Source organism: Adiantum capillus-veneris, chromosome 9 (genome assembly GCF_014529385.1).
Source record: "Adiantum capillus-veneris isolate H3 chromosome 9, ASM1452938v2, whole genome shotgun sequence".
NCBI classification, from domain to species: Eukaryota; Viridiplantae; Streptophyta; class Polypodiopsida; order Polypodiales; family Pteridaceae; genus Adiantum; species Adiantum capillus-veneris.
The window spans coordinates 153,657,608-153,801,786 of NC_140939.1; the positions used below are offsets into that span (position 1 = coordinate 153,657,608).

Sequence of the window (144,179 nt, forward strand, 5' to 3'; positions counted from 1 at the left end):
CTCTATCCTCGCCTATTGTATGGCTGATGGTACTTTCACCTTGAGTGGTGATGGAGAGATGGTTTCCAAATTTGAATTTGGGGCTGATTTGAAGCTTGAATTCTCATCAAATATGACATCCTTTGACATGAATGACTCCTTCTTGAGTGGATCATAGAGCTTGTAATATTTTCTCACATCCAACAAGTATGCATCTCCTTGACTTGTCATCAAGCTTCTTCCTCTTGGCATCTGGAATATGAGCAGATGCCAAGAAACCAAAGACTCTTAGATGATGTACCTTTGGCTTTACCTTGTGTAGAGCTTCATAGGGTGTGATTCCCTTTAAGATCTTTGTAGGATACCAATTCATTAAGTAGTATGCCGTGTTGATAGCTTCAGCCCAATAGCTATTGCTAAGTCCTTTGTCTCTGAGCATTCACCCGACTGCTTTAATGAGTGTCCTATTCTTCCTTTTTGCTACATCATCTTGTTGGGGAGTGTAGTTGCAAGTGAGTTGTCTCTTGATACCATGTTGAAGGAGATATTGGTTGAATTCTTTAGACAAGAACTCTCCCCCATTGTCTGACCTTAGAGCTTTGAGTTTTCTACATGTCATCTTCTCAATCGTCAAGTGAAAAAGCTTGAAAGTTTGAAATACTTCAGCCTTAAACTTCATGAAGTACACCAAAGTATATCTTGAGTAATCATCAACAGTGAAAATCACATAATAAGTGTGCCCACCAAGTGAGGGAGTGTGGGCAGATTCACACACATCAGCATGGATCACATCAATTGTTCCAAGTTAGAAAAATACTCAGCATGTGAGGTCATGTGGAAGCTTGCCCCATTGTCAATCCACCATGGTTCTTCTTCACTATGAGTTTCCATCTCTTCCAAAGATAGCAATGATGTATCCTCTTGTAAGAAATGTGAGATTCCTTCTCCATCTTCTCCATCTATGTAGTTGGTTGATTTTCCCTTCCAATAATCTTGGTTGCTTCTATAATCCTTAGCAAGATGCCCATAGCTTGAGAATTTGAAGCATTGTATGGAATGATAGTTACCTCTACCTCTTCCTCTTGCTCTGCCTCTAAATGAATGGCTTCCTCTACCATATGCAAATGAGTTACCTCCATAAGGTTGTTGATGTTGGTTGTTGTTGGGTTGATGTCTTCCTCTTCCTCTTTGTGTGGTGGATCTTCCTCTTCCTCTTGTTGTAAAGAGAGCTCTATCATTGGTGTTTGGAGGTGTTGCTCGCTCCATCATGTATTGTCATCATGGCTGCTTGCCTTTGAACTTCATCTCTAAGATTTATTCCATCTCATCAAGTGATGGCTACTCCCTCAAGATAATGAGCCCTTGAACTAGGCTCTCATATCCATCTCTCAATCCATGAATAATGATTGTTGTGAGCTCATTATCTGACATTTTGTCTCCAACTGCTACTAGTTGTTGTTGTAGATCCTTCACCCTCTTGACGAAACTTTTAGCATCCTCTCCTTGATTCCTCTTGGTGTTTGTAAGTTCAGCTCTCAAAGCCACTTGTGTTGAGGTCCGCTTGGACTCATATATTTTCTTCAATGAGTCCCAAGCCTTTTTGGGAGTCTTGACATCCATTAGATGGTTGAGAATGTCATCTTTAACACTCAACTTCATCTTGGGGACAATAAACATAGCTTTCTTGTCCCATTTGTCCATCTCCTCTTGAGTATGGTCTTCTGGTTATGGTCTCTCCATAGAAACCATATCCCAGTATTCTTGGAAGAATAGTAGGGACTCCATCTTCACCTTCCAAGTTGTATAGTTGTTGCCATTGAGCTTTTCAGCTCCCTCCAAGTGTAAGTTGTGTAGACTTGGTGCCATCTTCAACTTTTTCACAGTCGATGTGATGAAGGGGTATTTTTACAGTCACTCAAACTCTCTCTACCTAAGCAGTACAACCTACTCTGATACCATGTGAAAATTAGTGGTGGAAGAGAGAGGGAGGAGATAAACACAACTCAAATATCAGAGAGACAAAGATATAATATAATGGAAAGATTTATCATTCTCAAAATCATCGTGGATACAATCTGAGTACTTAAAGTACACACACTAGTAATTTAAGGTATTGTTTACTGTCTACAAAAGGTACTTTGGAGTACTTTGACAAGTATTGTGAAAGTACCTATGATACACAATACATGTACTTCTAAGAGACTCAATAGTTGATCCCCAAACCCAAGATGGAGGCTAAAATCGCAAGTACAATGAGGTTGTTTTTCCAACACAACACACTATACAAGACGATATAATGTCTCACAGTGTCTCTCAACTCTCTCTCTCTCTCTCTCTCTCTCTCTCTCTCTCTCTCTCTCTCTTTGTGTGTGTGTGTGTGTTCTCTACAATCTCGCTACATAACTAGTTAGTGTCCTAGTACATATTTATATAGTTTTAGCTCTCAAGTTTGTGCATAAGCCATGGATTCCTTTGGTAGGTAGATGCACCATAATGTGCAAAACTTTCCTTCTTTACACTTCATCATGAGATCATGATTGTATCTCCTAGTAGGTCGCTCCAAGTTGATATGTTGGTTCTCTATGTGGTCTGTAGCTCTACAGGTAGTCAACTTGGGGCCTTCACCACAAACGGTAGGAGTAGATTTAGGCTAAAACCTCTAACCAGATATTAGTTCATATTGAGTAGAAAAACTTCTCTTTGTATTGCTCCACAAGATTACTATTGTAGGTGGTTGTTTTTACTCCTACAAGTCTTCTTGTTGAACCTTTTGAAATGCATGGCTCTTACATTTTAGGTACTTTTTACTTGTTTGCTAGGTAGTTACTGTAGAGTCCTCCAATGTGTATAGTTGATGATGTGGCAGTTAATGACCATCCAAAATGATGTCAAAGAGCCATGCTAAAATACCATGCCATCATACTACCATGCTAACATGATTGACCCTTTCTTTCTACCTTATTGAAGTAGATGTGATGGACTTGAAACTTTAACAAAGACCTCATGTGGGTATTATTGTCATTGTATTATAGCCCTATCCATCTCTAGACAGAACATTGTATCGTGGAAGGTAAGCTTTTTTTTTCATGGTGTTTGTAGCCCAAGGCATGAGAGCATTATAGATAAACCACGAGAACTTGACGATGTGGAGAGTATTTAGGGCTATTGAAAATACACACCAATGGCCAATAACTAGCATGTCATAGATGTGTGGTTAGAATTGAAGCTTTTACATGATTATGTCCAGGAGATATATACCCCCGAAACTTGTGTGGGTCGATATCTCAAAGCATAAATAAAATTTTCTCATCATATGGGTTGATTTGACTAGCTGATAGGTCAAATTGTGAATGAGAATACTTTGTTCATACTCTTGTATTGATAGCTTTGACTACTAGCCGAATGTGAGTGCATCCTTTTTATTATTATTATTATTATTTTATAGGTCAGCATGGCACATGCAACGCTGCATATGATGAAGATCTTCAATGGGATTCCCCTCCCAATTCTTGTGTTCTGAATGCATCATTTTTCTCATGGTATCTCTGTCTTTTACACCTTCTTCCATGTCGATGAGGACTAGTCGAATCTCTATCAACATCCTGTCGACTCTTGCTTGCTTTTGATTTTAGGTCTACCATCGTCGTTGCCTAAGTGTTCTCTTTTTGTTTGCAACTTAGAATGTGATGTGGACAAAGATATTGAAAAAGCTATGAAAGGGATGTAGATGATCCCATCATCTGATTATAGTAGTCAATTTTGGTGTACTTTTCTAAGTGCTTGGGGGTATAAAGTGACTAATACTTTTCGTGGTTTTCCATGTGAGAGTTTTCATCATGACCAACTATATTGATCGGGAAGACTTTGCATACGACTAGGAAGAGGTTGTTCTTGCTCCCCTTGAAAATTTCTTCCTAACCAGTGATGTCGTATATCACTGCCTACTTGCCAATATGATTGTAGTACAAGATTCGCATGGAAATGCCTTAAGTGGTGGAATGCCTCTACAAGATTCCCATGGCAATGCCCTAAGCAGTGGAATGCCTCTTCAAGATGGTTGGACAGGTGATTCTGCAGTTGAGATCTCTTACAATAGTAGTCTTGTCAGATCCACTAGGGTAAAGGTGCCAACTTAAGGACACTCAAATTGTGCAGAGAATGCTTGGCAGATTTGAGCAACTCTGGGTTTCTCAGATGGGTTGCAATGAGATCTTCCACCAGAAGTTGTGATCATCGCTTGCGATGATCATTGACTGTGTTTTGATAAGCGTTCGCAAAAATTGGTACAAAAGCAACGAGTCGAAGCAAAACGGACAACATCGAATGCATACCATGTCAATCTGTCAATTAGTCGTTGTCCACTCACTCATGCTAGTCCGTGTGCATTGTGGGGGAGGATAAGGTTTATAAATGGAGCACGTCCTTTTATTGGTGCCTTTATCCTATGGCCACCAAGGAAGAGATTTGTTGAAAAAGCTATTTCAAAGGGTGGGCGAGTGCTGACTAAGTCCTTTTATTGGTGCCTTTACTCTATGGCCACCAAGGAAGAGATTTGTTTAAAAAGCTATTTCAAAGGGTGGGCGAGTGCTGACTAAGAACAGGGCATTGTGCTTCACAATGTGCTTGTACCTTTGCTCCACATTAAAGGAGGAGTGATAAGGATTTGGCATAGCGGCATAAGTGAGAGAAAGAGAGATAGAGCGAGGGATCATCCGAGAGTGAAGCTAGAGAAGGGGAGAGAGAGTCGAGGTGAGGGCAAGAAGAGAGATGTAGGATATGGGGTGAAGGAAGGAGCGATGGTGAGACTAGCCTCATTTTTGTATTTCAAAAACTAGAGCTCTGAGCAACAGCTCAGCTTTGTGGCACACGCCAAGCCTTAGTCATCTTGGCCTTCATTTCCGTCATCATTATAAGCACTCTCCTCAGCTCACCATGGCAGCTTCTGATAGCGCTCTTGCTGGCCTCTGACGTAGACAAATCCTTGGTCTCTACATACACAGTGTCTGATTCAGTAATCGACTCTCATGCATGCCCGTAATGGCAATCATAATTGCAAGTTTCCAGGGATCGACAGAGAGATAAGTGTATGAAGACAAAATAAAAATAAAAAATAAGATTGGTGGCTCAACATGTGCATGGGTTGATAAACGGCAGATTGGTTGGGGCTGGATTGATGGACAAAAGTGGGAGGGGTGTTGGTCGATGGCTGGCTTGTGTGTGTGTGTGTGAGAGAGAGAGAGAGAGAGACTTGGCAATCTGCAATAGATGGAGCCGCAAAGAGAGGAAAAAGGTTGTTATATTAAAGCTGTGGTGGGCGGTGGAGGTTAATCTCGCATGCAGTCGAAGTGCGGGCGTCACGAGTCACAGACGAGAGGGGGAGCTGAGAGATTGGGTGGATGGTTGCTGGGGGGGCGAGAGCTTAGAGAGAGACAGATCAGGATGCATTTTTTTTGTGGTCGCTAGTTGACCAGAGAGAGAGAGAGAGTTGCATGGGAGCTAAGTGATGTCGATGGCAGTTGTCAGCAGAGAGAGAGAGAGAGAGTGTCAGTCACTGGTTGAGGTGTCCACCGTCGATTTGCTTGGGAGGCTGCAGTGCATTGCGGGCTGCATGCGAGCATGCCAGTAATTAATGGGTGGTGGACAAGAGCGAGAGGCCTGGTAGCCGCTCTCCGCTGTGTGTGGCAAAAGGATGTGATTGCATATATTGTGAGCCTTAAGGTCTTTAGCGTCGGTCAATATCCCTCTGCTCGCGATGCTATCCCTCTGCTCGTCACAATATGGCGATGGAGCTCCCGCTATCGTTAGGAGTTCCTATATAGTATATTTCATGCTCATATATTAAAAATGCCCTTGTTTTTTTAAGCTAAGTTGGATTTGTTCCCCTCATGATCAAGAGGGACACAATGAAAATGAGAACTCTGTCTTCTTCTATCATCATAAAACCCTAACATAACTTGATTGGAGTTGCTTCTATGTCAAAAGGTCTATTCTGATTCTAAGTTATTAAATTATATTAAGGTTTCTTCTTCTATTGTTTAGTGAGAATGGTCTTTCTAAGTGAGATCGTTTATGCTACGCTTTCTTCAACACAAAGAGTATTGTTTCTTTTATTGTAAATACCCTCGATGTATTTAAGTATTCTTCATTGTACGCAATCTCATGTGCCTCCTACTACTATATAAACAAGTTATATCGGTATATTTTTCTAGTGCTAATTGAGAATATATTAGTAAGCTTTGATTTTTACATCCTTTTCGGATCTGTTTCATTAATTCAAGATTTTTGAAGGATTAACATTAAGATACCCAAAGATTTCCAAGAAACGATTAACGTCGAGAAATTATAAAAAATAAATAAATAAACCAAAAAAAGAGTTATGTAAGTGCACTTATAAGCTATGGTGCATGACCGCACATCTCGCTCATATTCCATAAGAAATTTTCCTCTTTGATTGATCGTCACCCAGAATATAACCTTCAAGTCCGATACCACTACTACAGTTGGATAGCGAGGTGTACCTGCAAAATATTGAAAATAATATAATACAAGCCATAAAACAATAGATTTGCATACCTGGTGGATTCCACAAGCATGTAATCAACACTATACACGATTTGAGAGATAGCGTGACGAAGCTCGTATAAGTGCAACTCCAAGAGTAGAGTGTTACACTGGCACGGCCAGAGAGGAGAGAAGAGAAGAGAGAAGAAGAACAAAGGCACTAGGACCCTAGTGACTCCCTTCATCTAAGAGTGAACATTTTCCTCTTGTAAATATTAGATTTCTTGAATGCTCAATTTGGATACAGACTGCTAGACGGGACATAATAATATTCATAGCTCATAAAGAGCACTTGAATAATAAAATGTACATAAATGTGATATCCTTTCACATAGACATTGATCGATTATGCTTTTGCCACTTGTCAGTTGCAATAAATAGATAATTATCAATTTCCATTACACTTGGAACATGCATAGAAGTAAGTTGAGAATTAACTTTCTCTCCAAGCATAGATTTTCTATTCCTACTCAAGATTGACTGACCGACTTGGACTTATCCATGCTTTCGAACTCACCCTTGGAATCTTAATCTTATTAGGAGTTGAATTAGGGACTTTTCCGCAAAACTCAAGTGGACCCTCCAATCGGATACCTCCTTGGATCTTAGAGATCATACTTGGACTGGAGGATTCAAGATAACTAACCTTATGTGGGAACTTGAGGATCTTGCTACTCCCCTTCACAGCACCCTTATTAAGAGATGGAAGGTAGACTTAACCAAGAAGAGATGGGAGTTCAAATTCAAATCAGTCTAGGGCCCTTTTGCTAAACCCAAAAGTTCTATCGTGCTTTGGCCAATTCAGCACAAAGCCATATGGACTGCCCAAAGAACGATTCAAGCTAATCTTGGCTAAGAGAGACGTTGCAGATGTCAAAGGGATATCGAGGATTTTTTTTACCTTTTTATCTCCTATCCATCTTATAATTATGCATTGGCCCCTTGGTCAACGTTTTAGGATTCTCCCCATTGTGGAAACAAGGCTACTACTGCTAGGAGATTATGTGGGTTATTTAAGCTTGTCATAAAATCTAACATCTAACCAACCCAAATGATTTTCTCATATTAAACTGATCATTTAATGTGGGAGAATAAATGGGAACAAGGGTTAGAATATAGACATGTGCTTATGGATCTATCTCAACACGGGGCCAAGCTAAAGGTCCACATGAGAGATGGTATGTCAAAGAGAAATTCTAGCTAATAGAGCTTAAAGACCTTAGGGTTAGCTTCCTTAAATACCTCCAAAGGTTAGTGTTAAAAGTCCTTTGACCTTACGAAAGTTAGGGTTGTGCTTGAGGTGGGAACCCGGCCCAAGCTTGAGGTGCTTGTCGTGCTTGCTGACTAAGGTGCTTGATATGCTTAACGACTAAGGTGCTAAGGTGCTTCATGACTAAGGTGCTTGAGGGGCTTGAGGTGTTCCACAAAGTCAATGCACATCCCTACACAAGGGGGGGTGAGCCCTCATTGTAGGAGCTAGAGAGAGAACACACACACCCTCACACAAGTCAAGCCTTGCCTAGTGAAGCAACAGGGACATATGTCAACTTCCTCTCCATGTTGCCCTCATAAGGTGCCTAAAGTCTATTGGTTGGCCTCTCAAGGGGTCCAATGATAATTTAGCTAAATTAATTCATTGTGTATGCATTTATCAAGTCCTCTCTCTCAAAGGGAAAAGGGGGACACTTGTCCCAAGGCTAGCATGCTTGCTTGATAGGCACTCTGCATATGATTGGCTAAGCTTGAAGGGGTCTAATGAGCTTCCATCATGAGTCAACAGGAACCATAATCAATCGAGTAATGTTAGACCCTCTCCACTAGTCTTTGCAATCAATAGTGTCTAAACCACGGGTATGGTTGCTTGAGAACTAATTATCAAAGGTAAAGAAGAGTAGCAGCTAAGGTTTTTGAGGGTACCAAAGCACAAAGTAATATATACATAAGTTTAATTAGCATGGCTGACAATAACCAAGAGAGTAGAATGAACATTGATAACTTTGATTTTGCACATGAAGGTGCTAATGATGATGCCCCATATTGCTTGTTGTTATCTTGTTACTAGGTTGCATCAAGCTATGGGCAACCCTACTTTGCAAGCCGAAGTTACCCAACAAATTCGTGCTTATGGGATTTCCCTTCCTCTCCAAGAGGAGAGAGATCTTAGGAGGCCTCTTGATGAGACTCCCAAAAGAAGACTCTCTCCCATACAAGAGGAAGAATCCAAAGACCAAGAAAGAAGTGAATCCCTAAGTTCCTTTGAAGATGTGGCTCCACAAAGACGGCGGTCTAGACGGTTGCCAACTCCTCCCAATAGGAAATGGTCAACCCATAGTCCCTCTCCACGTCACTCCAACAGGGAAGAGAGGAAACAAAGGAAGAAAAGGGCAAGAAAGAGGTCACCCTCTTCTCCTTCTTTTTCACCTTCCTCCTCTTTCGATGAAAGAAATAGCTATTCTCCTAGAGATCAATACAAGAGGAGAGGACATCGTAAATCTTCCCCTGCATGGGGAAGGTCCCAAAAACTCAAGAAGTTCAAAGAGGGAGGAAAGAGTATCTCTTTTTTCACCTATGATGGCACCTTTGGTGCCACCGACAAAGTATTGGCCTTCATCCAATAGTTTGATGCAGCCTTTGGAGATGAGGGCTTCATGGAGTCCTCCAAGCTATGCCATGTAGCTATGCACTTCTAAAAATCGGCTCATCAATAGTGGGCTAGTCTTCATGGAAATGGCAAAGCCCCAAAGATATGGAAAAAATTCTACGAGTTTCCATCATGAAGCAATTCCTTGCAAGAAATGCAAAGGACAAAGTGCTTTTCAAATGGCGGAGTTTGAAGCTTCTCTCCCATGAGTCTATCCACAAATTTGGGGAAAAGTTTTGGGATTTACATCTCAAGGCTACTGTCTTTCAAAAGATAGACTTCACCAAGCAAAAGCAACAATTATGTGCGGTATTACCTGAAGAGATAGCCAAGTATGTTAACTCCCAACATCCTCATTCTATTATCAAAGTAATCCACCACACCATGGTTGCTTCGCGCATCAATTTCCAACAAGGGGCTAAAAGGAATATTGAGCCCATGAAAAGCAAAGACAAAAGTGATGCAAAGGGAAAAAACAATGCCCAAGATTATTCCCAAGGCAATTCCAGCAACAACAATCGGCCCAAGGAGAACTGAGTTTACAAAGGTAAAAATAAACTCTCTCCTGAAGAGCTTAAAGCTTTTTGTAAGGACCACAAATGTTTTAAATGTGGGGAGCAAGGACATGGCTATCGTTCTTGCCTCAAGAGAAATGCCCACAATGAGACTCCTAGAGCTTCCACGATCGAAGCTCCAAAAGAGGATGCTCATTGCAAAGGATCACCTCTCTCCTATTCTTGGGAAAAGGTAAGGGAGCATGATGCCTTCATCTTGTTTGACCCTGGCTCTACTCACAACTTCATATCAACAGAGTTGGCCATTAAGTTGGGCATTCAAGCTTTCAAGATGGGACATATTTTAACGTCTATGGAGCTTTCAAGGGACAGCATGTTGAGGCTTAAATAATGTTTAGATATTTCACAATTGGTTTAGATAATGCTTTCACATGTTTAAATATTAGTTATTATGAAAGCTCCATCGACGTTAGTTATTTTTCTCCCCTGGCACTTTCCCATATTAAATGATGAGTTTAACATGAAAAAATCATTTAGGAGAATTAGATAATATAATACTCCCTTGATTGGGAAGTTGAGGCTTCATGTCCAAAGCTACGTCGACAAAGAATACTTTTTCATCTATGGTTCAACCGCACGGCTACCAACATGAAGTTACCTGAAAGGAGAATTTACTTCACCTACATGGAAAAGAGCATGTATATAGATGCTAGTGAGTCTTTCGGCTGTACTATACCACTTGTAAATTCTCCTTCTTTTAATAAATCAATGAAAAGCTCAATTTTTGCGTACATGATTTTTGTCAAAGAGTCCCTAAAAGCTAGGTCCTAATGTTTCATTAAATGTAAATGATATGAATCAAGAAGAGTTAGACTTGTCTAGTTTTTTAAAAGGATTTCAAGATGTGTTCATTGATGATATCCCTATGGACTTACCTCCAAAACAAGGGGATGATGACCATCGAATTGAGCTCCTACCAGGAAGCTCACCGCCTAACAAGCCTCCTTATCGAGTTTCACAAGCTCAATAAGAGGAGATCATGAGGCAAGTACAAAAATTGGTAGACAAAGGGATGGTGAGGCCTAGCTCCTCTCCATTTTGTTCTCTAGTCCTTTTAGTGCAAAAGAAAGATGGTACATACCACATGTGTGTGGACTATTGAGTGCTAAACCATATCACTATCAAAAACAAATTTCCCGTACCACAGATAGAAGATCTGTTTGATAAGCTACAAGGTTCGACCTACTTCAGTAGGATTGACCTTAAAAGTAGCTACCATCAAATAAGGATAGTGGATGAAGATATCGTAAAGACCGTATTGTGCACAATGTTTGGTCTTTATGAATATCTAGTCATGCATTTTGGCTTGACTAATGCACCAACCACGTTCAATCATTTAATGGAGAAAATTTTTAGACCCTACCGCAAATTCACTGGAGTATTCTTTGACGATATCATCATCTACTCCAAGTTTTTTGGAGGAACACAAGCAACACCTCCAGGTAATTTTTCAAGCTTTGAGGGAGAATAAGCTTTTTATCAATCAAAAGAAGAGGGAATTTTTCCTTCAAGAGATTCAATACTTAGGTCATATTATCTCTCAAGATGGTATTTATATGGATCCATCAAAGTGAAGGTAATAAAAGCATAGCCTAATCCAAGGAATCTACATGAGCTAAGAAGCTTTATTGATATGTGTGCATACTATAGACGCTTCATAGCAAAATTCTCTCAAATAGCAGGACCATTGCATGACTCAACAAAGAAGAATGTTAAGTACTTACGGAGTGCTAAGGAGCAAAATTCTTTTGATAAACTCAAAGAGAAGCTTACCTCCCAACCAATCCTTATGCTTCCGGGTCTCTCAAAGCCATTTAAGGTCCAATGTGATGCTTGTGGTGATTGCCTTGGAGCAGTCTTGCTTCAAGAAGGGCATGCCATAGCATATGAGAGTTGAAGGCTCAATGCCAATGAACGAGTCTTGGGATATACAAAAAAGAGCTTTTAGTTGTTCTACATGCCCTAGACACATGGAAGCAATATTTATTGTAGGGGACTCCATTCATTTTGCGAATGGACCACCAAAGTCTCAAGTACTTCATGATGCAAACCAAGCTTTCTGACGAACAAATGAGGTGGGCAAGTTTTCTTTTGCAATTTTATTTTCATATTGCTCGCGTTGTTGGTAAGCATAATCAAGTGGCCGATCCACTTTCACGACAACCAAAAGTCAATGCAAGAAGAAAGAGAAACCACTCACCTTGCAGGATGGTTATCTTCTCCTTGGAAATAGGCTATGTGTTACCCACTCCCTTCCTGAGAAAGTTATGTATGAATCCCATGCTCCTCCCTATGCGGGGCATAGAGGTATCCAACCTACTCTTTGAGGAGTAGAGACATACTTCTATTGGCCTACCATGAAAGTGGACATACAAGAGTATGTTTCAAAATGTATGGTATGCCAGAAGACCAAGTATGATAGAGGTAATCAACTTGGATTACTCTAGCCATTGTCAATCCCTAATTCACCATGGGAGAGTATATCCGTGAATTTTTATCTTTGGATTATCCAAGTCTACTATCCATGGGGATATGGGAATCTGGGCAATAGTCGACAGGTTTAGCAAGCAAGCAAACTTTATTCCTGTCAAAAAGACTATTAAGGCACACCAAATGGAAACTCTCTTCATATCTTAGATTTTCAAACACCATGGAGTGTCAATTGTTGACCGCAAGGACAACAACACGCCATAAGTTAACAAAGCATTATTTTTTGAGAGTTATGAAATGCTACGGATTATGGTTAAAAACATCATTTGTAAAATGGAGTAGTTAGTTTAGTTGTAGAAGTCGGGGTGCAATGGCAATTCCAGATTGTACATACAAAGCCATTTTACCCCTGGAACTCTATTTTAGGCTTAACCTATGGTAGCCTTATATATTACGGTACCTAGGTCATTTTGTAAAGAGACCTTTTATCATAATCAAGTTTTAAATTGCCGTCGATTGTGTGTGAGAGAGGACGAGAGAGAGCGTGAGCTTCATCTTGGTGCTACTCTCCATTCGCTCATCACATTGGAGATCCAACTTCACCCTTGTGCTAGGCTCGGTGAGAGATACGCGACAAAGCCAAGCATTCCATGTGAGATGGAGCACGCGCACTAACTCATCTGTGGGCTATTTGCGGCTGTAAATATATCAAATGATGTTTGTTTTTTGCTTGCAAGTAGTCATTAAAATCGTGGCGACATAAGCTACGCATAGGTTTTCATAGATTTCAGTTTCATGCACTTCCAAAATATTGCTCTGTCTTCATACGTATTTTTTGCAGATGAATTTAGAGTGAAGGTTTTGAGTTTAAAGACATTGGGACAGGTGTATCCTAGTGAGGGGATGGTGTTCCATAAGTTTCGTATGATTCTAGCATGGTTTGGTGAATTTCCTTCCGTTTTAGTGTATGTGGATTGGGTGGTGTAGTAGAGAGTAGTGAGATTCTAGATGGTGGTTTAGTTAGCCTTCCAGAGTGTTCTATACGTGGGATGGTCTCAACTTGACAAGCTAAAGAGATTTCCTCCGTGCACCTATCATGTCATTTGTGTCCTTGATTGACATTATGTTGATCTAGGTTGTGTTGCATGCACTTTATGGGTGGTGTGATTTGCTCCCGCAACATTGACGCCGTTGGCGGGGATACAAGGACTTAGGTAGGTATTCCTACTAACACTCATGTGATGGTTGCTTGCTTTAGTTTCGGCTAAAGAGAGCATTTTTATTAAGTGGATCTGGAAGAGGTTATTCCGAGATCAAGTGGATAGCCAGGAAGCATGTGTCTTGTCGAGGGTCTGTGACTAGGTAGATTTAGTAAGGATTTGTAGATTAGATTAGTTATTGGTGGTCGAGTGATTTGTCCGGTGATATTTGTAGGAGTAGCTTTAGGTAAGTGATTTGATTCTGATCTAGAGCTATTCATCATTGATTTATTTGCTACAGTGCTTGTTTGCATTCATAATCTCTGAAAAGTCTGCTTTTGAGAAAAAAAATACAATAAACAGCTTTCTGTTGATATTTTTTTCCATGACTGATTGATGCTGAGCATATAAGAGGGCATGTGCAAAAGTTCTGCGTACAAAAAGTGTAATTCTGTAAACTTTGTCTCAAGAGGCATTTGGAGCCAAAATATAAAAAAATGACTGCACTAGAGTATTCAAAAGGGGGGTTTTAAATTTTTGCTGATGAATTTTTGGACAAAATTCATTCATAGATACCCTAAGTATACATTGAGACTAGAATTTTGACCAACTCTTGACACCCAAAAGGCAAAAGACAGAGTGTCGAAAATCGATAATAAAAAAACTTGTGATCCTGAGCACATTTTTGCATGAAAGTTGGTAGAAGTGCTTGTAAAGCAGTGTTGGAGACTTGGGGATGTACGCATATGATGTCTGAGGGGTGATTCTGGCAGCAAAATTGAACTTTTGACATTATATCCAAATTGACACGAGTCCAAAGATGGGTGAGCCAAAGACCGATGCACCTAGTCAAAAAACCAAGAGCAAATAGAATAGATGGAAAGCTATAAAGGCTAGGATGAAAGCACGTAAGGAACGAGAGAAAAAATCCCTAGCTAAGGAGCTTACCCAAGCTAAAGAGAAGATAAGACAACATGAGGAAATGGTTGCACCTTCTCTTACGCAAATGTCTCAACCTCCAGAAGAACCATCCACAGATAAGAAATCGAGAAGTACTAGCTCAGGAGGGTTTGTATTGGTCAAGAAGGTTAATGAGCCATTAGATGCCCCTCTTGAAATCCTATGAAGCACGGCTTAAAAACAACCAAACCCAAGAACAGAGGTAGATGACATATCCATATACGGAACTAGAAAAGAATAGGTTTGAAATGTGCAAGAAAATGATTCAAACAATCCAATTTTTACTAGTACCACCAGTTGGAAAACCTGAGGGTGTGATCTTTGTCCCACCTACACCACAATAATCCCACCAATCCAGGAACAAAAAGAGTTAGATTCCAATCACGAGCATGGACAAAATCTCAAGGACCCCATATTAGAGCTAAGGATAGTGTTGAATACCACGGATAACTCTTCTGAGGGATTTCACATAGTTGTACCTGACAACTGTAAAGAAATAGATGGTCTTGACAAATTGTGGAAACAAGTTAGAGAGGCCAATGAAGAAAGTGAGATAAGCACACGAGTAAACCAAACGAGTGATGGAAGAGGAGTGTCTCTTCTACCAATAGAGAAAATTGAGACTAGATCTCAAATGAATCTAGAAGTGGAATTATATTGGGGAGATAAAGGATCTGTACAGTCTATGGATAGTCAACCCCATTCGTTAAGAACACTACCATCCTACATGGGAGAGTATGAGGCCAAGTTAGAGGTTGTTGCAGTCCCATCACAGAGACTGTCTTCTAGCAAGGTCATGAATTCAAAAGGGCTGATAGACATTTTTGTTGGAATTAGGGTTGCAGAGAAATGCACACAGCTTGGAGAAGATGAAGGAAGCTCAAGGCACACAATAGAGAGTGTGTTACTTAGTGTGCAATGGAAAGATAGATAGCCCTAGAGTGATGGGCGTATATACAATGCTCGGGGGGGAAAAACCTCCTAAAGAGGGAAAAAATGCCCCGACCTTCCTAGTGTGTTCACACACATCACTACCACATGTATATGGTAACAAATCCCCCCTGGAGTGACGCGGTGAAAGAGAGCAGGAACATGAGTAAAGGGAAGTGCCTTGCTCTAAGGACATGATCAGTCCACAAAGGGGAGTAAGCCCAAAGCTTTGCGGAAAGCTTCAAGATTCTCACGAGACAATGCCTTTGTGAAAAGATCTGCAAGGTTGTCTTGTGTTGGCACATAAGCCAAGCTGATCTCTCCTGCTGAGAGCCTCTCCCTGACATAGTGGTAATGCACCTCAATGTGCTTTGTGCGAGCATGAAAAACTGGGTTCCTCGTAATTGCCAATGCGCTCTTATTGTCAGTGTAGATAGTGTTGGCAGTGTCATGTCCAACACCCAAATCAGCCATAAGGCGTCTGAGCCATACACACTCAACCGTAACTGTGAAGACTGCCCTGTACTCAGCCTCACAACTCGAAGTGGCCAGAGTAGGTTCCTTCTTGCTCAACCATGATATACATGAACTGCCAAGCATGACATAAAAACCACTTGTGGACACTCATGTGTCAAAACAACCAGCCCAATCTGAGTCGGAAAAAGCATGTAAGTCTGGCGGCGATCCCCCCTTGGGATAAAACAAGCCAAGATGTAAAGTGCCACTAAGGTAGCGGAAAATCCTCTTGATAGCCTGCCAATGCTTAGACCTTGGGCTATGCATAAATCTGTTGACCTGTGAGACTGCAAACTGAATATCTGGCATCGTGTTGCATACATAAATGAGGCAGCCAACAGCAGTTTGGTAAAGAGTGACATCAGCAGGATCGCCAGCATCATGTAGACTCAACTTCAAACCTGTTTCCATGGGAATGGCAATAGGTTTGCAATCCTCAAGCCCAAACTTACATAGCAATGTCTCTATGTAACTTTTCTGACAGAAGGCAATACCACCATCACACTGCTTAAACTGTATACCCAAGTAATGATGCAACAGCCCCAAATCTTTCATCTTGAAAGTAGCATTCAAATCAGCCTTAAATTCAGCAATATGTCTCTCATTTGGTCCAGTGATCAGCAAATCATCGACATAAAGAACCACAATGAGAAGTACATCACCCTCACAATTTACATACAATGTGCTTTCTGTTGGACTGTTACGAAAGCCTTGTTTAACCAAATGAGTGTCAGCTTTCTCATACCAATCACGAGGAGATCGCTTCAACCCATACAAAGCCTTCTTACATCTGGACACACTGTCCTCTTGTCCTTTTATGACAAAACTGCGAGGCTGCGTTACATAAACTTCCTCAAATATGTCACCATTCAAGAAAGCAGTAACAATGTCTGATTGATGTATATCCCAACCAAAATGAGCTGCCAATGCACATAGAAAACGCACAGTAGTCATACGACAAGTGGGAGCAAAAGTCTCTTCATAATCTATGCCTTGTTGCTATGCATAACCCTTTGCAACAAGTCAAGCCTTATGGCGATCGATCTCACCATCCGGCTTGCATTTCAACTTGTAAACCCTCTTCGTACCACTAGCCTTTTTGCCACGAGGAAAATCACATAAAGTCCATGTGTCATTTTCTATAAGTGTGTCATATTCTGATTGCATTGCAGCCATCCAATTTTCTGAATTCTGTGCTTCATCAAAAGACAGAGGCTCCTCAACATCATGTAAGCTAGACACAGCCAAAGCATAACAATCTGATGCATAAGATGCATGGTGAGATCCTGAACGAATACGACTAGACAAAGGTGCATCCAATTTACTGTCACACAAAGTGTGCACCAACCATTTTGGCATACCTCTAGCCTGCTCATTTTCAGCCCTTTCCTCATCAAGTACATCATGTACATCTGCATCAATAATAGGCTGATCTGTAACAGTTTCAGAAACCCCCATAGGCTGTACATTTGCCTCATTGGAAATTACATTCATATTTCCCCCACTGCAAAGAGGTAACAAAGTGTCATAAATGTCCTGTGAGCTTACATTACTGTCTCTAGTACATGACAGCAAGGGCTGAACAGAATCTTCCACAAACACTACATCCCGTGAAACCAGCATACACTTTGTTTGCAGATGATATAACCTGTAACCTTTGCTTTCAGCACTATAACCAACAAAATTACATTTGACAGCCTTATCGTCCAATTTTTTGCGCTATGTTTATGGCACCAAAGCATATGCCAAATAGCCAAAAACACGCATATCCTCAATAGAAGGCTTTCTATCATGCCATGCTTTATATGGAGTAATAGACTGCAAAGCTTTTGTAGGACACATGTTAAGTACATAAGTGGCACACATGATGGCCTCAAAGCCAAAAAGAATACACAAAGCTTGACTTTTGACCATACATCGTGCCATTTCCATCAGTGACCTGTTTTTCCTCTTAGGAACACCATTTTGCTGAGGTGTATAAGGCACTGTACATTGGTGTTTTATCCCATGACTAGCCAGAAATGCATTAAATCATGAGACATATACTCCCCCTCTCGATCAGAACGGAGGGTGCCCATAGTACATTTCGAGACATTTTCAGCCATAGCCAGAAATTGTTTGAAGCACATAAAAACTTCGGACCTCTTTAAGCGGAAATACCCATGCATGCCTGGATTAATCATCAATGAAAGTCATGAAGTAAAGGTAATTACCCAAGGACGGAGTTTGAAGGGGCCCACAAACATCACTATGCACAAGCGGCAACCTGCATGTGGCCCAAACTGAACCATCCTTTGGAAACTTAGAACGCTGTATCTTACCTAAAATACATCCTTCACAAACATGTTTGACAGGTGCTTCAAGAGGCGGCAAAGAAGCAACCATATCAGATTTCTGCAAACACAACAAGCTGGCAAAATTTAGATGACCAAAACGTGCATGCCAAAGTTTTGCATCTGAAATAGCCCTTGAATCTGCAACAACATTTGCAAAATTTTGTCCACACTTGTCATACAAAGTGAGCTTATATAGCCCACGGCACAAAAGGCTAGATGCAACAATTTCATCACTAAAACTGAGATCATGAACTGTACATCTGTCATCCACAAATTTGACTACAAGTCCAAGTCTAGCAAGTGCGGATACAGACAAGAGATTCTTCTTGATCCCAGGTACATAAAGTGCATCAACAAGTGTGAAGGAACTGCCATTAGCAGCAGTAAGCACAATCTTTCCAACTCCCTGAACCGGATAAGAGGCATTGTTGGCACAAGTGATTGGATTCCCATGAGGGACAGACTCGAGAGAGGTAAACAAGTCACGATGTGAGGTAATATGCTTTGTAGCACCACTGTCAAAATACCACACATGTGAATCTGTAGCAACTGACAAGCATGCGTCATGGACACAGGATTGTAAGTGCACTCTGCGCTAAAAGTCCTACATCAACATCAACAACACAGTCTCCTTTCACAGAAGACTCAACAATGGCTACATTTGTAGTGGAACCAGCATTTTGGAACCACCCTCTTTCTTCTTAGCCTCTTTGGCCTTCAACTTAGGACACGAGTTGATCAAGTGATCATTAGCTTTACAATAATGGCAAAACATCTTCTTTTTGCCCTTATCACCAGAATTTCCAGACGAATTGCTGCCAACAGAAGCATTAGGAACAGAAGTTTTTCCACTCGCAGCAGAACCATAGGAAGTGGCCGCATTGCTGTTACCACCCTTTCTTTGAGAAGCAATAAAAGCCTGTTCAACTGCACGCTGCCTAGTTCTTTTTTTTTGTGGAAAGTGACTCTTGCAACAACAATGTGCATAATGCATCAAACTTGACAACTTAAGGATTTCCTTGAGTCATCAGTCTCCAAGTACTAGCAAAAGTCTGGTAGGAATCTGGTAAAGCATCAAGAACAATCTACACAAGGGAACTGTCTGAAATGACTTCACCTACAGAAATAAGTTGCTCATTGATATCCTTGACACCAACAAAGAAAGTGTCCATATCATCTTCCTCATGCATAATCTTCGACTCCAGCTCTTTACGCAGCAAAGCAATTTTAGCCTCATTGCGGCTTGCATAAAGACCTGCTAGAATATCCCCAGCCTGTTTTGCAGGTTTGCTGAACGGATGTGAGGAACAATGGTGCGCTTCACAGAAAACGAAATCAAATGCATGAGCATGCGCATCCTTTACATCCCAACGAGCTTGTTCAACCGTAGACAAAACAACTCTAAAAGCAGTAATCCTTGTAGCAAGACCTGCAACATCCTCAACATCGCCTACATCCTCAGAACCAGGACATACATCAATGCCCTGCACAATGTTCTAGACGCCCTTTGACACAAGAACATGTTGCATCATATAAGCCCACATAGGGTAGTTGTCCCCATCCAACCTGTCCTCAGCAGCAAACATCTTGAACACATCTGTGTTGTTGTTAGCCATGGTAAATGCTGCACCTAATGTGAAAACACCCCGAAATAGGAGAAATGGAGCAGGAACAACACGTGCTATATAGCACAAACCGTAGAAGACTATGAGGCACTTGTTATGCAGAAAACAGCACTGACAGAAATTCTGCACAAAATGACGAAATAGCATGTGCAGTACTACATGTAGTGGAAACGGAGGCCAAAATGAGCCCGAATAAAAAATCTGAGCAGACTAAGATCTATGAGCACACCCAAAATTTTTGTCGACCTGCGAACGCTTGCCAAAAGCTCACTGAAATCGGAGAAAGTGAGCAGGCGTGTGCTGGAGCAGCTGGCGACTAAGCCCGGGAGGATGCAGCCTGCTCTGATACCAATTGTTGGAATTAGGGCTGCAGAGAAATGGACACAGCTTGGAGAAGACAAAGGAAGCTCAAGGCACACCATAGAGAGTGTGTTACTTAGTGTGCAATGGAAAGATAGATAGCCCTAGAGTGATGGGCGTATATACAATGCACAGGGGGAAAAACCTCCTAAAGAGGGAAAAAATGCCCCGGCGGTCCTAGTGTGTTCACACACATCACTACCACATGTATATGGTAACAATTTTGTCAACAACAATCACTTGTACGATAACATTAGCCAAGTTTCTCAGGATAAGACAAAACATGTGGACTACTGTGGGAAAATTCCTAGAGAAATTTGGTGTTAAAAAACCAATGACTCAAATCGAGGAAGGGATCAAAGTGCTGAAAATGCCTCAGCTATAAACATTAGGCCAGTGCCATTAAACAAGGTAGGCGAGTACTATGAGGGAGGAGATGGGAACACCACTCTTTCTGTGGAATTTCAAGGTGTAAAAAGCATGGCAATCCTTGACAGCGGAGCTGGCGTTGCCATCGCAACAAAAGAGGTCGAGAAAAAATGGAGAAAACCAGCAATAAGGGCTACTAGGATGAAATTGCATCTTGCAGACGGACACATGGAAAGGCCCCTGGGATTGCTAGAAAAAGCAATTGTTATTTCTTGTGGCATTGAATATGAGCAAACCTTTGCTATTGTTGACTTCGGCAAGAAGAACAATTATGATATCATTCTAGGAAGACCATTCATGTGACAATTGAAAATGATCCAAGATTGGGGTTATGACCATATCTACTTGAGACTTATGGAAACCACAACAAGGATAAACGTGAAGGAGCAGCATAGTTACAGGGATGTGATGAGAACACCTGTGAAGGAGTTTGATTCCGCTATTGTAGTAGGATCAGAACTTCTATCATGGTTGGGTAAGCCTAAAGAACCGTGGATATGTGGAGCTTCACAATACGAAAGCTTAACACTAGACTTGTAATGAGCTACAAACGTGGTTGAAACCACAAAAATGAGGCTTACATCAGGATTCTAGTAAATGAAACATAACTTTTGTATATGACATCAAAATTTCATGAAACTTCTTAATTATGGGTTGACGATATGAAAAAGGTTTTTTAATACACAATTTACATGAAAAGCTCAAAAAATTTAAAATTTTACTTTTTTAAAATTAGTATATTTTACGTGAAACTGCACTTCAACACTTAACTTGAAGAAGTAAAAAATGTCAGCAGTCTTTGTATATGGGTTAAAACAGCTTGGTACATCTATCACATACCTATTGAGGGTTTTTTCAAAGAAGTTTGGGCCTGCTCAGCAATGATTTGATTTACTTTCAAAAGAAAATATAATTTTTTTGTACATCCGCACAATTTAGTTGTAGAAGATGGCAATGGAAAGACACCTTTAGACCTTCATTTAGCTCTGTACTATTTTTTATCAACTCATATTGAGTGTTGGTCATAATTCCCTGAAACTATTTTCTATTTGAATAACTAACGTAGTGTTGAGAAATTGTTTACAAAAGTCTCAAAAAGCCACAAAAGTGGCTGGTTTTTTACAGGACTAGTGTTAAAGCGAGAGGAATGCATCCTAGGAAGGGAAATTGAAGATACGGATTATATCCCATAACCCTTTCCTGAGGAAGATTTAGAGCCACTTGAATGGGAACACATCTTGGCTACTTTGGATATGTGCGGTATTCAAGACAGTCCAACAACAAAGTTTTGTGATGAAGATGGCTATGATGTCATTCCTTACTTTGCAATGAGTGTGATATAGGAAAAAGACAAAGAAGAAGACGAGTTCTATGACTCCGTAGAACACTTGGAGCTTCAAGAAGATGCTGACAATAGAAATCCGGACAACCCAGCTAGAGACAAGAACAAAAATTTAACTAATGCGCGGTTTTATGATTGTCCATATCAAAGACCTAGGAACCAATGTCACCACTACAAAAATGAAGTACATCAAAAGTGGATTCCAAAATCCTCGGTGGAAATGCAACTACAATGAGTATCCTCATACGTGGCTCCTATACAAGAAGAAAAGCCTCAGCCAACAAGAAGACATCCATGTCAACGAGCTAACAACACGCTATTCAAGTGGATACCCAAATCATCCAGACACAACAAATCCAAGAGAAACAAATAGTAACTTTCCATAACCAGCCAAACCACAAAGGGAAAGTACTAGAATGCAATATTGCTAAGGATAGCAGCGACAATGATGATTCTTATGACATTCCCTACCAGAAACCCAGGTCATCACTATCACTAGCAGCTTCAGTAACAACCAAGGAACACCAAAAGGAAAGAACAAGTCAGAACCAAAAAAGTTTGATAAATCTGGATACCAAAGAGCAAGATTGGCCAAAAATAGTTATGGATCAAGAAGATGAAAGTCTCTGATGAAAAATCACAAGATCCAACACCAAAAGGGAAACAAGTGTGCAAGAACGACTAAGAAAATCACAAAGTCAGAAGCTTTTGCAACTCAGATTTGGGTTCCAAAGAAGTTGACTCAAGCACAAAGAGGTTAGGAGTTCATTTGGATTCTGAAACGGTTAAATTGTCAACTTGCAAAGTATCAACTCCCAAAGTTTGAATCTTGTCGCCAACCAAGCATACAAGAGCTAAAGCAAAATCGATGAAGACTCACACAAAGACAAGGTGGATCCCAAAGAAATTGGTCCCAAAGGAAATCAAAAAACTACTGTTATTGCACCGCCGCTTGAATTCTTTCAATGCCTCCTACGGTTGCAGTACAGTTAGAAGAGAACCTACTCTGAGGAACAATGCCAAATATGACAACCAACCACAACGCTAAACTGGAAGCTAAAGAAACATCAAACAGATAAGTAAGCCTTCAATTAAAAAATCTCTACAACCTTCAATCAAGCAAGCGACACAGGAGCTTTCAAAGACCATCATATTGCTTAGAATAGGAAGCCTCACCAACAAATGCCAATAAGAAAATTGTTTATACCCACATCTTGCACAACATAAATTTTTCCATGCATTGACTGCGTATGCATAATAGGGCTACATTACAAGGCCTGCATAGGCACAATTTTTTATTGTCCAAGCACAACACATACCCGTGGAGATACCCTGTCATCAAGGAGGACTCCAAATAAGAGGGGGGGAGGAATTCTAAATGTGGACCTAATATTATGAATATTAGAGGGCAATGTTTCGTGAGTTGTATTGAATTTTTGCATTTGATTGTAATTATTTTTTGACAAAATTCAATGTATATGCCTCATAATAGCATTACAAGAGGAGTACAAGGACAAAAGCCATATATGAGCCCCTAGGGACCTGTGTACAGTGTACATAGCGTTTAGGATCTATTAACTTGATTTTGCTTTTTAAGTTGAGTTGATTGTTGGCTTTATATAGTCGTTTTTTGATATTTTCTTGAGAAAAACAGAAAAAATAACATAATCCAGGTGACATGCCAAGCAGTACAAAGAGAGCAGGTATAGGAAAATGAGGAACCTTCACGAAGCATGTCCCAAAATCCATACGTACAATGAATAATGTCAGAGATAAAAAAGAATTTTGATCAGCCTTCGACAACAAAATGAGGCAAAAATGACTAAGAATGGTCATAAAAACCCGAGATGGACTACAAGGACGAAGAAAGTTGGTGATCAACTAAACAAAATCAGCCATCAAGTCTAAAGTTGCCCATCAGACATTTCATGCGACTACAAGGCCGTATACAGGAAGTAGATCTTTATACTGTCAATCTTCTTTCTTGTATGTGCCTTAATGAAGCCTAACAAACAAAAGCGATTAACAGTACTGACAAGAATAAAAGGGGCAGAAATGACAATTCGGTCATCTTTTGTGATAGATACCTGCAGGAGCAACCAGGGATCAAGCCAAATTGTAGTCATCATCATTGGTTCTACATGTGATTGGCTGACAAATGGTGCCAAAGATGCCCATCAGTCATTTTTGAGACTGAAATCCAAAAATTACCAAATATCAAGACAAACTTTGCCAGGGATACAAGCTAAGGGATTTTTTTTAAGAAAACGTGGATAAAAGTCAAACCCCTAGCCAAAGATGCAATTTTTCAAATCTGAAGCCATAATAGCCATCTACATACCTTGTACATCATGTATATGAGCTTTGGGGACAAATGGAGAATGATAGCTCATCGATGGTCATCTATCGCGAATGATGTCGGATAAGGCCCTTTTGATACAAGTTACTAATTTGGGGAATTAATTGGGATTTTTCAGGCTTTAATTAATTCATGTATCAAGTAGAAGCAGTCTAATGATTTACACATCACACAAAAGCTAACAATGGCAAATGCAACTTTGATCACCTTGATGCAGGAACAAAGGAGTCATCAACAACAAAGAAGAGCAAACACAAATGGTAGACAAACAACCTTTGCAGGGTTACATATCTTGTCCTTGATAAAGCGAATTGAATGCTAGACATGGGTTTTGAACCTCAGGTTAGAAAAAACTTATCTCCCAGATTCAGGCTGACAAACAAACTTTGCATTGGAGTGCAACTTAGCCTAAAGAAGTTGAAGGTTTAGCCATACAATTTCTACAGAATCCTTACAAAGTCGTCATTAGCTCAAAAAATCTGAAAGCCAATCATTCAATTCTATAGAATGTAGAAGTTGTTTCTGAAAATGAGAAAGACACAACATTGGCAGATGTTCTTCATCAATTATGATTTTCCTAAATCATGTGAAGACTACTTACATCGGCTTGGACGCACACGAAGAATTCGTGTAAAGGCTACAACCTATACTTTCTTTACATCAACAAACACTACAAGAGGTACTTCACATTAGCCACATTCGCAGTGCGACGCTTAAAAGTGAAAATTCACGGCGTTGCTATGGGCGTCGCTAGTTTATTTGTAACATAGCGACGCCGACAGGGGTAAAAAATAAACCGAGAGCGCCCGAAAACTTAGATCTCATATCTGAGTTTTTGACGTTCAAGCAAGCAAAGAGGTAACCCGCGCTCTCCCTCTCTCTCTCTTTCTTCTCCACACACACACACACACACACACACACACACACACACATACACAAGGAGAGGAAGGAGAGCCAGGTATGCTCCTTCCCTCTCCTCTCTCTCATGTTCCCTTTCCCTCTTTCTCCCTCTCCCCCTCTCTCTCTCTCTCTCACACACACACACACACACATTGTGTTTTTGAGAGAGAGAGAGAGAGAGAGAGAGAGAGAGAGAGAGAGAGAGAGAGAGCACATGCATAAACAAAACACACACACACACACACATGCATAAACAAAGAATGCATACACACACATTGAGAGAGAGAGAGAGAGAGAGAGAGAAGAGAAGAGAAGAAGAAGAGAGTTTTAACGTTGTAGGAAACTATCCCAAGAGACCTTAAAGATCTAGCCAACGAGGAGTTGAACTCAAGACTTGTTATTCAAGAGAGAAATGGCATAAACAATCTACCACACTTGGGTAATAGAAAGGTTATACCATTTTCCTCTTTTTATTGGCACACACACACACACCCGAGAAGAAGAGAGTTTTAACGTCGTAGGAATCTATCCCAAGAGACCTTAAAGATCTAGCTGACGAGGAGTTGAACTCAAGACCTATTATTCAAGAGGGAAATGGCATAACCAATCTACCACACTTGGGTGATAGCTAAACAAATGAAGACGGGTGTGAGGAGCACAAGGGTGATGAAAATTCCGGTGACGGTGAGGCCACCAAGGAAGAGAGAGACGTCACTAATGATGAGCATGCTTGTAAGCACTCTCAAAGATGCTATTCTCTCTCTCTCTCTCTCTCTCTCTCTCTCTCTCTCTCTCTCTCTCTCTCTCTCGCTGTGTGTGTGTGTGTGTGTGTGTGTGTGTGTGTGTGTGTGCACCTCAGTCAGCAAGCGACAAGCACCTCAAGGTTGAACCAAGTTCATAGTACTAGCTTGCCTAAGGTCAAAGGACTTTTAACACTAACCTTTGGAGGTCTTTAATGAAGCTAACCCTAAGGTCTTTAAGCTCCATTAGCTAGCATTGCTCTTTGATAGACCGTCTCTCATTTGGACCCTTTAACTTGGCCCCGTGTTGAGATAGATCCATAAGCACATGTCTATATTCTAACCCTTGTCCTTGTTTAATATTCACCCACATTAAATGATCAATTTAATATGAGAAAATCATATATTTGGGTTGGTTAGATATTAGATTTTATGACATTACCTCTCTCTTGAAATCATAGTCGTCGTCCTCGACTACGAGGTAGAAGAGATAAACCCTTAGTCATTAGTCAATGTTTCTTAGCGGGTAGAGGATCCCTTTTTGCCCTATGACATCATTCCAAGATGGATGACTAATCCATTTGGCGCTTGGGAGACGTAGCTACCGCAAGCATGCCTGCTCTTTAGTACATTTCATTCTCCCTAAGTAGAGTGACAAATTCTACTTGGTGTTTAAGAGACGTTGTCATCACAAACATGATTCTAAGCATGCTTACTATTTAAATTCGTGCACAATAAAAAGAGAATTAGTCTTATAAGACAACAACATTGGTCATTTAAAAGAAACATGTACATTTGCTTACTCTAATGTAGCATTGTAAGCATTGACAAGGTTGATACTATCCTTAAGCTGTATTCCTTGCATCCATCTAGCATCTTCAAAAGGATAATTTTTGAACTTAATAAGATACCGTCGGATAATCTTACCGTCGCAGTACCTTGTCTTTATGGTGAAGGATAGCTTCGGGTTGTAGCACCTCTTCTTGGTCTTCGATTTCTAGAGGGTCTTCAATAATTGGTTCACTTGGGGGCTCTCCTTTGTAGGGCTTAAGTAGGCTCACATGAAAAGCATTGTGTATGAGCCAACGGAGTAAGGCAAGCCCTCTCACCAATGACACGTGAACCTGGGTGTCCCGGCAAGGGTCTCTAGCTGCGTGTCGATGGGGGTACGGACGTCAGGTGTCTCCACTGGAGTCTGGGCCCTGAAGCGAGGAGTGTCGACTGGAGTGACTCCTGGAGGAGTAGCTAGTGGTGTGTAGCTGCTAGGAACGCCCGTCAACCGCGCAAAACCTGGTGTAGATGGTGATGCCATGGCTGGTGTGGAGGCGGGCAAAGAAGGGGACGGTAAAGAGCCTCGTCGAACACGAGGCGGTGTCGAGGCATCGGCGGCGGCATCCCCACAACAACCGCCTCCGCCAACACTAGAGCGCCGGTGCCTAGACGAGTGTGAAGATCGTCTCATCGACATCGAAGCTTCGGAGCGCGTTGAATGGTCCAAAACAGAGGGAGATGCTAAAGGAGTAGGAACATGTGATGGTGCTCCAGAGCGATGACGCTCCACGTACCACTGTCTCTGCTGGGGTGACAAAGAAGAAAGAAACTCATCATCATCCATACCTGCATTAAACACACGAACATTTAATCTTAATATTGAATGAATGGAGAAGAAAACATGGACAAGTAGAGAGACAAAGAGAGAGAAAGAGAGAGAGAGAGAGAGAGAGAGAGAGAGAGAGAGGACTCATAAAGGGGGAGGGATTCTTGTGTAGAGAGATTTCGTTGAATTTCTGTGAATTTGTAAAAGCACTGCGCTCCGGGTGCGATGGAGACTGAAGCTGCATCGGGAAGGTCTGCTCATAGAAGTTGCTTTCCCCTCCACTAAATCTAATTGATCGGGTGAAAGAGACACTGAGAAGCAGTAGTAGTGCTTCTTAGTGTCTCTTTCACCCGATCAACTAGATCTAGCGGTGGGACGAGCAACATCTATATTGAGCAGACCTTCGCGATTGCAGCTTCAGTCTCTATCTCACTCGGAGCGCAGTGCTCGTCGTCTCTGCTTGTGAGAACATACCTAGAGCATACGTACCTGGAGTGGACACAAAGACCATTAAATACAATGACGCAATGATGTATATAGACAGAAATGGACAAAAAGCCATGTGAATACAATATATATTATAAAACGGAGCAAAATTGTTCAAATACAACATTTATGGCTTTAAGAGGTCTCTCTCTCATCCTCGCAAAGCTCAACATAACTTCCTATATCTATATAGAGCTCTCCGTTTAAACAGATGTCCTCCGTTTCATTTTGTAGATCCTCTGCATGCACTCCATAGAGAGTAGCAGCTTGATGCTCGTTTAGCAGCACCCCAACGGCTTCTGACTGAGCATCTTCTCCGATCTCCTCCATTGATGCCGCTCTGATTGGCACATGGTAGCCTTCATACGTCCGTGCACTACGAGGGGCTACCTCTATGACGTACCACCAGTTTGATGCAGACTTTGTAGGATGAAATATCACCTGCCAGACTCCCACTCCTCCTCAGCCACTTCTTCACCGCACTGTTGTGCGCTTTTCAATTGGTTTAGCATTCATGTTGAGAAGAACCAGGAGCGCCTTCAATCTAAACACACGTGCTCCATCATACAATGGTGTATCGGCTTCACTTTTCATATCATCATAGATAAGCCTTTCTGAATCCATGATCATCTCAATCATTTCATCGATCTCGGGCTCAAACATTGCCTCGTTGGGAATGTAGTCTGCATGATCATCCCCCAAGATGTCAGAGGCTACATCTTGTACCGTCACATATGCTGCTTGACCAAAGCGCCCGCAAATACGTTTATTGGGTTGCAAGATTGCTGCATGTTGGCCAGTGTCAGAGTTCGACGAGTTATAACTGGCAACAACTTGATCTATAATAGATGGATCGAACTCGCCGAATTTGCAAACATGCTACAAAGAAACACGTCTTGTTAGTCGCACAGCATGCTTGCATTGATTACAAGGATATAAGATCCTCTTTGAAAGATAGGTGTTTCGGTTGGACGGCCCTACATCCTCGTCACTACTCATAATGAGGGTGAAAACCTTATAACCTGGACATAAATTTAATCTTCTATTGGCATCCTCCGTCTTTTATCTCTCTCTCTCTCTCTCTCTCTCTCTCTCTCTCTCTCTCTCTCTTTCACACTGTAAACTACCTCACATTCTCTAGTCATGTCCAATCCCCGCACACCTCGGTCTAGAGGTGCACGGAGATCAGAACCACCGGGTTATAATCTCGTCTTTATTGGTCAATGCCTATATTTGTGGGTACAAGAAATCTACACACCCATGTCTACATGATAGTGCATGTAGTGGACAAAACCCCTTTGCCTCTTCTCTAGCTGTAGCATTTCACAGCATCCTAACATCTTTTCACAGTAGATCTTTGTCTGTAGCATGCAGGTACGCCATTCTTGCAATGTAGCTGATGCCTGCTCAAAGCACTTAATTCTTACTCTAGATTTGACGGGTTGTGGTGTGTGTGTGTGTGTGACCCTTGGAATCGTCATCTTGCATCACTAATTTCTGTGTAGGCTCAATTTGCTCTTCCATTGGCTGATCATGATGGCTTATTGTACGGTAGCAACAGTCGAACATAAAGGTGGAATTGCTAGTTCGCATGGACTGTCGAGGCTGTGAGCGTAAGAAATTTTCTCATGTAGGAAAACGGAGTCTCTTTCAGTGTTTTTCATATGAGCAAGTGTTTTTCATACAATGCTTAACATCATGAGTGCACCTTCATTGACATGCAAAGCGCACTTTCATTGACATGCACTAAAATCTAACCTAAATCTAAAAATAGCTAGTCCATCGAACATAAATCTAGATCTAATTTAATCTTATACTCAAAATAAACATAAATCTAATCTAATCTAACGTAAATTTAAATCTAACGTATATAAACTTAAATCTAATCTAACATAAATCTAACTCAAAATAAACATAAATCTAATCTACTCTAACCTAAATAAACCTAAATCTAATCTAACATAAATCTAAATCTAACCTAATCTTAAACTCAACATAAACATAAATAAAAATGTAATCCAACTTAATCTAATTTAAATTTTAACATAATCTCTTTCTCTCGTTGTTTTCTCCCCTTACCTCTCTCTTTCGTCTTCTCCCCCCCCCCCTCTCTCTCTCTCTTTGGTTTTTCTTGAGGTGTTTAATGACTAAGGTGCTAAGATGGTCCATGACTAAGGTGCTTGAGGGGCTTGAGGTGTTCCACAAAGTCAAAGCACATCCCTGCACGAGGGGGGGGGGGAGCCCTCATTGTAGGAGCTAGAGAGAGAACACACATACCCTCACATAAGTCAAGCCTTGCCTAATGAAGCAACATGGACACATGTCAAGTTTCTCTCCATGTTTCCCTCATAAGGTACCTAAAGCCTATTGGTTGACCCCTCAAGGGTCCAATGATAATTTAGCTAATCTGATTAATTGTGTATGCATTTATCAAGTCCTCTCTCTCAAAGGAAAAAGGGGGGACAAGTGTCCCAATGCTAGCATGCTTGCTTGATATGCACTCTGCATGTGATTGGCCAAGCTTGAAGGGTCTAATGAGCTTCCATCATGAGCAAGAAGAGGGGTCGACCAAGGAAGCTGGGGGCTTGCTTGTAGGGTATACTCTCCCCCCCACCCCCCCCCCCCCCCCCCCCCCCCCCCCACGCACACACACACTCATTGTGTGAAGTGCAAAGTGCAAGAGCTCCATCTCCTTCTCCAAGCTTGTTGAAAAGTTGAGAGCCTACACCAACACTCTTGGCTATGGAATGCAAATCCAACCAAAAGCCATGCTTCAATGCTTAAGCTTGCAATCTTCTCCATCTTCATTACTATGCTATTATATATGCTAAGCAAGAAGAGTGATGATAAGTGAGGAACTATTTATTTCTCTTGTGAATGTTTCTTCTTCCTCTTCGCTATCCTCATTCCCCGCTAGCTCTCTCCACCTTTGAAGGTGTTTGAGGCCTTGGGACTAAGGCCGGGGATGGTTAATGCTTTTTCAAAGATTATGTTATGCTCGTGATGCATAAAGCTTTCCATATTCATTGCATCACTACATCACAAGGAACACAAAGATTGTATTGTACCAAGTCTCTGTTGATGGGAGAATCTATAATACAAAAGCCTATTGGAGGGAAGACCGGCTCCACATAAATCTAGTCCTCAATTGTTTGTCAAGTTCTCTAAACTCTCTCTCTTGCAAAAGTATTGTTCATGCCAAGTTAATTAAGTATTATGGTTATGTTGCTACCGTTAATTAAGTTCACCCTCTATGTTCTCAAAGTAGTCTCACAAAAATGCTCACTCTAATTCTCTTAATTCCACTATTCTCAAAGTTCATAGGCCATTTCCATTACAAGCTTGTTTTAAAAGAAGGCCAGAGTAGAGTTTCTTTGGGTCATTTGGCATCAAAGAAACTACTTGATATCGAGGAGCCTTACCAGACTCGAAGTTTGAGAATATTGTTTTTGGATGTTAACTTGCAAGTTCTCTCTATTGCTAAAGATGAAGTAACGGTCCACATGTCTAAGAAAGCAATTCCGAAGGATCCCGATGTTAACTTGCATACTCTCTCTATTGCTAAAGATGAAGTAACGGTCCACATGTCTAAGAAAGCAATTCCGAAGGATCCCGATGTTAACTTGCATGCTCTCTCTATTGCTAAAGATGAAGTAATGGTCTACAGGTCTAAGAAAGAAATTCCGAAGGTTGTAAGTGGGAATCTAGCTTCGCAGCTCCTTTCAGGACAAGTTCCTGACAAGACATGAGTGGGAAAAGAAAATTTCAGGCTGAATTCGACGCTGTATTGGCCATCTCATGATCTCTATTGGTGGATCCTCCCTATCTCTATGAAGGTTGCCTATATGCCATGTCCCTATATCCCCCTACTTACCTAATTGCTATGTTTCAATCCTTGTCGGTCTATGTGCTTTGCCCATGTATTTGCTTTGTACCCTACTCATGTGCTCCCCCTTTCTATCTCATCCTATATCGAGTGGCATTGTTGACGCCACTGTTTGTAAATTTTCTTCCTTCTAGTAGAATTCCTCATGTTTATGGTTTTTTTTTTTAATGCGCCTTTTTTACTAACGAGTCGAGACTCCATCTTTCTTCCCTTACACTTTTCTCGTATCCATATCCTTCAAGAAAGACACTCTATCATGATGGCATTCTCATATTGACATAGTAATGTATCATGGCTCAAAATTTGTAAAACGTCAAAGTGACAATCATGAATTATCCTTTGAGCTACAAAGGATTGTACTAATGGTATGCCCACACAAGAGAAGGTAACTTCATGGAGATATTCCCCCTCCCTTCTACTATTGATAATTGTACTAAAGGTATGCGCAAACATTCAAGAGGGGTAAACTAATAGAGAGTTATTATCTACTGCCTTTAAATTTGAAGGGTGACTCTACTTTTATCCTAAAGGCATTAAGAAATTTCTCTTTTCATTTGACAAAAATTAGAAGGGCATACAACTATCTTTTCAGATATTCTGCAATTCTTTTGAAAGGTAGCACTTTCCTAGCCTTGCTCTAGTAGGGTAAAAACTCCTTGGAAAGGTGTTGTAGTGACAATAGCACTAACCTTCTAATTTTAGGCCCAACTCTCACTATCGAAAAGGCACCCTTTTTTAGAGGGTACATTTTGAAATTTGCCTTGTTATTCATCTTGACCCTAATAGCGCTGCATTAAAAAAAAGCATTACTAAGAAGATTCCCCCTAAAAGAAACCATTCGTCATCTGTGCTTCTTCAACTCGTGTTGTGCCATCTATGTCCTCTCCCTTCGTCATCTGTGCCTCAGCTTGCCTTCGGCAATGCCCTCGCCTGTAGCACCACCCACCTTCTCCATCCCCCCCATCTCCTTTGGCTGAGCGACATCCTCCCCAGCACCTTGCCCACCTTCTCCATCTTCGTGTCTCTATGCGAAGACCTCTGCTTTGCCCGTCTCCGTCGGTTTATGCAACCTCCTCCCCTGCACCTCACCCACCTTCTACGTCTCTGCCCGAAGATGGTATTTGCATGATTCCTACGGAAAGGGGTTGCCACACACACACACACAGAGAGAGAGAGAGAGAGAGAGAGAGAGAGAGAGAGAGAGAGAGAGAGAGAGAGAGAGAGATTATCATGCGAAAGAAGGGAGAGACTCCGAATGTCAACTGCATATACATACATACATACATATATATATATATATATATATATATATATATATATATATATATATATATATATATATATATATATATATATATATATATATATATATATATATAGAGAGAGAGAGAGAGAGAGAGTCGCGTTCGCCTTCTCCTAATTTACTCTCTTAAGCGGAGGCGCCTGGCATTTCATTTTATTCTCCTCTTAATTTCTTTTACAAAAATAGTATCACCTACTCACTTTACATGTGGGTGAGTGAAGAGTGTAAATTCCAAGTCTAAGGTAAAGGAGCCAATTTTGAGACGTTTTGTTAAAGGTAATCCTTTTTTGAATAGTTTTGGGGAGGGATCATTTTGAATATTTAGACATTGCAATAGTATCCTCACTAAAAAGGCAACTCAAATATCAATATTTTTTAGGAATGTTTTTTCAATGCTCTTTTTGGGAAAATTCATTTTGGAGGTTTACACTTTTCAACAAAATAACATGAAATATACATAAGATTCTAAGAATATTCAAAATTTTGGTCTCTAAATAGCTATTGTAATTATCAGACATACTCCTAGCAATGGCTACATGCTACTTCTTTCGTTTTCCGCTCTGCTTGTGTTTCGATTTCTTCTGTCCGTTTTTCGATTTCTTCTGTCCGTTTTTCCTACTACTTTGTGGCTGGTTCTCGTTCTGCGGAGCAGTGTCTCCTTTTGCGACATCATCGTCACTATCCAAAGTGTCTGCGGCCGCAGCGCCTCGTCCATCCCCACTTCCTGATCCAGCTTTGGTCTCGTTCTTGTCATCCGCACGGTGCTTCTCATGGCTGCGCAGACATCGTGTAAGCAATTACTCCAAAGACTGTTTTAACTGTGTGAGTGTGTGTGTGAGAGAGAGAGAGAGAGAGAGAGAGAGAGAGAGAGAGAGAGAGAGAGAGAGAGAGAGAGAGAGACAGAGACAGAGAAATATGAAATGAAATGTTATATTAACGTCTTCAAAAGGCCAAAGTGACCTATGAGAGAGAGAGAGAGAGAGAGAGAGAGAGAGAGAGAGAGAGAGAGAGAGAGAGAGAGTGCAGGTGTGTGGGTAGCTTTCACAAACTGAAAAGGAAAGTGGGTTCGCTGGTTGCCAACACTTGACTTAATGAAGCCATACCTTGGGTTTAAGCTGGAGGATTCTTGGTGCAGCTCCCCTCTAGTATCGAGTAGCTCATGTAGCCTCTGATCATTGCTTCCTTCTGCAACCATTGCATCTTTGGGCATACACGAAAGTTCATCCACCTAATTAAAAATGGCATATGCTGTAAGTTCACAACATCACCATCACCTCTTGTCATGCATAAGAAATCCAGTTTTTCCAATACCTTGCGGGTGTAAGCTTCTCTTTCGAAGTATCCACCGGAGATGTCTTGTCCAGCGACAGTTCCTTCTTGACCTGCTTTGGTTTTGTGCTGTTGCTCAAAATAACTTTTTTCAGGATGGCCTGGTGATATATGGCATGTCTTTATAGATGTGGAGCAATTTTCCAATTGTGCGTTAAAAAGATCAATGCCTCCTATAGCTGCGAGCTGGTTGAAAATACTGGTGCTTGCAACCATGTCAACAGTTTTGACACCATGCCATGGCCTGCAACAGCAGGGCTCGTTACACCTTCTAGTCATCACCAAAGTGTCCCCCATACTTGAGAGAGAGATTGCAAAAGCACGCTTGAGGCCCACCATGCTCATTCTTCTTGGGTTAAACCCACGGCAGGCTTTCCTGATTTCTAGCCTGTAAATGTCTGGTAGATATTGCAGTATATGGAAGTTTCTTTCAAATTTCTGTTGTAGTATGTGCATGATGTGAACTCTTAGGTCCAGCTCTCTCGAGTTTATGCAGATCACAATCAGGACGGTGAATAGGCGCTGCACCATCAGTGGTAATTCTGCTTTCCCAGTAGCTCCCACGGGTGTGAACCAGTCTGAAACTCCTACTCTTCTGAACTCCAGGAGCTTGATTATGACTTCGGCAAAGTTTCTGATTAGCTCAAGCAACTTCTGGTGAGTGGTAGCTTCAGAGGCAAGAATTTTTCTGTTGATTCTTTCTTGCCACTCTCCACACATGAAGTCAGTAACCAATGTCAGTGGCAGCAGGGTTCCATGTAGCAGGGTATCATAAGCACATGACATTACCGTTGCTTTCTCCACTAATGTCAAAAACGTCAATGGGTTAATGTAATTTTTCATCCTTTCGTGTCGCAAAGTGAAAATATGCAGTAGTTGCTCTCCAGTTTTTAGCATATATTCATCGATTGCAAGTTCAGCATTCCCAGTTACTTCAGAAGGCCACATGTCTACATCTTTCCACAACTCCATCTTTTGGACCAAGCTGTTTAAATTGCTGGATTTCCATTCCTCACTTAGAAACGGAAACATCAACTGCAACCTTGCAGTCTCTTCCATTGTGTGAGATCTTTGTTGTACGTATGTGCTATTGTTTGCAGTCATGTCAAGGAATGCCACAACTCTCGCAGACATGCGAAGTTTCTGAACCAAAAGCATCTGCTTTTCTTGTCTGAGAGGTGGCCAAAGAAGCATTTCCATCTCTCTCTGAAAAGTGTTTGTCAACATTTGAGTGCCCTGAGAAGAATGCACCTTGTTGGCTACCTCTACTAGATCTAGAAGCAGGTTACTTTTCTTGACTGGGTCTAATTTTTGGAATGATTCATTATGAGCAGTAAAGTGGTTTGAAATGGTTGATACAACTCTTTTAAGAGTTTCTTCCACCTGCTCGTCCCAGAATCGGGCGGTAAGTTTTGAAAATTCCTGATTAGGAATTTCGACAGGTGCCCTACCTTTTTTGTAGCCCCTAAACCAGTATGCCTCATGACAGTGAACAACACAGGCCTGGGCCTCTTTACCAGGTCTCACTGCGAAAAAGTCATAACAAAATTCTCTGGTAACATTGTCTTTGGTGTCTCCACAGACAACCTCTTTACAGTGCAAAATGACCTTTTTCCATTCAACATAAAGGCTCACAAGCTTCAGCAAAAGAGCATTGCCTGCCTGAAAACTTTCTATTGAATTCAGGTTTTTGTTCTTGGTGGGTTGATTGCTCACGAAGATTTTGAAAACTGTGTTGATGCCTTTCCAGCTTGTGAACAGCTTGGTTTTCAAGGTGCACGAGTCTTGACTGCGACCAATAAGATCTTCCAGACTCTGAAACTTTTCAAAGAGCAAAAGGATCTCAAGCTCTACTTCTTGCCGCACACTGTCCTCGGCCAGGGCTGCCAGTTTTTGGACTCTTTGAAGCAGGTCTTCGGGCTTCTTAATAGCTTGAAGATGAAGAGGCCATCCTTTCCTCTGTTCACCCCAGAAAAAATCTTTTCTAATAAGAAAGAGCAGAACCCTCACTGCACTGTTGTATTTTCTGCCTTTTTCTAGGAGCTCTGCCATACGAAGAAATTCTCCTGTCAGTTCTGCTAATTCGGCAGCTTGAAGATAATTTTCTGCAGCCTCTTCAATGCTTAACAGCTCAGCAAGGCAGTTTTTCTCCCTCAAGAAGACTCGCTTCAATTCAATATCTGGGAAAGCCTGGACAAACATCATCATAAGGTCGAATTTTCCTTGATGATAAAAGATTGCGGCACACTCTTTAAGGTACACGTGTATTTGCTCGACAGTGATGCCCTGACCCTCAGTCCACTGTGAGATGAATGTAAGCCCTCTTTCATAGTGCTTGGCTAAGAAGCATGCATCCAGGCATTTCTTGACACATTTGCCCTCAAAATAAGCATTTTCTGCCTCAACCCAGCTCTTTGCTTCTAGAAAACAATCACCTCCATCCTCAAATCTCTGAGGCTTGCAATGTTTGCTGTAAATAAGACCTGCATAAAAAAAAGTTGGTTTGTTGTCAGCAACCAGATATTAATATTGTATAATACAGGGAGCATTTTGAGTAGTAATCCTGCTCACCAGCTTTATGATAGTCTCCACATTTAATACAGCATCTTGCAGCTATATCAGGCCTTTGAAGGGTTAGAAACATCTCTGAGGCTTTCCGAAGGTTGGCTATGGCAACGCCCCTGTTTATGTTCAGTTGCTTCTCACCAAATTGCCGCAAACTAGCAGCCTTTGCCAGGTCAGCATTATGCTGGTCTCCAGCACGTTCAAAGCACAAAATAGCCATGTCATATTGTTGCTGGTCTAAGACCTGCTTAATCAATTTCAGTTTATGAGAGGTGTCCTAGATTATATAATTTCTAACCATTTTCTGATCAATATAGCTACCTCAAAGCCTCGTTTTCTCCATTCATCGGGTGTACTCTGTGCTGCCATCTGTGAGATAAAGGTTACATCGAGAAGCTTGGTTTCAAGCAATTCTTGACACATCCAATAATCAATAATAGGTTGAAAAAAGTTATCACTCTCCTCGTAAATCCACAGTCTTTGTTTGGCTCTAGTGACTGCAACATAAATGTGTTTTAGCTCACTGCAGAGCAAACTGTGCTTATGCACATCAAATTCAGGATAAGATCTCTTTGTTGGATCATGAGCCGTCATAAGATTATTTTTATACATGTAGTCATAAATTACTCTCCAATTACTCTGCAGGGAAGAGCCCGTGAAGAAGTTGTACATAAGCACGTCCTGCATTACCCAATCAGGCGTTAGATGTACTATTTACTCTGAATGCATAAAAAAGATTTCAGGCCTTCTCTTGGTGAGCCTATGGTATCTGGCTAATTTTGCTAGATTATCGAGTATTAACCAAAGGAGGGACTTTTCTCCCTCCTAGTCTATGCTATCAGCATTTAATTGATCCATGCTATCCAAATGTATCCCAGAAAGTGATGGATTGGAGCATGCTACGTTTTCCATGCAGAATGCTTTACAGGGATATTCAAGCTTACATCAATTAGAGACTCCTTTTGATCTTTCTACAAAAGAAGGCATATACAGGACTTTAAATACACTAGGAGAGTTCCATACGACTATCGATATGCCAAAGTTGGAACTATTGGCTATTCATATTTTCAGTGAGACGACGAGCTTTTTTTGCTTGGAGCAACCTTTGAGTGTCTGTAGACTTAGAGCCTCCAGGAAGAAAAACTTACTTGGGATACTGTCTTGGGACCTAGAGGGCAAATGATTTGGTCCTTGTGAGGGGCAACTTGTGCATGCTCAGCAACAAGATCCCTTGCCCACATGAGAGGTGGTGCAATGGAATTTGGACCTATAGTCTTTGACCAGCTTTCCGGGGAGATCGTTATCTTTCTCATGAGGTGAACGGTTCACTTGCGTGATGACCTTCAATCAATTTCACCTTTATGTTTGAATCGAGTCCACAACACATCACTCCATCTTTGTGGACCTTTGTATCCTTCCGTGTGGGCCTTTGTATTCACCTTGTGTGTGTGGGAGCATATATTGGTCCCTATTTCTATACCCGCTGTCATCAACTTTTATACACGAATCAAAGAAATTTATGAAAGATTACATATGTTGTCTTTCCGATTGAAAGATTACAAAACTAGGTGTGTTCTTGTGTTTATGAAACCATGATTGATTAGACATACTTCTATCCCTAAGTGGGTAAGTATGAATGGCCATTGACATGCTTGAAAAGCATGAAGATGGACATGTGTGTATGGAACAAATAGAATCCACCTGAGGCGCGCGCGCACAGTAAAACATGCATGATGACTTGCATTGAGTGCTGTTTTGAAAATGCTTGAGCATTATGTATTTTACTTAGAAAGAGCTTTCATTTGATTCCCATATTTATGTTTTTTTTAATCAGTTTTCCACCAATTCTAGAATGTTCTGGAAGATTCTAGTCAAGGTCTAGAAGAATCTGGAAGGAGTAATCCAAAAAAAGACAAGTATCAAGACACTTGTTACATGTGTAAGGGCACTTGTCAAAGACAAAAGACAATTCACTTTTTCTTTTTACAAAAGGCAAGACACTTAAGGCATGTAAGGACATGTCAGGTGCAACGGAAGTGTTTAAGGATTTAGCTCAGATCTAGTACTCAACACAAACACAAGGTTACTTTACTTCACTTTAAAGAACTAAACTGAACTGAGAGAAATGAAATGAAATGAAATGTTATATTAACATCTTCAAAAGGCCAAAGTGACCTATGAGACCAGAAAGTTACAATGTGGTGGATCTGATACAAAGTCGGAGTCAGAGTAACAAGATGACAACAATGACAAAAATGAAATGACAAATGTCACAATAAAATACTATGGAATCCTAAACTACTAGGTGTGAACATCAGCTAGCTGGGATAGCTAGATCACAAGAGATCCAACATCGGTCGCTGGCGGATCTCATCAATCTCCTCCATGGTCAGTAGTCTGACCGGGCGTCGTGCATGTCGAGCCAAAGTGATCCGAATCCTCTGATGCAGCCTCTGTCGATGCTGTGTAGTCCTCCACAGTCGTGGGCGTCTGGATCTTCCAAGCTCAGTCGCTCGGTCGATCAGTGTGCCTTTGGTGTGAGACGACGAGCTCTGCTGTGGTAGTAACTCCTCCGGGTGTCCAGTGGCAGCTCTAAAGAAATATGTGATCTGTCTCTGGGACTGGCTAGCCTCTCCTCTCATCAAGCTCTCTCTGTGTCTGCGTAGCTCGAGCAAAAACAAACCCAAGCATCTCTGATCCTCGTACTGCATGACTCTGGAGAATGGTCCAAAGCCCTCTCTGAACAAGCAATGGAAGTGGCCTCGTATCTCGTAGTAGACGAGGCAGTGGCATGTGTAGTTCACCTCTGTCTCAGGCTCGATGTCACACAGGGGGCATGTCCTGGCCTCTGTTGGTACTCCGCTGTATCTCCCAGTCTCAATCCGCAGCTGGTGTGAAGATGTACGTATCTGGCCGATAGCACATCGTATCCCATGAGACAAGTGGGTGTCCATGTATCTCGGCCTCGTCACAAAGCCATCAACCGTAAGCTGGAGGAGATGCTCTCTGTAGAAAGCCATCTTCGTGCCCAGCTCCTGTGCTGGCTGTATCCATGTCCTCCTGGTGTCTAGCTGAGTCAAGTCCTGGCGGATGAGCCTGGTGATCTCGGACTGTGTAAGAGTCAGAGAGGGTGCATCTAGTGAGTACTGGAAGGGAGGCAATCTGTCTATGCTAAAGCCATGCGCCTGAAACCATGATGTCATCTCCCCATACCAGCATGTTGTATCTCCCTGCATGGCTAACTGTCGAGAGGACTCAAGTGCAAGACGGGCATATCTGTCTCTGGGAAGTTCCCACATGCGGTGTATGAAGGAGACCGATCTGGTGAGCGCCTCAACCACTAGTGGGGGGGCAGCTAGCTCTGCTCGAACAATAGCACGTGGTACTGAGGCCTTGGCTCTAATGAGCCGCGAGATCATAGAGACCAGAGGCTTCTCCATTGTCCCCCTATCCATCACTGCGGTCTGACCTCCCGTGATGATCTAATGAAGGTCCCCAGATCTCAGCTCCATAAAGTAATGCAGAAGCCACCAGAGTGTCAAAGAGCCAGAGCTTCGTCCTAGGCTCCTGAAACTGAACCTGTGAACACATCCACACACAGAGAGAGAGAGAGAGAGAGAGAGAGAGAGAGAGAGAGAGAGAGAGAGAGAGAGAGACGACACTGCATGTCGGGTCCCAACCACCCTCAAGGGTCCCCTTGCTCTGTTGCCAGAGTAAGTACTTGCTTTATTACTTGCACAAAAGCTGATACAATGATGCTAAATGTTCAGATGCTAATGCGGAGGTGTTGATTGGTGCTTGATGCAGATGCTTGGTAATAGTAAGATACTGAAGGGTATTGCGGTGCTTGATACTACGGGTACTGCTGGGTACTAAAGGTGCTACTGAGGTGCTAAGGGATGCTGCTAGAGATGCTTGGTGTTGTGTCTCATCGACGACGAGGAGGAGGAGGCTATGGGCTGATCTGCTATCGTCAGGAACGACGATGAGCTGAAAACTGAAAACGCTGAGGGTACTGCGATGAGGATCGGGCTGAATGCTGAAAACATTGAGTGTTCTGGGCTGAAAATGCTGATGGCTGATGGGTACTGTTGAGAAGAGGTACTGCGGTCTTCTTCTGCCTCTCCTGCCTTCTCTAGTGCCCAAAGGGCTTCTTTTATAGGTCTTTTCACCATTTGCCCTACCTACTTTTAATAAATGTCATTTCAAAGTCACTTATTAATAAATGACTTAAGTGATTGTTCATATGCCTATATGCTTGAGTGACTTAACTGTGCAAGTGAGGGTATGTAACTATGACCTGCCTGATCGTGCACGTCCTAGAGGCTCACAAAATGCCAGGCTATATCCTAAGCTAACTAAGACTGATGCTAGACTATAGCAGAAGCTTTGTCGACGTAGTGCAAGTGCAGTGCGCACGTGACAGGACACTTGTCAAAGATAGTTTATCTTGTTAGACAAGTGGCAAGACACTTGTGTAAGTGCTACCAAATAACCTCCTTCTTCAAGAGGGAGGTTAATCTATTAAAGCAGCTCTTTTTCCCTCATTTTGGGAATCACCTCATTGCTGAAATTACTCTAAAAATCCCAGCCCAAGAAGCCTCTACGATTCCATCACCACTACCCTCTAAATGCTACTTATCTCTCCCTTAAGCTCCAATGCTGCTTCTCTTTCCCTTAAGCTCTACATGGTACTTTCGTCTCCCATAATCCCTACATGCTACACCTCTCTCTCTAGATAGATATGCCCCGATTGGCCCTTGAGTCCTCCAGACAGTTACCTTCACAGGGGGACACATCATGCAGGTATGTCGAGATGTCATCATGGTTCCAGGTACATGGCTTCAGCATGAACAACTTACCCCCCTTCCAGTACTCCCTTGATGCACCATCGTTGTCTCTTACATTGGTGGAGATTACTAGGCTCATTTGCTAGGACTTGACCCAGTTGGACACTAGGAGGACATGGATAGAACCGGGATGAAGATGTCTTTCTTTAAGAGCATCTTCTCTAACTCACAGGGGATGGGTTTGTGATTCGACCCAGCTATATGGATACACATCTTTCTCATGGGTTACGGTGTGCCATTGGTTAGATACGGACATCTTCTCACCAGCTTGAGATTGAGACTGATAGATTCAGAGGGATACCAACAGCCAGCAGGATATGCCGCCTATGCCAAAGCCAGAGACGGAGATGCATTATATATGTCAATGCTTAGTGCACTACGAGATATGGGGTGGCTTCCATTGCTTATTCAGAGACTGCTATATCTCTACATGTATATGCCTCTCTCTCTCTCTCTCTCTCTCTCTCTCTCTCTCTCAAACTCTAATTGGAGATTGGTGTTTATCCTTTATGCCAAGTGTTAATTGGCAGTAACAAGCCTTTGGTGTGTCAAGGGCGAGTTTCACCCGCAATTGGGCATTGAGAATATTAGTGGGGATGTTGTAGTATATAGTCAATGCTCTGCTTGATGGAGCTGATGATTATAGTGTCTTGTGGATGATCTTCTTTAAATGTGAATTTGGGCTCATCCTGGATTCATGTGTGTATTGATTCCTTCCTATTCATATTAGCCTTCTACCAAAGCTTGTTTGTCAGCCAAGCTCTCTAGTGTCACACGCACATGGATTGATGTGCCGCGTGGATGCATTATTGTGACCTAGAGCTGTTGCTATATTGGCTTTATTTGATAGGAAAATAATTCTAAATGAATTATTGGATTTATAAGTGAGAAGGGTTTTCTCGCTTGGAACACCAAGAAAAATAATTCTAAATGAATTATTGGAATTTTAAGTGAGAGGGGTTTTCTCACTGGAGGCATCTGAGTACAGAGAATTCCTAGTGCGTCATTCAGAGTAATGACGGGAGCACTGTGAAAGGGAATATCTGTAAGGCCACTAGGAACGGGTACTTCTGATGCGCGGATGGGTGACAGGGAGCATCGGGAAGAAGTATCCGACCATCCGGGAACGGACATCTCTGATGCGTCATAGGATGGGTGACATAGAGCATTGCGAAGGAGATTGTACCGTAAGTTCAGTAGGAAAGGATTAGGTGATGGGTATTCCTGATGCATCACAAGGTGGGTGATGAGTACATCGGAAAGGGAATATCCATAGTCAGGAGGAAATTCCGAACTGTGTTGGTATTGTGCACAAGGAAAAGCAAGCACTTGAATGAAGATGGGTTCAGAGAAAACTGTGAGGAAAAACAGATGCTTTTTGAGAAAGCAGGATTGCCGTTCGAGAAAGCAAATGCTTTCCTGCGAGGAGGTCTATGTCTGCATTGCAACTGTGCATGATTGCATCCAAGGACGCCTGGGAAGTGCTGTGAAAGCATTGTTTTTAACTTATAAGGTTTTATTGAGTTTTTGGGCAGATTCAGACTATTTTTAAAATCGCCGGTCACGGCAGCCATCTGATAAATAAGGCAACAGATCATCCGGCGTTTTCTCTCTCTTTTTCTGGTAGAATAGCGCAAGAAAAAAAAAAAGGAAAAAAAAGAGGCCGCGATCTCTACGCAAGAAGCTATTAGTGCCCGTGGCTAGGAGCTATAAAAGCATCACATGCCCTCACTCAGAGGGGAGGATTAGTTTTTGCAAGAAGGAGATGCTGCTGCAGAGTTCACCCGCAAAGAAGATGTTTGCCGGTGATGCCCATGACTGTCCCAAGTGTACCCAATGTCGCCAATACCCAGTGCGCGAGTTCTCTCGCAAAGAAGTGCCTACGGAGCGTGTTTCCATCGCGACAAGGTTTTTCTCTGTTTTCAGTCCATAAACGTCATAGATGGGGCTGATTTACGAGAAGGAACCCGAGAACACACCTCTTTTGTGTGTAGGATTGGAAGAGAGGATTTTCTATGTAAAGATCTCTTCCGGGGAATTGCTTTTTGAGAACCGAGCTGCGTTTCGAGCGTTGAGATTGTGAAGGTAATGATTTTCATGTTATGATCTCTGAGTATTTGATTGCAAGTGTACTTCCTCTTCGTGAGGGAGTAGGAACAGAGGAAGGCATGAGCCTCTACAGGATAAAAGCGCTCTGAGGAACTAGAGCCAGATCAGCCCAAGGGTTTCGTACCCGAGATTGGGAAGTAGATTCACGTATCTGAGAATGATAGTCTCTCGAGTTGGGAACAAGAACTTGAGATTCCCAAGGAGGACTTTGTGTCCAAGAAAGCAGAGTTGTTCTACAAGAAGAGGACTCTGGAAACAGAGTCGGAAGAGAGTTGTAGGGATGTCATGCCCTGAGTCTGGAAGGTGAGATCCAGAGGCGAGAACCTTGGTTCTCAAGGATTTGGAATAAGGAACGGAAGTTCCTTGGAATAGGATTTTGCCCTAGGAATCGGAAGCTGAGGCTTCCTGAAACCATCAAGTCTTATTCTAGAACGAACGTGGTAATACGTTCGGTTCAAGTGCTTGTATAGACTTCTCCTCAGTAATAAAGATACTATTATGGGGGGGGGACCAGCCCATCTTCTGGTCCCAGTACTGTGTCGATCTTCTCACTCTCTATCTCTCTCTATCTATTTCTCTCAATATCCTCTGGCTTCAGTAATAAGTGATAAATCCTATTTATCCGAATGTATTTTATATTGTTATGCGCTCCCGTTTGTGACAAGAGCCAACTCGTAGACCAGGTAAGCCTAGTGAATTTTGTAATGGAATCTCTGTGAGCCTATTTGTAGGACATGCAATGTCATGCATCTCCGAAGTGATCCATTAGAAGAGCTAGAACACGGTAGACTAGGTAAAGCCTCATGGATTTTGTATCGACACCTTTTGTGAGCCTATTTGCAGGACATGCATGTCCTGATTCATTTATTAGATGGGTTAGAGAGCCCTTATATAACCTTCTTTGCATAATTAATTGTACAAGGTGTAGCTGGACAAATTGGTTGCGTTATTTAGTAGTCTCTACTAGTAAATACGTATGTTTGCGGTCAGACATAGATTGGAATCGCGGAGCATGATGGGTGCAAGCATGTGCTTGTCGTAATCACTATGTCTTTGCAAGTACTCTTAATTAAAAGGTGACTTGGCAAACTTTTGGAGTCTATTATTTATTTTAAGTGAAGATAATTGGTAGACACTTTTAGACTCACGAATAGTTTAGGATATTAACCCCCAGTGGGGTCATTTAGGCCTCTGTCACACATGCACCCGGACATATGTGACAATGAGGTGGCAAAAGACGATTGGTAGGAGGAGTTGTCCTCTGCTCTACGAAAAAATGGCAACATATGTGACAATGAGGTGGCAAAAGACAATTGGTAGGAGTTGTCGTCCTCTGCTCTACGAAAACATGGCAAGGGCCCGTCACCCATCCCTGCTCCATGGCAGACATCCGAAAAAACAGAGGTGGGAAGCGCAGGGGATTTGACATGGAGTTACAAGCAGAAGATGAAAAACCAATGAGAATAACCACTTGTTTGAAATTTTGATTGAGCTTTTGAATACTACTTGAGGATATTGTTTGGGAATCGTTTGAACGAGATCAAATCTTATTCGAACCTATTTGACCTTGTTTTGGTGCCGAATGAGTTTATTTGATTTTGGTTAAACTCATGGTTTCAGTGTTGTGTGAGAACCTTTGGATGACGCAAGTTGTGATCTGAGGAGCATCTAGTTGTATTTGGTGCTCTAAATGATGCAAGCTACGGTCTGGGAAGTATTTAGTTGTAAATGGAAACCTCCAAGCGACGTAGGCTGTGGTTTGGGGAGTGTTTGGTTGTATATATGGCCTCTGAATATCTCATGGCTAGGGGGAAGTTCATATCTTTGTCTTGTGATTGCATCGTGATTTGTGCAGCATATGAATTTGGTGCATCAATACTTCGAAATTGGGTGAGATTGCCTGGATGTGTGATCTTAGTGTGTCGAGACACCTCTCTAAAGATCAACGCGGTCTAGGTGTGATGGCTAACATTGCTACGCCAAAATATCAAGAGCTTCGATGCGGGATGAGATGTTTGGATGACCCTCGATAGATTGTTCCTCGGATTGTGGAATTATATGATGTAATGCATGCTAGAGATTGTGTTGTCGTCGTGTAATGATGGACATTGACATTTATTCAGAGGTATATCACGAGTTTGGTGACGTGGCAACCCCTAGGGAGTTAGGGCCACTAACGGCTTCCGATTGATGGACTAAATGGCCGAATACTCACTCCACCCTATAAACACGGAAGCGATGATGTGGACTACCTAGTACCTATACCGATCAGCCTTCGGATATCATGGAAACCCAAGTTGTTGTAGCAGCTGTACGGACATCCCGCGCTTTGCGGAGGCAGTGCTTAGCGCTAGCTTTTGGGATCTGTGAGGTTTTGGATAGCAGATCTTTTAATCAAGGATAGCAAGTCTTTTAAAAATTCTAGCTTTTCATGTCACTGCTTTTGAGAGGCCAAGCGCCTTTAAATATGTAAAGGAAAGTCTCTTTCTGCCAACTGGTATTCCCAGTTGTCGGAAGCACAGGAGTTGTCCCCGGAACGTGTAACCAATCATAGCAATATAAACCAAGGTTTTGGGGCCAGTACACTTTGCGAGTGGAACTCCACTACTCCGTGTCTTGTGTGGATTTTCTCTCTCTTTCTGTTCAGTTGTTTTGAAGTGCTAAAATTGTGTTCCAGTTTGTTCTTCTCAGCTAGCATGTGGTGCCCTCCTGTTACATACCACTGTAACCTACTTGGACGCCCAAGCGGAAATCTTCAACAACACATGAACAAAATTGGAACAACTCAAACACTTAACTAAAAAGAGAGAGGGAAGTCGACCTAAAGCGACGGAGTTCCACTTCTAGATACACTCATTCCAAAGGTTGGTGGTGTCCTTTTTGGTGCTTCTTTTTTGTATAGATAATCACAGAGTACAACTATTGAAGGAGCTACTTTGCAAGCTACAACCATGCAATGATTTGCTAGAGAGCCCCTCAAGGCACACTTATAAAGAGTTTAATGAAAAGCAATGGAACCCAATTTAAACAAGGTGCCCGCAAAGGCAATGACGACTGAAAAGAACGTTCCATGAAAAACTCTGCCCTGGCCCATAAGCTGTCGTACTAGCTTGCCATGTCAACGTAAATCACGGCGTGATTTATAGAAGTTCTGCCACGTCAGAAGTTGGCGTAAGATATGCCGCGTTATCATCTTTGGTCCCGTCCTTTCATTGTCTATTGGCCGTGAGTATGCCATATCATCAACTTCATGACACGATCTCTGAGATGTGCAGTTGAAACCTTAAGGGCCCAATTCACACTTTTTGGGGACACGACTTGGGCACACATCCCAATGTGTAGGGATGTCACATGACACATCCAGCCCTATGTGTCCGTGGACAAGCTACAGCATGATCAGGGTTCAATCGGTCCAGTCAGTCTAGATTTAGAAGTGATCTAGTACTTTTGTGAGTCTATTCGTAGACCGTGCATGCCCAGTCACTTAGTGTAGATGCATATCCTCTGGTTGCACACAACATGATCATCAGTATTTCCATCACAATCCATCAGATTCCATCAAGGGAATTTTCCAGTGCATTTAGCCTATTTTACCTATTTTTGGTATTTTTCACTTATTATTTTTAAGTGACTTCCCAACAAAAGTAGGTAGGGCAATTTTGCTAAGTTTGTATATAAGCTAACCCAAGTTAGCACTAAATGGCAGAAGAGGCAGGAGGAGCACCTTGCTCAACAGGCAACTTCTCAACAAAACCTTGGTGGATTCCCTCCAAGCCAGATCCCAAGCCTTGGCGTTTTCTCCAAGCAGCAGATTCCTATCCCTAGCGTTTTCAATAGCCTTCATCGCCGGAAAGCCAAGCCCCTTGGCGTTTTTGCATCAGATCATCGTCGGAAAGACCATCACATGCCTGGCGTTTTTCACATGCCCAACGTTTTTGGAAATGCAAGATCAGCTAGCGTTTTTGGTCAACCTCAGTCTCTAGCGTTTTGGATTTTCAGCAATAGAAAACTTGCAGATTCAGCCCACAAGAAGTAGCAAATTCAACCCGGTAAAGACATCAGTTTTCAGCATTTAGGAAGTTCCCAGATAGCCTAGTGTTTTTGCTAGCGATAGCAAATCTGCCAGCGTTTTGGTTTTCAGCCCTTACCGCAGCAGATGCAGCAGCGTTTTCAGCTTTGAAGACGGTAGCAGATTCAGCCCTAGTTGGTTGCAGAAGACCCCCAATTTCAGCCCATAAAAATGCAGCCAAAACAGTCATTTTCAGCCACCGAAACAGCCCCAAAATTCAGCAGTTAGAAGACCGCAGATTTCAGCCCTAAAGTCGTCGTCGTCATCCCCATCGTCGTCACCGGCATAGCCTAGACTTGCATCAGTCTCATGCATACCGTTTGTACCAAATTGTGCAATCATAAGTAGACCACTCTCGCCGACGAGAGTGGGGCCTTCGGAGGAGGGTTTTACAACGTCTCTGGTGTCGTATTTCTCTTCTCTCTCTATCTCTCAGTCTCATTCACTTGCACGCACAGTGTCCATTCACTTTGTTTATGATCAAAGCACTTTCCATTAAGAACGGAAGGCTCTCCCTTCCATAAGATTTAAAAGGAACCTTGAGCACAGTTCGGAGCACTCATCTTGAGCAAAGCGCAAACAATCATTCCGTTGCACCTAACAAGGGATTTAACGGTACTTCCTCCCGTTTATTGAATTGCTGGCCTCAACGATTTCCTCGGTAGTAAAATTGCAGTTGAAACTTTGGTATTAGACTTGGAAACCTAATTGTAACTACTAGACCCTCGCCTAGTCCTACTGCTCCAAGGATTCGTTATACACACATGACGTTGCACCACCACACACACACATAAACACTATAAGAGATAGTCATCTGACTCACCTCTCAGTTCTAGGGCCATCTGGCTCACTGTCACGATTGTAACCATGTTGCAGTATGACATACACTCCTAGTTGCAGATACGCGAAGTGCCATGCCAAGGAGGACCCCTGCGCTTGGATGGTCACGACCCTTCGCTCAAGAGACGTGACTCTTCGCCAAAAGCCACACTCCTTCGACGATTGGTCACATGCGACTCTTCGCCCAATGGTTGCATCTATTCGTCGAAAGGATGTGTCTTTACATCTAAAGTCATGTCTCTTCACCAGGAGACGTGTCTTTTCATTTGTCCCTTCGTCTCCTATATAAGGAGCCTATTTTACTAAGTTTTCAAGGAGTCATTCAATCAATCAAACACAGAGTCTTCTGAGTCTTGCTTCTGAGTTCGGTTCAAGTTTCTTAAGTCTTAATCATGAGTTTCAGTACTTGATTAAGGATTAGTACCTAGAATCCTTACAATGAAATCAGAGCGAATTTTTTCCCAGCCTTGCGGGTTTTGAGCCTCTCACCCTCGCCGCTAGCCTCTTAATCCTCTTCCCGGAGTTTCATGGAGGAAGCAGAAAGGCGAATCCTACAGGCGACGTGTATCGACACATGTAACCCCTACCCGCACCCTCACCAAATGAATCACACATCCTCGGCATATTGGAGAGCTCTTGCTTACCCGGGCTGACATGAGGTGGAAAATGATGGAATCCCTCGTGCACAACTACTGGTCGTGCGCCCTCCCCGGTTGCTCTACTTTGCGCCCCGCACCCCTCTACAAGTGCCGACGCACTTCTTGTTGAAAGGGTGTGTGACCCTTGGCGCAACTCCCTACTCTCAGGTGATCGCATCCCCTCTTCTACGCTGCTTCAATCAGCCAAACAACACGCTGAAGTTGTTCTTTTTCACACTGGTGCCTCTTCAGTTTGCTCGATGGTGTCTTTTACACATTTCACACGAAGGGTGGCCACTTTTAAAAACTGAAGACCAAATTTTTTAAAGGGCCACTTTGGGCACCCACTTGAACATTAAAAAAAGCTCACGATTTCAACCAGCATACAAACCCACGAATCCAGCCAACGCTTGCATAAACAGAAGGTAGCGTAAGGAAAATTCAGTGCCCCTTGCTGACCCAAATTTGATCGCCCCCCTATGTTGGACATTCCCGGGTACTGCCCGCTCGTGTGGACCCACCTTTCCCTTAGCGATCAAATTTCCGCAGCCGACGATGGAACTGCAACTCTTGTGAATGTGTCATGTCCAATTCTCCAGATAGGTTCGAAGGCTTCGCGTTCATCACGTAACTGAGTTACGTGGACGATATTCCCTCTGAGGTTGGACCATGCGGACATCTCAGGATAGAAAATGTCAATACGAGGACACTCTTGCTGTTCTCAAGGAGCATATAGTAGCACTTTCGACAAGCCTCGCATCAATCAATACTCGCTTGGAGCAGTTGCAGATTCAAACCAAATTTTCTCACCCAAAGCATGGTTTCTCAAAGACAACTAGACACAAAGTACCTTCGAGCGAGAAACAAAAGTCTCAGCATGAATATTCTTGGAAATGCTACAGTTCTAAGCAACCAACTTCTTATCAGAATCATCGGCAACAAAAGCAGCAATATGAAGCTTCCAAAGGATCATCAACGATATTAAGATGGGCTTATTTAGTGGCACATATATCCGACCCTAGTCAAGTACTCGGTCGTGAATGCCTCGACATTGGACAAGTTTCCCCTCGCGAGCCATGCCCTACGTTTAAGTCTTTCTTATTTGATGGTGGTAAAGTTTAAGATTTATTGATCCTTTCCTTGTGCAAGAGGATCCTTCAGAGGTCTAAGAGGCAACAGCTCCCTTGACCTCCCCCTTCTCAATTGGAAGCCTTAATACCCGCTGAGAAAGCTGAAGATTCAGAAGATTCCAGTTCTTATGTGATAACCAACAAGCACATAATCACTTCTTTGGCCGTGATCCAGGCAAAAAAAGTCGCCTCGTCACCGCCCTTGCAGAATAAAGTCTTTGTCTCTAAACAGATACCAGATGCTATGGTGAATGATAATTCTTCAAACTCGAAGATTCCAATCCTTATCTTCAGTGGTGCAAAGGACAAAACAGATAGAGACTCTTGCATCATGACTTTAGTCGCTGCAATTGAATTTTTGGACACAACTTGTTCCACAGATAAACCTTTACAGATAGAAATACCTCCAATACTACTCTCTCTCAATCTACGACATTCCTTCAGGAGGAGTTTACTGTTCCAGATAAACCAATGGAATACCTTACAGATTTCCAACCAATGGTCATCACTCAACAGAAAACTCAAGTCAGTTTACCAATAATTTCACTCGAAGTAGATACAAATTCAATCTTTTATTGGACAAAGCTCGAAGTTACAAACGACTTTGACAAAGGCACTTATCAAGTTGCAGATATGATCAGCTTGCAGCTTGGCAAAATAGTCATGGTCAATAACAGTGCCATGACGTGGGACTTAACAGAAAGAGCTTTGGATGCAGAAGCACTACATCAATACATTTTCTTCTTCCCGGAGTTTCTACAACTATCCTGGGTTTTATTTAAAGAGGGAGGGAAATGTCACGATTGTGACGATGTTGCAGTATTACATACACTCCTAGTTGTAGATACGCGAAGTGCCATGCCAAGGAGGACCCTCGCCCTTGGATGGTCATGACCCTTCGCTCAAGAGACGTGCCTCTTCGCCAAAAGAAACGCTCCTTCGACGACTGGTCACACCCCTTCGCTCTACAGGTGCGACTCTTCGCCCAATGGTTGCAACTATTCGCCAAAAGGATGTGTCTTTATGTAACAGACTTTGACACTCTAAGTCAAGATTCTATCGCAACAGCACCAATAACCACTTCAAAACAGTTCACAGTTCACAATAGATTTGCACTGGCCCAGCGGAGTTCCGTGCCTAGAGATATTGGCCCCAAAGACTAGCACCCCTTTCGGTATTTCTTTTTGTATTAATCAAAGTTCAAAGTACAAGAGTGGTTGGGTCTCACTCTCAGACTCTGCGTCCAGATGCTCTCTAGAGTGGCAGCCCAATCCACTTATTTATTTGTTTACAAGGGATGCCAAAAGCAGAGCCCCAAAAGCTTAAAATAAAGCAAAGGTTCTTTTCTTTCACAAGCTCTCTCTTGAGCTTTCAAAATTAAAGCAAAGACTCTCTCTCTCAAATTGCGTAGCTAAAAAGCATGAGCATAAATCACGCCGCAATATCCGAAATTCTGCCGTACGGTGCCACGTCATCATGTCTGCGCATTTTTCGGGACCTCCCTGCTACCCTTAGGGTTAGGGTTAGGGTTAGGGTTTTAACAGTTTTAGTGTTTTTGGCAGATTTTAGGGTTTGCAAGTTTTAGGGTTAGGGTTTCAGTAGCAGTTAGGGTTAGGGTTTTTGCTCTTGGACAACCACATCATCACTTTGTGACACTTTACGTCTAAAGTCATGTCTCTTCACCAAGAGACGTGTCTTTTCTTTTGTATCTCTTCGTCTCCTATATAAGGAGCCTATTGTACTCAGTTTTCAAGGAGTCATTCAATCAATCAAACACATTGTCTTCTGAGTCTTGTTTCTAAGTTCAGTTCAAGTTTCTTAAGTCTTAATCACGAGTTTCAGTACTTAATTAAGGATTAGTACCTAGAATCCTTACACTCACCCTTGAGCCTAGGAGCTCGCAGCTACTTCGGCATGGTGCCTCACCTCAAGGACTAGCATCCCTTGCCACCAACGCAAACCCTAGCTTGGGTGTTCGAGCAAGCACTACCAAGGGGATATAGTCCAAGTGTGGTGATTGCATGAGATAGCTCACAAATGAGCCCATGGTTTCATTTATAGGACTTCATACCGCTCTAAATTAAGGACTTGATTCACACTTGTTGGGGACATTGCTTAGGCACACATCCCAATTTCTAGGGATGTAACACTTACCCCCATTAATTGAATTGTTGTCTTCAGCGATTTCCTCAGTAGTAAAATTGCAAAATTGAGTCAACAACTTTATCGACTCCCAAGTTACAGCTGACTCGGGTCCAGGTTTCCACTTGATCAGATGAATGGGAGGGTTGATGAGACCGCTCTACCCTTTCGTCAAAGAAAAACTCATGTTCAAAGGGGACATATCACGCAGTATCTTCCAAGCTAGGATGTGGTCACACGAAGCATAGTAATCAGTGACTGGCATGGTTATAAAGAGCCTTGCATATTACATATAAGACCTATAATCGATGACTATACATCACGTGGCCACATATGTCACAAAGTGATGACGTGGCTGCCCGCTCTACTGAAACCCTAACCCTAAAAAGCTGAAACCCTAATTCTGTTGAAACCCTAACCCTAAAATCAAAAACCCTACTTCTGCCCTAACCCTAACCCTAATCCTGAATTTTGCTGACGTGGCAGTTGAACGTGTCAACTGTACGGATCTCCGTGATTTGCAGCATGAATTGCGCTAATAGCTTTTTGACAGTTTTTGAGCCATGCTTTTTCCACGCAATTGTTGAGAGAGAAAGAGGGAACCTCTTTGCTTTATTTGACTAAGCAAGAGAGAGAGAAAGAGAAAAGCCTCTTTGCTTTCTTTTAGCAAGAGAGAGAGAGAAAGAGAAACTACTTTATTTTTGCAAAGCTTTTAAGCTTTTGATTTCAGCTTTTAGGGCTCTGCTTTTGGGATCCCCTTGTACTCTTTAATAAGTGGGAATGCCACTCACAACTCAGGGCATCTGGACACAGAGTCTGAGTGTGAGCGCCTGCCCGCACTCTTGTACTTTGAACTCATATTAATACAAAAAGAAATACCGAAAGGGGCGCCAGTCTTTGGGGCCAATATGTCTAGGCACGGAACTCCGCCGGCCCAGTGTCGAATTAAATTGTGAATTGTGAACTGTTTTGAAGTGGTTATTTGGTGCTGTCGTGGTAGATTCTTGACTTGAAGTGTCCAAGTCTGTTACAGTGGTATCAGAGCACGGCCGATTTCTCTTCTACGGGAAATTTGATCCCAATTTTTTTTCCGCGGCACCGATGGCTTCAGGCAAAGATCAGTCGACTCCCTCTGCATCCGGAGATGCGGGAAGGGATCACAACGAAGATTCCGGCAAGGAGTATGGACCGTCTCGGCCTACTCAGGCGGATCGTCGAGAGATGGAGCATCAACAATTGATCGGCGACGCAACAAAGATGACGCTCAATTTTGCGAAGGACCCAAAATTTGCAAAATATATGAGCAAGACTGTAACAAACTGCTGATGTGTCGAAGCCTAAAGAATGGAGCCAACTTACAGATGCCGGCCGAGGGGCCTAAACCCTAAGAAGAACAAGCAGCAAAAGAAGTGTCACAGAGTGAGGACGTGGTTGCCCGAGTGCAGAAAACCCTAACCCTAATTTCTGCCAGAAACCCTAATTCTGAAAACCCTAATTGCTGAAACCCTAATTCTGGAAACCCTAACCCTAAAACCTGCAAACCCTAATTTCTGCCAGAAACCCTAATTCTGAAAACCCTAATTGCTGAAACCCTAATTCTGGAAACCCTAACCCTAACCCTAAAATCTGCAAACCCTAATTTCTGCCAAAAACCCTAACCCTAAGGCAGCAGACAAATTCCAAAAATTGCACTGACATGATGACGTGGCAAGCTGTACGGATTTCCGCGTTTTGCGTTGGCTGATGACGTGGCAAGCTGTACGGATTTCCGCGTTTTGCGTTGGCTGATGACGTGGCAAGCTGTACGGATTTCCGTAAATTGTGCTGGCAGCTTTTGGCATTGCTTTTTGGACCAAAAGTTTTTTGAAAACTTTTTATGTTTTTTGGACGAGAAGCTTTTGAGTTTGAAAGCTTTTCATATAAATTGCTTTTCAGGCCAAGGGCCTTTAAATATGAGGCTAGGGCTCATTCTCTGGCATGCTTCCTGGAGAAGGTGCAGAGTCTGGAGTACCGGCTTGTACTTTGATGATGCAATATAAAGAAATACCGAAAGGGGCGCCAAGGTTTGGGGCCAATACTCTCTGGGGTGGAATTCCGCCACTTCGTGTCGCGTGTCGTCTCTCTCTCTCTCTCTCTCTCTCTCAGTTCGGTTGTTATTGAAGTGCGAAGAGTTTGTTCAGTCTGTTCTTTTCTATTGGCACGTGGTGCCCGTCTTGTGACAGAGACTTCTTTCTTTGAAGTGCACTCGCAGTGGCAGAAAACCACATCACTCCTAAAACCCGCTCTTAAGAAACCTTTTGCTCACAAGAAGTATACAGAGAAGGAATTAGAAGAGATGGTTGATGCGCGAATTGGTTAGCTTTTTGACGCGCAGAACAAAGCTAAAAAGCACAGCAAAAAGCAGAAGAAAGTTACTGACTTCCCGGGCTATTTGGGTCGTCAGTCGACATTTGAAAAGGCAAAGAAACAGAAGAAGCATGTTCGATTTGAAGGAGTACCCAGTTCTTCTTCCTCTTCTTCTTCTTCTGACAGTTCTTCTAGCTCATCTGACTCGAGCGAAGAAGAACGCAAAGGCAAAAAGCGAAGCAAGAAACAACGCTTCGGAAAGGGCAAGAAAAAGGCAAAGAAGTCTTAAATCTTGCCCAGTGAGAGACATTTCTACCGAGGACTCGTTACAAACAGTTCAGACTCTGACGACAACAATTTTTATGCAAAGAAGAAGAATTTTTTATAAAGCCAACCAATTGACTTTCTGGAAGATAAAAGCAAGAAAGTCCGAGAGTTTAAGGATGATGGACAGGATTTTTCGAGAGTACAGGCTATTTGTTGGCACTTTCTTTGACGATAGCATTGTTTTCTCCAAGAATGAAGCAGAACACAGAGATCATCTGCTTCAGGTCTTTCAGGCATTACGAGATCACAAGTTAGTGATTAATGCAAAGAAAAGTGAATTTTTCCTATCAGAGATACACTTCTTGGGACACATTGTCTCAACAACGGGAGTGCAAATGGATCCGGCCAAGATAGAGACTATCCGTTGTCAGGAGTTTTTTCGAGCAAGGAATTGCGCATATGTACATACACGTGCATGGTGCATCAAATAAAGGATTGCCCAATTTCCATAGCCAGGTGGTTACGTGGGGCCCACATGTGTACAGGTAGGACAACATGTACATAGTGCATCGATTTTCACTATTACCAGTACCAGTGTGTTTTTTCTACAATAATGAGGAGTTGGTAGCGCATCAAACTTCTCGAGGAAGCTATCCGCGGGCCGACGACATGATGTAAGCAGGTGCGTCAGATGGCATCTAGTGGCGTCAGGAGGGCGAACGAGGTCAATATTTGCACGCGGATGAGGACGGACACAACGTGGGTGTTTGCTTGTGAAAATTATGCAGAAAGGTCATCATGAGGACCTTTTTTTGGGGCCACTTCACGTGGTGGCGAGATGCATTATTGGAAAAAAGCTGAGTGCCAGGTGTGCGAATGATGCAAAAAGGTGACAACTATGCACTGCGAGGTCAGTTTTTGGCCTGTTCGGGGTCCGTTTGAGGTCATCTAAAAGGCCAAGGGTGCCCAAGTGATAAAGCTAAGTGTGGGAACTGAAAAAACAGAGAGAAGACCAGAAAAAACGTGGAGAAGAGAGGAGGAACAGCCGCAGGTGTGTTTTTGCTCATTTTGGAGCCTGTTTTGGCCGTAAACTGCTCATCCGAGGTCGGATTTGAGCACTTTGACATTGTAGACTGGGGTTTTGGGCCGTTCCGGACGCGATGGCGCTGTCCATTTTGCCAAATTCCTCACTCTTTTCCTGCTGTTTTTCTGTGTAAGTTTCTCCTATGAGCGAAGTTTCTGCTCCAGTTTGTGATTGTATCTGGCTTATTTTACCCATATTGTGTGAGCTGTTTGCCCCATTGGTGTTGGCCCAAGCTCATTTGTATCTAAACATCAGAAGTTCTCCTCTTTTGAGCTGAGTTTTTGTGTGTGTGTGTGTGTGTGTCTCTGTGTGTAGTGGGCAAGTGGATAGTCTCTCTCCTCTCACTCCAGAGTTGTGTTCCCTGTCTCGGCCAGGTGTGTTGTGTAAGCCGAGTGGTGCCCCATAGTGTGTGTGTATCTTCCCAAGAGTGTGTGTCGGGTCGTTATAGAGGCGCTGTGTGTGTTTTCATCCCGCTCACACCGTGATTGGCCCGATTTGAAGAATGTCTATGAAGTTAGAAGTTAGAAGCTTCTTGGGATTGTGTTCGTACTTCAGGCGATTCATTCGAAAGTTTGCAGAGGTTGCTTCCCCTTTGCATATCTTGACACAGAAAGGAGTCCCTTTCTCGTGGGGACCCACAGAGGTGACTGCCTTTCAGACTTTAAAAGAGAAATTGACTACGGGACCAGTTTTCACTTTGCCGGACACGCAGAAGTCATTTGAAGGATATTGTGATGCTTGTGGTCGTAGTCTGGGTGCGGTCTCAATGCAAGAAGGCCATGTCATTGCTTAACAGAGCCGATTGTTCTCAAGGCCGGAAATGATAGCACAGATTTATGAGAAAGAGCTTTTGGCGGTTATCCATGCTCTTACTCAGTGGCGGCACTACCTACTCGGAGCGGATTTTACTGTCTTTACCAGACCATCAAAGTTTACGCTACTTCTTGTCACAGAAGCGGCTATCGGAAAAGCAGATGCGGTGGGCGAACATTTTGTCACAGTTTCACTTCCAAATTGTCCATGTTCAGGGACAGAAGAATATGGTGGCAGATGCTTTTTCTCGGAAGCCGTTGGTTCTGGCTATTTCTACGATACATCATAGGAGCTTCGAGGATATGGTCGACCAGTATGCCACAGATACAGATTTTGCAAACGTTTTCACACGGATACGGGATGGGGAGAGAGTAGCGGGATATTCCATTCAGGATGGCTACTTGATGAGAAAAACCATATTGTGCATTACACAGCCGTTGAGGGAAAAGGTTATGACCGAATGCCACTATCCACCTTTTACGGGTCACCGCGGCATTGCTACCACCATGAAAGGGGTAGAGAGATACTTCTTTTGGCCGAGACTCAAGAAGGATGTGAAAGAGTTTGTGCATAGTTGCTTGGTATACCAAAAGGTCAAGTTTGACAGGCATAAAGCATAGGGATTGTTCCAGCCTTTGCCCATACCCACCCACCCCTTGGAAAGTATTGCAATGGATTTCATTTTTGATCTCCCGAGAACACAGAGTGGTCACGATGGTATCTGGACTGTTATTGACAGATTTAGCAAACAGGCTCATTTCATTCCAGTGAAGAAAACAGTCAAGCCGGATCGCCTTAGCGAGACTGTTTGTGGCCCAGATTTTCAGATTACATGACATGCCTGAGATGATTTTCTTCGACAGGGACCCCAGATTTACGAGTTTGTTTTAGGAGGAAATTTGGGAGAACATTGGCACGCGGTTGCAGTTCTCGTCATCGTTCCACCCACAGACTGACGGGGAATCTGAGATTGCCAATTCAGTGGTTTTATATTTATTGAAGTCTTATATCTCGGATCAGAAGACTCAATGGGAAAAGTCTCTACCTTTCGTGGAATTTGCCTACAATAACACGATACACTCTTCGACGGGGAAGGCGCCATTTGAGATTGTTGAAGGTGCTACGAAGGTTCCACCCTTCCTAAGCACAAAAGATAAGATTTTTGAAGCGGATGAGTATACGCACGACTTAGGCACGGCTTTTGCTAAGGTCCGCGAGGCTTTGCAGAAATCTCATGAACGACAAAAAAAGGCAGTGGATCGCCATCGTCGCGATTTGAAATTGAAGGAGGATGATTGGGTGCTCTTACGTTTTGAGAAGGCACGCCTGAGAAAGAAAAAGGGAAAGGAGAGGCTTTTTCCAAAGCTTAGTATGAGATACTACGGACCTTTCCAGATATTTGAAAAGATCAATGATGTCTCCTTTCGATTGAAACTGCGTGACACTTGGAGGATTCACAATACATTTCATGTGAGTCTCTTGAAACCTTTTAAAGGTGATGTGCCTGATGATGGGGAGCCCGATGAGCAACCCAAAGTGGAAGAAAACGAGGAGATCCTTGTTTCTGAACAGATTTTGGTACATAAGGACACAAAGAATAAAGGTAAAGTCCGAAGGCGGTTCTTGATTAAGTTCAAGAACTATCCTGCATTGAATGCGAAGTTGATGGAGGAGGAGGACCTAGCAGATACTCCTTAGATTGTGAAATTTTATCTTGAAGCATTTGGTTTAGCATAGTCTATTCCAAATGGAACCCAGAATTCAGCTTGGCCGGAGATATGGTGCAATGGGATGCACAAGAGGGGAGTTACTCCGCTCCTTTGTCAACAGATGCCTTGAATTTTGTATACTAGAGTCACTGATGTCTCTTTGAGCTTCAGGGATACTGAGAGCTGACAGTATTCTGCTGTATGACTTTACGAAATGGAATTCCTGAATATGAAACTGATTTGTTTTTGACTTGTTCTTAAGTGCAAGAACTGATAGACGAAATGACTGCATCATTTTGGTCTAATTGATCTCGAATAGACATGGTTGCAATAGGGGTTATTCAATTGGGCATCGATGAGGTCCCGACTAGATCTAGATGCGATTGCTAGCTACATTGCCGATAAATCATGGTCTAAGATCCGAATGAATGTTGAATGTCATGTGATGTCCTGTGATGTTTAGTGATGTGACTGTCGATTGGTACATCTGCTAGATGTGTGTTTCTAGTGCGTAGGTACTAACAATCAGTGTCTGCTAAGACAGTTTATCGCCTCTGTCTGTTTTGCAGGCGTAATCGCCCTCGTAATCGAGGGCGATTACAATGCTTTCAAGAGGGGGGTATGTTACAAAGTGATGACGTGGCTGCTCACTCTGCTGAAAGCCTAACCCTAAAAATTTGAAACCCTAATTCTGCTGAAAATCTAACCCTAAATTCAAAAACCCTAATTCTGCCCTAACCCTAACCCTAATCCTGAATTTTGCTGATGTGGCAGCTGTACAGAGCTCTGTGATCTGCGGTGTGAATTGTGCTTGGCAGCTTTTTGACAGTTTTTGAGCCATGCTTTTTCCACGCAATTGTTGAGAGACAAAGAGGGAACCTCTTTGCTTTATTTGACTAAGCAAGAGAGAGAGAAAGAGAAAAGCCTCTTTGCTTTATTTTAGCAAGAGAAAGAGAGAAAGAGAAACTGCTTTATTTTTGCAAAGCTTTTGAGCTTTTGATTTTCAGCTTTTGGGGCTCTACTTTTGGCATCCCTTGTACTCTTTAAATAAGTGGGAAGGCCACTCACAACTCAAGGCATCTGGACGCAGAGTCTGAGTGTGAGCACCTGCACGCACTCTTGTACTTTGAACTCAGATTAATACAAAAAGAAATACCGAAAGGGGCGCCAGTCTTTGGGGCCAATATCTCTAGGCACAGGACTCCACCGGGCCAATGTCGAATTAAATTGTGAATTGTGGACTGTTTTGAAGTAGTTATTTGGTGTTGTCGTAGTGTCCAAGTCTGTTGCAACATATGCGTGCAATATGTCCTCCCATCGTCAAATTCGTGCGTTTCGTATGTCCATCTGTTTCTAGATGTTCTGAGGATGACATGCACAGCTTAATGTCCAACTTCTTGAAAACTGTTTGCCAACAGTGTGCAGTGAACTTAATATCACGATCACTAACAATCTTATCTAGCAAACCATAAAGTTGATATAAATGTTCCTCGAAGAGTTAGCGAACTCACGGCTCTTCAGTGTGGTACAAGTAGATATGAAGGCTGCCATGCTTGTGAGATGGTTGACCCTGATCTCTACTCGTACGAGATAATCAAATAACAAAGTCCATCGCAATGCTATTTCATTTTAGATCTGAAATTCGCAATGGATGTTGGACTCCTGTGCATTTTTGACGCTCAGCCTTATTAAGCTGGCACTGCACACATTTGCACATAACTCTTCGACAAAGCTTTCAACTGCAGGCAATCAAAATACCGGCTGACTAAGGCCAAAGTTTTGTGTATGTCAGGGTGTCCCGCACTATGTGCATTGTGACACACATGTAAAATCTGTCGGAGGTTATCCTGATCATTGGGCGCACACACTCTGCCTTGTCTGGAAAGTATTCTATCGTGAATGGAATACTTTTCTACTATCTTTCCCTCTGTAGCTAGCCATCAGGCATCTGGATCGCCATAGCTCCCCTAGCTATTTAATCCCTCTTGAACTCGCTGCCAAATCCCTCCAAAGTGAGAATAGTTTTCCCCCTCTTGTCTTGCCTTTGCAGCGTTGCACACCTTTACAAGGCCTTTCTCTTAGCTTAATTCTGTGTCAAAGTATAAAGGCCTTCCTTGTAGCTGCTTATGGTGACGACGGGTTCATGTTTGAGGCAAGGCTTAGCCCGCTTGAGTACTTACTATGCATCACTATTGGAACACTAGCTAATATATTTTACTAGAGTAGAGCAATCAGCCTATATAATACTTCAAAAGATATCACCTTGGCAGTCTCTCACCTCAAATTCAAGGCCCTTGGAGCCGCTTACAGTAAGGATGAGTCCTTGTTTGCCAATTTTGTTGACAAGATCTGTTTTCTGTGCCTCATCTCTTACGAGAATAACTTGTTGGGCTCCAAACCTGTGCCCTTGGTTGCTTGAGTTTTTGTTTGTCTTGCAAATTTCCTTTGCAAGATCTTGTCCGTCTGCTTTCAGCAATACTGGGAGTTGTCCCCACACCAAGCTTGTTTCGGGCTCCAGTTTATCAATAGAGTGTGGAAAGAAGTAATAAATAAGTTCCACAATGCTGTTGGCCATGTTTACGACACCCACATGTGTTCTGAAGTTATGACTTAGGTGGAAAAATGCAGGAGAAAATTCTTTAGTTTTCTTTCTCGCACCAGAATCAGCATTTGTAGGAGCAGCAATTGTGAAGTCTGTGTAGAATAGGCTCCGAGCTTCTGAGAAGCGGAAGTTAACACCTCGAGCTATAGTTTGTGCTGTATCTCCAGCAAAAATGTATCCTTCATGTGGATCAGAACAAAGGAAACTAAAAAGAGAAATCTGTGCCGGTGTGAAGTCCTGAACTTCATCAATATAAACATAGTCAATTATATCTCCTTGGTATTCTCCAGCAGAGAGTCGTTTATACACATTTTTAACATAGTCTGCCATGTCGTAATCATTTCTCTGCATCTTCAGCTTCTCATACTGTAGAAAAAGCACGTATATCATTCCTTTTTGTTCCAAAGTGAGTTGTTGTCCTTTGCGAGCAGAAGAAAGATACATTTCCTTGTCGAGGAAACCTTGTGCAGTTTTCACAGCTTGAATGCTGCCTTTAATGACTGATGCAATTTCTGTATATACAGTGCATGAATCAAACTTTCTGGTCAGAGTATGGTCCATGTGTGGCCAATAATCAGAGTCAAATTGCTTGTAGTCCACCTCTCTTCTTTCCAAAGAATTCTTTTTAGTACGTTCGAATGGGGAATTCAATATACTGTTACCCAGCATTAACAAGAATCTCCTGAAAGTTAAGAACATTGGAAAGTATGTCTCTGGGATATTTATAAAACTGTCTGGCAAAAGTCCAAGTATTTTATCCTCATCTTCATTATCAAGTACTAAATCATGGTGGGATTCTCCGGGCAATGGGAGCTCTCCTTCTGCAGACAGGATGCTGAAACAAAAGTAGTAGTTTCTTGTTAAAATACTAGATTGACAGCATTTGTAGTTCTCCAGTACTATATGAACTCTCGTGTTCAATCTAGGATAGTGGGTTCTTGGAGAGAAAATAACATAAAGTCCTTTATTTAAACAATGATACATAAAATATTAATCTGTACCTTTGAATTTGAGAGATTTGCTTCTTAATTGCAGCACATAGAAGAGGACTGAGTGTGACAAGGATTTGTTTGATGTGCCGATTAGCACTTCTTGGATTCTCAAGCACTCTTTGTGGAATTTCAGAAATTTTATTGAATCCATGTTGAGAAATGTGACTTTGCTGTTCTCTTTGTATGAGTTTTGTCACTAGGACTGTTGTTTTGCCAGTACCAGATCGGCCTAATATAAAGCAGCTTGATGGGTACTTGATTATGAGAGATTCTTCTTCATTCACTTCAAAAGGAAGGTCTAGCTCAACTCCACCTGTAGCTGTCAGAAGGTTTTTTGCAATGCCTGATGACATCGCATAGAATTTCATCAATAGAAGACTTTCACTGACAGTAGACCTCTCAGTTAATAAATCGGATTTCTCAGAGTGGTGATTCTGTGCACATTTGTCATGGGGTTTTAGCCAAACAAAATCAGCACTTTTCTTCCATGTTGCTGGTCGCATCAAAGTGTCATCCCTGTACAAAAATACAAAAGATTGATGTGGGATATTCAATATTTGTTCTGGATCCAATTAGTTGATGAGACTAGGAGTTTACAATTTTCTACTGTAGAAGATCAACTGGAGTGCAGATTCTAATTCTGAATAAAGAGATTTAAAGCTGGCAGTGGAAATTCAAACCTCACCCGACTGATTGCTGTTTGATATGATTGGTGGTGAAGGCAGCACCTTTCAAAATAGCCTGCTAGGCGTTGAGACTAATTCTAATAGTGTGACCTATTCAGGTTCTGACCTTCTATTTGGGATGCAAGGGCTCTGTGCAAGGAAATTGTCAGTTTTAATTAGCAAGATTGTCATAGGTTAGTTTTTCATAAGCATAAGCTATGCTCGGTTGTGTGAGTGATAGTAGCTTATCCAGCAGACAAGCTAGAAATAACCTTTATTTTCAGGTTGGAAAGGTGGAAGCTCCCTTTAGAGTCCCAAAGAATCAAAAACTTCAAAGTAGGCAGTTGGGGCTGGAACCCTCACCCAACTTATTGAAAGGGATGGGTGTTGAAGACTGCAACCTTCAAAATAACCTCAATGCAGAGACTGAGCATTTCAGGTTCTGAACTTCCTATTTGGAAGGCAAGAGCTATATGCATTAAATTACCAGTTTAAGTAGCAAGATTCTAGCTGGTTGGTTTCCATAAGCCTAAACTATGCCTGGTTGTGCGACTAATGGTCGCTTATCTAGTGGACAAGCTAGAATGAGCCCTTATTTTGAATTTGGAAAGGTCGAAACTCCCTTCCAAGTCCAAATACTGAATCAGCCAAACCTTGTGAGTCTAGACGCCTGCTGAAGCATTCGGTGTAGAATGACGTTTTTTCAATATGTTGGCTTCCATCTTTCAAGAACCCAACATTTGCAAAGTTGCCATTTGTGGTTCCAGACTAGTTGAACAATTGCATTCCAAGCCTTGGCCAAAGATGATCGTTGAAAAGGCAGTTGCAAATCAAGTGAGACCTTTGTAAATGTGATTGTAGACATTTTATACATAGTCAAGGGAATTATTTGTTTTTAAGAAGAGAAAAAGTTTCTTTGTAGAGACAGTCCAAACATCTTACCAGGTTAAATGTCGTGTTTTGCATCTTTCTATGTATTCTTCGGAGTAGACACTGAATGCATTCTGTAGGCGTCTCACATATATGGATAGCTTTGAGGAGTCTATTACATCCCAGACTTTGATTACCTGTTGTACTAGTGAGTCTCTTTCCACATCAATGCTCCAAATAAGACAAAGGTCTGCCACCATGTGCACCTCGACAAGGCCTTCTAGTTCTTCTACTACTCTCTTATAACGTGAAGCATGATGGCCTAATGCTAAGCGGCGAATCTTATACAGGATTCTGTGCCTTTTGTCCAAAGAGCTTATCTTTAGAAATGCATTTTTGAAGTCATTACTGAAGAGAACCTGCAAGTTGGTAGCCACACCAAAATAGCGAGTTTCAAGGCATCAAATGTATTGTAGCTATTAAATTGAATTGAAATCTAAAAGATTGATGTTATTAACAAAAGTTTGCAGGATCACGAACCCTTTATTGTCTACATGCTCTTGATTATTTGCAAATTGCTCCTGCAGTCCTAATGTTCCAGGTAAAAGCTACCCATAAAACCAGGAGCCCTTTATGAGCCCTACTTGCTCTAAATTCTATAAAAAAGGTCTACTGATTTAAAGTTCACTAAATCATGAGCCAATTATTGCCTACTTGCTCTTAGTTATACTAAGAGAGTTTACTGAAGAGGATTGCACTTCTCTCTCCTTCTGGTATCATCAGACTATACTTTACATTAGGGCTGAAGCTATTGGGGAAAACTCTGGAGGACTAAGCCCATGAGATGTGGGGGATGCTCAACAAATCCTTAATAAACTGAAAGATGCGTTATTTCAGTTTTTTTATGTTTTGGCCATTGGCCTTTGTAATTGTCTACGGCCGTCATATGTAAGAGTGTTCACTTCCCCTCGGGGAGTAGACACAATTGTGGGCACTCCAAGAAGGGGTCAAGTATTATAATTTCAGCTATTTTTTACTTCAAAAGAAAAGAGAAGGAGAGAGAGAAAGAGAGAGAAACCGTTGGGTTTCGTTTGATTCCCAAGCTGTGCAGCAGTCTTTCATGACTCTCTCATAGTCACTACTTAAGCTTTTGATGAGATTTTTGTATGAAATTGCAAACGACATGGATACATGCTTAGATTAAAAGGCAGGCATTTTATTATTTTAGCATTTGTTATGCAGCCTGCAATCAAACATAAGTAGGTGCTTCTCTTTTCTAGTTTGAGATACAAAATCCTGCAGGTTGCATGCTCTCGTCATGTGTCAAGCATGCGAAATACTGAAAACTCACCTTCCACAACATGTTGGAGAAGAAAGCAGAGCCCATTTGTAAAAGATCTAAATGTTCACCCAGATTTCTTTTGGCTTTGATGACAGCATTGGCGAGTTTGTCATCATTTACTCTTTTGAATAGCCCTCTATGAATGACGTCCTGTAGGAGGAGAGTCCAGACATTTTGAGTTGCTGATAAGGTTTTATTGCATCCCACTATCCATAGGCAATATCTGTTCACAGCAGCAATCAGTGTTGGGAAGGACCAGTTTACATGAAAGAAGTATGCATTCAGTCAAATTTTTTTGCTTGATAGTTGTGTTCTTTAGCTGTTTTCTATTACAATCTCCAAATATTTCGGAAGTCGTGACTTCTGTTATGGCCGTGGCAGCAAGGGTGTTGAATAGCAAATCTACTCCAAACCCCCCAAGAGAGAGACAAAACGACGTACATGTGTGTGTCCTCTGGATATTCAGCAAAAAAGACCAAAGTACTGAAAATAAACCTTCTACAAGACAAAATAGACTGACATGGGTGTGTGTGTATGTGTGTATATGTATGAGGGCTGAAGGGGATGGAGCTCTAACTCTAATGGATGTGGAACTATATGCATGGGAGAGTACAACTATGATATGTAAAGTGCTAGATACCTCCATTCAGTATCGAACTCAGAGAGAGAGAGAGAGAGAGAGAGAGAGAGAGAGACCTTGCACGTGTAATTGCCACATTTAATCTCCTATAGTCTTTCAAAAAGCCAATTACTCCATGCTTATTTGATCTGACAGTTGAAATGATAATGATATCCTTCTCCTGCCCTTGAAAGCCATCAATCGAGTTTACATCCACAATCAAGGGTTCTGTTCTCTGCTTCAAAAAGCATTGTCTCAGAAGATCTTTTTGACTGGAATATGGAGTGATGATACCCACGGTGAGGTTCCCGGTTTTCTTCTCTAAGCAGGCTGAAAGCGAAATATGCGCCACATGAGAGAGCATGTATAATTCAGGACTTAAGCCTCTGAATACTCCAGGCTAATCATGTTTACCTTGCCTCAGTGTTCTTATGAGAGCCACGATGACTGATGCTTCAACCCAGTTCTTTTTACTTCTTCCGTCATCCCCAGTTTGTTCACTCCCATCACTTACATCCAGAAAGGCATATGGTCCATACAGCAGCTCCTCATGCACCTTGTATGCATCGCCTGTTACATTGTCGCCATCATGTAGGTGGCTCTGATAGAATTGTGAACTGGGGAACAAAGATATAGCAGGATGCATGCGATACTGTATATTAAGCAGGTGACAAGGGTGCTCCAGGGACATCATCCTCTCAAATAAGCTTCTTCCGTATGCACATTCTGTGGAAGACTGGATTGGGACATGAAGAGCATCATCTATTATCATTATTTGCTTAATATTCAAAACCTTAGTATACATGTTCGGGAAAACTTACCAAAATACCCCTGAAATTTGTGGAAATTGCCAAAATACCCTTGTACCAATTTTGGATGCATTTCCCCAATTTTCGCATAGTTTATTCTTTTTCACCTTAGAGGTCTATGTTTTAGGTGTGTCATAAAAAAAAAAATCACTAATGAGCTTACAAATAGAGACATTTCTGTGTACAAATAATGAGCCATTTGATCTTGGGAGCCCACAATACCATCGAACATTTTAGCTCTATCATCTTTTATTGACAGATTCCAATCTTTCTATGAAGGGCTGCAAAAAACAAACGTCTTCGGAGATGTTTGTGAGATTAACAGGGGTAATTTATGGAAAAATATGAGGGGTGGGGTAATATTGGGAAAATTTGAAATTTGAGGTCCAGGGGTAATTTGGTAATTTTCCCTTTTCTTTTTTTCTTAAAGACCTTTGGGCTACTCTTGTTGTAGAACAAAAGGAGGAAGACAGGCATGCTGTAAGTCAGGATCAAGAATTACCTTGCTTATCACAGTGGCTGGCAATTGCTGGTGGTCTCCCACCAGAATAGCATGATTTAGTCCCGGCAAGCGGGTGACTATTGCTGTCTCTGCCTCCACTAGTTGTGCAGCTTCATCAATGATAAGACATTTAAATGGAGCTGCTTGTTTTACACAATTTCTACCTGCTGTGGAGACCGTACAAAATATCAGAGAAGAGTTCTCCATACAGAGATTCTCTATGGATTCATCCGAGCAAAAGTCCTGATGAGTAGCAGCAATGCCTCTCTTGAGTTCATCCTTAAGAAGCAGTAATGCCTGTCCTCTGAACTCTTTCTCACATCTTAAGAGCTCTGCTGCCTGTTTGGCAGTTCTCGAAAACAATTTAGCCTGCTGAGCAGGTAAGTCCTCTGCTAGGGCTTTGCTATGCTCTTCAAGAGTCTTCACTAGCTCTTCCAGTTTTGTACTGGGAGTGGTAGGGATGGTTTGGGAACTTCCAGGTTTGGTCTCCCCCTCGACAGCATGACAATCAACTTCAGTGTCATCGAGTTCAGTTAAACTCGTTGCAGCTTCATTCCAACCTTTGCTGGCCTTTTTTATGCGCTTCACTCTCTTTGGTAAGTATATTGCCTTAAGAGGACCCTCCACAGGAAGCTTGTCCTCAGTTCCAGCGAGAATAACGTCTGTTTTGTTCAAAACCTTGTAATCGCTCGCTGTATTGGACTCGCAAAACTCTCCAAATTGCTTTTTTTCATGCGGCTGAAGCATCTCCATGTAGCGGAGTGCCACTGTGGCAATGGCTGTGTTTGTGGGACAGACTGCAAGGCACCGCATGCGAGTGCCAGTCGCAACAGAGAGTAGCGCAACGATTGTTGATGTTTTTCCAGTACCCGGCGGTCCTTGGATCATCCTGACTCCTGGATTCCTTCCAGCTTTCACATCAGAAAGAACTTTCACTACCGCATCTGCTTGTGAATCATTGAGATGCAGGAGTGAACAATAGGTCAAAATATTGTCCTTCAAGACATTTTCGTCTGCTGTAGCAGCATTGTGCTCTAGTAAGAGCTGATGAAACAAGGATAAACCACGGGAACCTTTTAGTCAGTACAAATCACTTACTCAAAGGCCCTCTATAACCTTCCCTACAGCATATGATGTAGTTGAGAGAAGTACCCAATTTTTACCTGGGCACTAGGATGATGTTGCAGCGTCTCTCTTATGATTGGATAATTGTTTTCGTCTCCATCGCTGTAATGCAGTGCCTTCCACATTCTGCAAGGTGTAGCTAAGCCAACCAAGTAAACTGCATACCATGTCTTCTCAACATCCATAAGCTCCGCATAGACAGCGTCATCAATAGTACTCTTGACTAAAATACGGTGTACTAAGCATGAAGAGCTACTTTCTGTCTCTTGCTCCTCCTCTTTTTCGACATGCTTGATGAATGCCATGAGACTCCACTCACTGAGTTGGTCCCCACAAGAGCCAGGACACTTTGGAGTTAAGAGCAAAAGATCCTTGGGTTTGAATTTGAATTGTTTCCCATCTTTGCTAGGCATGTCCTTCCAATGGAGATATAATTTGAGCTCAATGAAACGTTTAGCATCTTCGTGTTTCTGTGGATTGTTGTCTTCGCAGATATCCAAGATTGAAGCATAGGGTGCTTCATCTATATCCGTTAGAGATTTCTGAAGCTGAGATCTCAATTCCTCAACAAGAGGCCACTTGAAAGAGTCGAAGTACTCGGTGAGAGTATCGAAGCTCTTTGGTATTATACTCATCTGGCATTAGTACAATTCAATAATTACGTGTGACTGCATTTGCATTCACAGCAAATTATGTGGACCGTGCATTTGCATTTGAAGTGAAATTTAATGATTTGCATTTAAGCGAAATCTCTGGTCTTGATATAATTCCAAAAATTACATGTGGGTGCTTTTGCATTTAAAGCGAAACAAAACTGTGGAAAACGTTGGTAATTAATATCCCCTTAGTAGTTATAAATAGATTAAACAGTGATCAAGCATAGAGAGACATACTTAGCATTTAAGTAAATCTTCTGTGTGTGTGTGTGTGTGTGTGTGTGTGTGTGTGAGAGAGAGAGAGAGAGAGAGAGAGAGAGAGAGAGAGGACCTTGCTTTTCAGTAAATCTTCGTTGTTAATGTCATCTCTTTTCCATCTAAAGAGAAGCTCTATGAGGTCCTGCTTCATAGTATCCTCAACAGCGCTGCGATTGAGAATTCTGTAAGGAAGAAGTTTAGCGGACTGATTATCAGCATCAGGTTGAAACTTGTGTAGAAAGTCAGAAACGCTAGTGGTGACAATGACAGGGATGGGCGCGCCGTATTGCTTGAAGACCCATAGTCTTCTGTTGTCAAGGCTGTACCAAGAGTCATTGTAGCAGAATACGCGAATGAAGGGGATGGAGTCGACGGTGATGTCGCCTGCTTGAAGCTTGGAAAGCAGTGAAGAGAGGGAGAGTTGGGAGCGTGAGGCTTTGAGGGCCACAGAGTAGGAGATGCCATGGCCGGAGGCAGAGGCCGGGAGGTTGGGCCCAGCTTTCTTCAAGAGGGACGGAGGGGAGAATGTTGACGGGAAGGTGGTGTGGGTGTATCTGATGATAGCAGGGTCCATCATCTGCACATTATTCTCAGGTGTATTGCTGGTGCAGGCAGAAGAAGGATGGTCGTCCTGCATCATGCGAGAGCTGAAGCTGGCTGTCATGAGGGCTGCTTGTTGGAGGTGGCGCTGCTCGGGGATAGTAAAAGTAATAAAGAGTCGGTACTAGGGATTCCTCACGCTCAAAATCCCGCTTTATGCTCCTCCATTTTCTTTCGCCCTTTTCACACTCATCCGCCCTCTCGGAATAAAGAGTAGGGGTTTAAGATGCTCCATTTTCCCTCATCGCTCCACTTCTTTAACCCTTTTCACACTCGTCCGCCCTCCCAGACATGAGTCTTTGAGGTGCCACAAAGATCCATTCCCTGCAAAGTGCAATGTTCGTTCAACATGCACAAACATAGTGATGATGCTACATGACTTCTTCACCTCCGCACACTTCTCCTCATGCCTAGAGCACTTCACAACTGCACTTAACAATTTCTTTGTTGATAGATCATTGAGGGTGCTTGCTATTGTTCCTACAACAATAAAACTTATATTCTTCTTCTCCTTTTTGGTTGCTAAAGATATGGACTGATTTATTGCCATACTAGGCACTCTTCGTGTGTGACATTCAAGGCACACAAAGAAGCCCTTTTTGGGCCTATCGAGATGTTTGCGAATGACAAGGAGCTTGGTGTCTTGGAAAAGTCTCCTACCTATTCATGGTGCATCACTGTAGATAGACTTAATGATATTTATATGAGAACACTATTTAATCGCTTACCAATTGAGCTATCGTGCCTGACAAAAAGTATGTGGTGTGTGGGTGTGTATTTCTTCTCCATGCAAATAAAAAGAAGGATAGTACATCATCATGAAAATGCAAGCTAATCATCTCCATTTTATGATGATGGGCGAGTGGAGTATGGTATGCAAAGGGGAGCCCTTGATAAGGGCTTGCTTGATCTCCACAAGGTCAATGGTCCTTTGCTACAATCTCTTCTAGGATGTCTTTAATATTTGGCTATGATGTCCTAGACCACTCACCTATGTGGATGTTAACTTTGGATGACATTTTTATTATTTGTCTTATATTGACTCATGGGTTGGGCTTGTCGATCGCATAGGTGCATGGTCACCGATTGGGTGATCACCGATGAGTGGCACACCACAAACTTATTTAGATAAGAACTTAGTGCTAACTATTCGAATGTGGACGCTCGTATGTGCGTCGGGTCTTCTGATAGTAGATAGGTTTAAAGTTATTTATATCCTCCAAGGGGTAAATGAGGCATGTGGGATAAAGGATCCACCTTTCCCTCCACAAGCCTTTTCACTTTCACTCACTCGCTTAGGTAGAAACCGTTTGTTTTGAGGGTTACATGCACCCGGTTGGTCAAAAGCTTTGATGTAAAGCACACCGACATCTCCCAAGTGAGACGCTCGTTTCGAGCTACTGCATGTGTTGGGGGTTCCATCGTTGCATAGCTCCAATGACCAACAAAATTATCAATCCGGAAGGATGAGCTACCCGGCTAGGGCATGAAAACACTCACGATTGGTGAGCTAATCGTGGCAACACAAATGGTGACTTAATGAGGTGAGCTTCTCAGCCTATGGAGGAGCTAAGCCACAATGGTTGGCAATCTCCACATCCACTTCCCTTCACCTCCAATTAACCCAATCATACACACTAACGATTGCAAGACGCACACAACACTAATTCTATCATGCAACACACTAATCGCAAGCACACACACACACATAGATCTATCGATCACCACACTCCAATCAAACCTACATGCACACACAAGCAAAAGAGGGCAATCACACAAGATTAGAGAGAGATTAACCACTAATTAGTTGCGATCTAGCTAATCAAAGCATCATTAACAATCACAAGAAGTATGAGAGAGGCATAGTGAAAGAGAATTAAGCATTGATTAGTGTTAATCAAGTCTTATAAAGCAAGGAGAAGTTCAAGGTCTCCATAGCGACACACCTCAAGAGCTCTTACCAAAGAGTGCTCTCAACAAATGAGCTTGAGAACCCTAATTTCTTTTACACACTGCCTTATATACCTAAGGTAAAAATATGCATTGTCCGAGCGTTCAAAGCCTTTAGGGCTTCACCACTTATTGAATCTGCAACCTATGCACACTATCTAACTTGTTATTTACAGTTTGGAACTCCCATTGAATCCGTAACACATTAAAAATATTACAATGCCTTGAAATAAATCGAAAATTTACAATACATGACTATTTTGAAAAAATGTGAAAAATGTATAACTCCAATCTTCAGTTCTTCTTTGTATTCATCCTCGATGTGCATCCGTACGTCTTCGGTCTTTAGCAGCTCCTGTTAACTGACGTCATCTCAGTTAACAGGATGTCCTTGTCCACATTGCAAACAAAGAATGACTAATAAAACGAGGAAACAACACACAAAAAACGAGAGTTTCCAATCAACGAGCAAAGAAAACTGAGCAAAGCCAATTTTTGAGAAAATATGAGCAACCCCCTTGATAAATTGATACGAGCGCAAGGTATATTGAAGAAAATAATCATGGCATGCTGGATTCGACCAGCACTTCAGCATAAAAGGGCCTTACATCTAAATTACCACAAAGAAGCGTAGGCTTCAAAATTTCAAACCTCCTTACATGTTGAGGCCCTTTAAAAATCCCAAATCATAGGAGTACTTATAAAGCGGTTAATTCTAAACGCATCAAAAACACACAAAAAAGATTAGAATTAACAAACTTCTAGTAAGTCTATGAGGCCCTGCAAAAGTCTATCACTATCTTGCTAAGCATATTTTAAAACTCGATTTGAGCATGTATATTCTCCATTTTAAACTCACATATAGCCAAAGTTAAAAGCCCTCAAATGTAAGGATCATAAACATAGGCTGACATAGTTGGTCATCCTTCCACTTGATGCACATGCTTAAATTTGCACCCACATATCTTGCATGTTTCCTTTAGGACGCATATGTAGATCCAAGTCCACCCCACTTCAAGGGCTCATTGTAGATATCTTGAAAACATGAGGCTGATGGCCAACATCTAGTTGACCATGGAAAAGAACACTATGCAGATAGGGATATTGACTCTTACACTTGAGTTTTTATATTGACTCAAGATTGATAGCAGTAACACCCTTTGATTTTTTGATGATTTTTTAGGCTTTGTTGCACTTGATGCAAGTCAAACTTGTGAAGTAACGGTATCAAGAAAACCGAAAAACTCTGCTTCTCCCAAGGGAGTGTTTGTTGAAGAGCTAAGACCCATGAGCTTATCCATCACTATATCTTCTGATGTTGACCTCTCCAATTACTTAGATGTTGTCAAAGGTTAAAGAGCTACCCATCCAAGCAAAGCATCAAAGATCACTTTGTCATCCTATCTACTTTTACCCCCAATTACAGGATGTTTGTGATAACCCAGATGAATTGCACATCTATTGACAATGTTTTTCTCCAATGGCATGTAGTAATAGATGATTGCAACACATGCACTAATGCATTCTGGAATTTGACGACAACAAACACAGACCAGTTGCCAAACTCTAGATCAATCAAGACCCCTCCATCAAGATTCATTGGGAAGCTTTGTCCTCAAGATATAGCTACAATCTACATTAACACACCGCAAGTGGTTGCAACACCTGTTAAAGCGCACCACATCTTTAAAGAAGTCATTAATGCAAGTCAAATATTATGTCCAGGAATGCCCATCAAATCAATGTTCCATACTATACATGCTTAAGTTATAACATTTGTCAGAGAATCTAACACTTACTTTTAGATTCAGCAGAATTTAACTATGAAAAGCGAGAGTTTTCCTTTAAGAGAGAGATAGCAAGGAGAACATAGGTTGTGCCACGCTGAATTCTTTACACAAACACACATTAAAAACACTTTAACCATGCACATAATTCAAAGAGAATAACCAATTAAGATTGACAACTCGATGAGGACCGGATTTGCTTGGAGCCGGCTCCCCCTCCGAAAGGACTTGTATTATAATACTCTCAAAAGAAATCTTTGTTACAATACATGTTTGTGCTCTTGCGGAGCCTTGCTTGAATCAAGAAAATGGTGTCTTCAAGATTCCATGGTATAACCCTCCTTTCCAAACCCTTAACACCCCAACGGGAAGAAAGAAATTGCGAGGAAAGAGGAAGATGAAGGTGGAAAGAAGCAATTTTTCAAGCAAGAGAATTGATATTTCATGGACACTTGCTCATGGTCAATCTCTTAGTATATCTTAGTAATAACATAGTAGAGATGGAGAAGAAGAAACTTTCATTGGCTTGGATTTGTATCCATAGCCAAGAGCTTGAGCATAAAGTCCGTCTCTAGAGCTCCCATCACACACACACACACACACACACACACACACACACACACACACACACACACACAGCTTGCTTTGCCAACTTTGGAATGTGAGAGTGTGTGCGAGAGGAGCAAGAGCTTCAAAAATGCAACAAGACCTCTCTTATATAGCTATGCTAGTGTGCAACTAGACTAGAATGCTTCACACTTTACCAAAAATGAAGTGAGAACACCTCCTAATGCAACTCAAGCATGCCCAACACTTATCCCCTCTTGCCTTGCATGCTAGAACCCCCCCCCCCCCCTCCTTTCTTGAGACTCATCTTGGCAAGTGGAAACAACACACACACTTGTTTAAGTTCACATAAAGCAAGCATGTTCTACCTTGGACATGTGGCCCAATCAAGCTTAGTAACAAAGACTAGAGTCAACTTACTAAATGTGGAAGGACTGATCTAAACTTAGTCTTTAGCTTTTTTCTTTCATTTAATAAAAATCATAAGCTTACCTTTTAATTAATTAGCTCGAGGGTGCAAGACTTTTGCACAAACCTTGGAGGCTTATGAAGCTTACTCGAGGCTACAACCTACCTGCTAATTTAGGACTTGATAAATTAGGATGGCAAAAATAAAACTCACCCTTTGGGCTTTAAAATTTTCACCTCATGTGCAAAACCTTGGTAACGCTTCTCAGACTTCATACTTGGAGTCTAAAGACTTATTATAATGACTTGAGCACACATTCACTTTCTATTTTTAAACTCCTATAATTTCTCTCGATCGTCTCCTTTGTCCTATACCTTTGATCAAGGCTTCCTAAGATACATTTATCCTTCCTTGACCTGTACATATGACTGAGATAATTAGTTAGCAATTATCCTTGCTCTTTTATGGACCCCCCCCCCCTTTTGGTCCCAAACCTTGACCGGATTGGTCCATTAGCACTTAAATAATTTCACTTGCTCTCTCTTTATTTTTCCCGTACTTAAGTGGCCAATGTAGTTGGAAAATACTTTAAGAAGGTTAGAAATCGATATCCATGACAACATTGTGGTGGCATCTCAAAAGCAATGCTTTCCCATCTCTCAATGCTTCTCTCCCATCTAGCTTTATGTCTACCCTGCTCCGTCTCTCATCGAGTCTCTTCATCTCAATTAGCTTAAATTTTTCAAGATCGTTGACCTTAAGAGCCCCTTCCCATAGGCTTATGAAAATCCCCATCCATGGGAAGGTCCGCTTAGAAATAAAGGGTTGCCCAGCCAAGTTGACGCTTTCCCACAGCTACTAGTTGCATCTATCGGTGACAGGTTGTGGAAAAGCAAACGACATGGACATAAATTCAATGGAAAAAACCCCAGATTTACTATTCGCATTCAAATGCCAGGCGCTCCACTTAGATGAGACATGCAAGAGCGCCTTCTTGTAGGTTTTCCAAAAGGCCTCTCAGCGGACCTTTGTTGCAAATTTTTCTTCTCCTAGGGTCAACTAAAGATCCACGCACTTGCAAGCAACCATTTTTCTGGTGGGTGGTTGAACGACCCTCCACATTGGCTGCCACACCTCTTGACCGGGTGCAAAAAGTGGCATTCACTGCTAAATTATTGGCAACCTTTGCAAGTGAGTGTGAACAAATGAGAGGCTAAGTGTTTGAGTTCCTTTGGCATCACCTACTTTGTCTCCACCTCACTTCAAGATGTCGATGCAACCTTCTCCTTGGGCTTATAAAATTGCAATCCATGAATAAGATGCAACTCCCGCCATCAGTAAGTGCAAATCCTATCATCGCCACGTCTCTCTCTCTCTCTCTCTCTCTCTCTCTCTCTCTCTCTCTCTCTCTCTCTCTCTCTCTCTCTCTCTCTCTCTCTGCACGCGCACACACACTTTTTGGTGTGTGTAAATCTTGGGATTAATTTACAAGTGGGAAACCTCAAGTCGAGGAAAACCAATAGAAAAGATCATGTACATAAACCCGAAAACAAAAGTGTTCATTTGTGGAAGAGGTCTAGAAACATTTATAGGAAAGTTGATGCATCTCCAGGGTGATATCACCAACCTCCCATGCAAAACATAAAGATTACCGAAGGGAAAGCTTAAAGAACTGAAAAGAATCCGCATTGAATCAAAGAAACATACAACTGTTCCATTGACACCACAGAGTACATTAGCCCAAAATCTGACTCACACAAAGAAAATCACAAATCGCTATAAGGAAGGCGGGAGAATGTAGAACACCCAAAACCATTTGTGGAAGACCACATAGGGGAACCGGATTTGCATACAAGCTGCTATGGGATGAAGCTTTCAGGATTGCAATTATGAAGTGATTCCTTGCAAGTGTTGCCAAAGACAAAGTCCTCATAGAATGGCAAAGCTTGAAGATGGCCCCATATGAGTCCATTCAAAAGTATGTGGATAAGTTCAAAGAATTACATCTCAAAGCCATTGTCTACAAAGATTGACTTTGTGGAACAAAAGCAACAATTTTGTGGTGGCCTATCTGATGAGATGAATGAGTATGTCAACTAATAGAGACCTAAAACTATTTCAGAGGTCATACATCATACTATGGTCACTTTGAGGATTCATTTCTGACAAGGGTGTAAGAAGGGCTCCGAGTCAATGGAAGCCAAGGAATCAATTGAGACAAAGGGGAAGAAAAAATGCGACACAAAATTCTCCCAAGCTAACAACAATAATAAGAAAGGAAAGGAAAAGGAAAAAGGCCATATAGGTAAAAAAAACTTTCTCCTGAACAAGTGTTTCAAGTGTGGGGAGCAAGGTCATGTTTCTCGGGCATGTCCAAAGAGGATGAATTGAATGACACTCCTAGAGCCACCATGGTGGAGGCTCTAAAAGAGGAAGGTCATTGCAAAGGAGCACCACTCTCTTATGCTCGGGGTAAAGTAGGAGAGTGTTATGCTTTCATACTGTTTGATATTGGCTTCACCCACAGCTTCATTTCTTTTGAGCTAGCTACTAAGCTAGGAGTTCATGACGACTTGGAGATGGGAGATGGAGTGCAAGCAAATGGATCTTTTAAAGGGCAAGAGGCCTCAGTCACTCCATTGATTGGGAAGTTAAGGCTCCATGTGCAAAGCTATGTTGATAAAGAAAATTTCTTCATCTCTCCACTCAAGCATGAAGATCTTATTCTTATCCTAGGGGCACCACAATTTGATTGTATGGTTACCACTACAAATTTTCTAAAGAGAAAAGTCCTATTTTCCTATAGAGGCAAGGATGTTTCACTTGATATAAATAGCATGGGCAACTCTATATCACTTGTACAGCCTCAAACTTTAGACAAAGTAATGAAAAAATCTCTTTCTTGTTACAACCGGTTTAGCAAGCAAGCACATTTCATATCGGTCAAAAAGACTATCAAAGCACACCATCTGGAAACCCTCTTTATCGCACAAGTATTTAAGTATCTTGACTTACCAACATCTATAGTATCCAACAAAGACAAGAATGACCAACAAATTTTGGAAGGGTGTCTATGAGAATATCACTACTAAGTTGAATATCTCTTTGGCCTATAGTAGATGTTGACTTACCAACATCTATAGTATCCAACAAAGACAAGAGTGACCAACAACTTTTAGAAGGGTGTCTATGAGAATCTCACTACTAAGTTGAATATCTCTTTGGCCTATCATCCACAAACAAATGGCCAAAGTGAGATAGAAAATTCAATTATCATTGATCTACTTAAAACCTATATTACAGAAGTAGATCAAAGAGATCAATGGGAAAAGTACTTACCTTTAGTAGAGTATGCATAAGCCTATCAATGAAATTGCTTACAGATTGAGGTTACCAATTGCCTAGCTCATTCATAATGCTTCTCATGTGAGACTCTTGAAACCTTCTAAGGGCTAGCCACCGAAAGAACCAGTAATTAAAGAACCACTTACCAACATCCATAGTATCCAACAAAGACAAGAATGACCAACAACTTTTGGAAGGGTGTCTTTGAGAATCTCACTACTAAGTTGAATATCTCTTTGGCCTATCATCCACAAACAAATGGACAAAGTGAGATAGAAAATCAACTATCATTGATCTACTTAAAGCCTATATTACAGAAGTAGATCAAAGAGATCAATGGGAAAAGTACTTACCCTTAGTAGAGTATGCGTAAGCCTGTCAATGAAATTGCTTACAGATTGATGTTACCAAGTGCCTAGCTCATTCATAATGCTTTTCATGTGAGCCTCTTGAAATCTTTTAAGGGCTAGCCACCCAAAGAACTAGTAATTAAAGAACCACCTGGGTTTGAGGATCAAGAGAAGATTTTTGCAATCCAAGAGCAAACTAATAATGAAGACAAGGTTTTAAGAAGTGGTAATTAAGACTATTCAACGATATCTTGTCAAATTTAAGAATTATCCTTTTGAAGATGGACAATGGATGCAAGACATCCAGCTAAATGATAATATAAACCTTGTAAATACTTACAATGACTCCTGTCAAAGGTACGAATTAGGTATGAACAAGTATATTTTATAAATAATTTTGTCTTGTTTTGACTGTAAGATTTCTTGTAAATGTTCATAAGTTTAAAGTGTATGCATACTATGAATCAAGCTTGTGGCAGCTTAGTCTCTCAAGCATCTAGTAGACCTTACCAGATGAAGGGGAGGAACTGGGAGAACAACAGAAGAGGAATACGCACGCATGCACACACTCACACACACCACCATAGCCACACACACAGGTTGGAGGGGGAGAGCCGACACGTACTGTGTACCTTCTTTCTTTCTTCTCTATCTTATGCACCAAGGCATAATACACATTGTACTTAGTGTTAGTGGCACACACAAGTGTATCGCTATACACGTAGGGTTAGTAGCAGTTAGTGATGGGCAATCGACCACATGGACATCAAACCCCATCAAACCTAACATTCTCCCACTTGATGGCCAATGTGGGAGACCATAAGAATGGAAGAGAACCACTCTTCACGCAATGCCCATCAACTCACGACAGTGCTGAAACTGATGGTTGGAGAGACTTTTAGTGAGTGCATCCGCTGTGTTTTCTGATGTAGGAATCTTCACTAAATCAAGGCTCTTGTTTGCCAGGCATTCACGACTGAAGTGATAACATACATCAATGTGTTTCGTTCTGGAATGAAACACTAGATTGTTAGGAAATTCAATAGCACTCTGACTGTCACAATGAAAAACTAGTGTACGCTACTCCAATCAAAGATCTTTCACTAGGCGAGCAAGCCAAATAGCTTCTTTGCATGCCTCACTCAATGCAACATACTCTGCCTCTGTGGTAGAAATGGATGTACAGTCTTGAAGAACGGATCTCCAAGAAATAGCAGAACCAGCAAATGTGTAAATCCAACCTATTGTTGATTTTTGACTGTCAACACGGCCTGCATAATCACTGTCTACAAATCCTTGAATGGATAACTCTCCATGACCATAGCATAAATGTCTATCTGTAGTGACACTCAAGTATCTGAGAATCAACTTGATAGCATCCCAATGCTTTTTACCAGGGCTAGACATAAATCTGCTAACAACTCCCACTGCATGTGCAATGTCAGGTCTTGTAGCCACCATGGCATATATGAGACTACCACAAGCTGAAGCATAAGGAACCTTAGCCATTGCAGCTTTTTCCTCAGTAGATTTGGGACAGTCTTTCTTGCTAAGTTTCAAATATGCAGGCAATGGAGTACTCAAAGCCTTCCCCTTCTGCATGTTAAAATGATCAAGAACCTTGTACACATACTCTTGTTGAGAAAGGTACAACAACCTCTTCTTACGGTCATGAGTAATGCGCAAACCCAAAATGTGATTGGCTTCACCCAAATCTTTCATGTCAAATGGACTTGTCATCTTGGTTTTCAAGTCAGCAATGTCTTTCTTAGAATGACCAGCAATAAGCATGTCATCTACATAAAGGATAAGCATAATAAGCTGTCCATTGGGCTGTCTTGTCACGTAAAGACATGGATCCTCATTACTACGCTTATAGCCCAGGGAACGCATAAATGCATCAAACTTTTGATACCATTGTCTGGATGATTGCTACAAGCCATAGAGACTTTTCAAAAGCTTACAGACCAAATGTTCCTTGCACAAACCCTTCAGGTTGCTGCATATAAATCTCTTCCTCCACTGGAGAAAAGATTTCCTAGAAATCGGCACCATATTCTTGCGTGAAACCTTTGGCCACTAAATGAGCTTTGTAATTGTCAATCTTCTTCTTGTAAGCCTATTTACAAGGCAATGCTTTCCTACCTTTTGGCAATGGAACGAGTTCCCATGTTTTGTTCTTTGCAATATTCGACATCTCCCTCTTCATAGCATGTTCCCACTGAACCTTATCGTTGGCTAGCATAGACTCTTTGTAACAAGAAGGCTCACCACTATCTGTCAGCAAAACAAAATCCACGCTTGGAACAAATGTTTTGGAGGATGTGAGATTCTTTGAGATCTCCGTGGCTGATCAAAACGTGTACTAGCCTGTGTAGTAATTGGCTCGGGAGCTGTCTGGACAAGAGGTGATACATAAAAAAACGTCACTTTTTGGAATTCAACCTCTTTCACTGTCTATTTATGCATCTTACTCTCATTAAAGACAACGTCACTGCTACGGATCACTGATTGACTTTTCGGATCCCATAAACGATAGCCAAATTGACCATCTACACCATAGCCAATGAAAATGCATTTCTTGGGCTTAGGATCTAGCTTAACACGCAACTCCTTGGGTACATGTGTATAAGCTTCACAACCAAATGTGCGGAGTTTTTCAGATGACAATTTATGTCCTGACCATAACTCCAAAGGTACATGAAACTGTAATGAAGCATGTGGTGATCTATCGATCAAGTACACGACTGTGTATAATGCTTCAGCCCAAAACGCTTGCGGTAAATTAGCATGTGATAGCATAGACATAATCCGCTCTTGGATGGTCCTATTCATTCGTTCTGCAACACCATTTTGTGCAGGGGTATAAGGAGCTGTAAACTCATGCTTAATTCCCCTACTTGAACATAAGTCTGTAAACTCTTTGGAGACATATTCTCCACCATTATCTGAGCGCAAAGCTTTCAACTGATGTTCAGTCTGAGTTTCGGCACTAGATAAGAACTTCTTGAAGCAAGAAAATGTCTCATCTTTAGACTTTATGGCATAAACCCAAACATGCCGTGTTGCATCGTCAATGAATGTAACATAATAGGATGCACCACCATGGGATTTAGAAGGCATAGGCCCACATAAATCACTGTGCACAAGCTCTAAGGGTTTTCTTTCTTTGTCAAAAGAATATGTACGATGTGTCCATGTTTGCTTTCCATATTGACAGTGCTCACAAAAGGGAAAATATGAAAATGACAAAGACGGTAAATAGCCCAAACGAGAGAGTGTCTCCATTCCCTTCTTTGACATATGTCCTAACCGGCTATGCTACAAAGCAACAGTTGGCAGCTCGGTTACAAAAAGAATATTTTTTTTATCAGATACATAAAGAGGATAAAGTGAACCAACTTTAGAACCATGGGCTATAATAAGATGACCCTTCATAACACGCCAAGACTGCTGATAAAAAGTGACTTTGTAACAGACGTCCAACCGAAATCAGATTGCGTGTCAAGGTTGGAACATGACGCACATTATGGATGATAAACTTTACCCCATTTTCCATAACCATGGCAATATCACCTACGCCAACAATGTCACAAGAGTAACTGTCACCAAGTGTAACATAGCCAATGGTTTCCTCGTATGTAGTAAACCAATGCCTATGAGGCGTGGCATGCAACGAAGCACCCGAATCAAGAATGGGATATTATCAAGCTCCTAACACTGAAACTGAGTCATGTGCATATCTTCAGTTCTAGCCGCATAGGCAATAGGCAACTTTTGCTTCTTTTGGACAAGCACATCATGCATTTGGTTCTTCCAAACCTAAAAATTAGTCGAAGAAGAGAATGCCGTCAAACTCCCACTCTGTGTGTGTGTGTATGAGGACACTCCGAAAGAGGCTACACACTCCCAAATGAGCCGTGGGCTCTCGTAAGAGAGCTGAAAATTTCAGCTCCTGAATCGTAGCTCGAATGGGGTTTCTGATGGCTTGAAATGACTCCGAAAGGGGGGTAAAAACCCAAGACACCTACTGAAAACGCTCTTGGAAAGCTGAATTTGCAGACGGCAAAATCGAAATCTTGTTTGCACTCTTGAAAGTGCGCGCGCGCGGAAACGATTTCGGGAATGAGATGGCTCTGATACCAGATAAAGGGGAGGAATTGGGAGACAACAGAAGAGGAATACGCACGCACACACTCACACACACACCCTCTCCTTTCATAGCTAAATTTTGCTGAATCTAAAAGGAAGAATTAGATTCTTTGACAATTTGCTTCTCTTCTAAATTCTTAGGTTTAGGCCATTGCAAAATAGGTTGGACCTTTTCTGGATCCATCTTGATTCCATCTCTAGAAATGATATGACCAAGATATTTTACTTCTTTTGCAAAGAATTCACATTTGGATTCCTTTGTATAAAGAGATTTTTATTTGAGCAATAGAAACACTTTTCTAAGATGTTCTAAATACTCCTCTCAAGTACGACTATTGATGAGGATGTCATCAAGAAAGACTACTACAAATTTGCATAGATAGACCTGTAAAACATTATTCATCAGCTTCATAAAAGTAGTTGGTGCATTGTTAAGCCCAAAAGGCATCACCAAAAACTCATAATGCACATATATAGTCCTAAAGGTTTGTTTGAAACATTTATACGTTTATTCTACCTTGATGATAACCAGATCGTAAGTGGATTTTTGTAAAATACTTGGCTTCCTCTAATTGATCAAAGAAATCTTCCATTCTAGGCATAGGGAACCTATTCTTGATTGGTTGTGAGATTGTTTAGTGCTCTTTAACCAGCACAAAGTCGCATAGAACTGTCTCTTTTCTACACTAGTAAGATTTGGAGAAGCCCATCGAGAGTTGTTGGATTTAAATAAAATCTTTATCTACCTAGTCTTACAATTGTTTTTCTTCTTCTAAGTGGTGTCTTGTCCTAATCTATAAGGTGGTTTACAGAAAGCAGGCTTGCATCATAAATTAAATCAAAAGACATATTTAGGAATTTTGGGACAAATTTTTCTGAACCAAGTTCTTGAGTGGTGGTGGTTGCATTGTGCCAGGTTGCAGCATTGTCAACCATTGGTGTCAAATTCTAGAGCTGAGTTTGGATTAGGTTGCATTATTGTCACAAAATTGTCCTTTGATATGTTCTCTTAAGTTGCAAAAGCTTGTAAATAAGAAGTCTTGTGTCTGTTGTAAATAAGGACTAATGTGGAAATGAAAGATCAGGTTTGCTACTAGTCTTTGTCTTCTTGAGTGATTGCTTGAAGAATTTAAAGGTGTTTTTCTTATTGATTTGCCAAAGCGTTTACATCTTGAAAGAGGTGAAGTAGATCATGCTATTGAAACACATATTTAAGAATTTTGGGAATTATTCAAGTCCCATTTTTTAAAACGAGACCTAAAACTAAAGTATTTTTTGTTAAATTTGACCTCATGGTTGTTTGTGGGGACCCTTTGTGCCATATAAAAATGAGGCAATAGTACACGAACGTGGGGCTCAAACTTAAGTTGAAGCCTCACTTGTTGTTGTCGTGTGGGATACTAAGAAGAGGATTGAAGTTAAGTTCGAGTCTCACATGCCTCGCCTAAACTAGCAAGTGGACACACTCCAACTTTGTTCAAGACACTAGCACATGGATGTGAGGCTCAAACGTAAGTTAAGTCTCACTTGTTTTTTCTCTATAGCATATTACGATGAGGGTTGAACCTAATTTCAAGCCTCACATGCCTCACCCAAACTAGAAAGTGGGCATGAGGCTCAAACATGGTTCAATGTCTATGTAACTAGAGGTTGGTATCATAAATCTAGCCTTAACACATTACCATAGCCTCAACACATAGCTATATTGTTTTGTGTATACACAATGACAAAATTGGAAACATGACTTTAACATTGTTGATATGAAAGAACAATTGGTAATGAATAGCACTTCCATCAAATAGTGCACCACAAAACAATATATTGTTTGCAAATTCAAGTCATTTTAAAGAGAGGCCAATGGAGTCAAAAACATCATCAAAGAGTACAGTGTTAAAATAAACTGGGATAACAATTGAGTAGCAAAAATGGACTTGGTTACAAGCCCTTGCTAAAGCAATTTTTATGCTACTGAGGGGATCTCAAATGAGGATGGTTTTTGGAAACACCAAGATAACAAATGAAGAATAAGAAGATATTAACAAGTACTCTTACTTATGTAGCAATTCATATTTTCAACAAGATAAATGTGAGCTTGGTAGCGATATCAAAGCGCAAACCCAATACATATGTGTCCTTTAACACTGTGTAAATCCGCTTGTACATACTTTGTTTCTCTATTGCAAGTGGATTCATTTATTAGAGTGTTGAAGTATATCCCCGCTCATCTTTTTATATATCAACCTAAGTAGATATTTAATTATTGTTCTCCTTAAAAAAAATCTAGCCCGTCACTTGATCATTTCCACAATTATGAGAAAATGAAGGATGTTCGTGTATTTTCCGCTTATGTGAGGGTGGAGGGCATCTTTTTAATCCACAATGCAGGGAACTCCAAAATGTAGGGACTCTCTCTTATGGAGGGAATGATCATGCTTTCTATTTTAATTGAATAATTAAATAAATGTAGGGTACTTCCATGAGATTTATTTCATGGATCTAGTACCCTTTGATTGCATTATATATCTTAAATATTAACAAAAAAATATAAACGCATTACTATCTAGCAAATCAAAGAGGATAAGGGTATGGTTCTAGACTCCAAACTGTTGAACCTAAGGAAGATAGAGCAGAGAGATGAACAAAGATGAGAGAAGTAGAGAGGAGAGGGAGACCATACACTAGATGTAGAACCCCAAGAGTGTGTAGAATAGACACACTAGACATGTATATATCGTTTCAGGACCTATGGTTAGGGAACACACTATATATAGCTCCAACATCCCCACTCAAACAAAGGTCCCCTAAATGTGGATGAAGACACCTTTGGCAACTCAAAGGAAAAAACCATAGTTATACTAAATACACATGATACTTTATTAAAATTCAATTTGATACAAATTTAAAGTTTCAATTGTAGGAGCTACATCACTCCTGCTTTACAATGTTCCTTTTCAAGGGTCTTTGGAAATTCAATAATCCTATGTATACAATATAGTTGTAGAGCACCTTCAATATTTTTGAGCCCCCGTACATGCTGTTTGACATGAACTTTTTCCTGTAAAGGATAGCAACTCAAGAAACATATCAAGATGTGAAGGCTAGAAATAACTATGTCACATTGTCTTAGAGACGGTTCACAATGCTGCTTTGGAGACAATAGAGAGACAAACATGATATTGATGTAATCACATGTGAGCATGTATACAATGACATCATAAAATAGGCTGGGGCCCAAACAAATGCAAATCATATAATCATCATGGTGTCATGTACCATGGCATCATGGAACCTTCCATGGCATCAAAGACATTATTTTTAAGCTTCTTATTTGATCATGAAATGTCAAATATAGAAATGAGACGCTACTATAGACGACAATATCCATGATGATCATCAAAGGTCAAATACAAAATGAGATGCTAATACAGAAGACAATATATGTGATGAGTTCCAAAGTGGTTGAGATAACACTCATGGCTTCAAGAACCAAACCAATGGATGGAGAGAATAAAGATGAATCACATAACATCACCTTGCACTATCAAGAACCATGGCCATGGATGAAGAGAATAAAGATGCATCATGTAACCTCACCCTACATCATCAAGATAATCAGTACAATTACTTATGAAAATAGATGTGTTTTTGAAATTATTTTATGGTAGTCTGTACGGTGATCTTCTAACATAATATGTAGCCAGCATGCATGGTCTCACATACCATGACATCATGGAGCTCGTCATGTCATTAGAGACGCTACAATGTGAGCATGATAAACCCATGTTAAATATAGACTTGTATCACTGATGACACACACAACCCCACCATGGTGTCATGTATCGTGGTTAATTGGAGAGAATAAATCCACATCATGATACATGAAACATCATGAATGAATGTCTCACTGAACGATACTATGAAGCAACTCAAGAAATTTTGCATCACTTCAAGTCCTCAAACATGGTAAGTCAAAGAAAAGGTCCTAGCCATCACTACTAATGTGCTAACATGAATATAATTTAGAAAGTAGCTGTGTATTCAAAAGAGCCTTAAAGAAATTTTAGAAAGTAGATTTCAATTCAAAATAAAATAACGAGGCTTAAATTAAAATCTTTTGCTGCCAAATATAGCACATTGCTACTACCAAACATATCATGAATAGAAAAGCAAATAGGATAAATTTAGGAACTCAAACAAGGCATGCGCTAAGATGAAAGGCCGGAGGTCAAACAAAAATAACAGAAGGAGTTACTTTACAGTCACGCCTGCCTCTAGCTAGGCACATCCATGCGCAATTGCTGCTTTGTAGTCATGCCTGCTGTAGGTGAGGCCACCCACACACATGTGGCATAAATAGATTGGTTTTGCAGCCGTGGATATCGGAACTTGGTTATCTATGTCAAGAGATTAAACCCCCTCCTATACATTGTCAACAATCAAGCTTTTCCTTGTTTTTAGCATTGAGATGAGAGGCTTCTTGCCATGTACACATAGGAAACTTGATATGAACACACAATGCAACATGACACACCGACTACAGCTTGCTTTGCCCCTCTTCTTACTAAGAAGTATCTAATGATGCCTCCACTAAACACAAAGGAACACAGAGGTAGTGTGGGCTCTTCCCTTGATTCAGAAAGACACATTGTGTATTTTCCCCTTGACTTAGTAAGACACTATGCCTTTACTCAACGTGGCAGCATAGATAGGCATTGTAAGCTCTTTCAAGATTATGCTGTAATTTGACAAGCAACATACATTGATTTCATTACACACGCTCTCCAATAATCATGCCCTTGTCACACTTCTATTCATTTTGGTTCAAGAAACATGAACTTAGCTTCTTCTATAAAAGAGGGGACCTTCCATCATAAATCTATAAACCAGGCAACAATATTATCTTATCTACCTTATGTTAAATAATTAGCTAATATATGCACATAATCGATTGCCTACATTGAGACATACATACGGCTACCCTTACTCTCTTTCAATCTTACAAAAGGCCTCTTTCTACTTAAATTCTTAGTGACCCCATGCCAATTGATGTAAGAAACAAAATGATGAAGAAACAAAGCCTGCAATGATGAAGCATAACACATAATGGAAGGTAAAAGTATGAAAGTAAACTTATCCTTTGAGAGTTGGAAACTCCATATCCACGCTAGCAACCTCGTAGATGAAGTGATCATCATAACAACTCTGATACCATGTTGAACCTAAGGAAGATAGAGCACAAAGATGAACATAGACGAGACAAGCATAGAGAGGAGGGGTAGACGATACACCAGATGTAGAGCCTCAAGAGTGTGTAGAGAAGATACATGCACTAGACATGTATATATAGCTTTAGGACCTAGGGCTAGGGAGTTTTGTATAGCACACACTACATATAGCTCCAAAACAAGCCACTACCTCTCACGTGCTAGATTGTGGGGGATGGCATCTCTTTGAGACCAAAGGTAAGAATTCTCTCTTATAAAGGGCACAAACATTCCCTGCTTTAGCAACTAAATAGCACATATATGAAGGATATATCCATGAGACAATTTCATTGGGGTGGCATCCTTTTTTTATCTTCAATAGGTTAAAGAGTAACTAGAAAAACCAAAAGCATCATTATCAATTACCATCAAAGAGGAGAGGAGTGTGGTTCATCACTCAAATGCATAACCTTCTATTGCATGCTTGATTGGTGGAGGACATCTCTTTGAGCATGGATGCTAGAATTGTATATGAGCATAAGCATGATTGCTTCTAGGAAAATGTACTATGGGATCTAATTCCATGAGATAATTCCATGGGGTAGCCACTATTTGTTTGTACTGATTACTTGACTAATAACTGAACAATCCAAAGCATCGTGATCTAGTAGCATCAAATCCATTTTCATAAGATTGTACCAACTAGAATTATTGACGTCCCTCTCTCTATTTAAAATAAAGCCTAAAAATAAAATACCAATTCTACCTATTCTAGCCCTATTGCTAAACTAGGATAATAGAAGCTACAAGTTTTCACATATCCATATCCTTCTCATGAGATAGCATTATACCTCACAAGACTTTTCAAGGATGAGAGAGGGATAATCCCCTGCAATTGGCTCTAATATATTAGATACAAAATCTTGAGTCAAGCTATCCAAAAAGATTACAGAATAACTAGACAAAAGGTTTCTAGCTAGAAAGAGTCCTGCTAGAGTACACATGAGGCTTCAATATCAAGTCTCTACATCATGAGGCTCAAGAGACTCATAAGATAGAGACTTTGGAAGAGGATTTCAATTAGAAGGACTTTTTCAAGAGTCTCTAGCTCATGAGGCTCTCATGCTTAGTGCAATAGATAGTCTTGCATATAGTTTCTAAAAGAAATATTCCTCCAATTTTTTTCATGAGGATAAATAACTGAGTCTTTGGGTCATGCGGGTCAAGAGCCTTATGAGCTGAAGACTTTTGAAGATGTCTTTCAACTTGAAGAAGTCCTATAGAAGTCTCCATGTCATGAGGCTCTCAAGATTAGCATGATTGACACTCTTGAAGATGATTCATGGCTCAAAAAAGTCCCACTAGAGTTCTCACAAGGCTTGAAAAGAGAGTCTCCAAGTCATGAGGTTCAAACTTAAGTTTGAGCTTCATTAACTAGAGACTCAAGAAGATGATCAACAGGGAAGAGTTGTGGAAGAGTCTTGTGCATGAGGCTCAAACTTAAGCTCAAGCCTCATAAGATAGGACTCTTGTAGATTTCTTTTGGCTTGGAAGAGTTCTACTAGATTGTTTGTGATGCTTAAAAATTGAGCCTTTAGGTCATCAAACTCAAACATAAGTTTAGATCACATGAGACTCAAACATAAGTTCAAGCCGCGAGATGAGGTAAAGACTCAATTCAAGCCTTGTGAGATACAAACTCTTTCAAAAAGTTTTTAGGTGGAAAGAGATTTACTAGAGTGCACATGGGGCTTGAAAATTGAGTGTCCAAGTCATGAGGCTTGAACTTAACCAGAGATTGAATGCTCCACTACAACTAGTCCTACTAGAGTGCTCATATGAGGCTTGAAAGTTGAGTGTCCAAGTCATGAGGCTCTAGCTTAAGTTTTAGCCCCCAAACTATAGACTGAATAATCAACTAGATAGAATTTTGGCAATAGTCTTTGTCTCAAGAATCTCATGAGCTTAAGCTTGAGCCTCATGGGTTCAAGACTTTTGCAAATGGTTTCTACCTAGAAAAAATCTTGCTAAAATTTATAGCTTACGAGTCTTGAAAATTGAGTCTCTAGGTCACGAGGCTCACTTTTGAAGATGATTCATGGCTCAAAAGAGTCCCACTAGAGTGATCACAAGGCTTGAAAATTGAGTCTCCAAGTCATGATGCTCAAACTTAAGTTCGAGCCTCATGAGCTAGAGGCTCAAGAACATGATCAACTAGGAAGAGTTGTGGAATAGTCTATTGGTATACTTGCAATGCCCATCTCTCTCAGTTTTGCCAGCACAATATATGAGGCACAGTTTGTAAGGCCCCTATATGAGGAGAAGCCAATGATGCACATATATTTGGTGGATTCCAGCTTTGCACGTTGATGAGATCTCTATTTGTGATCGTGGATGGTACGGAGCAAATTCGGGGCCAACTTTGGGCTGAATTCTAGGAGGACTTGTCTAAACCCAAAAGCGACAAAAAAGTGAAGCAAAAATCTTGGATTCTAAAGGCAACACAGTGGGAAAGGATGTAATGTGCAAGAACCTCTACAAACTTTTTGCACTTACGGTCACTATAGAAAAAGGTACAACTCAATTATGGCATGAGAGATTTGGTCACTTAAATTGCTGTGCTAAAAGAGATGCAAAAATCTGGGATGGTGGCACACATGCCTCAAATATCAGATATGAATGAAGTTTGTGAAGCTTGCATGATGGGCAAGCAATAAAGAAAAGCATTTCCACAAGAGAGTAGTAGTCGACAAGCTTAGCTTCCTCTAGAGCAAGTACATGCGGATCTCTGTGGTAAAATGTCTATGTCCGCATTGGGTGAATCTTTCTATTTTTTTCTGTTAATTGCGACGCCTTTAGTAGAAAGATGTGGGTGCATTTCATTTGTGAGAAGTTTGAAGCTTTTGGAAAGTTTAAAATGTGGCAAAAGCTTGTAGAAAATGAAACAGGAAAGAAGGTGTGAAGAAGCTTCGCATATCGAGGAGGAGAATTAATCTCAAATGAATTCAAAAACTACTGCAACGATCATGGCATGAACATCACCTTACTACAACTTACACATCACAACAAAATGGAGTTGTGGAGCATCGCAATCGGACGGTGGTAGAAATGGCAAGGTGTATGCTCAAAGCCAAGGGTATGCGAGATTCCTTTTGGGCCGAAGCTGTCAGTACAACAATGTACATTCTCAATCGAAGCTACACAAAGGTTTGAAAGGAAAAACACCTCAAGAAGCCTATTCAGGTAAGAAACCTTCGGTCTTGCAATTTCAAAACATTTGGGTGTTTCTGTTATGCACATATTCCTGATTCACAAAGGACAAAGTTAGAGGCCAAAAGCAAGAAGTGTGTATTTCTCGGATACAGTGAAGAGTCTAAAGCTTATAGACTCTATGATTTAGAGGCAAAGAAAATACTCACCAGTCGGGATGTGGTATCTGAGGAAGGGCCACATGCGGTGGAGAAACGCGATTCACACTTTTGCTCCAATAGGTTGAATGGCAACTATTTGTCTTGTGCTTGCTCTTGGTGCTTTATATTTATGTTTTGTTTACCAAGTGGATGTTGTGTCTACATTTTTTAATGGACTTCTCAAGGAGGAGGTGGATATTGGGCATCCACCAGGGTTTGAGCTGTCTCATTCAAAACAGAAGGTTTGCAGATTGAAGAAGGCTTTATATGGCCTAGAATAGTCTCCAAGAGCATGGTATGTTAGTTTGATAAGTCTTTAAAAAAACTTGGCTTTAGAAGAAGTTCTTCTAAAGAAAATTCATATGTGCTTAGAGAGAATGGAAAACAAGTCATTATTATCTTGTTGGTCGATGACTTGATAATCTCACAAGTGACCACAAAGAGCTTATCCAACAAACTCGTGAGAGTTTGAGTTCTTAATTTGAAATGACAGACGTGGGTTTGTTGCATTACTGTTTGGGGATTGAGGTTTGGCAATCCTCAAAAGGTGTCTTCATCTCTCAACAAAATATGCAATAGAGATTCTAAAAGCTTTTGTCATGATGGATTGCAAACCCGTGAGCACTCCAATGGAGGAAAATGCAAAACTCTCCATGGAAGATTCTTCTCCCTTAGTCGATACTAAAAAGTACAGAAAACTTGTGGGAAGCTTAATTTTCTGTGCAACACTAGGCCAGATACTTCTTTTGGAGTAGGTGTTTTAACTAGATTTTCCAACCAACCAAAAGAATCTCATTGGAAGGCAGGTATGCGAGTTCTTAAGTACGTCAAAGGTACTTTGGGCCCTGGCATTGCCTATGGAATTGGCATAAGAACCCTTAGTGGATATTGTGACTTCAATTGGGTAGGAGATTGTGACTCTAGAAAGTTAGTTTATGGATTTGGTTTCTCACTTGGTTCTGGAGTGTTTTCTTGGATCAGCAAGAAGCAATCAACCGTTACTCTTTCTTCAACGAAAGTAGAGTATAAAGCTGCTTGTTTTGCAGCTTATGAAGCATTTTTGCTTAGGAAAATCCCCATGGACTTAGGTGTTTCTCTTGATTCAGCAACAACCCTTCAATGCGACAACCAGAGCTGCATGGCCATTGCCAAGAACCCCGTCTTCCATGCACACACAAAGCATATTGAGGTGCAATATCATTATGCTTGAGAGCTAAATGAGGATGAAATTGTGGAGCTAGAGTATTGTCCTACTAAAGATAATTGTGTAGATATCTTCATCAAAGCTCTAAGGAAAGACCAGCTACTTTGACATCTTCATCAACTTGGAGTTGGCACACAGCCAACATAGAGAATCTTCATGTGTTCATTGAGGGGGGGTGTTGGTATACTTTCAATGCCCACCTCTCTCAATTTTTCCACGAGAATATAAGCTGCACAATTTGTAAGGCCCCCATATGAGGTGAAGCCAATGGTGCACATGTATTTGGTGGATTCCAACTTTGCACGTTGAAGAGATCTCTATTTGTGATCGTGGATGGTACGGAGCAATTTCAGGATTAACTTACTGCATGGTACATTCTCAATCGAAGCTACACAAAGGTTTTGAAAGGGAAAATGCCTCAAGAATCCTTTTCTGGTAAGAAACCTTCGTTCTTGCATTTCAGAACATTTGGGTGTTTCTCTTATGCACATATTCCTGATTCACAAAGAACAAAGTTAGAAGCCAAAAGCAAGAAGTGTGTATTTCTCGGTTACAGTGAAGAGTCTAAGGCTTATAGACTCTATGATTCAGAGGCAAAGAAAATACACACCAGTTGGATGTGGTATTTGAAGAAGGGCCACATGATGCGGTGGAGAAACCAGGTTCGTCCACTTTCTCATCACATGAAGAAATAACTCACCATGTGTCAGACCAAAGTCAGGTAAAAAATCAAGAGGAGGAGTTGTTTGATGATGACAACTCAAATAAATCTAACCAACTTGTTGTAGCATCACAAGAAAAGCCACTACCAAAGTGGGCTCGACAGCTTTTTGACGCTCGAAACCCTCAAGTTCACAATCCTCGTGAAGAGGAGGGGGGTTTGCCACGATCAAAGGGAAGAGAGGAGCAAAGGAGAGCCTCCAAACAACATCGTCAACATGGCTCTCATGACAGAAATTGTGGGCTTTTTGAAGGAGCTAGCCTACGTTGACGAGGCCATGGCTGATCTAAAGTGGAAGGAAGTGATGCAGTAAGAGTATAGCAACATCACAAAGAATGACACTTGGGAAGTAATGGATCGGCCTCCAGAGAAGAAATTCATCGGCACAAAATGGGTATACAAGCTCAAGCATAAAGCTGATGATTCTTTGCAGAAGTACAAAGCCAGGTTAGTAGCAGAAGGATTCTCTCAAGTCGAAGGGTTTGATCTTAATGACACCTCCCACAGCTCGAATGAAAACTATTCCTCTTGTGCTTGCTCTTTTTTGCTATCTATTTATGGGTTGTTTACCAAATGGATGTTGTGTCTGCATTTTTGAATGAACTTTTTAAGGAGGAGGTGTATATTGAGCAACCACTAGGGTTTGAGACGCTTCATTTAAAACAGAAGGTTTGCAGATCGAAGAAGGCTTTATATGGCCTGAAACAATCTCCAAGAGCATGGTATGTTAGGATTGATAAGTTTTAAAAAAAACTTTGCTTTAGAAGAAGTGCTTCTAAAGCAAATTTATATGTGCTTAGAGAGAATGGAAAACAAGTCATTATTATCTTGTATGTCGATGACTTGATAATCACATGCAACCACAAAGAGCTCATCCAACAAACTCGTGAGAGTTTGAGTTTTGAATTTGAAATGACAGACTTGGGTTTGTTGCATTATTGTTTGGGGAATGAGGTTTGGCAATCCTCAAAAGGTATCTTCATCTCTCAACAAAAGTATGCAACAGAGATCCCAAAAGCTTTTGCCATGATGGATTGCAAACCTGTGAGCACTCCCATAGAGGTAAATGCAAAACTCTTCATGGAAGATTCTTCTCCTTTAGTCAACATTAAAAAGTACATAAAACTTGTGGGAAGCTTAATTTTCTTGTGCAACACTAGGCCAGATACTTCTTTTGTAGTAGGTTTTTTAATTAGGTTTTCCAACCAACTGAGAGAATCTCATTAAAAGGCATGCATGCGAGTTCTTAAGTACATCAAAGGTACTTTGGGCCATGGCATTGCCTATGGAATCGGCACAAACACTTTAGTGGGTATTGTGACTCTGATTGGGCAGGAGATTGTAACTCTAGAAAGTCAATTTCTAGATTTTGTTTCTCACTTGGTTTTGGAGTGTTTTCTTGGATCAGCAAGAAGCAGCCAACCGTCAATATTTCTTCAATGGAAGCAAAGTATAAAGATGCTTGTTTTGCAGCTTGTGAATCAGTTTGGCTAAGGCGAGTCCTCATGGACTTAGGTGTTTTGCTTGATTCATCAACAACACCAATGCAACAACCAGAGTTGCATGGCGATTGCCAAAAACCTCGTCTTCCATGCACGCACAAAAGCATATTGAGGTTGAGTATCATTATGTTTGAGAGCTGATTGAGGATGAATTGTGGAGCTAGAGTATTGTCCTACTAAAGATAATTGTGCAGATATCTTCACCAAAGCTGTAAGGAAACACCAATTACTTCGACATCTTCATCAACTTGAAGTTGGCACACGACGAACATAGAGCATCTTTGGGTGTTCATTGAGGGGGGTGTTGGTAAACTTGCAATGCCACCACAATATATGCTGCATAGTTTCTAAGGCCCCCATATGAGGAGAAGCCAATGGTGCACATATATTTGGTGGATTCCAGCTTTGCACGCTGATGAGATCTCTATTTGTGATCGTGGATGGTATGGAGAAAATTCAGGTCAAACTTTGGGGGCATCGGGGACGAAAGCCCATGACTTTTTATTCACTAAACTATTCTTTTTGTTGGAATATCTTGGCCGGATGGCGGCCAAAAGACAATCAAAAAATGGCTGTCCAGTCGCCGATTGTTCGACGTCTTTGGCTAGTGGTCTTTGGACGGTGGCCGGATTTCCTTGGCTGGTGGCTAAGTTCTAGAAGGAATTGTCTACCCAAAAGCGGCTAACATGGGCGCATGGGAGATTCCTACTTGGACTTGGTTACACAAAGGCGGCCACACACATGGACACATGGCCGAGTTCTACTTGGACTTGGCTATCTAAGGGCGGCTACACATGGGCGTTTAGAGGCTCCCTTAGATCTATATAAGGAGGCCTTCTCATCAGTAATTTGGTAGAATGGTGTGCACACTTGACACACGCACACACATCCTTGTTGAAGGATTGTTAGTCCCTTGTATTCTTGTTATGCTCTAGTTGTCTAAATCGCCATCTAAGCTCTAGCTTGAGAGCGCATGGGTGGATGACGGCTTCACCTTGTATAACAAAACTCAAGAGTACATATCAAAGGACTATTCTATATATCATATTCACCTTCTTGTATAACAAATTGTTTACCTTCTTTTTCCAATTCTAATGAGTTTTGCTGGTAGCTACGATTCAAAGAAGATCCTAGTCCTCATAGCCATTCCCTTTCCAAAACCAAGTTTGAACTATCCATATTCATAAGCTGAAAGTCAAGCATTTCTTTATACCCTTGTATCTCAACTCCAAATTTGATACCCATGTATCCCATATCTTCTTGTCTTTACCATGCATCATGGAGGCGACATATTGGCGAGCACTTAGTTGTTGAAAAAGTTTTAATTTTCTCACAAGAGCATAATTCAGAGAATTATGTGTAGCAAAGTCATCTATATGACTCTAACTCTTTTCACATTTACAAACCCATGCATTTTCACCAGCTCATGTGGACCAAAGCTTGATTTCCACATGTTGGTTGACAAACAACAATGATGCTCTTTGTTCTTGTGCAGCACTTCTATATCATTACCAAGTGTTTGGACCATATGGATTTGCATCTCTTCATGATTCTTGTCAGGACCTTTACCTTTTCATCATCCTTTTTCCTTTTGATCTTTGGACAATTCATTGAGAATGGTTGGGTGACAAACAAGTGAAGCACACATTTTTCTTTTTAGCTTCTACAAATTCCTCTCGGTTCTCAACCTAGGTCTTGTCACAACCCTCTTTTTAAATAGTGGCTTACCCTCATTAAATGACAATTTCCTTTTTCCTTTTAGAAAGAGCCATAATACCCTTGTATCTGTGGATAGGACCCAATCTGAGTGGGATTAGAAGCTGCCAAGCGAGTATTAATTTCATAAATTTGTGCAAATTTAATTGCTATCTCCAAAGTTTTAGGTTCACTTTCTTTTATCTCTCCCTTGAAGTGTCTATTTAACCCCCATATAAACCCTCTTGTTTTGTGAAAGTCATCTATTCCCTGAAGCTTGAGGATTATTTGCATTGTAAGTAAGCAAATGACTACCCTGTTGCATAGCTTTTTAACATAACTACTATCCCAGATGACTCTTCACATCCTTCTTTGCATGCATTGATGATTATGCCAATTCACCATTGCCAATAAGGATGTCTTATGATGCGCTACTGATGATGACTAACGATGCTTCTCTGCTGGCTTGACTGGCTACAAAATGCTCTGCTGCCTTCAATCACAAGTTCCTGCTCAATTGGCTACTCATGAAGTGAGAATGCTGTTGATTAGGACTCACAAGCTTTGATACTAGTATTACAAGATGAACTCCACACACACACACACACACACACACACACACACACACACTGTAGTACTTTAATACCCCTAACTTCTTGGTCACACACTTTCTAAGCTTCAGTTTGTTGAGTCTCCACCATGGGACTTGGCCCTTCTGAAATACAAGGGATAAGTCTTTTCAAAAAAAGAGGGGTGGCGGTTTTCTGCCCCGGTTAATAGTCACACACACACACACACACACACACACACACACACACACACACACACACACACACATTAATCCCTAGCTGACTTGGCACTTGGGACTCTACTGAAACCTACCTCCTATGGTCTCTACCATGGGGCGTGGCCCTTCTAAAAAACATTAATGTTACATCGTGGTACTGCCTCGGGTTAACCCGGCCGTGAAAGCACTAGGGTAGTCTTTCCATTACACCTTGCAGGCGGCCTCACCACCTTAGCTGGGGATCTCTCCACTCATGGAAATCTGCGCGCTATGCAGTAATGGCGGCCTCCCTCCCTCCTCTATTTAAAAGGTGAGGGTGCAACTTTGCCCCTCAGTTAGCTTTGTTTGTGCTCCATTTTTTGCATGAAATAGGACTGTGTGTCTGTGTCTCTACTTCACCGAAGTATGGAGCTCACAACACAAGTAACACAAGTCGGCTACTTTTACTCATAAGTTTTTCATTTTGCACCTATGTTTTTAGGGGAGTATTACTGTGCTGCTTCAAAAGGCATGGCACCTTGAGTGGTTTTCACATAGTATAGTAAGGTACAATGGTGTTTTTTTGCAAGGTTTTAATTTCATTAATGGGATTCTAGTTGCTATCAATTTCATGGTATTTTTGTTCTAAAGCTTGAGGTTTCTATATAGGTGGTTTTTTGGTATGGCTTACTACCTGCTGCCGCTTTTAGCTCTATTTTTTTAAAAGAAGAAACTTACCTACTAGCTACTATTCGGTAAACTGACCACTAGTTTGGCTATAGCTTTGCCCGGTTAACGGGTACGACCAGACATTGCATTGGTGCTTACTAATATGATTGGAGGCTGGCATGTAACTGTTGCTTTTTGCATGGGTTATTGTTCTATGACTGGATAAACCTTGGTTTTGGATAAGTGATGGAAGCTTGAAAGGGGGTGATGTTGTCCCACCCTCTGCACACTAGTATTGAATATTTTTCTGGATAGTTGGGCCCGATGGCACGTTATTACTGTATCTGAACATTTCTTTATGGTCAGGGTAAAGGGTAATACATTGCAGTTTCTGCTTGCTCACTGGTGGATGTTGTTTTCTTTGATGTTGGTAATTGTTTTGGTTTACTGCCTACCGCTGCTAAGGTTGGTTATGCAAATAGAAAGGGGTTGAACCATTGCGCAATGATATTTGACATCATTTTAATCAATGATATTAGCTCTAGGATGGACCCACAGTCTATAATCCCTTGACTGGTTGACTGGTGTTAGGTGGTCCTTCGTAGGCTATTTTTCTGGTCTCCTGCTCACGGCTATTATAGTCTTTGACTTTGCCGGTTTAAGGTTTGCAAGGCCAATCTACAGTAACTGATCATATTCTTGTTTATATATTTCCTTTCAGGACCACAAACCTTTTAGAATGCAGCGTGCATGAGTGTAAAACACAACCCTGAGAATCATACAAAGATGCTCGAACAGATTAAGTTGTACCTTAAAGACTGTAAACCAAAAAATGCTTTGGCAATTAGAACCAGACCCTTCCTTGCTAGAAAGGCCAAGGATTGTATTACTTACTACTGTAAGTAATTGTTACCTCACTAACTTTTTTTGAAATATTGTAGACTCTTGCTCTATCACAAGGATTGGAAGTGACCTATGTTCCCCTCTCTGTGGCCACATCTCTTGTCTTAGATGTATTAATAGCTTGGATGCTTCTCAACTAATATATGACTTGGATCTTACCTCAGACAAGAAAATGTCTATCTTGCACCTGTTATCTTTTAATGATTGGGTTAAAGTTTTGGCTACCTTAGACAAGGACTCCAAGGAAGGGTAAATTTGATCGCCCAGTACATAGTCCAAATTCCCATACTCTCTTTACAATACCAACAAGAGCTTGCCCTATTCTCTTCCTTTGGTGCTGATCTGTCTAAGTTTTTGAGGAAGCTATGCGGCCTCAATCCATCTTTTGTTTGTGCACCGGCTACCCTGACTATCCCTCAAACTGGTGGTATCTTTTGTAGGGATAGTGCAGCTCTTGAAGCTGTCAGAATTTTAGAGTAATCTTTGTTCCCTCAATGACTCTAAACTCTTGGAAATGGTGTCAAAAATATCTAAAGTTTTTCCTGTCTTTCCTATTAAACAGATTGAAATCAAGTCTTTTGGGGTGGACCATCAGCTTTGGGTCTTGCCCAACAAGGCGTTCTTAGCACCCATTTTAAGTGAAACCTGGGTGAACCTTGCCAACCTCCCTGCCTCTACTGTCGAAGACTGTAGATTCAAGATCTTAAAAGGTGGACAATTTCTTGACAAAGGGGAGCTCATCAAAGCACCCTTCAACCTCAATCTCATTGACCATTCTAAATGCCCTTTCAATATTGGCCTCTACATCCGCGCTAAAGGGAACATTGAGTTTGCTAAAAGTAACCCGGACTTCTACACAAAATCCATCTGGAATGTTTTTCGGCCCTATGTGAAATGTGCCTGCGGATTTCTTGACCCTAAAGCCTCTTGTAAATCTAGCATCATGTGGTTTGATCATGCCATTTGGTTTATTCTCAACCATCTTGACCTACTTTTCCCAGAAAAACCAGTGGATTTTCACAGCTCTTGGTTGGGTGGCCAAGCTAAACAGATAGTAATTGCTCAGATTGCCTTTAACATCTTTTGTGGATTAATGCTGGATATCTTGAAAGAACTGAAGTTTGATGAACCAAGAATCTACCTAACTACTTATGCCAACTACAAAGGTGTAAAGATCATCACTAGCTTACTCAAACCATGTATTGATGAGGATGATTCCCCTGCTCTGAAAAGACCCAATTCTCTTACTACCCCCAACTCTTTTACTTCTTCTTTAACTCCTACCTCTTCCTCCAACCGGGGGAAGGCTCGTAGCTACACTAGGGGAGGAGGCAAAAACTGCCCCATCAAGAATTTTCTTGAATTGTAATCCTTGGTGGAATTGCAGGTTACTACGAGCCCTTGCGGACGAAGGTCTCTCAACAAGGTTTCTCCAAACCAAGGCTATATCTACGTACAATGTCTCTTCCACAATGTACTTCTTGATTGGATACAACCTAAAGCTCTTTTTTGTGAGTGTTGTGACCTACTTTTTGGCAATCACAAATTACTCAATAATGTACTCATTGGTTGGATGTATCAACAACCCGTAAAAAACTTGTTTTATAGTAATGATTTTCTTCGGCATGAATGAGTTCCCAAATGTACATGCTATCAATTTACCACATTCTGCAAGAACTTTGATACATATGGTATGCACGTTTGTACTTGTGATCCTAGCATTATTGAGAATATCAAATTACGAAGAATCTTGGCCAATGGGCTCAATCACATACCTAAATCTCTCAAAAACCCTTACCTCGCTCTATTAGATGTACTAAGCTTCCTAACTGACCTTGTCAGTTCTCTCCAACTGGAGAAGACAGTCCTACTGGACTTAACTAAAGTGGTGAAAGAATGCTTCTTTCAGAAAATATCCCAAATTCCTAGAAAATGGTTATCCTCTGATAACTCCTGGCTAACATCACAACTTGCTCTTGATTTTCAAAAAATTTCTAATAAATGGTTCATAGTCGGGCTTGATAAAAGCTCTAAATGTCCCACTCTTATCTACAAGAACCTAGCTTGGAATGCTACTCGCGATCGGGTGTCCAGGAAAGAATTCATTAGAATTAACTCTTCATTACAAACAATTACCAGTAGCATCTCAAGACACTTAGGGAATTTAGGCTATTTTGTACAGGACCCACTAAACTACCAATACTGTTTCCCATCTATAAGATACATAAGCATAAGTTCAGATGGATATCTGATGCTTCTAATGGTGTCTTTACTGATATCACCAAGGATATCACTCTTTGCCTTGACCTAATATTAGCTGAGTTAGAACTTATTTCTGCCACTAAACAAAAAATCTACCGCGACTTTGTTACCATATACATGTGGTAGTGGTGTGTGAACACATCACTACCACATCCTAATGTGAACACACTAGGACCGTTGGGGCATTTTTTCCCTCTGTAGGAGTTTCCCCCCCCCCCCCCCCCCCGTGCATTGTATATACGCCCATCACTCTAGGGCTATCTATCTTTCCATTGCACACTAAGTAATACACTCTCTATTGTGTGCCTTGAGCTTCCTTCGTCTTCTCCAAGCTGTGCGCGTTTCTCTGCAACCCTAATTCCATCAATTGGTATCAGAGCAGGTTGCATCCTCTCGGGCTTAGTCGCCAACAACTCCAACACATGTTCGCTCAGATTTCTGATTCGGACTCATTTCGGCCTCCATTTCCACTACAGCCACAATACTGCACAGGCTATTTCGTCATTTTGTGCAAAATTTTTGTCATTGCCATTTTCTGCATAACAAGTGCTTACAATCTTCTACGGTTTGTGTTGTATAGCACGTGTTGTTCCCACTTTGTTTCTCCTCTTTTCGAGCAGTTTTCACATTAGGCGCAACATTTACCATGGCTGACAACAACACAGATGTGTTCAAGATGTTTGCTACCGAGGACAAATTGGATGGGGACAATTACCCTATGTGGGCTTACATGATGCAACATATTCTTGTGTTGAAGGGCGTCTCGAATATTGTGCAGGGCATTGATCTACGTCCTGGTTCTGAGAATGTAGGCGATGTTGAGGATGTGGCAGTTCTTGCTACAAGGATTGTTGCTATTAGAATTGTTTTGCCTATGGCAAAACAATCTCGTTGGGATGTAAAGGATGCGTAGGCTCATGCATTGATTGCGTTGTGTGTGAAACACACCATTGTTCCTCACATTCGTTCAGCAAAATCCACAAAACAGGCTTGGGATATTTTGGCTGGTCTTTATGCAAGTCGCAATGAGGCTAAATTGCTTTGCTGCGTAAAGAGCTGGAGTCAAAGATTATGCATGAGGAAGATGATATGGACACTTTCCTTGCTGGTGTGAAGGATATCAATGAGCAACTTACTTATGAAGGTGAAGTCATTTCAGATAGTTCCCTTGTGCAGACTATTCTTGATGCCTTACCATATTCTTACCAGACTTTTGCTAGTACTTGGAGACTTATGAACCAAGGAAATCCTGAAGTTGTCAAGTTTGATGCATTATGCACATTGCTGTTGCAAGAGTCACCTCCCAAAAAAAAGGACTAGATAGCGTGCAGTTAAACAAGCTTTTATTGCTTCTCAAAGAAAGGGTGGTAAGAGAAATGCAGCCACTTCTTATGGTTCTGCTGTGAGTGGCAAAACTTTTGTTCCCAATGCTTCTGCTGTCAGCATTTCGTCTGGCAATTCTGGTGATAAGGCCAAAAAGAAGATGCGTTGCCATTATTGTAAAGCTAATGATCACTTGATCAAGCAGTGTCCTAAGTTGAAGGCCAAAGAGACTAAGAAGAAAGAGGGCGGTTCCACTGCAAATGCTGGTTCCACTACAAATGCATCCATTGTTGAGTCTTTTGTGAAAGGAGACTATGATGCTAATGTTGATGCAGAATGAGCTTTTAGTGTAGAGTGCACTTACAATCCTGTTGTCCATGATGCATGCATGTCAGTTGCTGCAGATTCACATGTGTGGTATTTCGACAGTGGTGCTATACAAAGCACATTACCGCACATCGTGAATTGTTTACCTCTCTCGAGTCTGTCTCTCATGGCAATTCAGTCACTTGTGCCAACGTTGCATCTTATTCGATTCAGGGAGTTGGAAAGATTGTGCTTACTGCTACAAATGGTAGTTCTTTCACACTTGTTGACGCATTTATGTACCTCGGATCAAGAAGAATATTTTATCTGTATCTGCACTTGCTAGACTTGGACTTGTAGTCAAATGTGTGGATGACAGATGCACAGTTCATGATCTTAGTTTTGGTGATGAAATTGTTGCATCTGGGCTTTTGTGCCGTGGGCTGTATAAGCTCACTTTGTATGACAAGTGTGGACAAAATTTTGCAAATGCAAGTGTAGATTCAAGGGCTATTTTAGATGCAAAACTTTGGCATGCACATTTTGGTCATCTGAATTTTTCTAGTTTGCGGCGTTTGCAGAAATTTGATATGGTTTCTTCTTTGACGCCTCTTGAAGGACCCGTCAAACATGTTTGTGAATGCTGTATTTTGGGTAAGATGCAGCGTTTGAAGTTTCCAAAGGATGGTTCAGTCAGGGCCACATGCAAGTTGTAGCATGTGCATAGTGATGTTTGTGGGCCCATGCAAACTCTGTCCTTGGGCAATTACCTTTACTTTGTGACTTTCATTGATGATTTACTCCAAGCATGCATGGGTATTTCCGCTTAAAGCGAAGTTTGAAGTTTTTATGTGCTTCAAACAATTTCTGGCTATGGCTGAAAATGTATCGAAATGTACTATGGGAACCCTCCGTTCCGATCGAGGGGGGGAGTATATGTCTCATGAATTTAATGCATTTTTGGCTAGTCGTGGGATAAAACACCAATGTACAATGCCTTATACACCTTAGCAAAATGGTGTTGCTGAGAGGAAAAACAGGTCACTTACGAAAATGGCACGGTATGGTCAAAAGTCAAGCTTTGCCGCATTCTTTTTGGCTTGAGGCCATCATGTGTGCCACTTATGTACTTAGCAGGTGTCCTACGAAAGCTTTGTAGTCTATTACTCCATATGAAGCATGGCATGATACAAAGCCTTCTATTGAGCACATGCGTGTTTTTGGCTGTTTGGCATATGCTTTGGTGCCACAAACATAGCGCAGAAAATTGGATGATAAGGCTGTCAAATGTATTTTTGTTGGTTATAGTGTTGAAAGAAAAGATTATAGGTGGTATCATCCGCAAACAAAGCATACTTTGGTCTCACGGGATGTAGTGTTTGTGGAAGATTCCGTTCAGCCCTTACTGTCATGTACTAGAGACAGTATTGTAAGCTCACAGGAGGACATTTATGACACTTTGTTGCCTCTTTTCAGTGATGGAAGTTTGAATGTAAATTCCAATGAGGCAAATGTACAGCCTATGGGGGTTTCCAAAAATGTTACAGATCAGCCTATTACTGATGCAGATGTACATGATGTACTTGATGAGGAAAGGGCTGAAAATGAGCCGGCTAGAGGTATGCCAAAATGGCTGGTGCATATATTGCGTGACAGTAAATTGGATGCACCTTTGTCTAGTCGTACTCGTTCATGCTCTTGCCGTGCATCTTATGCATCAGATTGTTATTCTTTGGCGCAGAAAATTGGATGGTTGCCATGCAATCAGAATATGATGCACTTATAGAAAATGACACATGGACTTTATGTGATTTTTCTCCTGGCAAAAAGGCCATTGGTACAAAGTGGGTTTACAAGTTGAAGCGCAAGCCGGATGGTGAGACCGATCACCATAAGGCTTGACTTGTTGCAAAGGGTTATGCATAGTAAAAATGCATAGATTATGAAGAGGCTTTTGCTCCCACTTGTCGTATGACTACTGTGCGTTTTCTATGTGCATTGGCAGGTCATTTTGGTTAGGATGTACTCAATCAGACATTATTACTGCTTTCTTGAATGGTGACAAATTTGAGGAAGTTTATGTAACACAGCCTCACGGTTTTGTCAAGACAGGACAGGAGGACAAAGTGTGCAGATGTAAGAAGGCTTTGTATGGGTTGAAGCAATCTCCTCGTGCTTGGTATGAGAAAGATGACACTCATTTGGTCAAACGAGGATTTCATAACAGTCCAATAGAAAGCACATTGTATGTAAAGCGTGAGGGTGATGTACTTCTCATTGCGGTTCTTTATGTAGATGATTTACTGATCACTGGACCAAATGAGAGACATATTGCTGAATTTAAGGCTGATTTGAATGCTACTTTCAAGATGAAAGATTTGGGGCTGTTGCATCATTACTTTGGTATACAGTTTAAGCAGTGTGATGGTGGTATTGCCTTGTGTCAAAAAAGTTACATAGAGACATTACTATGTAAGTTTGGACTTGAGGATTGCAAACCTATTGCCACTCCCATGGAAACATGTTTAAAGTTGAGTCTACATGATGCTGAAAATCCTACTGATGTCACTCTTTACCAAATTGTTGTTGGATGCCTCATTTGTGTATGCAACACGAGGCCGGATATTCAGTTTGCAGTCTCACAGGTGAGCAGATTTATGCATAGCTCAGGGTCTAAGCATTGGCAAGCTGTCAAGAGGATTTTTTGTTACCTTAGTGGGACTTTACATCTTGGCTTGTTTTATCCCAAGGGGGGATCATTGCCACTAGACTTACATGCTTTTTTGGACTCAGATTGGGCTGGTTGTTTTGACACGCGAGTGTCCACAAGCGGTTTTTGTTTGGCATGCTTGGCAGTTCATGTATATCATGGTTGAGCAAGAAGCAACGTACTCTGGCCACTTCGAGTTGTGAGGCTGAGTATAGGGCAGTCTTCACAGCTATGGTTGAGTGTGTATGGCTCAGACGCCTTATGGCTGATTTGGGTGTTGGACAGGACATTGCCGACACTATCTACACTAACAGTCAAAGCACACTGGCAGTTGCGGGGAACCCAATTTGTCATGCTTGCACAAAACACATTGAGGTGCATCCACTATGTCAGGGAGAGGCTCTCAATAGGAGAGATCAGCTTGGCTTATGTGCCAACACAAGACAACCTTGTAGATCTTTTCACAAAGGCATTGTCTCGTGAGAAGCTTGAAGCTTTCCGCAAAGCTTTGGGCTTACTCCCCTTTGTGGATTGATCGTGTCCTCAGGGCATGGCACTTCCCTTTACTCATGTGCTAGCTCTCGTTCATTGCATCGCACCAGGGGGGATTTGTTACCATATACATGTGGTAGTGATGTGTGTGAACACACTAGGACCGCCGGGGCATTTTTTCCCTCTTTAGGAGGTTTTCCCCCCGTGCATTGTATATACGCCCATCACTCTAGGGCTATCTATCTTTCAATTGCACACTAAGTAATACACTCTCTATTGTGTGCCTTGAGCTTCCTTCGTCTTATCCAAGCTGTGTGCGTTTCTCTGCAACCCTAATTCCAACAGTCTTTCTGCAAATATAGTACAACCCCTTCTGGCTAACAAAAAACTCTACTGAGGTCTCTCTTAACCTCCCTAAACAAATCTTCCACATTATTTTTGGATATCACACAATGCTAGGAAAACATCCCCCTTGATGGGGATCTTGACCTTAAGAATGTTTTAGCCAAGGTGATTAAAATGGCTTTCTCCAATGCACGAAAGAAGAGTCTTTTCTACATTTCACTTTCCAAAAAACCTAGGTGGTTAAAAAAGACTTACTCCGTACACCCCTTACACTTCAATGAAGAGAAGCTTTGCCTTTACATCTCATGGTTGCTTAATAACTGTACTATCGTTTCTGGTGGACTTTGTTTTAACTAATGCCTGGGCATCCCCATGGGGTTCTCATGTTCTCCGCTTATGTGTAATATTTACCTGGCCTTCTTCGAATGCAAATGGTTTCTCCAAGCCATGGAATATAGGAAGGATAAAATTTCACTGTTCGGACATACTTACATATCTCATACTAAGCATAAACAATAAAGCTTTCCTTGAGGAAATCTGCCTGATTTATCCTCACTGCCTAAGGATTAAACCTACTTCTTTACACGAGTTCATAACACCCAATGGGGCTTTTTGCACTTTGGTACAATTCCTTAACCTTTCTATCTCCCTTCATATTCCTTCTGTTGGAGGATACGACCTAAGGTATGTGTGGAAAAGAGATCTCCTTAAACTGCCACCTTTGGAGTTCATTAAGAGGAATAATAATAGGCCTCACAAAGCAGCGATTAGCACTTGTATCAGCCTGCTGTATTTGATCATCTACTACTCTTCCAACTATCTCCTTGCCTGGGAATATATAAAACTACTAATAGGGAAATATTGTCGTAACAGCTTTAGTAGAAACCAAATAATCAACAAAATTTTACAAACTCTTACTCAGCATGACTGGCATGGGTTACACATTATCTAATCTCTCTAATAAGCTAGTAGGCCCATTCACAATGGGCCTACTATCTACTCATTGTGTTTGGTGCCTGGGACAGGGCGGGTATACACACACACACACACACACACACACACTGTAGTACTTTAATACCCCTAACTTATTGGTCACACACTTTATAAGCTTCAGTTTGTTGAGTCTCCGCCATGGGACTTGGCCCTTCTGAAATACAAGGGATATGCCTTTAAAAAAAAAGAGGGGTGGCGGTTTTCTTCCTTGGTTAATAGTCTCTCTCTCTCTCTCTCTCTCTCTCTCTCTCTCTCTCACACACACACACACACACACACACACACACACACACACACACACACACACACACACACACACACACACACACACACATTGATTAATCCCTAGCTGACTTGGCACTTGGGACTCTACTGAAACCTACCTCCTATGGTCTCCACCATTGGGCATGGCCCTTCTAAAAAACATAAATGTTACATCGTGGTACTGCCTCGGGTTAACCTGGCCGTGAAAGCACTAGGATAGTCTTTTCATTACACCTTGCAGGCGGCCTCACCATCTCAACTGGGAATCTCTCCACTCATGGCAATCTGCGTGCTATGCAGTAATGACGACCTCCCTCCCTCCTCTATTTAAAAGGTGAGGGCGCAACTCTGCCCTTCACCTAGCTTTGTTTGTGCTCCATTTTTTGCATGAAATAGGACTGCGTGTCTGTGTCTCCACTGCACCGAAGTATGGAGCTCACAAAACAAGTAACACAGGTCGGCTACTTTTACTCATAAGTTTTTGTCATCAAATATCTAATATCTAACCAACCCAAATGATTTTCTCATATTAAATTGATCACTTAATATGGGATAATAAACGGGAACAAGGGTTAGAATATAGACATGTGCTTACGGATCTATCTCAACACGGGGCCAATGGTAAAGGGGCCCAAATGAGAGATGGTCTGTCAAAGAGCAAGGTTAACTAATGAAGCTTAAAAGACCTTAGGGTTAGCTTCATTAAAGACCTCCAATGGTTAGTGTTAAAAGTCCTTTGACCTTAAGCAAGCTAGGGCTGAGCTTGAGGTGGGAACTCGACCTAAACTTAAGCAAGCTAGGGTTGTGCTTGAGGTGGGAACCTTAAGCAAGCTAGGGTTGTGCTTGAGGTGGGAACTCAACCTAAACTTAAGCAAGCTAGGGCTATGCTTGATGTGGGAACCCAACCTAATCTTAAGAAAGCTAAGGCTGTGCTTGAGGTGGGAACCCCACCTAAGGTGCTTGTCATGCTTGATGACTAAGGTACTTGAGGTACTTGTCACATTTAATGAGAAAGTTGCTTGAGAAGCTTCCTATGCATGGGGGGTAAGATGCTTGAGTCAAAAAGAGAACCTACTCACTTAATGAGGAAGTTGCTTGAGAAACTTCCTATGCATAAAAATCTCAAAGTTAGGGAAATTCTAAAAGAGCACATGGGACACATGTCAGACTCTCACTAAGCTTAACCACATGGGAGCTTGAATGCTATTGGTTGGGCTAAAGAGGGGTCCAATGAGCTTTCACTTCCACCTAACAAATAACTAGATATTTTCAAGCTCTCTCTCTCTAAGGGGTAAGGAGGACACTTGTCAAAACAATACCCATATGCTTGACTGCATGTGGCATGTGATTGGATAAGGGGAGAGGGGTCCAATGAGCTTGCAATATGAACAAATTTCGCCCAAAGCAAGCTAGGGGGGTGCTAGGGGGGTATACACCATCACACACACTCATTGGCAAGACTATTCTCACTTGGTGAAAGTTGAGGAACACCACCTCCTTCTCCAAGCTTGTGAGAGTGAAAGCCTACACCAACACTCTTGGCTATGGAATGCAAATCCAACCAAGAGTCATGCTTCAATGCTTAAGCTTGCCATCTTCTCCATCTCCATTACTATGCTATTATGTATGCTAGCAAGAAGAGTAATGATATGTGAGGAACTACTTCTTTCTTCTATGGAATGTTTCTTCTTCCTCTTCCCTATCCTCATTCCCCGCTAGCTCTCTCCACCTTCGAAGGTGTTTGAGGCCCTGGGACTGAGGCTTGGGATAGTTAATGCTTTCTTCAAGTTTATGTTATGTTATGTTTGTGATGCATGAAGCTTTCCATCTTCATTGCATCACCAAGGTCACAAGGAACTTAAAGATTGTATTGTACCAAGTCTCTCTTGATGGGAGAAACTATAATACAAATGCCTATTGGAGGGGGGACCGGCTCCATATGAATCCGGTCCTCAACTATTGTCATGTTCTCTAAACTCTCTCTCTCTTGCAAAAGTATTGTTCATGCCAAGTTAACTAAGTACCATGTTTATGTTGCTACCATCAATTAAGTTCACCCGCTATGCTCACAAAGTAATCTCTTAAAAGTGCTTCACCTACTTTCCTAATTCCGCTACTCTCAAAGTTCATAGGCCATTTCCATTACAAGTTTTTCATTTCACATTTACGTTTTTAGGGCAATATTACTGTGTTGCTTTAAAAGGCATGGCACCTTGAGTGGTTTTCACACAATATAGTAAGGTACAATGATGTTTTTTTGCGAGGCTTTAATCCAATTACTGGGATTCTGGTTGCTATCAGTTTCGCGGTATTTCTATTCTAGCTTGAGGTTTCTATATAAGTGGTTTTTTGGTATGGCTTACTACCTGCTGCCCCTTTAAATCTGGTAAAAAAAAAAGAAACTTACCTACTAGCTACTGTTCGGTAAACTGACCACTGGTTTGGCTGTAGCTTTGCCCGGTTAACGGGTACGGCTAGACGTTGTAATGGTGCTTACTAATATGATTGGAGGTTGGCCTGTTACTGTTGCTTTTTGCATGGGTTATTGTTCTATGACTGGATAAACCTTGTTTGGATAAGTGATGGGAGCTTGAAAGGGGGTGGTGTTGTCCCACCCTCTGCACACTGGTATTGAATATATTTTTGGATAGTTGGGCCCGGTGGCACGTTATTGCTGTATCTGAACATTTCTTTATGGTCAGGGTAAAGGGTAATACATTGCAGTTTCTGCTTGCTCATTGGCGGATGTTGTTCCCTTTGATGCTTGGCAATTGTTTTGGTTTACTACCTACCGCTGCTAAGGTTGGTTATGTGAATAGAAAGGGGTTGAACCATCGCACAATGATATTTGACATCATTTTAATCAATTGGTATGGGAAGTTGCCCTGACTGCATTCCATGACGTTACTGGTTTTGTTCCCAGATTTTGGTTGAATTGCCTCATATAGATATTTACATGGGTAGTAGTGTTTTTTAATTATGGTGAAACAGTGCTAGGCCCTGCTGCATACAAGTGATAGAGGTTTTTTTTGGCCCAACTTCTTTCAAGTTACTGGTTGAATTTCTAAACCGTCGTGATGGAGTACTACAAGGATCCTTTTTTTTAAAAATTCACATGAGGAATTGGAACTTTATAGCATAATTCTTTTAAATTTTTATAGTTAGACTCGTAGTCTAACTTGATTCAGCAAGGGCGCCTTGACACCTAGGTTGGCCAAAATGATGTGTAAGGTAAATAACATGCAAACTGGTGAATTTGGGTACCATGGTGGGCCTAAACTATACCCAACTTAAAACAAACATTGAACTAGCCTATGGCTGGATTGGAACTATAAAAGGAAATTTTTTATATAAAAGAAAACTTCTTTCATAAACTTCATATAATGATGCTTTCATTGATCTAGGAAGATAAACTGTGATAATAAAATTGGGGGGATTCAGACACTTGGATCAGAATAATATATAATTCTTTTCTGCTTAAAAACTTTGGGTTCTTTTAGAAAAACATTTGTCTACATAATTACTATGGACTTAGCTTGTAAAGTTTAAAAAAAGGTTTGTAAGATGGACATGGATAACAACTGGTATAGTCCATTGATACCTGTAAAACACATCCAACGCTAACATATTTGCTGTCTTGTTTGGATGGATGTAGGTAAGGACTCTATCTTATCTTGGAAGGTTTTTTTTTTTCGCTTTGGCAAGCTGTCCTACACTGGATTACACATTCACTTACTGCTTGGGAAGTTTTTCTGTTATTTGTATACTGGAATGAAGCCTCATTTTTACAAACATTGTACAAAAATAATTCTAAGACTGAGTTGGTTTTGTACTTATCATTTCCTTTTTTCTAAAGCCAGCTGTCTTTTGAATGTAAAAAGTTCAATTATGTCATATTATTTATGGTAAAACAGCCACACACACACACACACACACACACACACACACACACACACACACACACACACACACACACACACACATTGAGGAGCCGCCTCCACACCCCTTGCATGGTCCCCGCCACCAGTGGGCATATGAAGTTAATCAAGCTTTTCGATACCTAGGCTAATTTTCTTTGAAGCTCTTTTGTAACCTTACGAGGTGGTTCACATGCAGGATCATGACCCCTAGTTCTTAGTGTAAATGTGTGTGCCCCAATATAGGATACATCACAGAGCGAGGATATCAAGCCTATGCTTCAATGAGAGAGAGAGAGAGAGAGAGAGAGAGAGAGAGAGAGAGAGAGAGAGAGAGAGAGAGAGAGAGAGAGAGAGAGAGCCACATTGCCACTTCCCTAATATCTCTCGTTGACTGATGTATGAGATACACTCCATTTGGAAAATTGGCCAAAATCAACAGAGAGAGCCGCCTTCAGTCCGTGAGAGGAAGGGGATGAGGACTACTGACACCTGTCTCTCCCTACCTACGCATTGCTGCTAAAATCAATAGAGAGTTGCCTTCAGCTTGTGCGAGAAAGGGGAAAGGGGGGGGGGGGGGTTGGTGATGCCTACCTACCTAAGAAGGCCTAGACCTTTGCAAACACTTAGGCATGTGTCACATACATTTTCCCGAGTGTGCGTGTGCATGACACGACAAAAGCTGATTGGCTTACTGTTGTGTCTAGCTCTGGGCGAAGTGAGGTGACCTAGACCCCTCATCCATCCTCGGTAGACTGCGGATAGAAAGAAAAGTAGAGGCGAGAATGGATTCTGTTGGATTCACTCATGCGCCTTCTGCTTACTACGCTGCAACATGTCTAGATGGCATACCTTGTTTCACTACAGATTAGGCCAAAAAAAAAAAACTCTCCATGTTCGGTCATCGTGTGACAAAGCAAGCGTCCAGTCAACCACTTTTTTGCAATGTCTGCCACCTGTGTGTGACATGGGCCTTGACCCCCCCTCCTCCCCCAAACCCACCCCACCCCTCGTTTATAAAGAACACGGGATGGAGTGAAGGGATCAACGATGGGCATTCAATCCACTGTTGATCAGATCTGCATGGGGTAAAAATATGGGTGGCCACCGTCGCGCACGCTGCTCGAGCCCTCAAATCTGCTTCGCCAAACTCCTACGCCTTATCGAACCCATCTATCACGCATCCGTTTAGGGATTGCGACCCCCCCCCCCCCCCCCCCCCCCCCCCCCCCCCCCCCCCCCCCCCCCCCCCCCCCCCCCCCCCCCCTCTTCCTTCTCGTGGATCCACTCGTCCAAAGCCCCTCCGCCCCGCCAAAAAGACGCCCTACCGTTGATCCCTCGACTCCCACCCCGTGTTATTCATAAATGAGACACCTCGGTCCCCACCCCTCAGCACTAAAGGACATGGAGCATTAAATGAAGGTCCGGCCATAGGATCGACGGCGTGAGAGGGGAAACACGGACATGGAGAGATCGCGGACCGTCAGATCGCCGAAAAGTAAACTCAGACAAAAAAAATAAACTCGGACAAAAACTGCATGGGGAACGAATTTATTTATCATGCTTAAGTCTCCCAATGTGGTCACAATGTACGTGCAGGCGAGGTGGACATGGCATAAGCCTCGCATGTGGGAGGTTGCGGGTTCGAATTGCGGAGGTGCATGGGGGGGGCACACTTATTTGTAAACCACGATCAACGGCATCCACACGGGATCAACAGCCATTGATCCCACCGCTTTGGCTCCGTGCCCTTTAGTGCTGCCCAAAATGGCAGACCAAAAAGGACTTCCGTAGTCCCACTGGTTAGAGTCAGACGACCCTGATGCAAATGCAACCCAAAGGTTCGTAGATCCACCATGGCTGTTGATCCCACCGCTTTGGCTCCGTGCCCTTTAGTGCTGCCCAAAATGGCAGGCCGAAAAGGACTTCCGTAGTCTGACTGGTTCAGTGTCAGACGACCCTGATGCAAATGAACCCAAAGGTTCGTAGATCCACCATGGTTGAAAACACAGAAAACCCAGAAAGAGAAAAAGCAGAACAGAGAATCTAACAAAGGGGAACGGGGAGTCTTTCGGAGACTGCAGCAAGGCCCACATTATCATGCTGAAACGGGCCTTACGTTGGCACAGCTACGTGCCGGAGTGCAGCAAAAGAGCACTCACAGAAGCCGGAAAAGCAGGGCAAGGAGCTGTCGAAGGCTTGCCATTGCTTCCCGTCTACAGTGTGCTCTCTCTCTTCTGGACAGTGTTGATCCTTACTAGAGCTGCTGGATTTGTGCATGTTCGACTACTGGAATCTGACAAACTATGAGTGATATGTACGCAAATTGTGTGGTCTCGTATTTTCTTCCTCATTGCGGCTGGGATGCCTCTATGAAGGCATGCAAGCAGTCGATGCATTGGTCCAGCAAGGGCTACATGTATCGAGGGATGTATTATACCATCATTTGCAACAATGTAATAGGAAGAAAGACTTGGTGGCTGGGAGGGTGGTGCATTTCTATATGGTCATCAAAGGCCTTGATACAGTTACTGTTCTTGGCAATCACCTTCTACGTTTTTATGTCACTTGTGACAGTTTTTCTGAAGCCATTCAAGTTTTTGAAACTTCCGAACCTAATGTATTCTCCTACAATGCAATTATGTCTGCGCATGCGAAGCTCGGGGATGGCAACAAGACTCTCGAACTGTTTGAGAGGCTGCAGACTGACAGGTTGACTCCAGACACATGCACATTCTTGAGTGTATTAAATGCTTGTGGCAAGATAGGTGCAGCATGTCAGGGTAGATTGGTACATGATCGAGTCATTCGAGAGGGCTTGGATGTTCCTCTCTCGATGTCAAACACAATGATTGATATGTATGGCAAGTGTGCTTGCTTACAGGAGGGGCAGAGACTCTTTGATAGGTTATCTGTTCGCGACGTGGTGACTTGGGCAGTGATTATCATGGGATACACTCAGCATGGTCATGGAGAAATTGTATTGGGGCTCTTTTATAAGATGAAACTATCTAACCTAAAACCAAATGATGTCATTTTCTCTTGTGTCCTGAAAGCAATTGGAAAGCTAGGGCTGTTGTATGTTGGCAGATTTGTGCATGAGGAGGTTATTAGAGTACGCCTGGAGGCTAATGACGTGATTGTGACTGCATTAATTGACATGTATGCCAAGTGCAAAAACCTCGAAGATGCTCAGAAGGTTTTTGAAGCAACAGCAAGCTTGAATGTGATTGTGTGGAACACGATTATTGTGGGGTATGCACAGCACGGAAACAATTGTTTGCCTTTGGTTCTTTTTCAAGAATTGCTGCAAAAGGGTGTAAAACCGGACAAAGTAACTTATCTGGGTGTCCTAAAGGCATGTGCTAACAAAGGAGAGCTAGAAGAAGGTAGGGCACTCCACCAGTTTATGGCTCAAAGTGGCCTTCTACTAGACATTGCACTAAAAAATTCACTAATGAATATGTATGCCAAGTGTGGCAGTATGCAGGATGCACAGAAAATTTTTGATAGCTTGCCAAACCCAGATATCTCATCTTGGGGTACTATCATTGATGGTTATGCAGAGCATAACCATGGCTATTTGGCACTTAGGGCCTTTGAGTGCATGCAACAACAAGGTGTCATGCCTAATGATGTTACTCTTGTGTCTAGTCTAAAGGCTTGTATAAAGGATGGTTCTATAGAATATGGACGTAAGCTTCATGATCAAGTTGTCAGAGCTGCAATGGAATCAAACATTCTTATCGGAAGCACCATTACTGACATGTATGCGAAGCACAGAAGCCTAGAAGAGGCTTGTAATTGCTTCGAGAGACTGGAAGATCCTGATGTCGTGGCCTGGGGGGCCATGATTTGTGGCTATATTCAGCTTGGATTTGAGGATGAGGGGCTGCGATTGTTCACGGAAATGCTGCTTGAAGGTTTAGAGGCGAGCGAGGGTATATTTGTTATTGTTCTGCAGTCATGTGTGGTCATGGATACCATTCAGCCAGGCAGTCTGTTACACACATATATTATTGAGTGTGGTGTTCGAACAGATGGGCCAGTAGGGACGAATCTTGTTCATCTGTATGCTAGCTTTGGATGTTTGAAGGAGGCACGGCTGGTTTTTGACGCACACTGCAATAAGGATGTGGTTACATGGGGGGTTATGATTGCAGGGTATGTACAGTATGGGTACTATGTTTTGGCTGTTGAGCTCTTCGAAGGATTGTATGGTCAAAACATAAAACCAAACCGAGTCATTTTTTTGTGCATTTTGAAAGCATGTAGCAGTATAGCCAGTATAGGACATGGTAGGATAGTACACACAGAGGTAATGGAGACTGGACTTGAAGTGGATGCTATGGTCGCAAACACACTAGTTGATATGTATACAAAATGTGGAAGCAAAGATGATGCACAATGTGTTTTGCAAAAACTTCCCAAGAGGGATGTCGTCTCATGGAGTGCGCTTCTTCGGGGTCATGCCCAGCTTGGTGATTCGACACTCTCATTGAAATGTTTTGATGCTATGAGGCAAGAAGGCTTACAGCCGGATGATGTAGTTTTCACTAACATTTTAGCTGCTTGCAGTCATGAAGGTTCGCTAGAGAAGGGCATCCTTTGCTTGAAAGACATGTTGAAGTTCTACGACGTTAGGCCGGATTTCCAGCACTATTACTCTGTAGCAGATCTTCTTGGGCGTGCTGGCCTCTCCGTGGAGGCGGAAGATTTGCTGTCTAGTATTCCGAGTACAGAAAATACAATTGGCTGGACTGCTCTGCTTACCTGCTGTAAAACTTATGGCAATGTTCAGGTTGGTAATAAGTGCTTTGATGCTATTACTGAGATGGTGCCTAATGGTACATCTGCTTTTATGCTGATATCGAAGATCCGTAGTGATCTACAATTGTGTATATAAATTGTACAAGGGTTACATCTATCAAATTGTGAATCACTCACTAAACTGCGCAAATGCTGCATGAGGGTCATAGCATGAAGGCTACTTAAAGTTCAAAATTGATTGAAATTTTATCCCCAAAGAATGTTCGCAGTTACTACAGTAGGTGGGCTAAAGAGAAGACAAAAACCAAGACTAACCATAACATAATCGATTCTTTGTTCAGAGTTCTGAATTCCCTATGGTTTGCCTTTATTTCTCCCTTCGGTAGCCAACCTAGGTTTTCTGACACATCCTTGAAGGTGCGTGCTAATTGGACATAGTCCTAGGAATGGGAGTGGGAGTAAAGATTATTGGAGCATGGCAACAAATGCAACTCCCTCTTGGTACCATGGCAAGTGCAATTGCTTTTGTTTTAATAGAGCGAAGGAAAATTGCTCGCTCTCCTTGCTAGAGTTTTCCAATCTTTGTGGTTCTTTGTCATAACGCCGGTATGTTCCTCTGGTCCAGGTGTTAATATATCTGAGTCCTGCCTATTGCAAGCACATTGCCAAGAAGTACAAAACTGTTCAGACTTTACGACCCACTCAGTGTACTATAAGGGGTCTCCATACCTAAGATTATGATTGTCCTCCAAATAATATGAATTGAAAATTGTATCTCTTAGTAGAGCTCAACTAGGTATTCAGTTGTTGAGTCTGGTGCAGTGTCTCTTGCATAGACAAGAGCCACTCCACATTCTTTGCAACAGAGAAAAATAGTTGCCAATTGAAGTCTTATGGTTGTGTAGTTTAACGGAGTCATAGGGTACTTGTCACAAAGTGATGATGTGGCATGACCATATCGGATTGGTAGAGAGAAGGGAAGGCGGCTGGACCGAGGTAAGAGGACTAATGTGAGGGAAAAAAAGGGTAGTTTGCCCTTATTTTCATTGGTTAGGAAAATGTTATTTTCTAGCTGTGACCTGGACCCAAGTCATAGCCAGGTTAGTGTGAAATGTGGCGCAAATTGCAACGCGATTTGCAATGCTGGTGTGGCGAGCCACATGGCAAGGTCGACGTGGCAATTTTACGGGAGTTGCTTTTCGGGTCCAGTTATGAAAGCATTAGCTTTTTGGCACCAGCTTTTGATTCCAAAGTATTTGGGTGCTGCTTTTTGATAGCGGTTGCTTTTGGGGCGTGCATACCTTTATAGACGTGGCCTTGCGAGCACTTTGCAGATCAGTGCATGATGGCAAGGATTATATGATGGACTAGTCTAGACATGTAGGTCCTATGAACAGGCTCACAAAATTGCTGCAACTAAATCTCTTGGACTTTGAAGACAAACCTTGGCTCCAACGACGTAGCAGTAGCATTTGCATGTGGCACATATAGACATGTGCATGTGACATCCCCTTCAACTTAAGGTGAAGTACGTGTGCCAAACTCCATGCATACCGCAAGATTGTCTTCAAATGAATGGCCTCCTAGACGATGTCCTCCACGACTACTTTTGAGAAATTCAAGCTCTGTCGGGTGAAGTGGAAATGTCCAAGTAAAATGGATCTTCGTGATGTGTTTACTCACCAGCAATGAAATGAAGTGGATCAACGATGCCCTTTTTGGTTACCGGCAAACAATGGTGTGAATCAAAATGCAAACCGGATGGATGCTCCTAGAGCGGTCAGACAGATATGGCAACATCGACGTCCACGAAGGTTATTGGCATCGGCAAGCCTATGCTGCTCCTATGCAACAAAATTAGCGAGAGCAGCGTCAAATGGATGATAAAGATATACCTTTGGATTTCCCACAAACCATGGCTAATCGTGTGTGTGATGTCTCATGAATTTGCTGAACTCATCAAAGACTCCTCTTCAGGCTTCAACTGGCTTGCTCGATAATGGAACCTCTAGACAAATTCTCATCTCTCCAATAGATGTGGCTATGAATGTAGACTTACCATGCCTACAAACTCCCATGGTGGTTGCACTATATTGGAACCCTTCGATTGAGGATTGGTGACTCCCAATTGCTAAGAAGATGCAGATGATGGGGACCTGATGTGCCACCAAAGATTATACAGACTTGATGCAGATGATGGGGACCTTATGTGCCACCAAAGATTGTACAGATCAATGACAATCCCAATATGACAATCCAATGCCTCTTCTAGATAGATCACTTCTCCAAGGAGATGGGATAGATAGTTGTCCAAACAATGCCAAGACTTCCAAGTGGATAGGTTGATTTGGATGTCACCTTGCCTTATCGTCATAGGCTTCTAGCAAATCTTGATACTCGCAATCAAAATCTTCATGTGTCCAATGCATGTTTGCAACGATGTAATTTGTCATGTTGAAGAAGTATCGATTGCAAATATCCATGCAAGGCCTCATTATGTCGAGGTGTCTAGTGCTCACAACTAGGCAACTATCCTCCAACTATCCTCTCTTGGGCACACTACAACTACACCCCACCAGTATACAATGTTTTTATTCCTATACTCAAGGGGCACAGTCCTACGTCAACAACAGATCTTGCAGTTCCTTGAGTGTGATAAGCATCCTTGGGAGAAACACTGAATCACACACTCAAATAGGACAAAGAAAAAAATCTCAAGGTTTAGAAGATTAGTGTCAAACTAGATCTCTGTTGCCAATATCAGATGGATGAGAATTGAGAGAATAGCTAGAATAGAGAATTCATGCTAACACAATCCTTTGTTTTAACCTTGCGTTACTCTTGGCTAGGAAGATACATCTCTCAAGTAGATAGACAAATCTAGGCAGAGAGATGGAGATTTACTATAGAGAATGGGATATCGAGATAGAATGCAAGAGAGATGTTTAGAGAGAGAGAGAGAGAGAGAGAGAGAGGGGGGGGGGGGGGGGGGGGGGGGGGGGGGGGGGGGGGGTCCAAACCAACCGTCTTAAGGCCCCCCACACCTTTATCTATGTGCTATTTGCTTTAGATTGTGTGAATGAAGTGTACACATATGCGATACCTCAATGCAAACTCTACTTGACTCAATGAATGATGTGCTGCGGCAACTCCCAAGAATCAAGCACCGCCGGGGCTGATTTGTGCACCTTTATAGTCTAGCTTGATGTGGGTTGTGGATGGCCACCATGATGAGGAACTAGGGCTAAATTTGCACGTCTGATGTGAGAGGATTTCAGTACTGAATGCTGGCTGCAAAAACATAGATCTGAGATGCAAAAATGAAACATATTTGGAGGTTTAAGCACGACTCAATTCTTCACAATAGATGAGGCTAGAAGAAGGTTACACACTTGTTGGCAACCAACAACTAAGGTAGTTTCTATTCATCTGAGAGGAAGAACCAGCTGCTACCAACATTGTAAGAAAATTGAAAAGGTTGCATTTGTTTTGTAACATTTAATGGCCTAGTAACTTGTGTGTAGCGGAAAATAGCATGAACATAGTGAGCATTTCATTAGAATAGCTTCCTAATGAGAATAACAAGAGTGCTTGGGTGGAGAGAGCAACAAAAAGCATAACACCTAGTTAGATAGCATGAACAATACTTCAAAAGAGAGAGAAATTAAGCAATTGACAACAATTGAGGACCGGATTTGCATGGAGCCGGTCCCCCCTCCAAAAGGCTTTGTATTATGGTTTCTCCCATCAAGAGAGACATTTTACAATACAATTCTTTGTGTTCCTTCAATACTAGCTAGTACAATGAAGATGGAAATTTCATGCACTAAGCAAAACACTCATCAAACACAACATCAATTCCCTCACGGTCTTAGACCCAAGACCTCACACACCGGGTATGAGAGTAGATTGAGAGGAGAAGCAATATTCTTACGAGAAAGATGTACATCTCCTCACATAATCACTCATATTAGCACAGCTTAGCTTAGTAATTATCATGGTAGAGGAGATGAGCATGCATTGAAGCTTGGCTCTTGGTTGGATTTGCATCACAAAGCCAAGAGTTGTTGGTGTAGGCCTCCCTTCTCACAAGCTTGGAGTAGATTGAGAGGAGAAGGAGTATTCTTACGAGAAAGATGTACATCTCCTCACATAATCACTCATATCAGCACAACTTAGCTTAGTAATTAGCATGGTAGAGGAGATGAGCATGCATTGAAGCTTTGCTCTTGGTTGGATTTGCATCACAAAGCCAAGAGTTGTTGGTGTAGGCCTCCCTTCTCACAAGCTTGGAGTAGGTGGTAACCTTTCCATTAAAGCTTGAGAAGGAGAGAGAGTCTTCTTTCCTTCACACATGAGATTGTGTGAGTGTGTGTGTGATAATCCCTTGCAAAAATCAGCCCCCTCTCTCTCTTGGTCGACCCCTCTTGCTATTTGCTCATGCTGCAGTCCTATTGGACCTCCCTAGGCTTAGCCAATGGAATTTCAAGAGCATACGTGATAGTCTTCTGACATGTGACCCCCTTTCCCCTTTTGTGAGAGCTTTAGGTAATTTAATAATTCAACTAAACTCTCATTGGACCCCTTTGCCTCCTGGCCAATAGGAATTAGGCAAGCCATTGGGCTGCTGAATGCTCATTCGACCCCTTGGGAGATTGTCCAATAGTCTTTTAGAGAGCTTAATCCCATTGGTTCTTTTATTAAGTGTTTTTAAATTAATTAAACTAGATTTACTCTAGCCTAATTCTCATTGGTCCACCTCCAAGGCCATCCAATAGGATTTGAGTACTCCTTGTGGGCATCCGGGCTAGGGAGCTGACATGTGTCCCTCATTCCCTTTGTGTAAAGGGAGCTTGTGTGTATGTGTGTGTGAATTTCTCTCTCATTCCCTACTTGCAAGGCTCGCCCCCTCCTATGTAGGGATGGATGAAGACTTTTGGGACACACACAAAGCATCCAATTTTTCCTAATGTTGACCTTTGGACACAACCTTTGAATTTTGGAACCTTAGCATTTTGGAAGTCTTAATGGGCTGAACCTTAGGGTCTTTTAAGCCCATTGTTGCACATTGCTCTTTTGCAGATGGCCCATCCTTTGGATCCCTATTTTCCCTCCTTTGGATCCCTACTATGGCCGGTCTGCTAGCTTAATCAATATTCTAGCTTTTTCTCCCTTGGTACTTCCCCATATTAAATGATCAGTTTAACATGAGAAAATCATTTAGGAGAATTAGATATTGATTATTATGACATAACCTCTCTCTTGAAATCATAGTCGTCCTCGACTTTGGTGTAGAGAAGATAAAGCATATTCATGAGTCCTTTTTCTTAGCGGGTAGAGGATCCCTATGTTACCCTACGACATCGTTCCACAATGGATGACTAGTCCATTTGGCGCTTGAGAGCCTGAGGCTGCCGCAGGCATGTCTGCACATTAGTCCTATCAATCTTCCATAGTAGAGTAACAAGCTCTACTTGGTGTTCGGGAGACGTCGTCTCCGGAAACTTGATCTAAGCATGCATACTACTTCATTTTTGTGCACAATAAAGAAAAAGAGAGTCTTATAAGACAAAAACTTTGTTCATTTTTTTAACATTTGTACATTTGCTTACTCTTGGGAAGCATTGTAAGCATTGACAAGGTTTAGGTTATCCTTTAACCGTATGCCTTGCATCCATCTAGCATCTTCAAAAGGATAATTCTTAAACTTAATAAGATATCGTCGGATAGTCTTACCGCCTCTTAGTACCTTGTCTTCATATCGGAGAATGGACTCGGGCTGCATCACCTCTTCTTGGTCCTCGATCTCCGTTGGGTCTTCAGTAGCTGGTTCTTGAGGTGGCTCTCCGTTGTAAGGCTTTAGGAGGCTCACATGGAAAGCATTGTGTATGAGCCAATGACTGGGCAACTTGAGTTGATAGGCCATCTCATTGATTGGCCTAAGAATCTGGAAGGGACCATAGTACCATTTTGCTAGTTTAGCATAGTACTTTTGGTGTCCCGTAGGATTCTTGCCCGTCGTGTGCCTTAGTCGAGCCTTGGGAAATTTTAATAAGACCCAATCATTTTCTTTAAAGGCTTGGGCTCTTCTGTGCTTGTCAGCAGCAACCTTTTGCCTTTGCTGTGAGATAGAGATAGCATCCTTAATCTTTTGAAAAAATTCTTGTAGGTCTCGGCTATACTCGTCTGCAGGAAGATCTTCCCATGTACCTTAAGTAGCAAGGGACTTTTTGATCTTCGCTCAATTACCTCGAAAGGTGTTTTTCCTGTGGAAGTATGTACAGTGTTATTGTAAGCATACTCCACTAAGGGTAAGTACTTCTCCCATGGGGATCTTTGATCTATTTTTTTTACATAGGCTTTTAGTAGATCGAGAATTGTTAGGTTAGCTATTTCACTTTGGCCATCCGTTTGTGGATGATAGGCCGAAGAGAAGTTTAGCCTTGTCCCTAAATTCTCAAAGAGAACCTTCCAAAAATTACTGGTCATTCTAGGATCTCTATCCGACACTATGAACATTGGCAAGCCATGGTACTTGAAATTTGTGAAATGAAGAGGGTTGCCATTTGATAAGCTTTGATAGTCTTTTTGACAGGTATAAAATGAGCTTGTTTACTGAACTTGTCTACTATCGTCCATATTCCCGTATTCCCATGGATAGACTTAGGCAATCCAAAGATAAAATCCATGGATATGCTCTTCCATGGTGAACTAGGGATTGGCAAGGGTTGAAGCAATCCAGGTTACTTCCCTCTATCAAATTTTGTCGTTTGGCATACCACACATTTAGAAACATACTCTTGTATGTTTGCTTTCATGGTAGGCCAATAGAAATATGTTTCAATTCCCTTTAGGGTAGATTGAATCCCTCTATGCCCTGCATAAGGAGGAGCATGAGATTCATACATTACTTTCTCACGGAGTGAGTTAGTAACGCATAGTCTAATGCCATAGAGAAGATAACCATTGTGTAAAGTAAATGGTTCCTCTTTCTTCCCTAATGCAAGGGCTGAAATCACATTTCTAAAAATCGGGATCAATAGCATACTCATCTATCATAGAAGATAGATCATTGTGAGTTGCTATGGAAACCGCATTCACTGTCGGTTGTCTTGAGAGTGCATCGGCTACTTGATTATGCTTGCCAACAACGTGAGCAATATGAAAATGAAATTGCGAAAGAAAATTTGTCTCTCATTTGTTTGTCGGAGAGCTTGGTCTGCGTCATGAAGTACTTAAGACTTTGGTGATCTGTTCGCAGAATGAAAGGAGTCCCCAATAAATAGTGCTTCCATGAGTCTAAGGCATGTGAAACTTCGAGGAGTTCCTTTTCATATATGCCTAGTGCTTGCTCAACCAGATCGAGCCTTTGACTTTCATAGCCTGTGGCGTGCCCTTTTTGAAGCAAAACAGCTCCAAGGCAATCACCACAAGCATCACATTGGACCTCAAATGACTTTGAGAGATCCGGTAATGTAAGCACAGGTTGAGAGATAAGCTTTTCTTTAAGCTTTTCGAAATCATTGTTGTCCTTAGCAGACCATGTATACCTAACGCTTTTCTTTGTTGGGTCATGTAATGGTCCCGCAATTTGTGAGAACTTTTCTATGAAGCGTCTATAGTATGCACACATATCTATGAAGCTTCTTAGTTCATGAAGATTCCTTGGTTTAGGCCATCCTTTTATTACCTCTAACTTTGATGGATCCATTTGGATGCCATCTTGAGAGATAATGTGACCTAAATACTGAATCTCTTGCAAGAAAAATTCACTTTTCTTTTGTTATTCTCTCTTAAAACTTGAAATATTACCTGGAGGTGTTGCTTGTGTTCATCTAATGAATTAGAGTAGATGATAATATTATCAAAGAACACTCCAGTGAAGGTTTGGTAAGGCATGAATAGCTTCTCCATCAAGCGGTTGAATGTGGCTGGTGCATTGGTCAAGCCAAAAGGCATGACAATATATTCGTAAAGACCAAATGTAGTACAAAATGTGGTCTTTACAATGTCTTGATCAACTATCCTTATTTGATGGTAGCCACTTTTTAGGTCAATCCTACTGAAGTAGGTCGATCCTTGTAGCTTATCAAATAGGTCTTCTACCCGTGGAATAGGAAACCTATTTTTGATAGTGATCCTATAGTGCTCTATAGTCGACACACATACGATATGTGCCGTCTTTCTTTTGCACTAGTAGTAGAAGAGAACAAAATGGGGATGAACTAGGCCTAACCATGCCCTTGTCAACTAACTCATGCACTTGCTGCATAATCTCCTCTTGTTGAGCTTGAGAAACTCTATAAGGAGGTTTGTTAGGCTGTGAACTTCCTGGAAGAAGTTTAATTGCATGGTCGTCATTACCTCGTTTAGGAGGTAGCTCACAAGGGATGTCATCATTAAAGACATCTTGAAACCCCTTGAGAAAATTGGATAACTCTAATTCCTTTTGGTTGCTTTTATTTACTTTTGCTAAAGCATTAGGTTCATTTTGAGAATCTTTAACAAAAATCATGTACACAGAAATAGAGCTCTTTATTGACTTGTTCAAAGCTTGTGTATATACAATGGGTATAGTTTTACCCATTTTCTTAGCATCTATATATATATCTTTTTTCCTGAACTTAAAGGAGATTCTCCTTTCAGGGAATTTAACATTGGCATCCATGCGATCAAACCATGATGCCCCTAGGATTACATCCTCATGCTTGAGAGGAGAGATAAAGAAGTCCTCTTTGTCCACATAGCTTTGGACATGGAGCCCGAATTTCCCGATTAAGGGAGTGACTGAAGCTTCTTGCCCCTTGAAAGCACCGTCTGCAGGTAGGACATCTCCCATCTCATGTGCTTGTATGCCTAGCTTGGTGGCCAACTCTATAGATATAGATTGTGAGTAGAACCAGGGTCAAAGAGAATAAAAGCATCATGTTCTCTTACCTTTCCCCAAGCATGGCATGGCATAGAGGAGATCCTTTGTGGTGAGTTTCCTCCTCTTGGATTGGTAGCTCTAGGAGGATCATGGCGAGTGTTCTTTTGGGAACAAGCGCGGTACGCATGCCCTTGATCGCCGCACTTGAAACACCGGTTATCTTTGCGATAACGCTCAAGCTCTTCAGGAGAGAGTTTACTTTTGCGTTTGTAAACTCCCTTCTCTTTAGCTTTGTTGAATTGGCCTTAGAAGACTTTTGGACATTGTCCTTCCCCTTAGGCTCATTGGAACCCTTGTTTTTCGGGGGCTTAAAATTCCTCTTAGTCCCTGTTTGGAAATTGATTCGAGAGGCCACCATAGTATGGTGTATTATCGCCGATATGGTGCGTGGCCTTTGGGAGTTGACATACTTCGTCATTTCTTCAGTTAAGCCCACACAAAATTGCTGATTTTGCTCTCCAAAATCCAACTTTTTGAAGACAGTGGCTTTGAGTTGTAAGTCCCAAAACTTGTCTACATATTTGTGAATGGATTCATAGGGAGAGAGCTTCAAGATTTGCCATTCATTCGATGAGTACTTTGTCTTTGGCATTGGTGGCCAAAAACTGCTTCATAATGGAAGCTCTTAAAGCTTTCCATGTTCGTGGAGCTTCACCGTTGGCTCGTAGGCTAGACCACCATTGCCTGGAGGACTTTTGAAAGTGCATAGCTACATGGAGTAGCTTAGAGGACTCCATGAAGCCCTCATCTCTGAATGCCGCATCAAATTGTTGGATAAAGGCCAAGACTTTGTTCGTAGCATCGAAGGTGCCATCATAGGTAAGGAAAGAGATGCTCTTCCCTCCCTCTTTGAACTTCTTGAGCTTGGACGACCTCTTCCACGCGGCATAGGATTTCCTATGGCCTCTTCTTTTTGATGGTTCAAAGGTTGCACCATCACTTTCTTCAGAAGATGAAGAATTTGAGGGAGATGGAGAAGAGGGTGACCTCTATCTCGCCTTTTTCTTGCCTTGATCTTCGTTGTCTTCACCATCACTTTCATAAGAGGAAGAGGATGAAGAAGATGGAGAAGAGGGTGTCCTCTTTCTCGCCTTTTTCTTCTCTTGATTTTTGTCATCCCTCTTTGAATTATGGTGTGGAGAAGTGTGCGATGATCTTCTCCGTTTTGGAGGTGATGCAGAGCGTTTAGCCCGTTGTCTTTGTAGAGCCATCTCCGTCGAGGTGGCGGGAGACTCACTTATTTCTCGTTCCTTCGGTGGAGGCTCTTGAGTTCTCCTTTGGGAAGGAGATGTATCATCAAGAAGTAAATTCTTGAGCCCTTCATATGGATTCTCTTCTTCTTCGCAAATCGGAGAGAGGCCTCTTTTGGAAGTCTCACAAGGAGGCTTCCTAGGTGTTCTCTCGTCATGGTGGGGAGCTTGGAGAATCCCATGAGCATGGAGCTGCCGTTGCACTTCACTTTGGAGAGATGGATTGCCCATGGCTTGTTGAATCCTAGAAACAAGATGGTTAACAAGCATCAGGGCATCATTAGTAGCTTGCTCATTAGAAAAATGAAAGTTATCAACATTAATTTCACTCTCTTTACTATTATCAGCCATTCTAACAACTTTTAGGTGTAAACTTTTTAGGTGTACTTTGGCACTTCAAGCCCTAGTTGCTACTCCTCTTTACCCCTTTAGAAAAAGCACTCAAGCTGCTGTACCCGTGGCTTAAATACCATTAATTGCAAGGAATAGAAGAGAGGGCCCTTCAACACCAAAACAACACCGGCTCCTGTCAAGCTTCTAATAGCTCAATAGTGGTTAAGCCATAGGCAAGCCCGGTAGGACTCCACAATTAAGACCATGGCTCTCGACGGTGATGCCCCGTTAACTGCACGAACGCAGGCGCACTGCAAGGCTCAAAAATCACTATTCTACTTACTCACATGCAATTAATAATACCAACCATTTATAGCTAGCTTGAGGACCTCCCTTCTTGAGCAAGAAAAGAGAAACCTTGTGCTGTGATACCAATGTAACATTTAATGGCCAAGTAACTTGTGTGTAGCGGAAAATAGCATGAACATATTGAGCATTTCATTAGAATAGCTTCCTAATGAGAATAACAAGAGTGCTTGGGTGGAGAGAGCAACAAAAAGCATAACACCTAGTTAGATAGCATGAACAATACTTCAAAAGAGAGAGAAATTAAGCAATTGACAACAATTGAGGAAATGATTTTCATGGAGCCGGTCCCCCCTCCAAAAGGCTTTGTATTATGGTTTCTCCCATCAAGAGAGACATTTTACAATACAATTCTTTGTGTTCCTTCAATACTAGCTAGTGCAATGAAGATGGAAACTTCATGCCCTAAGCAAAACACTTATCAAACACAACATCAATTCCCTCACAGTCTCAGACCCAAGACCTCACACACCTTTGAAGATGGTGAGAGCTAGCGGGGTATGAGAGTAGATTGAGAGGAAGAAGGAGTATTCTTACGAGAAAGATGTACATCTCCTCACATAATCACTCATATTAGCATAGCTTAGCGTAGTAATTAGCATGCTAGAGGAGATGAGCATGCATTGAAGCTTGGCTCTTGGTTGGATTTGCATCACAAAGCCAAGAGTTGCTGGTGTAGGCCTCCCTTCTCACAAGCTTGGAGTAGGTGGTAAGCTTTCCATTAAAGCTTGAGAAGGAGAGAGAGTCTTCTTTCCTTCACACATGAGATTGTGTGAGTGTGTGTGTGATAATCCCTTGCCAAAATCAGCCCCCTCTCTCTCTTGGTCGACCCCTCTTGCTATTTGCTCATGTTGCAGTCCTATTGGACCTCCCTAGGCTTAGCCAATGGAATTTCAAGAGCATACATGATAGTCTTCTGACATGTGTCCCCCTTTCCCCTTTTGTGAGAGCTTTAGGTAATTTAATAATTCAACTAAACTCTCATTGGACCCCTTTGCCTCCTGGCCAATAAGAATTAGGCAAGCCATTGGGCTGCTGAATGCTCATTCGACCCCTTGGGATATTGTCCAATAGTCTTTTAGAGAGCTTAATCCCATTGGTTCTTTTATTAAGTGTTTTTAAATTAATTAAACTAGATTTACTCTAGCCTAATTGAAGTCGCGGAGCGGAGCGTGGGTCGACTCTCTCTCTCTCACACACACACAGTGAGCTTACACAGTACAGTACGCAGAGATCTGTTAGAAGGGTTATCTCCCAATTCCTTAGTATTCACAAAGAATATGTTAGTATATACAAAGAGTTAGAGGTAAGTGAGTTAGGCGGGCGGGCGGCCATATCCGCATAAGAGGCCACTTGGGCTTTAATCCCAACAACCTCCCACTTAAAGTCCAATGTGGCACTTTAAGTAACTGTAAATCTATGAACATAAATGTACAAAGATTTACATGGCTGCCATCTATCCAATGCCCAATAACTCACGACAATGCACAAAGCCCTCTCCTGGAAGTCCCTTTGTGAGTAGATCAGCAGGATTGTCCTTGGTGTGGATCTTCAGCAGTTGTATCTGCTTGTCTTCAAGTACTTCCCTAATGAAGTGATACTTCACATCAATATGCTTAGTCTTCGAATGGAACACTGGATTCTTTGCCAATTGTATAGCACTTTGACTATCACAATATAACTCTGGCATATCTGCATTGATTCCCAAGTCTGCAACCAATCTACCAAGCCAAATAGCTTCTTTGCATGCCTCATTTGCTGCAACATACTCAGCTTCTGTAGTAGACTGCGTAACACAATCTTGTAATCGAGATCGCCATGATATGGCACCTCCAGCCAATGTAAAGAAATAGCCTGATGTAGATCTCCTCTTATCCAAGTCTCCTGCATAATCTGAGTCAGTGTATCCTCTGACACTCAAATCCTGACTACCATAGCATATGCGCATACTCTTTGTATGTTTTAAGTATCTCATGATACCTTTCACTGCCTCCCAATGTTTCTTGCCGGGATTTGACATATATCTGCTAACCACTCCCACTGCAAATGCAATATCCGGACGTGTAGCAATCATTGCATACATCAAACTACCCACTGTAGACGCATATGGAATCTTATCCATTTCAGCCTTTTCTTCCTCAGACACAGGACAATCTTGTTTGCTAAGTTTCACATATGGTGGCAATGGAACACTCAATGCCTTTCCCTTCTCCATATTGAAACGTTGCAAAACCTTGTCAATATACTCTGTTTGAGATAACCAAATCAACTTCTTTGATCTGTCTCTCTCAATGCGCATACCAAGTATATGACTTGCCTCACCCATGTCTTTCATGTCAAACGATTTTGCCATCTTTGACTTCAAAGCTGAAATTTCTTCCAAGTGTTTGCCAGCAATCAACATGTCATCCACATACAAAATAAGGATCAGCCAACTGCCATCCTTAGCCTTCTTTGTATATAGACAGTGATCGAACTCACTACGTTTGTAGCCTTGAGAAAGCATAAACTGGTGGAACTTATGGTACCATGCCCTCGGTGATTGTTTTAAGCCATAAAGACTCTTTAACAACTGGCATACCAAATGTTCCATGCCTTTCTCAACAAACCCTTCTGGCTGCTGCATGTAAATTTCCACATCTAAATCACCATGCAAGAACGCTGTCTTGACATCCATTTGGTGCAACACCAAATCCAATATAGCAACCAATGCAAGAAAGCATCTCAATGTAGTCATCTTAACCACTGGAGAGAAGACTTCATCAAAGTCAATGCCTTGTTCTTGCTTAAAGCCCTTGGCAACAAGCCTTGCTTTGTACTTTGGCTGACTATCATGAGCGGTGATCTTATACCTGTAAACCCATTTACAAGGTAGAGCCGTTTTGCCCTGTGGTAATTTAACCAACTTCCATGTCTGGTTTTTATGCAGAGCTGTCATCTCTGACTGCATGGCCAACTGCCATTTTTTCGAGTCAACCACTTGTAATGCTTCCTTGTAACAAGATGGTTCTCCGCAATCTGTGAGCATGACATAATTTAGAGATGGCACATAACGATCAGGTGGTTTGGAGACACGCTCAGAACGTCTCGCCACAACTGATTCTGCCTCTCTAGCCACTATAGGCTGTTCCTGAGCCTGACCATGCTGTCTTGATGTGCTAGCACTAGGTCCATCTTCCCTGAAGACAACTCTTCTGATCTCCTCTGTCTTCTCTGGCTTAGCGTGAAACTTGGCTTCATTGAAATGCACATCATTGCTACGAATAAGCTTTCTGGACTCAGGATCCCAAAGCCGGTAACCCATCTCGCCCGATTCTCCGTAGCCAAGAAATATACACTTCTTGCTCTTTGGTTCTAACTTATTTCTGAACTCCTTAGGAATATGGCTATAAGCTTCACAACCAAAGACTCTGAGATGCTTATACGAAGGTGCCTTGCCTGTCCATAGCATCTCGGCCACTGCACTCTTATCCAATACCCTACTAGGAGACCTGTTGATCAAATGGACTGCTGTAGCCACTGCTTCCGCCCAAAATCCATCAGGCAACTCAGCATTTGACAACATGCTTCTGACCTTCTCTTGTATGGTCCTATTCATACGTTCTGCAACCCCATTCTGTGAAGGATTATATGGTGCAGTAAGTTCCCGCTTAATCCCTTTTGCTTCACAAAAGTCTTGAAAAGCTTTGGAAACGTACTCTCCACCATTGTCAGTTCTCAAGCACTTCAGCTTCTGACCACTCTGATTCTCCACCAGCTGCAAGAATGTCTTAAAGACCTTGAGCACCTCATCCTTGTGCTTCAAGAAGTAAACCCATACTTTGCGAGAATAGTCATCTATGAATGTACAAAAGTACGCTGCTCCCCCTAGTGACAAACTAGGCATTGGTCCGCATAGGTCACTGTGTACAAGAGCTAACCGTTCGTCCCTACGATTCCTCTTTGATCTGTGCGGTTCCTGTGTTTGCTTACCATAAACACAATGCTCACAAAACTCGAAATCTTGAAATGAAAATCCAGGCAAATAACCATATTAATGAGAAAGTATTTCCATTCCTCTTTTTGACATATGTCCCAACCTACGATGCCACAGTGACACACTTGGCTGCTCAATCACATTAATTACATGGTCTTTAACCTCTGAAACATGTAAAGTGTACAGAGTTCCTGACTTGCTGCCATGTGCTACAGTCATCGAACCTTTGGAGATCTTCCAAGCGCTGTTCCCAAAAACTGTCACATAACCCGCATCATCCAACTTCCCTGTACTAATCAAGCTCTTTCGGATTGCTGGAACATGTCTGACATTCTTGAGCCATAAAGAAGAGCCATTCTGAAACTTCAACTGCACATCTCCCACTCCAAGTATGTCACAAACCTGCTCATTGCCAAGTCTGACATAATCTTTAGTAGCCACATATGATGTAAACCACTCTTTGTGCGGAGAAACATGTAAAGATGCCCCTGAGTCGATAATCCAATCACTCATAGCATGTCCATCCTCTGCAGTCAAGAAAACAGAATCAAGATTGCTTGTAAGGAAGATGTCACCACCTGCTATACCAGAATCACTGTCTGAACCAGATCCTGTGACATTCACCTCTTCAATCTTCACTGAACTCTGCTTTTCATCTTGCTCAGAACTCTTCGTTTTGCCTTTTTCTTGTTTCCACTTCGTATAGTCTCGCTTCATGTGACCCTTCTTGCCACAATGGTAGCATTCTATGTCATCCTTTGACTTCGAATCACGAGACTTACTTCGGTTTTGTGCCTTCTTACCCTTCTTCTCTTTAAACTGTTGTCTCCCTCGAACGACCAAAGCGCTATTGCCTTTGCCTTTGTCAATGTTCTTCCTGTTCACTTCCTCTGTGAGCAAGCTGCCTTCTACATTGGCACTTGTAAGACCTTCTGGCGCGACAGAATTACTTAACGCTGTACGAAAAGTATCCCAACTGTCTGGCAAAGTGATTAAGAGAAACATAGCCTTCACTGAATCTGGAAAGACTATCTCCTGTGCTGTTAACTGGCTGAAAATTGAGTGAAATTCATTCAGATGATTTGACATGGCTGTCCCTTCCTTCATCTTCAAATCCACCAATTTCTTGAGCCAGTAAATCTGAGAAGCAGCACTTTGTTTCTCGTACATATCACATAGCTTTTGCCATACGCCATACGCTGTAGTCTCTTCTGCTACGTTGAAGTAAACATTTTCTGCCAGTGTCAGCATGATTGTGGAACAAGCTAACTCGTCAAGCTCTTCCCACTCATCTTCAGCCATACCTTCTGGTCTCTCCCCTTTGAGCTTCAGTGGCTTCACTTGTTTTTTCTGCACCAAAACCTGCCAAATCTGCTTCTTCCAGAATGGAAAGTTTGTGCCATCCAGCTTCTTTATGTTGTAAAGAGTCTCACTTTGAGAAGATGCCATATCTGCCAAACTGTTTACTCCTGAGAAAAATCCGGCAGAGTTTCCCCTGTAAACTGGCCTCTGTACACAATAAACAAGCTATAATCAACAAGCTGAACACCTCTCCTCAGGAACTGTCAGTATTTTTGAAAATTTTTGACAGAGTCTCCCCTGTAAACTGAGCTCTGGGAACCAAAAGATAGCTCAAGAAACAATCATAAATAGCTGACCAATGACAAATCTAAAAAATCCCTGTAATATGCTGTCCTGTAAGCATACACTGTCTCCTCTCTGGGCGATGACAGAACCTGTATCTGTCTCAAGACTGAACTCTGAACAATGCCTCAACGGCCTGACGCATAAGATGCAATCCAGTGTCTACACAAAGTCATACATCCTAAGGGATAAAAGTCGCCGAAGAAGATGCGTGTAGAGGGGAACTCCAGTAACCTAATCCACCTCACACTGGGTAACCCAGCCCCCAGTGCTTGGCTTCAAAAAACCTCACACACGACCCTCTCAGATGGCTCAGCAAACTGCCCAGAACTAGCATACATCCTATAATAGACCAATCACTGTCCTATGACCGCTGCGGCGGTCTGTCTGCTAGCGTGACTCACAACTAGCAGACCCACAATCACAGTACATCAATCTGCAATACATGCCAGTGGTGTCAAGCCGTCGTATGGCCACACCTCCCCTGGAACCTGGCAAGCACAAGAAGTAGCAATGCAGACTGCAATATATATATCTGATGATATATATGTGTACCTGGTCTATAGATGATGCTCTGAAGATGAAAAAGTGATGTATGTCGATGTCGATATTGATGTCGACCACCTCCTGCTTGCCAATCTACACAAGACGGATTTCTTTGCGGCTGAAATCTATCTTCTGCTGTAGTGCTCAGAACGAAATTCTGAGGGCATCAACGGCTTCGAAAGGGGGGTAAAACCCCAGGTCGCCTATTGGAAACGCTCCCGGAACGCCGAGTGTGAATCTTCGAACTCCGGATCCAGAATCTGCCAGAAAAAGTGCGCGCGCGCGCGATTGCGCAAATCCGCACTGAACCAAGGCTCTGATACCAATTGAAGTTGCGGAGCGGAGCGTGGGTCGACTCTCTCTCTCACACACACACAGTGAGCTTACACAGTACAGTACGCAGAGATCTGTTAGAAGGGTTATCTCCCAATTCCTTAGTATTCACAAAGAATATGTTAGTATATACAAAGAGTTAGAGGTAAGTGAGTTAGGCTGGCGGGCGGCCATATCCGCATAAGAGGCCACTTGGGCTTTAATCCCAACACTAATTCTCATTGGTCCACCTCCAAGCCCATCCAATAGGATTTGAGTACTCCTTGTGGGCATCTGGGCTAGGGAGCTGACATGTGTCCCTCATTCCCTTTGTGTAAAGGGAGCTTGTATGTGTGTGTGTGTGTGTGTGTGTGTGTGTGTGTGTGTGTGTGTGTGTTTGTGACTTTCTCTCTCATCCCCTACTTGCAAGGCTCACCCCCTCCTATGTAGGGATGGATGAAGACTTTTGGGACACACACAAAGCATGCAATTTTCCGTAATGTTGACCTTTGGACACAACCTTTGAATTTTGGAACCTTAGCATTTTGGAAGTCTTAATGGGCTGAACCTTAGGGTCTTTTAAGCCCATTGTTGCACATTGCTCTTTTGCAGATGCCCCCCCCCCCTTTAGATCCCTATTTTCTCTCCTTTGGATACCTACTGTGGTTGGTCTGCTAGCTTAATCAATATTCTAGCTTTTTCTCCCCTGGTACTTCCCCATATTAAACGATCAGTTTAACATGAGAAAATCATTTAGGAGAATTAGATATTGATTATTATGACATGTTTTGTCTTTTGGTTGGCAAAAATAACCTTCTACATGAGAGGTCCTTTGTCTTTTTCCACGGTTTCTTGCTCTCTCCACCTCTTGAGTAGGAGCAAGAGTGGCAAAGAAATTTTAGAAACCCCATCACGTAAACCAAAAATGTTTGCAACTGGTTGGCACCCAGTGAGTCGCAAACCAAGCGTCCATATGAATTGTCCGTTAAAACATTGTGAGCATCCATTGATTTATAGTTTAGTGGCACCAGCTTTCAAGAGATATAAGAGAAATTCTCTATTTTCCTTGTCCGTGGTGTTAAGTACACAACCACCTTAGCCTAGAACATGTCTAGTATTTCAAAACACTGCTTTGCAAGAAGCTTGAGTATGTGAAAGCTGGTTATTGCGTTTCAAAATGTTAGACCATAACTACCCCAACAAGCTATCCAACTTTGCTATCGACTCAACTGCCTTTCAAAATGCCCATCAATACACTATCGCATAGCTGCCTACTATCGACACTACCTTTGTATGCAACATCTCAAAATGCAAGCTTGCCGGTAGAAATCAACCCGTTCTCTCGGGAAGTTCATCTCTTAGACATGTAAGTTACCACATGATTTCAAATGAATGGGTTTTTCCATGGTCAAAATTTTAAAATTTTAACAGGATTATATTAATAGAAGGGTTTTTTAAATTGATTTTAGAGAAAAAACAGTAATTTTTTGAAGAAAAAGGGATCATTTATTACCTTAAGCATGTAATTAAAGGGGTTTTTTAAAATACCCTTTGAACGCACGTTATATAAATAGTTTCTTAAAGGTGCACCCCCTGAGCCTGTTCTATGAGCGCTTGAAAACAATCCTTTCCTAGATCCTAAATTTGATTGGCCATTGAAGAGGGCCTCAGATTGAGGCATTTTAAAATGCACTATGCAAATGCACATGTTAGAATGTTGCAAGTATCAAAACGCTACAAAGAGGGGGTCGTTAGTGCATGCATTTCAAAATGTTGCACTTTAGAGGTTGCCAATGTGTGCGCGTATGTCGCACGTGTCAATGCAAGGAACTTGCCGATACACCGTGTGCGAGCCACAAATGGCTCCAAGCACACAACAAGCCTAAACTAGTAAGCTCAAAGAAGGCGATGGTGTGTCACTCACCGCTCTACGCTTGCTTCGTGGAGAATTCCTTGCCGCAAAGAAGAAGGAGCTGCTGCTTCGCCGCGCTCAACCGCTTCGCCGCCGCCGTGCCGTCGTCGCAATGCTCGATCGCACTCTCTCTCTCTCTCTCTCTCTCTCTCTCTCTCACGCATACACACACACACAAGGAGATGAAGAGGAAGGAGATGGAGATGGAGCAAGAGCACTCTTCTATTGCACAAATGAGAGAATGAGTGAATTTTAGGTTTAGTTGACTTTTATATGAGCTCACCCCATTCACACTTGGGCGCCCATGCTTAGCTAACTAATCCCTTGAATGTTCTAATTATAGTGCGCCTCTCATCGGCGATCACTCTTACCCTTTTCCTATTAGACCGACAAGCCCGATACTTGACTCTACCATGTAAATAATACAACGTCCGTCGTAGGTGATATGGTGTCCGTGAGCCGTGAGGGTTAACATGCCCCCCTTCCTGATGTAGATTCCGTCCTTGGAAGCTATTGAGTTGTAACGCGTTCGTGGAGGTGGAAGAGCATTTGAGATGAATGTCCTTAGCCTTCTTCAGTTACTGCAAAATTAAACAACATTGGCACAGTAATTGCATTCTCATGTAGAATTAAAAAGCATATGCAGTTGTAGGCAGACAATGTGATTGGTAACATAATTTTAAACCATTTGTCAGCAATAAACATTAAATTTCAATTTAATCAAATGCATAAACAGATGTAAAGGTAAAAAATTAAACAAGTCTGGGGTCGCTAATTTAACGGTTGCAAGACACTAGAGATCGACTATTAATACCATGGATAAGCTTCTTAATTTTCTCTAGTCAATTAAGCTGTTTAATCGCGAGAGCCAAGTATTTCATGTTCGAGGAATCACTAGAGGCTATACCTAGAAGACCTTGTAGTTAAGCTACAATAAAAGGAATTTCTCATGAAATCATCGCCTGACTGATTAGCTTTTCTTTGACCCCCCAAAGTCTTTTCACAGTGAATCAATTTTGATGTGTGTGCTTATTTTGTATGCCTTGGGTTTTTTGCTTTTCAAGGAAAAGCGCCGACACTGGGAACCTCTAGGACTCTAGTACCATAATACATGTGAGTGAAGTACCAAATCAAGCCAAGATTTCTCTTTCAGCTTAAGATTTTACATTATGGCACTTTGATTTTTTAAGTTTTATTTTTTGTTTGTTCATTTTCAGCATTTTAATTTTGTAACTTTGGGGGGTCATATAACACTAATACACCTCCCCAGGCTCATACACAAGTAAACTCCCTTTATAATACTTAAGCTAAAGGTCAATAGGGTCAAGCCCACTAGAAAGCCCTAGTACATTTCACACAATGCTGCTTAAATCAGATTAAGAACCTAAGTAACCATTGATTATTAAGAAGGCATTCCCCATGGTATTAAGAGAAGATCTCTAACAGCTAACTTGGTCAAACTAGCTTAGTCAGACTTGCTTGATATTTAAACCTAAACAAGTGATTATGACAAAAAATGACATTGAATTAAATGTTTGATACTAAGCAAATGTGCTGGATATTATGCTACCAATCACAATCAAAGCAGACAAACATAGATGCAAAAAAGATAAGGGGCAATGCTAATGGACAAGAAACACCTGTTTGTGTTGATGGTCGCACTTGATTTGAAGACTGAGTCGAGATAAAGATTCCATAATCCTAACAACAACAACACGCTCCTGTACACACTAGGAAACACAAGGAATACCTCTAGGAGGCACATCAGTGGGAAAAGGTACCAACACTTATTGAACACAACAAAAAAAACATAAGGAACCCTAACCTAATTATTTGCACTCCCCCTAGAGAGTCAAGGGAATAGGATATTGTAGAGATTGGGGGGAAACCCTAAGGCTAAACCCCTATCCTCGTCGTCGAGATAAACAAAGTCATAATCCATGAGACCATATGTGTCATCCGTGTAGTCATTTAAATCTTCTTCTTCATCATAGGTACCCATGTTTACTAAGAAGGTCACTAGACGCCTATAGTCATCTTGGTCAAAAGGATAGGCTTGTGCAATGGGAGAAACACTCTCTACTAAGTATGGATCAGTCGTGGTCAAGAGGCGTATCAGCCACTCTAACTCCTCAAAATTCCTCTCACATGCTAGCGTACCCACCAAATCCCATTCACATGCAAGCACCGGAAAGACCATGTGAAACATTTGTGAAAAGTAACGAGGGTACCTCTCACCCAAGGCAGGAGTGGATGACTCTAGCATACTAGCCATATCTGTACAAGCAAATAGATGATGGTTAGAGTGCAAATATTACAAGGGTCGTGTTCTTGTGCATAATGTGTTTTTATGATTTTGTGTTATGGCTCTTGCTCTTTTACTCTTTTATCTTGTTTTTGTGAGCATAAGGCTTTATATATACATTCCCCAAGATTGGAGATTAAGAGGTCAGGGAGAAAGGTTGAGAGGGAAGCAAGTGAATGATGGATGTCAACAAACACTCCCCCCTTCCTTGGGTAGATCATACCGTTTAAAATGATGTCATCACCCTTTGAAACCAGTTGTTCCCAGTTGTTATAGGTGAAGGCTTTAACCAATAGTTTTCGACCGCTCTATGCGTTTCATCTAGTTGCAAGGGTGGTAAGGTACTCTCCCATGATTTTATTTGCAACATCGTTGTAGGTGGTGAACTTACAACGGGAGGTGTAAACTCTTTTTTGCTTGTATGGATATGTACAATGGTAGGTGGAGGTTGTGTCGAAGATTTTATTTTCGTATAGGAACTACATGAAGAGCAAGAAGCTTCATTTGATTTCCCTGTTCCTGAGCTAGGTGGAACAAATCGTTCTTTCTTTAGTACCCAAACTAGCTGTTGAGCAGGTGTGTCGCATTCCGTGATTTTTTCCTTTCCACGATCTTCAATTTGTTTTGGAGCCACAGGATCGAGCTCACATGGGCCCGGTGACAAGTAAGAGCACAATTTACGTTTCGGCACCCATATTTGATCATTTCCTTCATAGTAGCCTTGGGCTTCCAATAGTTTTTTAGGAATCCAACGCAACATTTCTTTACATTTCTTGGGGCGAATGGGACGTCTCTTACTAGGATGCTGTCTTTTAGCATTGGCTATGGTTGCTAAAGAAGCTTTAGGGACCCACTTGTATGTTTTCTTTGTTATATTGGGATGGGTCTTGTGTGTCTCAAGCTTTATTTCAGCTACATTAGTTGAAGCTCTAGAGACTTGGGCTATGGGGACATATGGTTCAACCTCTTGGACATGCAATGTTTTGGGTTTATTTCCTTAAGAGGCAATATCTCAGGGACTGTGGCTTGTGTGGCAGGGCTAAGAGTTGGTTTCTGTGTTGTGACACCCCGTGTCCCCCAATCAATAGTGCGTTTGGTGGCTATCATCCATGTGCGTCCTAGGTTTATATTACTCTCCATAGTTCCAACAGGCATGACCAAAAAGTCTTGAGCTACAACCCCATTGTCATAACTGACAGAAGTGTGCCAGATTCCACAAATTGTAGTTTTTTTCTTGTTGACACCCTTGACTTGGATAATACTCTCAGATAGAGGTGGCTTCCCTAACTGACACCACACCCCATATGATAGCAGATTATATTTAGTACCCGTGTCCAATAAGGCGTTATATAGCACTTTTCCATAGGTGCTGTTTAGCTCAATAGGGTATCATAGAGGTGTATTAGAGTCCAACCAATCCTCGTCGATTTCAACGTGGAATGCATGTGTGACTCGAAGGTTAGCCTCTCGTTTTTGTCTTATACGTTGTTGTCGCTCCTTAGCTTCAGCTTCAGCTTGTATCTTCTTCAATTCTATTTGTGCCTTGGCTGCCTTTTTTGTATGGATGGCATGCAACTCCTCTTGGCTTAAAGGATCATAGTATCTTTTAAATTTGCTCCCATTGAGGAATCCAATGGTTTCAACTCCATCAAGAGTCTCCACACGAATGGTTCCTTGTGGGGTGATCTCACATACTCTATATGGTCCTTTTCCCACATATTTCAACTTTTTCTTTTCGTTACGCACTCCATACATAGGGACTTTATCACCAACATGGATATCTTTGTTCTTTAGATGATGGTCAAACCATTTCTTCCTCCTATCTTTCTTCACAAGTGCATTTTGCACAGCTAATTGCCTCTCTTCATCTAGCCTTTCAAGGATATATAATCGCTCAACTAAGGGGTTACCATCCCAACCTTCTTGAGAAGCTACTCGAAGACTAGGAACGACAAACTCCCATGGCATAACCACTTCTTGGCCATACACCATCTTGAATGGTGTGCAGTTAATTGCAACTTTGTACGCAGTATGATAAGCCCATAGAGCTGATGTAAGCTTTAAATCCCAATTTGTGCGATGAGCTTCCACCATTTTGGTTAAGATAGAGATTAAGGTCTTATTGGTGCTCTCAGATTGGCCATTTGCTTGTGGATAATAAGGTGTGGATTTATGGTGAGCTATCATAAAGTTGGTAGTGAGTTCTTTTATTACTCTATTTATAAAATGAGTACCATCATCACTCACAATCTCAAAGGGACAACCAAATCTTGTAATAATGTTCTCAAAGAGAAACTTGGCAGTTGACCTCGCATCGGCCTTACGTGTCGCCCTGGCTTCCGCCCACTTTGTCACATAGTCAGTGGCAACGATAATATATCGAGATTGAGTGCTATGAGCTGTCGGACTAATTGGGCCTACAAAGTCCAAACCCCATTTTTCAAATGGTTGAGTCACTTTAACAGGATGTAAGGGCATCCTATCCTTTTGTTGTGTGATCTTGTAACATTGGCATTCATGACATCCTTTTGCAAAAAGTGATGCATCCTTAAATAAGGTTGGCCACCAATAGCCTGATTGCAACACCTTTCTAGCTGTTAGTTCCCCTGAGAAATGTCCTCCGGCTATACCCATGTGGGCTTCTTGCAGTATGTATAAATACTCATCCTCACGGGCACAACGTCTAAGAATATCATCCTTCCCTAGCCTGTAGAGAGTTCCCGCAATGAGAGACTAAGGTTCACATTCTTTTAGCAGTTTTCGAGCTCTGTCTTTACGAAGCTCTTTGGGTGGAAAACCATTAACTAGAAAATTCACAATCTTCTCACTCCATTCAGGTATGGTTTCGATTAGGAATAGAGAAGTATCAGGCAATTCATCATCGACTCCAATAGGGGCTTCACCATTGGGTATGCGAGACAAATGATCAGCCATGACATGTCTTTTACCAGGTCTCACCACAACAGTAAAATCAAACTCAAGGAGAATTAACAACCATCGTGTAATTCTTCCCGTGGAACAAGGTTTATTTACTAGATACAACAAGGCTTGATGATCAACATAGAACACAAACTTGTTGGCCAGAAGGTAGTAGCAAAATTTCTTCACTGCATAAATCATACCTAAACCTTCTCGCTCTGTAGTGGTGTAGTTTCTTTCGGCATCAGTCAACTGACAACTTGCAAAGCTAATGGGGTAGTCTAGTTTATGTTCTCCTGGTTGAGCTAGAGCACACCCAATAGCAAAGTTAGATGCATTAATATGCACATGAAAAATTACATTCCAATCAGGCACTCGTAGAATAGGAGCGCTAGTCAAGGTCTTTTTCAATGACTCATAAGCATGGTCACACTCCGCAGTCCATTGGAACTCAATAAGAAGCTTGTACAAAGGATGAGCTATCTCGACAAAGTTTAAAATAAACCGTCGGTAATAACCAACATGGCCCATGAACCTTTGAACTCCTTTATAATTTGTAGGTGGTGGCAATTCAGCAATGGCTTTAATTTTGCTCTCATATGTGGAAATCCCATTTTTGGACACTATATGACCTAAAATGACTCCATGTTTAACCCAAAATTGGCATTTGAAAGGGTTTAAGGAGATGCAATACAATCTACACTTCTCAAACACTTTTCGTAAGAATGATAGATGTTCTTTCCAAGAGGAATAAACACAAAGGTCATCTAAGAAAGCTTCACAAAACTCCCTCAAATATTCTCTAAAAGCAGTGTTTATTAATCTTTGAAAGGTAGTCGGGGCATTGGTTAAGCCAAAAGCCATAACACGAAATGCGAAAACTCCAAATTTGGTTATAAAGGTTGTTTTAGCTTGGTTCTCCAGCGCAATTGTGATTTGATTGTAGCCAAGTACCCATCTAAAAAGCTATAAGCTTCCTTCCTTGCAACTCTTTCAAGCACATGTTCTAAATATGGCAAGGAGTAATGGTCCCTCCTAGTGGCGGCATTGACCTTCTTGAGATCCACGCACACTCTGAGTTTCCCATTCTTCTTTGGCACAATCACTATTGGAGACACCCATTCAAAGTGCTCAATAGGGTATATGAATCTGCATTCCACAAGCTTTTCAATCTCTTCTTGAACGATTTTTGCATATTTAGGATTCATTGGGTAGGGTCGTTGCTGAACTGGTTTAGCCATGCTATTCATAGGGATTGTGTGTTGCACCACGGAAGCTGGAACACCTTTCATATCATGATAAGTCCAGGAAAATATATCCCTGAATTCCTTGAGAAGTTCTTTAAGTAGACACTCCTCAGTCTTGGTGAGATCTTGGGCAATGAAAACAGGTTTAGACTCTTCTCCTAGCTCTGCTAACTCTATTTCCTTAACTATCGCTAGACCATCATAGAATCCATTGCTCCCATCGATAGGTTTTCTTTGAGCCTTTGTATACACAACCTTACATTCCTCTGTGGTATAGGATTTGAAATGTTCAGGTGCAGGGTGTAAGTCTGTGGGGTCCTGTTGTTCTGTGGACTGTGATTTAACTTCTGATTCCTTTTGTTGTTGAGCTAACTCTCGATTTTTGTCGTCTCCTTATGGTACGACTCAACTTTGGCTTCTCTGTAGCCTCTGGTTGTGCGATGTCAATGGGTTGTGGACTACACCACATAACGCTTTGAAGGTATTCACCCTAGTTATCTACCAACTTTCGATGAGCATCACATGCCCCTATATAATTAAGTCATTCTGCGATAGATTTCTTTTCATTTATTCTAGCATGCACATTTTCTCGATATCGTCGCCTCTTATATCTCTTACTCTTCTTGTTTAATTCTTGATTACGGTCCGCTTTACACGTGTAACAATACTGCAATGGGGCCTAGTGAACTGTTGTGTCAGATCTATGATCAATTATAAACTTGTTTCCTAGAGGATGTGCTCGACCAGTAACAAGATCCACTCGAATGATAGAATCTTGGAACTGCAAGTAGACATGGTTTTTAGACCAGTCATGCACCATTTTTGCTTCCCTCATGAAAGGACGTCCTAAGATCATCTCCGATGCCATAGTGTGTTTGGAGAAATCCATAACAATAAAGGTAATCCTTATTTTATGTCCAAAGACCTTGATCTTGAGATCTTCTAGCATCCCAATAGGTTTAACAATAGACCCATTGGCCATCTTCACTACTATGGTTGTGGTCGCAAGGTGAGGTCTTCCCATAATTTCCCAGCAATTTTTAGTCACAATGCTAATCCCAACGCCACATCAAGGATTCCCTTCACAGTTAATCCCTTAGTAGTGATTGGTATGGTCGCATTGGATTCATCACCCTCAAAGTATTGTCCCAACTTGTTAACAGGTATTTCTATAACAAGGTTCTCATCTAAGTTGGGTTGTGGATCTATGTATTCCTCCTCTATTGGCATCTCCCCAACTCCATCCATCTCTGCAAATTGTGGTAGCCCAAACTTTGGTTCTCCATTGAGGAAGGCTCGAAGAGCAGAGACTAGCTCAGGGTCTTTATATAGTTTGGACATGATGGTGGTTCTAACTTCTAAAGACATGAAATCCATCAATTTGGCAATGTTTAACGGCACCTTTTGGCATTGAGTCCCTTGACGTGGGGAAGATGGGATCTCCATTTCTTCTATAGGATTAGGTAGTCCCTCTGTAAACATTCTTTCCATCAAGAAGTGAGTACGCTCACTTTCCCATGACTTTAAGTCACTTTATTCTTGGATGACACTAGGTATGTCCAAGGGTCTATGGACTTGGTGAGGTTGTTGTTGCGTAGGGAACACGGTGTCTGTAATCTGGATCTTCCTAGGTGCTGGTTCTAGATCCCTTTGGGTATCTTCTACCAAACTCCTTAATTGCTTGACTCGCTCAATCTCCTCTGTAGGGTTTGGGTAAGTTCCTATCTTCTTTTTGGATCCTGGCCATTGTGGCTCATGAAGATCTACCCTTGTTGGTTTCTATGTTAGTGGTCGTTTTGGTCTCCATGGTTTCACCTGAATCAGAATCTTCTTCAGCGTCGTTCATATATACGAGGTCGTCACCAGTCCCTATGTTGGTCTTTGAACTGGGGTCTGACTTCGCTGCTTTTTGCGATCTCTTTCTTCGTGTTTTCTTCTTTTTCTGAGATTGGGCAATTGATGCCGTGTCTCTTTCCTCAAGAATATAATTTTCTTTTTGGAGCATCGATCGTGTGAGTACGTTTACTGGTACCACGGGTGTACTTGGTGATGGCTCCTCGGTAACTTCAATCATGTTTAATGGCGTGACCTTCGGTGCATTTGGATTGTTTGGACATTGGGCAATCAAATGATCTATGTCACATCGATTACACATGAGTATCGGCTTTGTAGACGTGCTTGCTTGATTGGTTTGCATTAGTGTGGCGTTCTTTTGTAGCCTAATAGGACACTCGGCTACACGATGTGGACCTCCACACTCATAGCATTGAAGAGGTGGTCTCTTAGCAATGTAATTGATATTTTGGCCTCTTGCCACAAGAGAATCTACTTGATATACA

At 41.8% G+C, this 144,179-nt stretch overlaps 2 protein-coding genes across 2 annotated transcripts; one reads left to right on the forward strand and one right to left on the reverse strand.

Annotated features, from left to right (window-relative positions):
- Positions 1-33,496: 33,496 nt before the first annotated feature.
- Positions 33,497-70,543, reverse strand: LOC147451418 (uncharacterized). The gene is made up of 14 exons (XM_086520326.1): positions 69,559-70,543; positions 68,610-69,206; positions 67,447-68,490; positions 66,550-66,871; positions 66,213-66,465; positions 65,526-65,739; positions 64,247-64,593; positions 62,649-63,155; positions 61,324-62,482; positions 37,370-37,729; positions 37,055-37,292; positions 34,466-36,966; positions 34,258-34,382; positions 33,497-33,928 (listed from the first exon to the last, which is right to left on the reverse strand). The coding sequence occupies exons 1-14, from the start codon at positions 70,147-70,149 to the stop codon at positions 33,694-33,696; spliced, it is 8,493 nt and encodes a 2,830-aa protein (XP_086376452.1). The 5' UTR covers positions 70,150-70,543; the 3' UTR covers positions 33,497-33,693.
- A 42,500-nt stretch (positions 70,544-113,043) lies between these two features.
- On the forward strand, positions 113,044-116,876 carry LOC147451419 (pentatricopeptide repeat-containing protein At3g09040, mitochondrial-like). Its single transcript, XM_086520327.1, has one exon. The coding sequence runs from the start codon at positions 113,712-113,714 to the stop codon at positions 116,235-116,237; it is 2,526 nt and encodes an 841-aa protein (XP_086376453.1). The 5' UTR covers positions 113,044-113,711; the 3' UTR covers positions 116,238-116,876.
- Positions 116,877-144,179: the final 27,303 nt, after the last annotated feature.

Excerpts from the sequence above, each read along its gene's own strand:
- LOC147451418 (XM_086520326.1), bottom strand. The coding sequence starts at position 70,149 with ATGACAGCCAGCTTCAGCTCTCGCATGATGCAGGACGACCATCCTTCT. Across the intron at positions 37,730-61,323 it reads CCAAGGGCCTTGAATTTGAG|GACGTGCTTATGTACAACTT; the intron begins GTGAGAGACTGC and ends TGGGTAATGCAG. Across the intron at positions 37,293-37,369 it reads GGAGAAAACGAGGCTTTGAG|GTCTTAGACCAGCAACAATA; the intron begins GTAGCTATATTG and ends TTGATTAAGCAG.
- LOC147451419 (XM_086520327.1), top strand. The coding sequence starts at position 113,712 with ATGCAAGCAGTCGATGCATTGGTCCAGCAAGGGCTACATGTATCGAGG.